This window comes from Aulonocara sp. 'chitande type north' Nkhata Bay, linkage group LG3 (assembly GCF_057382095.1).
Source record: "Aulonocara sp. 'chitande type north' Nkhata Bay isolate Kocher_YH1m ecotype deep benthic linkage group LG3, A_spYH_male_GT1.1, whole genome shotgun sequence".
In the NCBI taxonomy this organism is placed as follows: Eukaryota; Metazoa; Chordata; class Actinopteri; order Cichliformes; family Cichlidae; genus Aulonocara; species Aulonocara sp. 'chitande type north' Nkhata Bay.
In genome coordinates this window covers 67,822,813-67,966,991 of record NC_141346.1, presented here as the reverse complement: position 1 = coordinate 67,966,991, position 144,179 = coordinate 67,822,813, and the positions used below count along the sequence as shown (strand labels likewise).

General features: G+C 42.2%; 3 protein-coding genes and 3 pseudogenes across 4 annotated transcripts in view; 5 read left to right on the top strand and 1 right to left on the bottom strand.

Annotated features, from left to right (window-relative positions):
* The window catches only part of LOC147336743 (focadhesin-like), a 1,971-nt gene extending 1,452 nt beyond the window's left edge, over window positions 1-519 (top strand). Inside the window, exon 3 of the mRNA XM_086285619.1 lies at window positions 254-519. Within this exon, the coding sequence (XP_086141745.1) occupies window positions 254-296 (43 nt within the window). The 3' untranslated portion in view covers window positions 297-519. The remainder of the gene's footprint in view (window positions 1-253) is intronic.
* The window catches only part of LOC147336741 (protein NLRC3-like), a 97,777-nt gene extending 82,463 nt beyond the window's left edge, over window positions 1-15,314 (top strand). The window contains exons 1-3 of the mRNA XM_086285536.1: window positions 11,303-11,679; window positions 11,796-13,623; window positions 15,134-15,314. Coding sequence (XP_086141662.1) covers window positions 11,424-11,679; window positions 11,796-13,623; window positions 15,134-15,314 — 2,265 coding nt within the window. The 5' untranslated portion in view covers window positions 11,303-11,423. Of the gene's footprint in view, window positions 11,680-11,795; window positions 13,624-15,133 lie in introns of the transcript that reaches the window.
* LOC147336742 (uncharacterized) lies at window positions 3,825-5,941 on the top strand. The gene is made up of 3 exons (XM_086285616.1): window positions 3,825-3,921; window positions 4,006-4,098; window positions 4,860-5,941. The coding sequence occupies exons 1-3, from the start codon at window positions 3,833-3,835 to the stop codon at window positions 5,008-5,010; spliced, it is 333 nt and encodes a 110-aa protein (XP_086141742.1). The 5' UTR covers window positions 3,825-3,832; the 3' UTR covers window positions 5,011-5,941.
* Window positions 15,315-30,201: 14,887 nt separating the features above from the next.
* Window positions 30,202-30,810, bottom strand: LOC147336740 (uncharacterized; annotated as a pseudogene).
* Window positions 30,811-37,027: 6,217 nt separating this feature from the next.
* LOC147336739 (stonustoxin subunit alpha-like) lies at window positions 37,028-39,829 on the top strand (annotated as a pseudogene).
* A 20,932-nt stretch (window positions 39,830-60,761) lies between these two features.
* On the top strand, window positions 60,762-143,528 carry LOC147336738 (uncharacterized; annotated as a pseudogene). Its single transcript, XR_015128370.1, has 12 exons — window positions 60,762-60,885; window positions 63,279-63,384; window positions 66,362-68,134; window positions 68,460-68,986; window positions 77,635-77,711; window positions 77,828-79,655; window positions 81,166-81,339; window positions 83,083-83,259; window positions 87,692-87,868; window positions 134,873-135,049; window positions 137,184-137,478; window positions 143,376-143,528. The product of XR_015128370.1 is annotated as an uncharacterized LOC147336738 (transcript).
* The last annotated feature ends 651 nt before the right edge of the window (window positions 143,529-144,179 follow it).

The following is a 144,179-nucleotide window of genomic DNA, read 5'->3' as shown; positions in this document are numbered from 1 at the left end:
CTCTGGATGGATGCTACAGTACAAATTTAGCAAATCATTGAGCTGTTTCGTTGTTTTCACAAATGCTTACGTTTGCTTTTATTGTAAAACATTTGCAGCCATAAGAGTTTGCAATGATAAGAAGCTGTGTTTGGCATTTACTTACTTACACGTGTCCTGGCACTTTTAATGCTTTTTTCTTAAATAAAAATGGTAACAAAATTAGAAGAAACACATTTCCCACTTTGTTCACGCTGATGTGTGTGTTAACCAGGCCTTACCAGCATGCAGGGGACATGGTGGCTAAACCTCCTTAGGAAACTCAACTCCTTTGGAGTCAGCACACCCATCATGATGACTTTTTACTACGCCTTCCTGGAAAGCATCATGACCTTCTCCATCACCTGCTGGTCCCACTCCCTCAGCCTTCATACAGGAACAGACTGCAGCATCAGTGTGCTCTAAAATCATTGGCCTGCCTGTCAGAACTCTGGCAGGTTTTCATCAACAGGCCCTTAGACACGCAGCCAAAATCATCAACGACCCCTCTCACATTCTTCACCCTGCATTTCAATGGCTCCCCTCTGGGCGACGCCTCCGCTGCATTTCCTGCAGGACTGAGAGGAGGAGGAGCGCCACCTTTGTCCCCAAAGCAGCTCTGCTTTTTAACTCCAGCTGATAAGAACATTTCCCACACCAGAAACATAAACTACACTCTTATACCAACACTTTACTCACTTTTAGTCACTTACAGTTATTTATTCACCTTCAGTCACTTTAATTTTAAAACTGTGTAATTTTAAAACTGTATATTCTGTGTATTTATTATCTCACTTTTATTGTGCTTATCTTCAACGTCATGCTGCTCTGTTGTATGTTAATTGGCCCTTGGGGATAAATAAAGTCTCTCTGATTCTGGTCTTGTTTTTTTTATATTGGTAGTTTGATAGGTTTCGTATTTGTTTTCTTTTACATCATATTAAAATGTATAAATATATAGATTTAAATATATTTGTGTATTCATGTTGGATTGTGTTTGGTTTTCTTTTATTTATTTCTGCAGTGGTTGTTGTGTATTACTATTTAGATTGTCTTTTTTCCATTATTGTAATTGTGTATAAAGTTTGATTTGAATGAAAGTTACACTCAAATGCTTTCAGTGTTGCTGTGTTGAGTGTTTTCATGTTTAATGTTTGTATGGAAGACACAGAAAGACATTCGGCTAAAGAAATCTGTGCTAGAGGGACTTTAAAAAATAAATAAACAGAATGTAAATAATGATGTTTAGTATTTGAGATGGAAGCTGTTTCTACAGGATCCTGATGGACACTCAAAGGTTTATAAAATGTTCTCATTAGTTGTTTGCAGCAGAATATCAACCCATGTGAACCAAAACAACAAAAGTGTGTGAGACTACAAATTCTAGAATCAGAACTGCTGATTTCATTACTCTGAACTTTTAAAGGCAGGTTTTGTATCTGAGAGCAGGGACACTTGCTGTGTTCAGTGTGACTCGTCTCTGCAGAAGGTCAGGGCTCTGATAGTTGCAGTTAGCGGGTGACTTACTGGGCAGGTGGATCCTGAGTGTCTGTGGGAGTCAGGGTTCATTATGGTCCTGGTTGCTACTGGAAATAAAGAAACAAAAGGAGGGTGTGTTGTTAAATGGTAAATGGTAAATGGCCTGTATTTATATAGCGCCTTACTAGTCCCCTAAGGACCCCAAAGCGCTTTACATATCCAGTCATCCACCCATTCACACACACATTCACACACTGGTGATGGCAAGCTACATTGTAGCCACAGCCACCCTGGGGCGCACTGACAGAGGCGAGGCTGCCGGACACTGGCGCCACCGGGCCCTCTGACCACCACCAGTAGGCAACGGGTGAAGTGTCTTGCCCAAGGACACAACGACCGAGACTGTCCAAGCCAGGGCTCGAACCGGCAACCTTCCGATTACAAGACGAACTCCCAACTCTTGAGCCACGATTGTTCAGGAAGTACAGACTGTAGCTCAGCAGGTAGAATTACTAACTGGAAGGTTGGAGGTTTGATCCCTGGCTGCTCCAGTCTGCACGCCACGGTATCCTTGGGCAAGATGTGGAACCCCGACTTGCTCTCCGATGCATCCATCATAGTGTCATTGTTAGAAAAAGAAGTGCTTGTGTGAATGAAGCACGCTGTATAAAATGCTTTGACTGCTCATACAGAAAAGCAGCTCATAAGAACTGGTTCATTTTCCAGATAATTCCACTATTAAGACAACAGACATTTGGGAGGCTTTCTCTGAGAGTAACACTGAAAGTCTTGCTGCTCCTCCACAAAATGAACTTCAGATTAAAGACACAGCTCAGCTAAACACAACTCAAACTAATCTACACTATTTTTCTTTATTACGCAGCGTTTTTATAACTATTTCCAGATGTTTCTAAAGATGAAAACAGAATTAAACTCCAGCCTGATGCGTTTCTGAGGTTCCTGACTCTGACCGTCCTTCCGTGGCTTTCGTGAATGTTGTGGCGCAGTTGATCGTCTCGAAGTTAAGGTAACGTTAGCAGTCTGTACTGTTTTCCTGGCTGACATCAGCTGTGTGCAGCTTAGTTTCAGCATAAATCTGCTTCGTTTTATGTGAGATCAGAGTCTGGGAACGAGACAGAAACAGTTGATGATCAGCAGCTGAACTCGATGTTACTGTGGATCCACTGACTGATGTCTGTAGGCAGCTTCTCCTGCCTCCATCAGTCTGTGGCTGTATGGGCTCAGATTGTGGTCATAAATATTTTGTACTTGTAAATCAGGATTTGTAGGTGGAAAAAGAATTTGTGTGTGAACTTAGCCAAGCAATACGTGTGAAACTCTGCACTCAAGTTTCAAGTTTCAAATTACAAGTGCGTCCCTATTTTTCTTCCTTTCATCTGATTGGCCAATGTCATGTCAATCAAAAATTTAACAATCCAATCAGAGAACAGGTGGGTTTGGCTATTGGAGGGGTGCTTTATGAAGCTTCAGGTCCTTGAAGGGAATAAATGCCCCTTTGCATGCCAGCCCAGCGTTTTCCTTCATCACTAGGAAGGAAAACAGTCTGTGGTGGTCCGAGTTTTGTGATTTTTGTGTCACAGGTTTACGTGCTTAATACAGGGAACTCCAGAGGACACATAGGACACAGTGACCCGCTGCACACACACTGCACACAATGACAGCTGCAGAGTTTGTGTCTGATGTATTAAGTATGAAACACTGTTGGGTTAAAATCTGGTCAGAATGAATCCAGGTGCAGGTGTGTCAGTTTAGGACCACTGGACTAACATCCAAGTGCTCACAATATAAAGTGTATTCTGTAGTAACATCCCACATGGAAACGTCAACACTCAAACTCAAAATCTATTTTTGTCAACAATAAAATGACAGCAGACCAATTTGAACAAAGTTGGTAAAAAGCTTCAGAAATTAGAAAAATATTAAAAAGTGTCTTGATGCTCAATCATCCAGGTAAGGGTTAGGTTAGTAATGCTGTGATTGCAGACATTCCCCAACTCTCTGTGAATGGGACTCATGGCCATTAATCAGTGGTTGTTGATCAATGATCATGACCTCCCAGCCATTGTGCAAATGTCCTGTTTATAAGGTTGGAAACCTGCAGTCAGCTGAGACTGAAGGAGTCACCTGGATGAGTCATGAAACTTTTCTCCCACTGAAAACATCCAGATGAACAGAATCAACTTTTGGGGATTAAAACGTGTCTGAATTAATCAGTGGGTGCTGAGTGGGCCAGTCAGTGTGTCGCTGGGCTGATTTGTGTTTCCTCTGCAGGTGAAGGTAGAAAGTGTGTGTGAGCTGATGTGAATTGAGCAGCATGGATCAGTGTGAGGACAGAGAAGAGGGAGTCCCTCCCTCTAAAAGCACTCTGTGTGGGGAACATGAGAGCCAGACCAAAGCTCAGAGGTGAGATGACCATCTCTAACTGTCCATGACTCTTCTCCATGTCACAGCTCAGCACTCACATCACTGCTCCATCATTAATCACAGGAACCAGCCTGGACCTCCACCCAGCTCTGTGTCCTGTAAGAGTGACGTGTCTAAAGATGCCATCATTGAGTTTAAAGACTCTGCTGCAGAGAGGTGAGCTGTTAGTAACAAGAACTCTCTGATTTAAATGATTTTGATGTTTCCTGGTTTCTAAAATGCATCTCTGTAGCAGAGCAGTGTCTCCAAGGACACACAGGCTCAGCTGTAACTGTCAGTTTATCTGGTTTAAGACACATTTGGACTCAATTGGCTGTTTTTAACTATGTATTTTAATCAGAGGTGTAAATCTAGACCTCACACATCTGGATCCTAAACTATGATAGAAACAGCTGCTAGCAGTGGGTAGTTTGACTTTGATACGTTGCTCTAGAAAGCAAACAAAGGTTTGTGCAGCTCCTCTTCAGAAAAGTGTTCAGAGAGCAGCTGCTGTATTAGACAAAGGCTCGTCGTGTGAGCCCAGATGTGTGTAACAGCTGGATGAAGGAGAACCATCAGTCGCGTCTCCATCCCGCCTTTATTAATGAACTTCCTGTTGCTTGCAGATGACAGGAACACAAAGTGTTTGTGCCATGTGATGCTGCAGGATTTGTTAACATGTCCATGATGGTAACATCTCCTGGTCTAACTGCAAACACATGAGCGCTCCTAACGGCAGCTATCACAGCCACACAGGCAGACTGTGTCTCACTGTTGCATTCAGGGACATTTGTTTTCCTGTAAAAAGCTTAACTCTAATCTAAGAGGACTGTTACTGACAGGAAACAGCTGCATTATCTGCAGTCTGTGTGATCACAGCTGCTTCAATCACTTTATCAGAGAATTGATCATTGAATAAAACATGTTTGTGTCTGCAGAGGTCAGAGGTCACAGTCTGCAGGATCCAGCTGTCCGTCTGTGAGGAGTGATGAGTCCAAAGATTACCCTCCACTCTTCAGTGCTGAACCTGGACAAACGAGGTCAGAGAACTGTGATGACTCCTTTACATGTTTGTGTTTTCCTGGATAAATATGACCAAAGATTCATTAAAAAGATAAAAATCTTAGACTTTGTCCTGTAGCGCTGTGTGGCAGGCAGGATTGGACCCAAACACAACAGGATGAAGTCAAAGAGGCAGCTTTATTTCAGCTGTGAACATGCAAACAGCAGAAATAAGGAAACATAACTGTAGGTTTGCAGTGAATGAAGCCTCAGCTCGACGCTCCACTTTGTCCCTCTTTTCCTTCTCCAAACAGCCACATCAGGAGTCTCTGATGGAGTTTTAAAATATTTAATTACAAATGTCCAAAGATGGGTTCAGGATACCTGAATCCACAGTTATTAAAGCTAAAATAGTTCACAGGGTTTGGACTTTATTAGGTGACGAGAGAACATCAAAGTGTTTTTTATCTTTAAACAGTATTTTTATCACTTCAGTTGCTCTCACAGCCCTGTTTGTTATTTTAGTAAGTAAGTAAAGTTTATTTATTAAGCGCTTTTCATAGACAGGTAGTCACAAAGTGCTGCACACAGAGACTAAAATAAACAGTACGATAAATAGCAAAATGCACAATATACACAATATAGAGTTTAAATGTAAATTAAAAATATAAAAATGTAAACAGCATTGGTCAACAGAAAGCTTGTTTAAACAGTAAAGTTTTTAACTGTTTTTTAAAGGATCCCACAGAGTCAACCAAACGTAGTTGTAGAGGTCGACTGTTCCACAGCCTTGGTGCCACAGACTGAAAGGCTCCGCCCCCTTTCGTCTTCAGACGTGTTCTGGGAGCAACCAACAAACTCTGAGTCTGTGAGCGGAGACAGCGAGCAGCAGTGTATTTAGTGAGAAGCTTGGATAAATAATCTGGGGCCATTTAGTGCTCTGTACGTTAAAACAATCATTTAAAAAGAATTCTAAAATCTATTGGGAGCCAATGTAAAGAACATAAAATAGGAGTGATGTGAGCTCGCTGGGTAGAGTGAGTTAGTAGTCTTGCTGCTGCGTTTTGTACAGCTTGGAGGCGAGAAAGAGATGATTTATCCAAGCTGGTAAACAGGGAATTACAATAATCTAAACGCGATGACACAAATGCATGGACAGTTTTTTCCAGTTCAGCTAAGGAGACCATATGTCGCAGTTTAGAAATATTCCTTAAATGAAAGAAACAGGAACGAGACAGAGACTTTACATGTGAGTCAAGGCCCAAAGAAGAGTCAAATATTACTCCAAGATTTCGAATATTTGGCTCAGCAGAAGAACAGAAAGGGGCAACAACTTGACTGATTTTAGAATATAGATCAGGAGGAGCTATGATCATGGTCTCTGTCTTGTTCTAACAAGGTAATTGTTAGAAAGCCAATCAGAGATTTGAGTTAAAGCCTGGACTAGGGTGGACAGCCTATCCAGCTGATGAGGCTTAACCAGAGCTCTTATGTTTCACTCAGTGCTCCCACCAAACACCTTGGAGGACACATTAGTGTGATTTAGATTTCATTGCTGTAAGCACCAGTCACACAAGCTAACCCATGGAGGCAGCAGCAGGCTTTGTGTTTGGTAAAGTCTGCTGGCTTAAACTAAGAGAGTTTAGTTTGTTAGCACAAAGAGCTGTCAGCTAAAGCCCCGAATGCACTTTGAATACAGACGAACTGAGAAAAACACTTTAAATACAGCAAACAGTCAAACTGACCACATGTTTTTCTGCTGATCATCCACAGCAGTACGTTTAGCATTCATGCTAGCAGCAGGGTATGACTGTTAGGGTTGCCAACCGTCCCTTAAAAAACGGAATCGTCCCGTATTTAGAAACAAAAGCACACGTCCCATATTGAGCTAATAAGGGACGCACTTTGTCCCGTAATACAGTGAGAATCAAAAGTAGTCTATAAATGTTAATGGAATTAACGCTTTGTTTGAAAGCATAATTCCCAGCACCTCTCCTGCTTTGTGACCAATGAGCTGACAGCACACTTATGACAATTCAGATTACCGCTCATCTCATTGGTCGAGGAAAGGTCGCTTGCGGAGAAAATACCGGAAGACAACAGATGACCACAACAAGAAGCATGGCCAACAGGGAAACAAACGTCGACACTGCGGTGCAAGTCTCGGACGACAGTACACCTAAAGCTGGGCAGACACTGTGCGATTTTTTTCAGTCACGTTATTCAGCTCCTGCTCAAACTGCACGATTGACTCGCAGGGGTTAGAAGTTGGTAGGTCACGATGCAGGTCTCACACTATACCGCCCGATGCTCTGATGCGACCCGAGTGCTCACACTGTGCCTCCATAACATGAAGGTTATAACAGAAAATCTGTCGCTCTCCCTGTCTTTCACTCACACAGACACACAAACCACCACCATCAACTTTGCTAAATTGCTAATGAAAAACATGATCAGGCAGCTGTGAATGAGCAGCAGTGTAAATCCAACTATTTTCACGTTTGTTGTGGTCGTGATAATTTTGTGATGCCACATCGAAAAGGCTCGGATGAGCTTTCCAAAGTTCTACAAGTTGTGCCTCCATCGCTTGTGTCCAGATCACACGCTGCACAGCCGTGCTGCTCCGTCTTTTTCACCGACGTTTACGTGTTTGCGCGTGAGCAGTGTGAGCGGCTCACGAGCGATTGATGATCGGGAGCTGCTCGAGGTGTTAATCGCTTCTCGTTACCCCACGTATACTACACGATGCACGATGAAGGCCAAAATCGGGCTGATCACCAAATCGGTCGCACGACTCAAAAATCGTCTCAAAATGGGCCAAAAATCACACAGTGTGAGCCCAGCATTAGAGCAGCAATGTTTGTTTCCCTCAGAGAAAGAAAAAAAGGCTGCAAAAGTACAGGGAGGAATGGGAAAAGGGAAACACCTGGCTGGGAAAGGTCACCATAAAACCTATAAAGCGCACTGCCGGCGCACTTTTTCCATAGGCATGCTTCTAATGGTGGGGGCACATGAAGAACATGAGGGGCGTGAAAGCTCGGGGAACCCTTAACCAATTTCTTGTCCACCAGGCCACGGCAGAAGCAGATATGGTATGTAAACACTGGTTTGTTTTTTAAACCCTCTGGTTAAGGTTAAAATGGGCATGTGCAGTGAATATCAGCGCTATGTGGCCAGAAGTGTGATAATATAATTTATTTTGTGTAATAAACAACTGCAAGGATAGATGATTACAACAAATAGATGACTAATACATAAAAGTAATACATAGATGAATAATGATGATGAGTTAAGATGCGTAATCATGGGAACAAGCGGGTTTACAAACAGGAGCAGCTGATTAGCATTAGAAAAGCTGAAATAATACCTCAACTGAAGCCAATTGCACTAAATGCACTAAATGTGCACAGTTACAAGAATATTTTTCGTTCTATTGCTTTCTATTAATTTATATAATTTTAAGTTAAGCAGGACAGAGTTCTTTTAAAGAAAGATTTACTTATATTCTCAAAAGTTAAGCATGACAGTTTAAGAAAGAGACCTGTTTTACTGTGTTAATGTTGTCATTTTGAGCTAATAATAAATGGCTAAATGATCATTTGTTTCCCATATGGTCATATCACAAAGAATATGCATCTGCTTAAATCAAATTCAAGTCAAATGGTTAAAAAATAATTTCACACACACAAAAAAGAGCTACCACACTGGGAAGGGTGAAGACAACTAGGTTGCCCGGCCCTGGCCACGAGGTGTCCCTTATTTATTTTTCAGGGAGTTGGCAACCCTAATGACTGTCCACTGAGCACCAACACAGGTAGGAGTGAGCAGTGATGAAGCAGGACTGTGGGCAAGTTTGAGCTACAATCCTATTGGCTTCTCAGTTTCTCCAAAGAAAAGGGGAAAAATTCTTGGTGTTGTGAAGATGTGAGTTGGTCTTGTTGTCGTGGAGCTGGAAGGATGCTGGCAGTGAGAGGCTTTTCATACAGTGTTCAGTAACAGAATGAGAAGAAAGCCACTGCACATGAAACAAGGTGCTCGTAGTGTTTGTTTACTGTGTTTGTGCCACAATGTCAGATCAGTTGTAGATTCACTTGCAGACTTGTCCAGTGAAACCAGTGCAAGTAGGGGAGACCGGGGATAGTTGTAACGTGGGTCAGTTGTAACACTTCCAATTTCTCCAATCAGGGCTAAGTTTCAAATGATGTGACTCATCCTGTACATGCCCAATTCAGTTCTGCTATCACATGTGAAAAATCAGCACATTTTATCAAACACAGACAATTTAACATGAAAAAAAGTAATTTGTATGCCAAAAAGTAAGTTTTTCTACTTTATTTCAATTTCTAATAGCATTATCTGCTTTGCAGTTAAACTCATCAAACTTAAATTGTGTTATTTGTATGTCTATGGGGATATATTCTGTGTAGGTCTTTAGTGCTAATGTTTTAGCCGTTGGCTGTAATGTTAGCTAGTTCATGGCTATAGGAGTCTGGGTCAGTTGTAACAGCAACAGTCTGGGTTAGTTGTAACAATAATGCAGATGTTACAACTTACCGCACTATTACTTTAACTTATATTAAACAAGTTGGGGCAACGACATCAGCAGAGAGACGTTCACTGGTCGCATTTGTATATGCGGTTAATGCCATTGGCAACACAATTCCTCCACTGTTTGTGTTCCCACACATACATTATGCAGACCACTGTGTCAGAGATGGACCAGTAGGAAGTACTGGTAGTGGAAATAAATCGGGATGGGTGCAAGAAACAGATTTCCTCATCTTTCTGAAGCACTTTGCAAACCACACCAAGGTAAGCCAGGATAAAAAGTAATGGAATTGCGATGCTGGTGAACAACTACATTTTTCCAGCTTCATTGTTATGTTCAAAATTGGTGCAAGAGTTGTAGGTTATAATGCCCACTGAGCCAATGAGGCCAAACTCAAGGAAGACCAACCAAAATTAATGAAATATTCAGTTGCACAAAATTCCATAATTTGTCTTTTTTGGGGGGTTGGAATATGTTCAAAAGTTAGATTTCTGCATTCTGTCACACACACACACAGCTACATAAATGGCTCTAAGTGCATTCATGTGTTGAATAAACAAAGATTACATGTTAATGTTTTGTCAGTACCCTTATTTCATTGTGTTACATTTCACCCCAGGATATGTTACAACTAACCCAGACTATGGGGTTAATTGTAACATTTCACTCTTTGTGTTTGAGGCCATACCATGCAATGGGTAATTGTGCTGCAGAGAAAATAGCTGCACTATTTAATAGCCGAGACATGTAAATACTTTGGATTACATTTTGAATCCACTACCTTAAACGAGCTCCAAATTACAGACAGAAATGTCAAAAATGTTACAACTATCCCCGGTCTCCCCTACTGCAGTACAGAGCAAAGACTAAGCAAGCCAGGAGAGCTCTCCAACTTTCTGAAAGTATCAGGATATTTGAGTGATAAGAAAAAGTGGATCGTGCAACAATGTCCCTCAGCACACAAAACAATCAAAGCAGAATAAATATAATGTTTTAGATCAAACACTTACAGGGACCTGAAGAGAGAGAACCAACAAAATGTCATGGCTAACAGAGGAACTCAAGCACAGACTGAGTTCTGACAAACAAAAAGGTGACCGTTTATTTACCAAAGGGGTGAACCACAGTGCTCTATATATGTACAGTGAGTTGGGGAGGGGGTCCAGGGCTCCAGGGAAAAGAGGGAATGGAGTCCACACTCACTCCTCTTCAGTCACTCTTGTCCTGCTCTGCACTCACACAGCCTCACACGGGAATCACAGGTAAGCGTCTGTAACCAGGTCCAGGGAAATATTTACTCAAAGTTAACCCAACTGGTGAATTTAGAGAGAGATTTCTTAGCAAGGAGCTGAGATCATGAACACAGGAGGGTCAATGTCCCAGCGACAAACTGCTCCATGCCGCAGCGTTAAATGGTTACCGGTAAGCCCAGGTGAATCAGCAACAGGTGGTGTAATCATCATAACTGTGTGGACCAAGAGCGAGAGGCCATTACAAGCTCCACCCAGGCAGGCAAAACCATAGCAGGAGAGAGCAAAACATAAAACCTGAAAAGCCATCATGAGCCAGCCAGAGAGACACAGAGTTTATACTAGAAGAGAAACCTGCTCATCTTCATCATGTTTGTTTCAATAGAGAAAATCAGAAGTCTCTGTGTGTCAGACCACGGCTCTACACGGACACTTCTAAGCTGCTTCAGAGTGAACTGACCCAGATAATCTGCACACAGCGGCTGTAAAACAGTGAAAGTCATAACTGTCTCTCTGATGGAAAGCTTTTATTGTGAAGTCAGGAAGTCTGCAGGAAGTGTTGAGTTTGTATTCACTCAGTGTTTAATGAGACAGGCAGACAGGAAGAGCAGCTCATTAGTGTTGATGAAATCAAAGGAACTGTGAGGAACTGCAGTTTGGTCACATCTGGATGTTTTTCACTGACAGTAAATGTTTTAGTGATGAAGAAATGTGTTCACAGAGAGAGGAAGAGGAGTGGTGTTTGTGAGGAGGAGCAGCCGTCCTGCTGTGCTTTGTGTCAGGACGTCCTGAAGGATCCAGTCTCTACCAGCTGTGGACACTGGTTCTGCAGACAGTGCATCTCCTCATACTGGGACCAGTCTGCTCCATCAGGAGACTCCTCCTGTACCCAGTGTGGAGAAAGATCCAGAAGCAGAGCTGGACTGCAGACAGCCAGTCAGAGCAGCTGTGTACAAAGTAAGACTGAACATCTGTCTGCTGATGGACTCATTTCTGAAAACTGGACTTCTTGTGTTGTTCAGACATTGAAGAGTTTTCTTTCTCTTTAGTCTCATTGTTTTTCTTTCTTTCAGCAGATGTTGGTCTGCAGGAGGTTTTAGATGAACATAAGATCAGTCTGAGGAGGAGATGTGAACGTGTGACTGAAGGAAGTGATGAAACAGGAAGTAGAACCCTCCTCAACACCATCTACACTGAGCTCTACATCACAGAGGGACAGAGTGAAGAGGTTCATACCCAACATGAGGTGAGGCAGCTGGAGACAGCTTCCAAGGTGGACGCCCTCCATGACGCTCCAATCAGGTGCCAGGACATCTTTAAAGCCTTACCTGACCAACAGAGACCCATCAGAGTGGTTCTGACCAACGGCGTGGCTGGTGTTGGAAAAACCTTCTCAGTGCAGAAGTTCACTCTGGACTGGGCAGAGGGCTTGGAGAACCAACATGTCAGTGTGGTGGTTCTGCTTTCATTCAGGGAGCTGAACCTGATCAGAGATGAGCAGTACAGTCTTCTGGAGCTGCTCCATGTTTTCCATCCAACATTACAGAAGGTCACAGCAGAGAAGCTGGCTGTCTCTCAGCTTTTGTTCATCTTTGACGGCCTGGATGAAAGCAGACTTTCTTTGGATTTCACCAACAGGAAGCTGCTGTCTGATGTCACACAGAAGTCATCAGTCAGCCAGCTGCTGACAAACCTCATCCAGGGGAATCTGCTTCCCTCGGCTCTCGTCTGGATAACTTCCCGACCCGCAGCAGCCAATCAGATCCCTCCTACATGTGTTGACAGGCTAACAGAAGTACGAGGTTTCACTGACGCCCAGAAGGAGGAGTACTTCAGGAGGAGATTCAGTGATGAAGAGCTGTCCAGCAGAATCATCTCCCACATGAAGACATCCAGGAGCCTCCACATCATGTGTAGTATCCCGGTCTTCTGCTGGATCACTGCTACAGTTCTGGAGCACATGTTGACTACAGAGCAGAGAGGAGAGCTGCCCAAGACCCTGACTGAAATGTACTCACACTTCCTGCTAGTTCAGACAAAGAGGAAGAAGAACAAGTACCATGAGGGACGTGAGACGAGTCCACAGGAGCTGACGGAGGCTGACAGGGAAGTTCTTCTGAAGCTGGGGAGGCTGGCGTTTGAACATCTGGAGAAAGGAAACATCATGTTCTACCAAGAAGACCTGGAGCAGTGTGGTCTGGATGTGACAGAGGCCTCGGTGTACTCAGGAGTTTGTACAGAGATCTTCAAAAGAGAGTGTGTGATCTTCCAGAAACCAGTCTACTGCTTTGTTCATCTGAGCATTCAGGAGTTTCTGGCTGCAGTCTACATGTTCCACTGTCACACCAACAGGAAGACAAAGGTGCTGAAGATGTTTCTAAAATCAGAATCTTTCACCAAGATGATTTTAAGTCTTTTTGATAACAAAGATCTCCAATCACTTGATGTATTTTTGAGGAGAGTCATGGAGAAATCCCTCCAGAGTAAAAATGGCCTTCTGGACCTGTTTGTTCGCTTCCTTCATGGCCTCTGTCTGGAGTCCAACCAGAGACTCTTAGTAGGTCTGCTGGGTCAGACAGAGATCAGTCCAGGAACCATCCAGAGAGTCATCAACAACCTGAAGAAGATGAACAGTGATGAAATCTCCCCTGACAGAAGCATCAACATCTTCCACTGTCTGATGGAGATGAACGACCTCTCAGTACATCAGGAGATCCAAGAGTTCCTGAAGTCAGAGAACAGATCAGAGAAGGAACTCTCTGAGATCCAGTGCTCAGCTCTGGCCTTCATGCTGCAGATGTCAGAGGAGGTTCTGGATGAGTTGGACCTGCAGAAGTACAAAACATCAGAGCGGGGACGACAGAGACTGATTCCAGCTGTGAGGACCTGCAGAAAGGCTGGGTGAGTCCAGATGTGATCATTAACATCACTGATCAGTGTAGGTTAGTAGTTTAATGTTGAAAATAAAATCAGATTGTAACCACAAAGTGTTTGTGTCCGTACGCTGCAACCTTCCACACCATTCCTTTATTGTACAGACTCAGCAGCAGCTCCATGGATCCCAAATCCAAGAGTGGAGAACAGATTTGAAGTGTGTCACATCCATGCAGTCACAGCTGTTTCCACCATGTTTCCACTGATATTAATCCTGTTCAATGACACGTTTCATATTAGTGAATATGTTCTTTAGGACGTCCACTGACATGTTTAAGTGTCCTGCTGGAAATCACTCAAATCATCCATGAAATCCATGAAAAATCCTTTTAGTGTTTCTAACTTCACCCTCTGTCCTCTCTCTCTCTCCATCCTCCTCACTGCTTCTTTCACTGATAATCACACAAACATCGTATTCAGCTACAAAATAACACAATAATATCATCTGATCATCATTATTATAAGAGCAGGATCCATATTTGATATCAGAGTAACACACTGCTTGGTTATGTGCAGTCATCATCAGTGACTGTGGGTCAAACAGAAGCTCTCTGATTGGTTGCTGACCTTGGTCACCTGTCCACTCTCACCTGTTTGTGTTTGCTCTCTCTTTGCTGTCTCCATCCTCTCTCTCCTTTCTCTCCCTCTCTGTCTTTGTGCGTCACTCAGGTCCAATGGAAACAGTGACATTTACAAACCAATCAAAGACAAACTGATCCATGTCAGGTTATAACAATATTCAAAGTGAATACAGGCTGCTGCTGGACACAGACAGGTAACATCATTTTGACTTGCTGTCACCTGGATCTGGACTCATAAACACTGAAGCCCTGAACAGGAATACAAATCATTTTCTGCCAACTAGCGACACACCAGCAGATAATGGCTTAGAAAGCTCAAACGAGCCAATCATTTCTGTGTTTAATTCCGCTGAAATCAGATCTGATATCAGCAGCTCTGAGTTCATTCATCATTATTGTCCAGTGATGAGATTTCTGCTCCGTTTGGTAACAGTCAGCAGGTTTTTCCTGCGTGTGGACGTGAACAGTCGTACCTGACAGCAGGTAGCAAACAGAGATCATCTTTCCAGCTGGAACTCTTCACTGAGCTGAACTCATTCAAAATGTTCTGGAGTCAAAACAGGAAACAGTCCAAATGTGTGTCTTCACTCTGACTCTGGATCAGATCTCAGTGACAGGCTGTGGACATTATGGAAGCCTAAATGTGACACCATCTTCCTCCTTCATCTGCAGATTAAAGCCAAACAAAGATTCTCATTAAAAGTCTGCAGGTCTGAGAGAGACTCAATCGTTGTGTCATGTCAAACACAGTAAGAGGAGCTGAAGCACAGATGTGAAGAGCAGATTCATCAGATTATGACCTCACTCTGTTTTGTCTTCATATACATTCAGTCTGTGTTTATAATGCAGATTTTCTGCTTTTATAATAACACATTTTATATTTTCTATCATCACAGACTGACTGAGTGTCGACTCTCAGAGTCTCACTGTGAAGTTGTGGCCTCAGCTCTGAAGTCCAACCCCTCCCATCTGACAGAGCTGGACATGAGTAGAAACTACAAGCTGCAGGATTCAGGTGTGAAGCTTCTGTGTGCTGGACTGGAGAGTCCAAACTGTCGACTGGAGACTCTGAGGTGAGTTCACTGACTGCGGCTGTTGTTGTTTTTCTATATTTCAGGTCTTTGATTGATGTTTGAAACTTTCTTTAGTTCCTAAATGTTCAGGATGTGTCTGAAGACAAATGTGAAGAAGTTTGAGTGCTTTCAGAAATGTTGTCTTTCCAAACGACTGAACAACAGTTTTTCCTTTTGGCTCCAAACAGAAGTGACAGACTTGAGCAGGGTTCATTTAAAGGCTGACAGAAGTGGAGTGGTGACGGGGAGATGTTTGACAGGACAGTGTTTCAGCCTCCACAGGTTCATGTTGTGCTCCATCAGTCAGTGAAGATGAAGTCAGTGCTGATGAGGCTGTAGAGTGTGTGAGGGATGTGAATGAGGATGATGAAGATCTGATGATAGCAGATAAAAACAGGCTGCAGAGACTTTGAGCCATACAGGGCACACAGTGTGTGTACAGAACAGCTGAAATCATTATGGAGGCCTCACTGGGATATGGAAGCATCACAGTACAGCTTCAGTGAAGCATCAAAGTCTCTGATATGAGATGAGAAATGAAGCAGCCAGAGCTTTTTCATGAGTGGAAATCCACTGTGACTGTGAGCTGCTGCTACAGCCTCCAGATTAGCCAGCAGCTCATCCTGCTCAACATTTTCTCACCAACTTTAATGGAAGTGTGATGTTTTCAGCTGGAGTGATGGTCAGGGTGGCCTCCCTCTCCTCTTCTTCTCCTCTTCCTCTTTCATTTGTAAAGCCACTTCTGCTGCTTTCATTCATTTGGAAGTCCTGTAGCTGAGTTTGGGAGAGACTAACAGCCTCGGCAGCAGAGGGGAGAAAGGCTGTAACACCACCACTTTACTCTGTTCTACCTGTCACATCATTTTATCAGGAAACAAATATGCTCATGTTTTTACTATGTTTGTCTTGAAGATGTAAGAAGATCACATGGTGCTTTTTATTATTGTGTTGGTTTGTTTCCTGTCTCTTGGATGGAGCCCAGCTGTGCGTGGCCCCTGGGCCTGTGGTCAGAGTGTGTGCTGGATAATCCGGCCCAGGATGAGGCCAAACTGACATGGGATGAAATGTCTGTCACATAATTGAGCTTAGTGTAGTTTCATTTCTGCACAATTTAAAAACAACCAAAACTTTGTTCTGTCTTTTCTATGTTATACTGTAGACTTTCTTTGATACTGTGTCCAAAAGGAGCAGCTTTTACTTTGAAGGGGAGCCATCTCTGTTTCCTCTTCAGGTTGGATGATGGAAGCAAATGAGTGTGTGATGTTCTTTCAGTGTTGCACTTTGTAGACGCTCCCTGAGCACTGGTCTCACAGCCAGCTGCACATAGAGACCAGTGTTGTTAGTCCAGGTCAGAAGATGACTTGTTGGAATGAAAATGAGCTTGTAGTTTGTCTGCTTTAATAATGTGACTGGAAAAAGGTGTTGGACTTCAAATATGTCCATTTCTTTCACACTTCACCTTTAAAAGTGAAGCCTTGTGGTTCCTGGAAGGAAAAACACGACTTTTTCAAGTCTTTGTCCTGTTTTTATGATAAATGTACGACTTTAATGTGAAACATTCAGAGTTTTTTCTCTTGTTGTGTTTGTTTGAAGCTGCTTCCTGTTGGCTTCAGCTATTTGGAGTTTCCATTTTCTAAACTTCTACATTCTGAACCTTCTTCAGCTCTGAACAGATGATGAAACACTGAATGATTTCAAGCTCACACTTTGTCTAATAAACTTACATCTTTCACTCTTTATACAGATTGAGGGGCTGTGGTTTGTCAAAGATCAGCTGTGATTATCTGGCAGCAGCACTGAAGTCCAACCCCTCCCATCTGAGACAGCTGGACCTGAGTAATGACTCCTGGTCTTCGACCAACAACAAGCTGCAGGATTCAGGAGTGAAGCATCTGTGTGGTTTCCTGGAGAGTCCAGGATGTGGACTTGAAACTCTGAGGTCAGTCAGCATGTTTTAGTTGTGCTGAGATGAATATGATGTGAAAGTTGTGCTGACACTAAACTGCAGACATCAGGCTGATATTATACTGATCCACACTGAGGATCTTCATGGTAAAGTCTGTTTTCTTCTTCTCTGGTTTAGTCCATTGACTGCAGCAGAACAATGTTCACATTTCAAACAGTGAGACTCAACGTATGGCCCGCGGCCCACACGCGGCCTGCCCACCTTTCCTGATTCAGAGAGAGGGGACCCTGATTAACTGTGTAGTGTTCTTCCTCACAGTTCTAAGTATCAGACACAACAATGAATAATCCACAGCTGACTGTCTTTAGCAGGTCAAAGGTCACGGCACACAGCAGACAGTGGGAAATATTATAATTCTGATCATTTATCAGCACATATCCATATGTCTAAAAACAAAGCTGACACTGTGAGACTTGATCAGAGGTGTGATCATCACAGCAGAGGCCTTTGTGTCAAAGTCACTGAGGATCAAACAGAAACACATGAAGCAGATTTTCCTGTTCTGGCTTTTTATAGCAGATAACCTTCAAAATATTCTGCAGTCCATCAAAAACTGAAGCAAACCATGAATCAACATGTGAACATGAGCTGATGCTGCTGAAGGGAAGCAAAGTTACAGAGGTTTGATTACAGACACAGCTGAGAGTTTGTAATCTGTCATCATTTTAAAAGGTTTACATTTCTTCAGTATTGAACAGCAGAAATGAGGCTTTGTTTTGGGAGGCCGACAGCAGTGAACACAACAGCAGACTGGTGCGTAATAAGCAGTGAATAATGCAGGAAACAGATTTTTGAAGGTAAACTGTTCTTGAAGTACACTGAGAGAGAGGGAGCTGTGCAGGAAGTAAACGTCAAAGTCAGAGAGAATTCATGACGATGTTCATCAAACGTAAAGCGTAGTTTGGATCTTCTTCTGCTGCTGGTTCAGTCAGTTTTGGTTGGAGACAGATGAAACCTGCAGCTTCAGGATCTGTGAGCTGTCCACTTTCAGCCCCGACGGCGTGTCCGTGTACGTGCCGTCGAGTGAACGATCCACGCTCTGTGTTTCCATCTTTGTGTGTTTAGCTGCTCTCATTTACTGTTTTATCTGTTTGCTTGTTGTTGAAATACTTTTGGGAGCTTTAACCTGAGATTCTGGCAAAATACATTTATATTAAAAATCGATTCAGGATTGAATGAATCAACATCGCTTTATTCAAATTAAAACCATTTAAATAGGAAAATCCATTTTTTTACAGCCGCCTCTAATGCTGGGTAATGTCAGCTGGTCCATGTGCAGCTGGCTGTGAGGCTCAGGGAGCGTCTACAAAGTGCAACACTGAAAGAACATCATCCATAAATATTGAGTAATAACTGGACTCTCATACAGCGGGACTCAAATGCCTTTAAACATCAGCTTATCCTGCTGATCCAAGTCCAACACTGAGTTTGTAAAAACATGTTTGTCAATCATTTTGTTTGGTTTCTGAGGAAAATGATTCCATAACTTGCTGCTAATACACAACATTTCATCATATTTCCTCATAACCCTCTTTTGTCTGACCATTTGATCCCATTTGAATTTGCAATAAAGGATCCACAGAGTTTGGTGACAATAATGACAGTAGATGTTTGTGTGAAAGTGCTGGAAGCAAATGAGTGTGTGATGTTCTTTCAGTGTTGCACTTTGTAGATGCTCCCTGAGCACTGGTCTCACAGCCAGCTGCACATAGAGACCAGTGTTGTTAGTCCAGGTCAGAAGATGACTTGTTGGAATGAAAATGAGCTTGTAGTTTGTCTGCTTTAATAATGTGACTGGAAAAAGGTGTTGGACTTCAAATATGTCCATTTCTTTCACACTTCACCTTTAAAAGTGAAGCCTTGTGGTTCCTGGAAGGAAAAACACAACTTTTTCAAGTCGTTGTCCTGTTTTTATGATAAATGTACGACTTTAATGTGAAACATTCAGAGTTTTCTCTCTTGTTGTGTTTGTTTGAAGCTGCTTCCTGTTGGCTTCAGCTGTTTGGAGTTTCCATTTTCTAAACTTCTACATTCTGAACCTTCTTCAGCTCTGAACAGATGATGAAACACTGAATGATTTCAAGCTCACACTTTGTCTAATAAACTTACATCTTTCATTCTTTATACAGATTGAGGCGCTGTTATTTGTCAGAGATCAGCTGTGATTATCTGGCAGCAGCACTGAAGTCCAACCCCTCCCATCTGAGACAGCTGGACCTGAGCAGGAACAACAAGCTGCAGGATTCAGGAGTGAAGCATCTGTGTGGTTTCCTGGAGAGTCCAGGATGTGGACTTGAAACTCTGAGGTCAGTCAGCATTTTTTAGTTGTGCTGAGATGAATATGATGTGAAAGTTGTGCTGACACTAAACTGCAGACATCAGGCTGATATTATACTGATCCACACTGAGGATCTTCATGGTAAAGTCTGTTTTCTTCTTCTCTGGTTTAGTCCATTGACTGCAGCAGAACAATGTTCACATTTCAAACCTTCAAAGAAGAAGAAAAATCCTCCACTGGATAATTCACTGTGAAACTCTCCAACTCTTCATTCCACCTTAAAGTCTGTCTGACACTGAAATCCAAAGCAAAATGTGCGTTTGCTTTACAGACAGCAGTCCAACACAAACATACACACATCATCCAAAACACAGTCCAACATCCAAATCTCCTCCACTGCCAGCATGAATGATGGGAAAGAGAAGGAGGAACACTCTGACATTCAGGGTTAGAATGAGTTTCATGAAGCAGACTGTGAAGATCAAAGCTGCATTAGAAAGCTTACATGAATGAATGAGTGGACAGAAGTGGACAGAGATCATCTGAAGCACTTCAAAGGCTTTAAATCAGCACATTTCTCTTTATTCTTTATCAACTCTGTTAGTTTCTCTCAGTTTTCTGTGGAATGAAGCTAACAGCAGGCTAATAAGATGCTGACCAATAGGTTTCTATTAAAGGTTGTAATTTGTATATGAAAAAGTGCTTTGGCTCAGCAGGGATCAGCTTACAGGTAGAATACAGCTGCTGGATGGGATTAGCATGTCATAGCTATCTACCAAACTGCTAACTGGGGGATTTCAGACAATCTATGGATCATTTTTGCTAACTGTTTATTCATCTTAGGCTCACAGGGCTGCAGCCTGTGCCCTAGCTGTCATAGGGCAAGAGGCGTGGTCCACCTGCACAGGTGAGCAGTCCATCACAGGGCCAACAGAGAGAGACAGAGAAGTACTCTCTCACATCCACACCTACAGCCAATTTAGAAGCACCAATGAACCTAAGCAGCATTTCATTGGACTGTGGGAGAACATCCAACCTCCACAGAAAGGCCAACAAGCTTCAACCTACAACCTTCTTGCTTTAAGGCACTAGTGCGAACCACTTTTCCCCATTTCAGCCCAAATCCTGCATCTTCCTGTTTCTGACTCCAGGCCAGCTCCACTAACACTTTCTCATCAGACACTGCCACCTAGTGGAGGAAGTCTTAGTTCCATTTGAAGCTTCAGATGACAGTTAGTTCCTTTACAAAGAGGTGGAGGTGGTGGGGCCACAGCACCATCATCACTGAGTGCTAGGGATAGGTATCATTTAGGTTTTATCCGATACCAGTGCAAACCCGGTACATTTCAGACGTTGCCGGTGCTTAAATGGTGCTCGAACCGGTGCTGAATGAATGGAGAACACAAACTTTGTCCAAAAACCTCTCGTGTTTAGCTGTTTTCCACTTTTTCTTTGGTCATTTTAGCCTTTTTTGCCAGGGTGAAGGGAGTATCTGCCATCAAACATGAAGACAGTGTTACGAAATCAGTTTTACCCCGGTTCTTTTATTCGTCGAAACTTCCAGAGACTGCACCGGAACCCAGTAGTTATATCACAAAACCTTTATTCATCTTTATTCATCTTCATTTAAGCATGCACTTCTAGAAGGGAAGACGAGGCCGGTGTGTCCCTTTGCAAATCTTCACCTCTTTGTCTGTGAAACACAGTTTTGTAGGGGCGACCCCATCATAAAACCCCCCACGGTGTGCTCCAAACTCTGTCTGTGTCTATGTGCACGAGCACGTGAATGCCTACACGTGCGCGTTCTTGCGTGTCTATGTGAGTGCTTGTGTGTGACTGTGTACGCATACCTGTGTGTATGTGTGTGCACATGAGTGAGTGTGCGTGTGGGTGTGTATGTGTGTGCACATGAGTGAGTGTGCGTGTGGATGTGTGTGCGTGACAGTTAAAACACTATGGGTGTAGGTGACTCCCTAGGTCATAAAACCCATCTCCTTTCCAGACCACAGTTACAAATGTTGAGACCCCCAACCTAAACATCCTCTGGGGAATTTCCACTCAGCATTAACTCCTCTCTGTTTTACTTTCACAGTTCAAGTGGGGGAGGGGTCTCCTACAATCTACTCCTAAGTTCACCACACAGTGAGGCCTTTATTATATGGAGGGCAGTGTCAGTATCTCTACAATAGTTCTACATTCTATGTTAACACATTTCTAAACTCTAAAATAAGCTAAACATTCCTACAACAGCCGCATGTAACTACGACGGTGTTTGCTAGTTCACATTACATGCATTAATGTTATAACGTGGTTAGCCTACTCAACGTAAATTGCACACGTACAACATTAAGCTACTCACCCAGAGAAGAACGGCTGCTGCTGCCATCATCATCCGTCATCATTTCTGCTACACTGGAAGGGGTTAGGGGCCAGGACTATCCTCTTCAGGTTCTTGGGGGATGTTGCTAACTCCGGGTCTGATAACAGGCACCACACCCACAGTATCACCTTAAAGCACAGGCTGCTGAGTTTGCATCTTTTGCTGTGAAGTACAGCCAGACCTTTGACCGCTTCGCCTTGGGCGTTTTTAATTTGTAGCTCTGCTCTAAAAGAAAGTACGTACCTGCCCTGCCTACTATGCTTGCAAAGGTAAAATGATTGGCTAGAATCCAAAGTGTATGACATCTCAGGAAAAAAAAGCACCAAAATGTGTGTTGCTTTTCGGTCTGGTTACTACCATTTATGTCTGAACTGGTGCCATAATGGCACCGGATAACGGTGCCCATCCCTACTGAGTGCCATGGGACACTTAACCTTTGCTTCCATATGCTGGGAACTTCGTGTTGTTCCAAGGAGGACTGGAAAATGTGTGAAAATCTCCCAGTCAGTTCCTCACAGCACACTTCAATCATTTCCCTCCCACAGCATCAGGACCAGGGCTTTTTCTCTCTTTGGTCCCACTAAGAGATTTCCACACAAACACCTCATCAGTGGGACTCTCAGAGCTACCAGCCCTTTGCTACAATCACAAAGCTCTTCATTGAAATCAATGATATCAAAGCTGGAATCAAATGAGTCCAAGTCTTCTGCTGATTCAGCATCACATTCATCTTTGCTCTTTGTTCTGCATCCCCACCATGGACTTCATTCCTTTCCAAGCCAGCCTTGAGTGTCCTTTATTCAGCTCATCCTCTGCTTTACTTTTACACCTGATTTTAGCTGCTTTATCTCTCTTTCAACAAGTTTCTGTGCCTCAATCTTTTTCTTCTCTCCCTCATAACAAGACAGCTTCTTCTGCCTGAGAACATGTTGGAGTGATTTACTAATCCAGGGCTGCTTATTGGGGAAAATACTTCCTGTTTCCAAAGTAATCCCCATTTTTCCCAGAAAGAAATGTAAGTAGAAATCGATGATCTAAGTGAGAACATGAGCCTTTAAAAAGTCCCAGTGGGTGCAGTCAAAGCAGTCCCTCAGTCCCAGTATAGAGTCTTTGGTCCAGACTGGAACAACTGTGTGCCCAGTTTGAGCTCTCTTCAGTCCTGTGACCTGACAGACCCAGAGGGGCCATCACATCACATTTAGAAGCTCCCCTAATGGAGCCACAACACATGTCCAACACTTAGTCTGTCTTGTTGGACCAACTGGAAGAAATGATTCAAGGACTTAGTTTATATATATATATATATATATATATATATATATATATATATATATATATATATATATTCAAATCTCCAAAATCCAACTGGCTGCATCAGGACATATAGTCTGAAACTCTGCACAGTTTCCTGTTTGAAGCTGCTTCCTGTTGGCTTCAGCTGTTTGGAGTTTCCATTTTCTAAACTTCTACATTCTGAACCTTCTTCAGCTCTGAACAGATGATGAAACACTGAATGATTTCAAGCTCACACTTTGTCTAATAAACTTACATCTTTCATTCTTTATACAGATTGTGTTTCTGTGATTTGTCAAAGATCAGCTGTGATTATCTGGCAGCAGCACTGAAGTCCAACCCCTCCCATCTGAGAGAGCTGATCCTGTACGGAAACAACCTGAAGGATCCAGATGTGAAGCAGCTGTCTGATCTTCAGCAGAGTCCAGACTACAGACTGGAGACTCTGAGGTCAGTAGAGTGATGGAGTGAGTGGGTGGTGCTGTCAGCAGTATTGTACTAAACACAGTCAGTATGAAACAAAGATCCAGTGTTTCCTGTAAAGCTGCAGCTTCTCAGTGAAGCTGTGAGAGGAGAATGGTGACAGGCTTCAGGATTGGACACAAACACTTCCTTTTTCTGACCTTTATGGTCACCATGGTAACGTCTGATACGCTCTGATCAAACACTGTCAACAGCCAATCAGCTCTCTGAACAAAACAGCACGCAGACCAATGACTGCATTCATTTCCAAGTTTAAAGCAGTGAAGAACACAGTCTGTAGGTGAGGAAGAATTTAGTGAGAGCAGATGTTTGGATGGAATTCCTCCAGTTAACAGCTGGAACCGTCCATCTGGATTGTTGGGCTTGTTGTTGGGGTTCCTACAGAGCTCAGAGTGGACACACCAAGGTTCTTCTAATGAATGAAAGTCCAAACTCAAACTAGGAGGGAAAAACATTTTCATCAACTTCAATAAAAATCCAAAGATTAGAAAAAGTGAAGCAACAATGAGTCCTAGTACAGTCCCAGCACTGAAGTCCCTGCTGCTCTTTATACTGGATGTGCTGCATCACTGACTGACAGCTGATGAAGAGCCTCTGGAAACACTCGTTTATCTCCTCTGCTCTTCCTTCTCTCTGCACGTGGAGCTGATGATGGTAAACAGGACGGTGTGTGTGCTGAGAGAGGAGGAGCTGTGTCCTGATGATCCAGAGAGGTTGAAGCAGCAGCAGCTTGTGTGTAGAGACGCTCTGACTGGGCCATGTTACTGGGAGGTGGAGAGGAGAGCTTCATCCAGCAGTGACTGACAGAGGAATGAGAAGAAGTGCAGATGACTGTCAGTGCTGCAGAGTGAACTGCTCTGAGAACAGCTCCACTGTCAGACACAATGTAGAGTCCAGCATCATCCCTGTGTGTCCCTCTGGATCTGACAGAGGATCATCAGTGTATCTGGACTGCTCTGCTGCTGCTCTGTCCTTCTACAGTCTCTGCACAGTCTCTGTCTGACTCTGGCTTCAGACCCTCCTGGATCAAACTCACCTGGAAAGACTTTCAAACATCACTCAATAGATTTGAATACAGAATATATTTGATATATACTGTAGATGTACTGTAGAGTTGCAGTTTGTCACTTGTAAATACAGTCTGTGAGCAGCTGTGAGCTGAAAGATCTTTCTAGAAACACGAAATGTTTTCACTCTTCTGTTGCTTTTTCATATATTTCCACAACATTAATATTGATCCCACCTGTCTCACCTGTTTCATGCTTTTATACATAATAACAGGACACGTGTGATCTGAGCGCTGCTGTGGTTGCTGTGCTGCACGTCTTCATTTAGATAACAGAGACATCTAGTGGTTCAGAGGGAGAACTGCAGGAGGTGGAGCTGTGTTTTAGCATGGAAAACTTTTTATCTTTTAGGCGCAGATACAAATATGACAAGTATCAGTGTGAGATACAAAAGGTCACATCAGTCAGCAGAGGGAACAGTGATCACACAGCAATGTAAGAATAGAAACATAACAGTGAATCTGGACATGTATACAGATGGAAGCAAACAAACAGGATGTAACACTACATTAAAGCCACAAATGGGAAGAAAACAAAGCCAAAGGAAAATAAATTTGATCTCAGGAATCCAAATCAGATGCTTTAGAGCAGGGGTCGGCAACCCTGGGCACGCGTGTCACAGCTGCCACGTGAAGGGTTAACTCATGGCACGACCATAGCTGGACTGGCCATCGGGCATACTGATGGTGATGTTTCGTTTTTATGGGCCGATGATGTTTTTTTATGATTATTATTGTTTTTGTAACGGTATAAACGATGGAAGGTGGTGGATTGGCCGGATGCTGGTCGATGTGTAAAAAAAACTCAGTTGTTTGATGGTGGCTATCAGGGGCGATTCTAGGATCAGAGCTTTGGGGGTGCTGAGCACCCAGAGAGCTGCCCATGCAGGCAAGGTAAACTTTAGTTGTCACGATGAGATGTCTTACCTGTCTCTTTCAGTCCCTGCATCCTTAAATGTGTCCAGTTGTCCCAAGTTCCCTCTGTTCCTCCCTGTCCTCATGGTCTGTTGTCTTCATCCCCGTTATCAGTCATCATAATTTTACCCTCTCTGTGCAAGTCTGCAAATTTCTTTATTAAATCATAAGATTCTTAAATCCATCAAGTCTCTCTGTGCCTGGGTCCTCGTCACAAAACATGACATCACTGTTTTGTACATTTTAACACAATTTAATCCCCACATTTGTGAAAGAAAAGCAAAACACTTTTTTGAAAAGTCTGTAACAAAACCATCAAATCTGATGAAGGTTATTTAAATGCTGCTAAAGTCGCCTACTGCCAAAGAAGAATGGATTGGAATGTAAAACAAAAAATACATATCCAAACCTTAATTATTGCAGAAGAATAATGAATGTTGCTCATAGTGAGTAAAAAGTAAACTGAGTGCATTTTCTGGACAGAAATTCACTTTTAAAGTGTTTGTATAACATAATACAGATACATAAAAATACACTCCAAAAGTGGAAGAGTCCTTGAAAAGTACAAAATATTATTAAAAAAATAAAAAAATTGAGACACCTTGGCCTATGGTACAATGTATACAATGTATTAGAGATGGACCGACCCAATATTACGTATCGGTCCGATACTGACCTAAATTAATGGATCGGATATCGGAGAGAAATAAAAAATGTAATCTGATCCATTAAATATCAAAAAAGCACCTCAGCAAACTTGCGACATGGTCTAACTTGGCTCATAACCATAGCACGTCGGAGCAGTGTGCATCACGTGGTAGAGCGGCTGTGGCGTGCAAGACCTGTCAGCGGTCTGGTTGAGTATTTGTAGCCTCGCTACCAAATCGGCATTTCATCTCCAAGAAAGTTATACCAGAGAGAAGTAAAGCAAGTGTGTAAGTTCATCTCTGAATGTTTATATAGCATTCCAGCGTTAAGCTTAACAACCGATATATGGAGCGACTGCCTCTTCTCCCTCCCTCTCCTGCTGCTACTTCAATCGTGAAACTGATCACTGATCAGCTGATCGGCTTTTCTGTCGCGAGTCCGTCTCTCTTGTTTGTTTATCGCCCACTTTGTGCCAGAAAGAGGAAACCAGTGGCTGAACAACATCAGCACGTTTAACCTTGATAATCTGTTAGAATTTATTTAATATTACTTTCTACACCAGGATCCTTTTCTACGTAGCTGACAGCTGGTAACTGTCTAGCAAAGTTTAGCCAGGGGGGCCGATAGGGCATGAACAGGGAAAAGGGGGCACAAAGACATACTTTTCTTTCTTATTCTCATTTAAAATATCTAGCTTTTAAAGTTTTAATCTGATGTAAAATGTATAGAAGTCCATTACTGTATATAGTAACTAAGTCTAATATACCCTAGTAAGCTATAGTACTTTTTCCTTTGGGAAGGTACCATCTGTGCAGTCTGCAATTTTGTTGAAGAAAGATGTTGAATATATTTAATATTTCTTGAAAAATAATTGATTTCTGTGCATTCATTCAGACACTTCAAAAGCTTCAGGAGCAACAGCACCACGTAAATACTCGGATACATCCGGATACTCGAGACAGAATTCACAATGTGTTTTTGGGACTTTCAGGTGTTTGGACCAATGTTTTCTTTTCTGATCAAACCAGAAAGCTTTAATGAGCAGCTGGGTTTGTGTCGCATTAACTGGCTGGACACAGAGGACATCGAAATGCAGCTGATTGAACTGAAAAGCTCGACTCTGTGGGGGTCAAAGTTTGTAGGACAACGAACGCAGCTGGAATCCACAGCTGTGCGTGTTCATGGAGCTGCATTTCCACCTGCTGGACATCACTACCTGACAGGTTTAACTGTCTTCAGAACATTGCAGAGGCCTTATTGACAGTATTCGGCTCTACATATCTGTGTGAGCAGATTTTCTCTCACATGAAGAGAGTCCTCAGGTCTGAATGCTGGACACTCGGAGACCTGTGTCTCTGAGTGGGAGACCAGAGATCACATTAACATGTGTGTCTCTGTATTAACAAACATGACATATTGGCCCAGTTTATTTTTCTTATCATTGTTGTGAGGAGACCATAAATAGCATTTGTATTTTCTGCTGTACAGTTCATTTGCTGTTATGGATAAAAAGTCTTTTTTTGTTTCAAAATAGCTGATAACTATTCGCTGATAGCTGCAAACATCTGCGCACAAATATAATCCTATAAAGTGGTTCTATATAGTGTGTCATTTATTGCTAATGCAATCATATGGCACATTGACTTCTGAGGAAATGTTAGATGCACTCATCATCAGAAAGGTTGCCGACCTAAACCAGGGGGTTTAGAGCATCATAGAGTTTTTGTGGTTTGTTTTCTTTAAGTCATTTCACAGATTTTCTCTATAATTTCAATTCCTTGAATAAAACAACAAACTTAGGGGATGATTTTGTAATCCGACTTTATGTATGAAAGATTTGACTAAACATAAAACAATCTTCCAACTCAGTCGTCATTCTTATCTTGTGAAATCAAACCAAATGTTCTGTTGTCTCTAAATCAGGGATTGATGAAATCTTTGGTTGCATCCATTTATGAACATGTTCTCATTCATATTAAATCGTAGTCTAAGTCCTTCTTTAGAGGGATAAATGTCATTCATTATCTTCAAATGTGTTTCTGTTGTTTTGGGGGGAAGTTTGAAGTCCATTGTTCAAAGTCTGTTAATGAAAGTTTATGAAGTTTATGTAGGATGTTTTTCCTATTTTGTATTTGTTTGAATTATGATGTATTTCTGACTCTTTCTGCCATGATGCCAGGTCTCTCTTGAAAACAACATTTTTAATCTCAATTAAATTTTCACCTGGAGAAATAAAGATGATAATAATAATTTTGTCTTCAGGGAATCATTTCTCTGTAAAACAGCTTCTTCTGAAACTCTTGTTACATTTCTTGTTTATTGTTTGCTGGTTTTAGAAAAATGTCATCGTCTCTGTGTGAACTTAAACTCTACATGTGGTGTCAGCTATAAACGAGCTCTAGAGTCTAATAACGATGCTTTTATTATTGTCTGGTATCCAACCTAACCCTGGGCCTCTGGCTGAATGTGAAACACCAGCAGATGTTAAAAACTGTCTGGGTTACACGTGCATCACGTCGTGTGCTTCCTAACATGAGTGATCACTGCATAGTTGGTGCTGTGAGAAACACTAAAATCTCACGCTCCGAGCCCGCATCAGTTTGAACTGGGGTCGTATTAAACAGGCTGACAATGTCAGTTTGGGAACATTTACAGGAGAGTTGTGTCTACTTTGTGGACAGACACGCCCCTTTTTGCCAGGTCAGGGTGAAAGGTCGGGACAGGCCTGGTTTGGTTCAGTACCGGCCGATCTCCTACATGAGAGAAACCAGGCCTGGGCAGGAAGTCTGGCTCTGATGCTGATTGGCTACGTTTTCATTAGCTGTGTAATGGGATTACTGCCTCCATCATCAAGATCCAATGTAACTATTTTTTACTTTAACGACTGACAGTCCAAACGACCGTAGGAGGTTTTGGCAAACTATAAAGTGTCTCTGCCAGCTGTGACTCCTCAGAGCTTCCTCCTCACTTAAATATCGACTCCACTCCTGTGTCACACAAAACTGAAATGTTGCTTTAACAAACACTTTGTTGCTTCTTGTTCTTTGTTCAGCACAGTATCTGATGGTAAACCTCTTGCACACAACTCTGCTCGTAGTTCCTGGTTACTGATACCTTTTCCTTCACACCTGTCACAGTAGAATCAGAATCAGAATACTTTATTAATCCCGAGGGAAATTAGGGGTTACAGCAGGCAGCACGCTAATGGCGCATGCGCACTCACAAAGGAACCTTCTGACCAACTTTACACAAACATCACATTGGGCAGACATGTCAGAAGGTAGGCTGATAGGAAAAAACAACGAAAATACACTACATGAGGTAAGAGGAGGAGAAAAAAAACTCCACTCAGACTGAGCTCCTAGTGGAAGAAAAGTGTGATAACAGAAAAAACACCTCAGCACAAAAGCACATGACTATCAATATACCATAGAAACACAAGACAAGCAACAGGGGCGGGTAAAGGGTAAGAGAGAGCCGGTGTAGACAGCGCATCCGGTCCTGCAGCATCTGTGCTGGTCCAGTTGACTGCTATCTTCCCCGGTAGGGCACAAGCATCGAAGGCGTTGGAAAGGGAGGGGGGATGAGTGAGTGCTTATCAGTGTAAGTGTGTGTGTGTGCGTGTCCATAGTTTAGCTGAGACAGTGTCCTTCGGCCTATCAGGCTAAGTAAACAGTCCTCCAGCCAATCCAGGTGTCCTTGCATGGGACGGGAAGAATAGCCGTAACACAGTCGTTATCAGGGAGTGATTGTTCGGCTCCAGCCTTGGGCCTGCAGCTGGCACCGTTATGGGGGTCCGCAATCTCAATGTTGATTTGTAAATTTCCATGCGAGCAGCCCAGGAGAATTTTCAGGCTGCTCTTTAACACTCCGATGCTGGTCTCTCGATCTCCTGTTGGAGAGCCGCGAGCCTCCCCATGATGGTATCAAACTTCTGTTCCATGGTGTTGTCATTCTTTTGATTCTGAGACCTCACAGCTGCAGTGATCCGTTCCGTGATGTCGTCCAACTGTCACTCAAGGGTCTTATTTTGAGCAGGCCTCTCTCTGATGTATCCCCTCATACGCTCAATGTTGTTGCTTTGAGCCTTCACAGCAGCTGTAAGCATCTCCAAGGTGTTGACCATATTACGTTCGTTGTGAGAGGTCGCGCCTCGTCCCATCGCTTCAATTCCAGCGGGCAGCCTTGGGGGGGTTTGAACAGCCGGTTCCGCTCTCTTATTTCTCCGATAAACCAGGGCCAAGCCAACTCCGATCAGCACAAACCCTGTTATCATGGTTCCGAATAGATAGATATCTTCAGCGTCCTCGATCGACAGTCCCGCCAGACACATGACCCTCCAGTTCTGCCACCCGTCCATCGTGTATCCGGCAGGGAAAGTCCCTCCAGGGCACTCAGGCTCTCCCGAGCCCAGACTTCTCGTTGAGAAAAGGGTGTCAATAGCATTTAGAGACCAGTTGATCAAATCCATAATTCTCTTTTAGGTTTTAGAGAACAACCGTGTGAGTCTATTCCAGGGAAAGTAATCCACACAAGACAAGACAAGGACATAGAGGCTAAGCAGGGAAGATAAGAGTGAGGAGGAGAGGAGAAAAGTGCGACCGCCTTCGCTGAGAGCTGTTAAAATTCGTTCGATTTGGGTAAGAGAAGAAAGCAGGCTGAGTCCAGGCAGGTGTCAAAATAGTGATCTTTATTACACACTTTGCGCAGAAAACTTGCAACAGATTCTCCGCCGGGCGGAGGCTCTCCATCCTTATATTACCCATGATGACGTCACACAGTTAGACCTTACTGGAAATGATATCAGTTCCCCACACTCCAAAAGTTCTCCTTATATAGACATCAGATGCTACTTTAGAGAAAAACAAGTGTGTGATATGGTTGTGCATTTTGTGAGACTGTGAGTCCAACAGAGGCTGTCCTGAGACGACCTCCCTTTCCTTAATAAGTGTGTATGTGAACGTGCGTGTTTTACTCTGTATGTGCATGTTTGTGTAGCCCTGACTATGTGCAAGTGAATTTAGGAGGCCCAACTGGACCCACAGTATCGAGAGGTGTGCATACAATGATGTGAATACCCTTTAAGACTGATTAAAATGATGATAATATGCATACATTAATATCCTGCTCAGATTACCATAGATATAATTCAGAGATTATGCTGTCATCAGATTCAACAATGATAAATGATTAATCAATGATAGTTCTGATTATAAAATGTCATCATAAAAATACAAAATAAAATATCTCTTGTCCACAGAGCCAAAAGAGAGGTTTGTAAGGCTTTGAATAGCCCCAACACCAGAAACTCGTCCTGACAGTCGTTCTCCTTCCTTCTTGCACTTGGCTGCAAATATCATAGCTGAGCCAGTGTCTTATATTTTTAATCTTTCTCTACAACAGAAGGCTTTACCACAGATGTGGAAGTGTGCCTCTGTACTCCCCCACTGAAAGCTGGTGATTCTTCAACAGTTAGTAATTACAGGCCAATTTCCAAACTCTGTGTCTTATCTAAGGTTCTTCAAAGGCTGGTAAATAATCAACTTCAAAGTTATCTGGATGAAAATATGATTTTATCTCCCTTCCAGTCTGGTTTTAGGAAACTGCACAGTACTGGAACTGCTTGGATAAAAGTTCTCAAAGACGTCTATGAAGCGCTGGATGCAAAGAACTACTGTGCAGCTCTTTTTATTGATCTATCAAAGTCTTTGACACTGTCGACCACAACAAAAACTCTTCTGGCACAACTTCACCTACTTCCAAGCTGCGTGGAGAGGATGAGGATCTAACAGCACAGGAACTCCAGCAACACTCAGTAGCAGCTGCTCCCAGTCCCTTGGTTTATGAGCTGAGCTGCTGACCACAGCATTTTATGTCATAGATTACTGGAAATAGGCCTTTCAGACCGAGCAGCTGGCTGCTTCTCTAATGTTCTTTTGGACATCAGCAGTGCGTTCAGCTCAATGGTCTCTCTTCCAGCTTTTTAAATGTCACTAAACGAGTGCACAGGGTTCTGTCCTGGGCTACTTATGTCAACGGTGTGGCACAAAATCTAGATGCATCTGTTCATTTTATACCATCAACATAGTTTTCAAACCATTACAGCAGCTGTTGATAGTATTCAGTCTCAGCTGGCTCAGACTGGCTTTAAATGTAGAAGAAACCAAAGTCATGTTGTTCACAAACAGAAAGAGGGTCCGGCTTTATTTCCTTCTCCTGTATCTGCTCAAAGTATTTCTATTGAAACTGTGGCCTCGTACACATACCTCGGTATTGTGGTTGATGACAGTCGTTCCTATAAGCCACACATTGAACATCTAATAAAGACACTGAGGCTGAAGTTGGGCTTCTCTTCCAGGAACAGATCATGTTTCACAGGAAAAAGCTTGTTGCTGCCACCTTTTTTTTACCTGCCCTGGATTACAGTGACATGATTTATATAAATGACTCTGCTCGCTCTCTTCATCTGTTGGATTTTGTCCATCATGGGGCATTAAGATTTATAACTGTCTGTAAACCTTTAACACACCACTGTACTCTGTGTTCTCTGGTTAACTGGTCCTCATTGGTCTTACACAGGATGGTCCATTAGTATCATTTTATCTATAAATCTGTTTCTGGGTTACTGCCTCCTATTCATCAGAGTACATGTTAGGCAAACAGTTTAGTCACAGCCTGCAGTCTCAGGACATCATTACATCCACTGTTCCATCAGTTCATGCAGAGCTTGGGAAGAAGGCGTTCTCCTTTTCTGCTCCGTCTTCATGGAAAACATAACCGAAGGATTTAAGGCTCTCCGTTGATTTCACTTGCAGACTTCAAAAGACGTACACATGTTTTTGTGAAACCATCTCTGGGAACTTGTTCTCGTTTTTAATGTGACTGAGTACATTACACAAACTTTTCTTTTATTGTTGTAATTTTAATATGTTTGTCTGGAACAGGTCTCTCTTGTAAATGAGACATTGAGTCTCAATGAGCCGACCTGTATAAATAAAGCTTCAATTACAAAGTCCTTTGTTTAAAAGTTCCTTCAGCTGCCAGTGGGACGTGCTGTGGCACTATCGGTTGCTGAGCCTTTATATTGTTTGTTAGAAACTACAAATATAATGGCTCACTGTATTTCAGAATCAGAGAAACTTTATTAATCCAGGAGGGAAACTGAGTTGTCATAGCAGCAAATATACAAGAAACAACAAGCACTCATATAAAGTGAGTGTAGAAACAGTTATGATAGATAAATATTCAGATAAATAGAGAAATAGGAAAATATAGGTATAAATATACATACCAGTATAAAAGGATAGGTATGTGTGCAAATATATTGTGGTGTACAAAGTGACAAGCTGCATTGACGTAACGTTCCCTCAGACAGCGGGATTGAAGGAACCTGTTGCTGAAACTGCTGTGCAGATTGTCCAGTGTATCATGGAGGGGTGAGAGTCATTGTCCACGATTGACAGCAGTGTGTCACAGATCACCTCCTCCAGGTGGTCCATTTACCATCTGAGCCTTCGTAGAAAGTAAAGCTGGCTCAGACCCTTTTTGTAGGCAGCGTCCATGTTGGCAGACCACTCCAACTTGTGATCCAGATGAACTCCCAGATACTTAAAGGATGTGACTATTTCAACATCATTCCCACCAGTGCAGACAGAGGAGGGATCTGTTTCTGCCAAAGTCCACCACCAGCACCTTTGATTTGGCCACATTCAGTTTCAGGTGATTCTCCTCACACCACCTCACAAATCGACCAATCAGTCCTCTGTATTCCTCTTCCCTTCCCATTCCCTCTTTAATCCAGGATCTCAACCAGTTTGTTATGTTCTCTCTTATAACTTAACTGGTAAAGTAACAACACCTGTTTGGTTGTTAGTAACTTACTTTATTAACCATGTAGTGGAAAGGCACAGGCATATCAATGCGCACATGCACCACACTTGGTGTTCTCTACTTTACCACAAAATATAAACTGATTTTACTAAATACATAACAGCTCCTCCCATCCAGCTTTGATGAACACATTAAGTATCAAACAATCGAGATATTTTCAGGTAAATGCCGTAACCCAATAATTGTACTTAAACTGAAATATGACACCTACTCAGTGATTTACAACACAGATTTAGGTTGTTTCCTCTTAAACATTTTAACTGCTTTCCTTACAAAATGAACTGGAAACCTATAAGTTCAGTCTCTGAGGTGCTCTGCGATTTCTCTCAGGGTAATGTCTGCCTGTTTGGTCAGAGTCCATAGTGCTCTGTGTGGAAAGTTCAGGTGTTTGAACATTGGTGGTTTCACGTAAACCCTGAACCTCAGGTGGTGAAGCGAGGGCAAACTCTTCTGAATCTTGAGGTGTAGCTGTGTCCTCTCAGGTTGCTCTGGAACCACGTGACATTCTGCATCTAGAATCTGATCAACATGTCTACGCCAGACTAATTTGGCTCCAACATTTATGGTGTATATCAGCGGTCCGGTCCGTGAATGAATCGTGCCAGACTGACATTTCCCATTTCTCTCTCTCTCTCTAGGTCTCTCTCTCGCCAGGGCTGAACTCATTATGGGTTCACGCCCTTGGCCCACGCCCTCGGAGGAAGAAACACCTGTGCTGCCTCATCAGTGTGGACGATATTTAAGCCAGGAAGCAACAGCTGTTCTTCGCTGGATCGTTGTGAGGATCGCGTCAGTGAAAGTCGAGCATCTAAGTTCCCCTGGATTCTCCCCGGAGCCCTGCCCCCCTCACCTTTTGTACATAGCACTGCCCCGCATCTTTGTATATACACTCATTGGACATTGTTCTTTAATACATTTTCTTGTGTGCATCATCCCTGGAGTCCAGCGCGTGAGTCCCCTTTGTACATCGTGACACTTTGAGGGTAAACACAAGCTCCAGCAGCTGTGCTCTGAGGAAACAAGCTGTCATATTTTTCGCACTCTTAGACAAACTTAAAATCCTCTAATTTTCTCAAAAATCGACAGTGTGTTTTATTGGCCTAAAACTATGGTACTTTTGCAAATTGTGTGCACAATATTAGAACTAAATAATTTTATATTGACAAACAGCGGCCCGCATTAAACTGTGACTGTCACCAGGTAATGGGGGCGTGTTTCCTGAATAAGCAGCATGTGTTAAACAGCTGACAGGTGAACAGGATGCATGCAGGTAAACTCGAGGGCCCTTGGAGCTGATCGGTGGTGTCGTGAGGAGATTTCAGCTCATTATTCATGTTACAGAAACACAGAGGTACGAGACCAGGCAGAAGACTTTCTGATTATTTGTTTTTAGTTAAAATAATTCCATTGTTGTCTAGTGATGGTGTGGTAAAGCTCTGTGAATGTGTCCAATTTTCCGGCCAGTTGCTTCACCCAAAGGCAGATCACACAAAGCCTCGTTTAACTGCTTATTATGAAGAACTGACATCTGCTGGTCATTTAATGTTCAGAGCACTGCTGTGAGAATACCTGTAGGATACATACCAGCGGATATGTGAGCACGTGCACAGCTGCAGGGCTAGAAGGGCCCAAATGAATTAAATAAATAGATTCTTAAATAATTAATTAACTGTGTCAATAAGTGATTAATTAAATATATTTAAAATCAATAAATTTGAAATGAATTTATTGGAAATTACTTGGCATTAAATCAATGATGTATGTATTTAATTTATTAAGTATTTTGAACTTAATTCATTAATGACATTTAATTATTTAACCCTTTACAGCCGATCGGAGCGGACACGCTCTGTTTTGCGTAACTATTTTTAAATCCCGGTAGCTCTGCAACCACGTAAGCTAGCACAATAATATTTTTTGCATATGAAACTGGAGGAGTTGTACTTACATCTTATGCCATCAGCTTGTCCTAGGTCACAGTTTCCTTCCACATAAAGCTTTGCAAAAACTGCATAAAAATCACTTGCAGCAACAAAAACATGATATTCCTGAAACACGCTTCGCCGATCCGATCAGCTGTTTGTAACACTTCCTACGTCCATCAGCGCGAACTATCACATGACCGCATGACCTGCCCGAAACCGGAAGTGACGTCATTTTGCGGAAATGTAGTTTTTTTTTACCATCGTGGACTCTCGAGCTTATACTTGTGTTTTTAAAAGTTATGTTTGACTTCATGACTTTCTGTGTCGTTTCTGGGATGCTTAGGACTCATATTGCACTGCTGGAAATAGTTTATTGTGATGCATATGCTGTCATTTTGCAAATTTGCACTATAATATTTATTTTCGTTTTTCCTGCAGTATATGAAAATTGGTGTATTTCAAAAATAAAACTATGAAGACACTTAAAATAAATTTCCTGTGGTGGGAAACTAGTTTGTGCAACTTTTTTGTATTTACAGTTTTGAGGGATAAGCCTCTTAAATTTCTCTAACTAGAAATATATGTTAAAAAAACAAAAACCATTTTCAATTTTTTTGTAGTTTATTGCACTTTTTTGCAATTTATGTAATTACTATGCACCGAATGCAGACATATTATTAAAGTTTGGGCTATAATGGTTGTATTGATGTATAGCAACTTGAAATGCTCCCAAAAATGGCTCCACAGCATGTAAAAATATAATATAAGCTCTGGCGGACTTGGTTCTATGGTAGGTCTTAAAGGGTTAATGATGACTAATTGATTGATTATTGATGATTAATTAACCCTCCACATGATTTAACCTCTATAGAGATGATATTTTATCTAGATCACACTCTCACAGTGAGACACGGTGGATACACAGACGGACCAGCAACTACAATGAAGAAGACGCGACTTAAATACACAGAGAAACACAGGGAGATTACACACAGGCGGTGGACACAGCTGGCAGTAATTAACGAGACGAGACAAGGGAGGTAAAACTGAACACGCTCACATGAGATGCAGACCTTCACAATAAAACAGGAAACAAGAAAACACTACACAAAGCTGCAGACTCGACACTGAGACAGAAAATGACACATGGAACTAGAACTATACTATACAGACACAACCGAAGGACAATTCCTAAAACATGAATAAACAGACACATAGATTTCCAATAATAATAATAATAATAATCAACAAAGCACAAGAGTAACAAAACGATCATTCAAAAATAAACCAAAACATAAACTTCGAATGCTGGGTCGAACCAACCCAGAACTGTGACAGAAACACTCAGGTCAGCGTTCTTGAAATGTTCAGTAGATGAGGTTTAGAGGTTTACAATCTAAGGTTTAGATTGACTAATGGCTATTTTTAACTCCTGTTTCATCTTTGGCTGCAATTTCCTGTTTGCATTTAGCTATTTCTCTCTTCTCTAAGAGTATTTGTCATGTCTGCAGGCTGTCAGGCTGCCTGATCACAGAGGAAGGTTGCAAGTCTCTGGTCTCAGCTTTTAGCTCCAGTTCTTCCCATCTGAAAGAGCTGGACCTGAGCTACAATAACCCAGGAGAGGCAGGAGTGAAGATGCTTGAGCAGCTAAGACTGGACACTCTGAGGTATGTAGATGGCCGTTACAGCCACAAACAGTGTCTGATAGATGAGGAAACTGGCTCTGTCTGATTACTTAATGCTGGAAACCAGTGTTATTTGAACAATCACACATATAGGAACATTTTTCCCATTCTGGTCTAACATAAACAGTAGATGTCTGTATGGGGTCTCAAAGGATAAAATCAGACTAGTGGGTGTTTTTGACTGTAAAGTGGATGTAGCATTAACAACCACTGGTCCTGGTACCCTGCAGCCTGCACTGCAGGATATGTGTTGCAGCACTGAGAGCTCCAGAAAGAGCCTTCATGGTGGCCCTGCAGCCAACCAGCACTTCAGTCAAATGCTGTCAAAAGTGGTCCCAGAGACACTGTTAGCTGTAACCATCAATGACCAAGAATTTTGTCATTTAATTCAAGGTTTCCCTGTATTATTGTTTGATATCATTTCTGAATAAATAAATCAAGATGACGAGCCTTTAAATGCACTTATGTTAGTATAAATATACAAAAATAAAAGATAATTTTCCTGTTACGAGAACAAGAAAAAAATATATTCATCACATGCATCAAATCACAACCTCCTCCTGCAAGAGTGCAGCATTGTGATTGGTTGATGCTGTTTCCATCATTTATGTTTGTTTACCTTCAACAATTTTGCTCTACAGAGCATTTATTAATTAGAAGGATTATTAATAAACATCTTTCTCTCCTGCTTTTGGTGGAGTGAAACAATAACTCCTATCTCCAGAGGTACACAGGTCAACTGGCACCTGGTTCTAACTTCACCCATGTCTGCACCCTCAGACATCCCACTGTGGAGGCATCCTCGCCTGGACCAGTGGCTGCCCTTGTGAGACAGACTTTATGGTCACAAACACCCTAATCTGAGAATGAAGGCTCCTTTACATAGAAAGCAGTATGTGGTGTGATGACCGCTGCATTAGCTCCAAATATGTGATGCACTGGCTGCTGCCCTCTACCTGTACTGAATCAGTTTTTGTACCCAGTCCCAGTCTTTACATTTAACATGCATCCACTCCCTGACAGCATGAATGTCACAGTGTGTTGAACCTTGACTGTGGCACATGTCAATGCTCCCTGGACATCGTGCTTAATAAAGGAGATTAAATGTGATGTGATTATGAGTTTTGCTCTTTTGAAGTTTAAACATTTATGTGTCAAAATGTTGGACTGTTCCTTTATCAGTGTGTAACAGTGTGTGTGTGAGAGTCATGTAATGTCCATGTGTGCATGCTGACTGTGCTGCTCTGACCCCCCTCCTCCTTTCAGGGTGGAGCCTGCTGGAGTCCGATGGTTGAGACCAGGAGGTCTGAGGAAGTGTAAGTGTGTTTTTAATGGGATTCATGAAAACAAAGCAGCACACATTCAACCATCTTCATCATTCTGATATCAGGAGTCATCATCAAACGGTCAATCAATGAACAGATGATGGATCAATAACTGCAGCTGGATTGTGTTTGTTCTCTCCATCAGATTCCTGTCAACTCACAATCGACACAAACACAGTGAACACAAAGCTCCAACTGTCTGACAACAACAGGAGGTTCAGTCATATCCTGATCATCCAGACAGATTTGATGTTTGTGAACAGCTGCTGTGTAGAGATGGTCTGACTGGTCACTGTTACTGGGAGGTCGAGTGGACGAGGAGGGCTTGGATATCAGTGAGTTACAGAGGAATCAAAAGGAAAGGAAGGAGTGATCAGTGTGTGTTTGGTGGAAATGATCAGTCCTGGAGTCTTTGCTGCTCTGATCATTATTCCTCTGTGTGGCACAATAACAGAGAAACACCCATCTCCTCCACCTCCTCCTCCTCCTCCGTCTCTAACAGAGCAGCAGTGTATGTGGACTGTCCTGCTGGCACTGTGTCCTTCTACAGAGTCTCCTCTGACTCTCTGATCCACCTCCACACCTTCCACACCACATTCACTGAACCTCTTTATCCTGGATTTACAGTCTCATGTGGTTCCTCAGTGTGTCTGTGTGTAGTTTAGTTTAAAGAGTGTCATGTTAGTGTCCTTTAACACTCTGATTCTTGAACAGATAGTTCAGTCTGTACACGTCTGTCTCTTTCACTCAGAAACACATTTTTAGATTCATGGATTCAATCACTTGATGTTTTAAACTGTTTTTCTGTCAAAGCTTCACAGACATCAGTATGCAGTGTTTCTCTGAAGCTCAGTTCAGCTGAGATGATAAAGTTCATTTCAATGTTGGAATACTGAACTTAATTGAAACATATTTGAACACAGATATTATTAAACTGACAGAAACACTGACATCAGTAAAGAGGAACAGACTAATGAGTGCTTACTGCTCTCCGATGGTCACAGATGTAAATGCAAGCATGGAGCTATATTTAAAAAAAGCAGATGTCTTCACATATAATTATCATCATGTAGCTCTGTAACTGTTAGCTAGGCAATTTCACATTTGTGTCTTTTTGTGGAATCAGTGTGTTTGAACAACACAAATTCTGCCTTTTCTAATTTTGAAAGACTGAACATGATATAAACAAAATAAATCTGATCTGTTCCTCTACAAATCTGGACAAATCTCAGATTCTGAAGTTCTCAGCGCTTACATTTTGTTCTCTCTACACTTCTGCTGACAACTGACATGTGATGTGTTTGTACACAAACCATCTGTCCTCTCTGTCCAAAATGTGAACATTGGCATCCTAGAAAGAGTGTCCTTTATCCTTAAGATGCAGATGGACTGCTGAGTCTTGTCCTGTGGAGGTGGCTCTCCTATGTTGTGCCATGCGCTTGTGAAGTGGCTGTTTGGTCTCTCCAATGTAGAGGTCTGGGCATTCCTCGCTGCACTGTACAGCATACACCACATTGTTAAGTCTGTGTTTTGGCGTTTTGTCTTTCGGGTGAACCAGTTTTTGTCTGAGCGTGTTGCTGGGTCTGAAATACACCGGGATGTCATGCTTGGAGAAAACTCTCCTGAGTTTTTCTGATACACCGGCTACATAGGGGATGACAATGTTGTTGCATCTGTCCTTCTTATCCTCCCTCACTGGTGTCTGATCTTCTTTTCTGTGCCTCTTTGCTGACAGAGGCTCCTTTGACTACGATGACCTGGATGACTGAGAACCTTCACAGACACTTGTGGTCAAATAATGTGTTGTGCAGCACGCAGGACAGACAGCGCACAATGTGCTTTGAAGTAGCAGCCAAGAAAGGTGTAATTTAAGTCTACGAACAATGAACACCCGTGTGCACACCTGTGTGGATCAGCGCGCTTGTATTCAAATGGTTTCCACATGTAATGTCTGCAAGAGGATGTAGCGAGCCATAGCCCCGTCCCCCAGGGCATGAAACAGGCATGGAGGAGATCCAGGCCCCAGAGTGCGAGAGCCCAAGGAGGACCACCGGAGGGGCATCTGTGCCACCCTCATGGGAAGGGCTGAGGATCCCCAGACGAGGCGTCACCCAGTAGCCACCGAGCAGAAGCTAGAGGGGGCTGCACCGGCGTGCCCAACGGCTCCGCCGGCAGCCAGCTGTGCCAGAGTGAACCGAGCCGCAGGCCCAGAGGCCGGAGGCCCGAGGTCCCCCCGCACCCCGGAGGAGGCCTGACCGAGCAACAGGCGCCAGGCCCCGCCAGGTAGCCACCGGGAGTGAGCCGGTAAATACCTGAGCGCCCAGCCCCGGACACCAAGAACCACCAATGCACCGACCCCTGAGGGCATCAGTCACCAGCAGGGAGTGTGGTGAGGGGAGATAGGCCTTGGAGGGCCTGGGAGTTCCCAGAGAGGTGGAGTCTAAGACCCGACCTGACATATAGACACAGACAAACAGGCGCACACAGACACAAACATGAGTTCCCACCCTCATGCACACATATACAAACACTCAGCACTCACCGAACGTAAGGACTGACATAAATGGACATGTACACACAATCACACTCCCCAAACATACTCTATACCCCGGGTCCAGGTACCCTCGCCCCCAGAGGGGGAAACAGAACCCAGACCCAAGAGATGTTACCCTTCCCCCCGGGGTGGAGGCAAGCAGACCGTCCCAGGCTCCGCAGCAGCAGGGAGGCCAATCGGACAGCCAACATCTCCTCCCAGCCCCCCCGCCCCAATGGCTAGCAGAGAACGGGGGTGTGTGAAGACCCCATACCTCCCTCCTCCTGCTCATGTGTAGTGTTGCTGCGTGTTTGTCTAAAGTGCATTTAAAACAAAGGAGAGCATGGTGCTGCTGCCAGAGAGCAGCAGGTGTTAGCATGGCCCCTCCCGGGCAGTGTTGGTCAAGTTACTTGAAAAAAGTAATCAGTAACTAATTACTGATTACTCCCCCAAAAAAGTAATCCCGTTACTTTACTGATTACTTATTTTCAAAAGTAATTAATTACTTAGTTACTTGGTTACTTTTTAAAAACACGATTTACAACCTGAAGAGGTGATAAAGCGATAGATCTTTCAGCCCAATTCTACTTTTTCTACATAATCCATCATACAAAATGTAATCAAATGGAAAAGTCTCTCTTTTTTTAATTTGTTTTATCAGTTTTAATCTTTTAACTTTATGCATCAAGCAAAATATTTAATTATATGCAACATTCTCTGACTTGAATAAATTAGTTTAACATTTAAACCTATTTTCTGCACATTCCAGCACATAAAATAAAATACTTTTTGTGTTTACACTCACTCTTTCAAACAGATGCAAGTAAAACACAGCAGAAAATAAATAAAGTCAAAGACTCAGCGGTCCTTTTGCTCTATTTTCACCTGTAAAGCAGGAGCAGGGTAGGCGGAGGTTTACCCTGGTGCAGGTGTGCTGCGGTCAGTTGAAGAATCCGCGTTTGGAGTCTTCTCCCACCCCCATTCTCTGCGGCCTGCTGGAGCGGGAGGGCTAGTAGGAGGAGTTGGCCGTCCGACTGCGGTCTGGGGTGTGGGGCCTCCCTGCTGCTGCGGAGTCGGGGTGGTCTGCCTCTCCCCACCGCAGGGAAAAGGGTAACACCACCTGGGTCTGGGTGCAATTCCCCCCTCCAGGGGCAAGGGTACCTAGACCCGGTTTGTAGCGTACGCTTGGGGAGTGTGATTGTGTGTACAGCGTCTCTTTATGTCTGTCTCCACGTTGGTTGAGTGTGGAGTGAGTGCATATGAGAGCATGAGGGTGGGAATGGATGTTTGTGTCTGTGTGTGCCTGTATGTCTGTGTCTATATGTCAGGTTGGGTATCAGACGCCACCTCTCTGGGGACACCTCAGGCCCTCCAAGGTTTGGAGGCCTATCTCCACCCACCACCACTTCCCCTGCCGGTGGCGGACTCCCTCAGGTGTCGGTGTGTTGGTGGTTCTTTGTGTCTGGGGGTGGGCGTCCGGGTACACACCGGCTCACTCCTTGGCGGCCGCTTGTCGGGGCCTGGGGCCTGGGGCTCGCTCGGGCCCCTTTGGAGGTGGGGTGCCCCCGGCCTCTCGGCCTAGGGCTCGGTCACTCAGGCGCAGCTGGGGGCCGGCGGAGCTCACGGGCGCGTCACTGCAACTCCCCCTGACTTCTGCTCCGCGGCTGCTGGGCGAGCCCTCATCTGGGACTCTCCTCAGCTCTTACTGGGACAGTGGCGCGGCTGCCCCTCTGTTGGTCTTCCATGGTCTCTTGTGTTCTGGGGGCCTCTGGATGTCTGGAGTTTTGATCTCCTCCATACCCGCTTCACACCCTGGAGGACGGGGCTGTGGCCCCCCCCACACTCCCTAGCAGATCATTACATGGAGAAACCTTTGGAATGCAAGCATGCTGATCCACACAGGTATGCACACATGGGTATTCACAGACGCGGACTAAAGCTTTCTTGGCTGCTGCCTCAAAGCACACTGTGCGCTGTCTATCTTGCGTGCTGCACAATATCGTTTATTACTTAGTAAATACTGATATCTATGACTAGCTAGTTTATTGTGATGGTGCTTTGTTTTCTCTATTATTATGTTGCTCTTTGTTGTTTGCTGTCTCCTCTGTTTGTTTGTTTGTTTTTTCTCCATACAGGTGACCCAGGAGTTTTTTTTTTTTTTCTCTCTCTTCCCCCCCCTTCTCACCGTCTCTTCTCCCCTTTGGTTTTCTTTCTTTCTCTCCCCCTCTCTCTCTCTCTCATTCATTCCCCCTGTCCTATTTATTTAAAAAAAAAAAAAAAAATGACAAAGGATGAACTGAAGCTCTGCCATCACGTAATGTCGCATACTGCTGTTTCTGATGTCATTTAGAATAAAAAAAAAAAAAAAAAAAAAGAAGAATCCGCGTGAGTTTCTCTGTGAATTTCCCATTACGTCGTTGCGCACTCAGTGCTTGCTCGGAAGTTTAGGGGGTTTTTTTTCGCTGTAAAAAGAAGTTTTCTTCCCACGCACAACGGACACTAATGTTTTTGTCACTTTTTATGGAATCAAACTCAAAGTAAGGTCAGTACTTCCACGCTTTAAATGCTGCACGCTCATACTCTCTCCCGCACTCGATATATGATCCACTGTAGATCTGCACACAGCTGTTGTCACTAACGGCGCACTCGCTTACGTCACTGTCGTGAGACAGTCTCGCAAAAAAAAAAAAAAAAAAAAAAAAATCACGGTTTTAGTAACGCAGCGTTCCTACGGGAAAGTAACGGTAATCTAATTACAGATTTTGCAATAGTAATCCCTTACTTTACTCGTTACTTGAAAAAAGTAATCAGATTACAGTAACGCGTTACAAGTAACAAGTCCAGGTCCCAGCTAAACACTGAGCAGGAGCTGAGAGCTGCAGGATCCTGCTTCAAAGCTGCTTTGAAAAGCTGTGCACTGCAAAACGTGCTCGTCGGAGCCATTAATGCTGACTTTGTTATTTTGATCAAAGAAAGAAATCAGCACAAACTGTTTGATTCGTTTTTGTTTTGTAGGTTAAAGTGTTTCATATATTGTGCTCCTGAGTTAATGTTGCTGATCAGTTTGAATTCATTTTGATTGTTTATGGAGTTTATTTCATTTTATTTTTCAGTATCAAACGGTTCAAATGTTTATAGTTTTAGTAAGGATGTAATATATTTTTTATTGAAGGTAAATTGTTGCACTTTACTTTGTTTCCATCTAAAAGTGTTACATTGTTTCTCTTCCAAACTAAAAAGTGTTTCTGCTGCAGCTTCCTTTCACTCTTTATCATTTTCCAGTCAGTGAAAGTCTTGTGTCCTCCTAAAATCCACCGTGCTCACAGTGAACACTCATATGCTGTTGTGCTGTCACAGACTGTTATCAGCCGTGTAGCCGCTCATACCTCATTTATTCTTCTTGTTCTACCGTCAGACCCAGGTGTACAGTTTTGGTTGAAGTTCTTATGTTTGATTTCATAACAGCTCTTCAGACTTCCTCTCTTTATAACTTTATAAGTATTTTTGACAAAGCCATCTTCTTTTACTCATCCACTCAGCAAGCGCAAGCGCCCAAGATAGTAACCTATCAACTCACATACCCACATAGCTTGTTCTTCTTTGTCGTTTTATTGGCAGTTGGTGGTGCATTACCGCCAACAGCTTGCTGGGAGAGTGGACCAGCATGATGCTAACCTGCATAGCTGCGTGTCGCGCCAGTTCAAAAGTCAGCCACGGCAGCCGGCAGGAAGAAACTATCCAACTACGCGGTAAATGAGAAACTGCTTTGTGATCCGGACAAAATCCTCTTGGGGTCTGGATTTGGACCGGAGTCCAGGGGCCCGTTCTTCATACGTCGCTTACTACATCCAAGATCAAATGACACATCCAAGACCAAACCATCGCGCTAACCGTGAGCTCGCTAATCCGGTTCCCCGGACACACCTGTTGTTGACGATTAGTACAGCTGGACGCAGTAATGTGACATCACTGGGTGTCGTAAAAGGGGCTATACATCGATAGTAGAAACATTGATCGGCAACCCGCTGATTGGTCGGCGAAAATGTCGAAGGGGCGCGCTCGGTATTTTCTTGAGTGAGGGATTTCAGGAGTTTCAGAGTTTAATTAAAACGCAAGGGAACACTGCAAAGGCTGCAAAAGCAAGGAGAGAGGGCTGGCAGAAAGTTGCTGACAAATTAAACTCGTAAGTAATTTAATAATAACAATAATAATGGAGTGGATTTATATAGCGCTTTTCAAGGCACCCAAAGCGCATGACAATACCACTATTCAGTCACTTTATTATTTATCCATAGATTTATTATATTACACTATATTATCCAATATTATAATATGTTATATTATATCCCCTTACACATTAGAGCCACAACAGGACCCACTAGAACATGGGAACAAGTAAAAGTGAAATATAAGAATATTCCACAGAATGGTAATATTTATCTCTTATATTGCTTTTCGTCTCTTGGAAAGAGACCCTTAAATAATCTGTTTGTTTGTTCATAACAGCAACCAAGAAAAGGGCAGAGCAAAAAAAGACAGGTGGTGGTCCTGCACCCCCTCGTCAACAAGTTGGTTAAGTAAATAATATCCTCACGGGAATATCGATATCTCTCAATGAGCACACTGTCGCGCTGAGCTAAAGGATCCTGTCTGTCCCGCAATATACGCTGGATTCTGTAAACTCTCCTTATCAATCTTGCACCTTCCCGCAATAGGTGGCTCGCATATACGGACAGGACATGGCTGCGACAGGCTTCCCAAATCCACCTTCGCTTTTATTGCCGTGGTCTCTCATCTTGATTACACGAAGTAATTTACAATTACTACTCTGAAATATGAATTACATCTGTAATAATCACATACATGTAACTTACTTAGCGAGGTACGAAGAACAGGCCCCAGGAGTTGGGGACCCCTGTTATAGTACCATATCACCCTATTAGAGCACTTTGCTCTCACACTGCAGGCCTACTTGTTGTTCCTAGAGTATTTAACCCTTGGATGCACAACCTACCAATACCTACACTCTTCCACGAGTGGGGTCAAAAATGACCCCAAATAGAAACAATGCATTTTGCTATAAACTCTGTTGTTATTCTTCAAAATCTTTAAAACAAAGAGTTGTAATATTTTCATATTTGAGGTATTTCTCATAAAACATGATTGTGACATGAGGCCCTTTGCATTTTTATTTATTTTTTCATTAATTTTCAGTTCTGAGTCAATGCCGCCAATGGGCTCTTCATCCCATCCGTCCGGGATCATTTGTAGGGCCACAGGGATCCTAGCTGGCCTCATAGCAGCCGTGTTACTTTAGATAACAGAAGCGGAGCACAGCAAACACCGGAGCCCAAGAAAACAGCCCAAACACAGGGCAGTTCAGGGGGCCGACTATGTGGACGGCAACGGCGGCGGCGAAGGAGACGACGGAGCAGTTCAGGGGGCCGGCCGCGCGGAAGGCAGCGGCGGTTCTTAAGTGTCAGGCGTACTGGCCGAGGCTCGGTGGGCACAGGACCAGGCGAGGCAGGACCAGACGGGGATGAAGGCTCGGAGGAGGCTGGACCAGACAAGGCTGACGAAGCCGAAGCAGAAGCTGGACCAGGCGACGCTGAAGCTGATGACGCTGGTGGAGCAACGGGCCCCTCGGACCCTCCAGCGGAGACAGGAGGCTGAACGGGCCCCTCGGACCCTCCAGCGGAGACGAGGAGGCTGAACGGGCCCCTCGGACCCTCCAGCGGAGACGAGGAGGCTGAACGGGCCCCTCGGACCCTCCAGCGGACGAGGTAGATGGCGGCACGGGAGCCGCGGAGTGCTGGATGAGCTCATCCGAGCTTCCAGCAGGAGCTGATGTAGAGCCAGAGAGAATTGGGACCCCGGGCTCAATGTTAAGCTGGCTAGAAAACTGCACTGCTACGGGGAACTGGGCCAAAGGTTCAGGTGCGACCTGAGCTGCTGGACACACGGGGACCTGAGCTGCTGGACACACGGGGACCTGAGCTGCTAATGGTGGAGAAGTAAATGACTGCACAGGGGACTGAACTGATGTCTGTAGTAACGGTGGTGGTGAGAGTGGAGTAGGTGGTGGAGTTAATGACTTCACAGGGGAATGAACTAGAGGTAGTGACGGTTGTGGTGCTGGTGGTTGAGTGGATGACTGTGCTAAGGGAGGCTGCACTGGGGACACTGGAGACTGCACTGGGGAAAGCTGAGCTGCAGGGGACTGAACTGGAGACTGCAGTGACTGTTGTGGTGGAGGTGTAACGGGTGGAGGAGCAGCTGAATTGGCTGCGGGTTGGATGGCTAATGGCTCAGCTACAGAGTGTCTTAATGGCAGGGCTATAGGTTGAATGACTGACTGAGTAGCAGCCTGAATGGCTGAGTGTAGTGATGGTTGTGGCGGAAGAGAAACAGATGGTAGTGTGGAAGATGGAGCTAAGGGTGACTGAGCGGCAGACCGAACTGATGACTGAAGCGATGGTAGAGGTGAAAATGGAGCTTGTGGTGGAGTTAATGGCTGTGCTAGCAGGGACACAGGAGACGCAGCTTGTAGCTGGGCAGCTAAGAGAGCTTCAGGAGGCTGGGCAGCTGATAAACTGTTCACATTACCATCTGTAGCACAAAACACAACCCCTGAATGATTAGTCCCACGGTTCGACACAGAAAAAGAGTGCTTACTCACCACAGCCGGCGATGTACAAGTCCGAACGTCCGGCTGTGGGGTGGCGCGCTGGCGGCGTGATCGTCATTTCTTCCTCGCAGACGGCTCCGGCTGGTGTGGCTGACGTGGCTGCTGCAGGGTGGCTGTTGTCTGTTGCTGCTGGGCCAAATCTGATTTTTTCCGAGCTCGCGCCGCCTCAAATTGGCCAATAAGTCCACACATGCTCTGACCTGGTGGAGATGGGAATTTCCTCCGAGGATTGCTTCGATAGCATTTATTCCCACAATCTTTGCCCGTGTATTTGAAGTGTGGGTTATCCACTCGACTAGGCGTTGGACACGTATCAGATCGCTCTCCCCGGGTAAGTCTGCTGGGTCCATGTTGTGGTCACGTCGTACTGTCATGAAACGCTGTGTGGCAGGCAGGGATTGGACCCAAACGCAAACTCACGGGGACAGAAGTTGAACTCAAAAGCACAGCTTTATTGCTGGAAAACAGAACACAAGCAATACAAAACTAAACTGGGAAATGCTAATTATAACACATACCAGAAGACACGGGGAGAATCACACACAGCATGAGGGACAACACGACACTGACTCAGAGAAACACAGGGTTTAAATACACTGGGGAGTAACGAGGGGAATGAGACACAGAAGGAGGGCACAGCTGGGAGAAATCAGGACTGACGAGACAAGCAAAGCAGGACACATTCACATAAGACACGGACCTTCAAAGTAAAACAGGAAGGATCACACCGAGACGCAAACTTGACACAGTGGAGACAGCAACTAAGAAACACAGAGACATAAACCATAAGGCAGAGGACTCTAAGAACCGAGAGACACAGAGGGGAACTCAAACATGCAAACACAGACTACACAGAACAGAGGGGACACAGAGCAACATGAAGGGCAAGGGATCGAAACTAGAAACCATAGAATAACTGCTTGGAGTCATTTTTAACCCCACTTGTGGAAGAGTGGGGTAGTGATACAAAAACTGCAATTTTTTAATTAATGAAAAAATAAATAAAAATGCAAATGGCCTCATGTTACAAACATATTTTATGAGGAATACCTGGAATATGAATATATTACAACTTTGCATTTTAAAGATTTTGGAGAAAAACAACCCCTGGGGTCATTTTTGACCCCACGTGCAGAGCCTTCAGTTTTCAGGCCCCTCTTCTGTGGAACCAGCTTCCAGTTTGGATTCGGGAGACAGACACTATCTCTACTTTCAAGATTAGGCTTCAAACTTTCCTTTTTGCTAAAGCATATAGTTAGGGCTGGACCAGGTGACCCTGGATCCTCCCTTAGTTACACTCAAAAAAATCTGTTGTTGTGGGCGTAGTTGTCTGCTGCTGAAAACTCCAGTGATTTTCCTGCAGTTTGACATCTAATGTGATCTTGTGAACTTCGTGAGTCCAGGTAACTAACCACTCTTACTAGATTGTATCCTGCCATCTCAACAAGAACAAGAATTAAGTGTCTGAATTTCATGCAGATGCTCCAGGATTTAATTATGTTCACCACAGAAACATGAAATTATTTAGTTCAAATCACAAGTTTGAATCTTGTACATGTAACAACCACCCAATAGGTGTAGGCTGCTGGGGGACTCCCATGAGGCACTGGGAGTTTCTTCTTCACTCACTGTGTGTTAATACACCTCTACGTGTTTAATCATGAGTTACTATTCATATCTGGCTCTTCCACAGCACGTCTTTGATGTCTTCTTTCTCTCAGACGAACTGGTCACATGGCTGCCCCTCCCTGAGCCTTGGCACATCCTGTGGCTGCAGAATAAGCAGCAGCTCTAATCAAACATGATCAATCCTCAAGTGTCAGTGAGAATAAAAGAAAAGGAAAAGGAAGTCATTTGTCATGAGAAGTGGGGCTCAGGATGTGGAGCAGGTCACCTGACAATAGAAAGGTCGGTGGTTTGATCCCTGCTGCTCCAGTCTGCATGCCAAAGCATCTTTACTGGTCGTGTTACTATGGTAACCCAGAGGAGTTTACTATGATAAGTATTAATTAATTCATTAAATGAGACAATCAGTCAAAAGTCAATCATTCATTTTTAATCAGCAGTGTTTTTGGAATCATCACATAAATTTAAAACAAAACCAAAAACGCTGAACAAGTTTGTAAAGTTTTTTCTAAGCCAGTCGTCACAAACGTCTGTAAGTTTGAAGGTTTTGAGCTGACAGACGTTCAGGTAGTTTCATCGCTCTGGTTTGGAGGATTCAATGTTTATTAATCCTCCCTTCAGACGACTGAAGGCTGCCACGTGTACGGTAACAGCACAGACACGTGACAGACTAGACTTTCATGTGACAGCGTTTAATCCGTAAAAGGTGACGTTGACATATTTTGGAGGCGTGTTGGTCACCAAACTGAACGTGTTCACTCACTGGAGTCTGTGTGGTTGTTGTTGTTGTTATTCACCGTCTTCTCTCTGACTGTGATGATGGTCCCATTTCCTTTAGACACAGTTAAAGGTGGAATCTCCACAGTCACTTTACAGATGTATGTTCCTGAATCCTCTGATGTTTGAAATGTTCAAAGATGAGTCTTTGCCTCCTTTTTCAGAGACTTGGAGATTGATTTGCGTTGGTCTCTCTCTTAATTATTGTTTGATTTTTCAGCCAGGCCACTCTGAATCTTTCAGACGTTCTTGTCCAGCAGCAGGTGATGCTTACGGTCTCTCCCTCCATGACAGAAACATCTGGACTCTGGGTCACAACAAACATGCCCGATGAAACAGCTGCAAGAGACACAAAACTGTGAGTCAGTACAAGAGACGAGTCTCCAAAAGTTGGTTCTGTTCATCTGGACGTAGCGTTTTGTGGGAGAAACGTTTTGTCATCATCAGGTGACGTCTTCAGTCTCAGCTGACTGCAGGTTTCAATCTTATAAACAGGACATTTGCATAATGACTGAAACCAGCCCACTGGGGCTGAGGTCAGTTCCTTAATCTTAATTATGCAAATTCTCATGACCATTGATCAACAACCACTGATCCATGTCCATGAGTCCCATTCACAGAGAGCTGGGGAATGGCTGCAATCACAGCATGTAAGATGGTGACAGATGTACCCTTAGGCCCCTCCTCCATTCAGAGATGGTCTTTCCCTTTTCACGTGAATGGCCTCCTTGACTCCGCCCTCAAACCAGCGTTCATCCCTGTCCTGGATGTTACATCCTCATCCTTGAAAGAGTGTCCGCTGGCCTGTAGGTGTAAACAGACTGCAGAGTCCTGGCCTGACGAGGTGGCTCTTCTGTGTTGTGCCATCCTCTTAGCCAGAGGTTGTTTGGTTTCCCAGATGTATAAATCCTGGCAATCCTCCTGCACTTAACAGCGTACACTATGTTACTCTGTTTGTGTCGGGGGACCCGATCCTTGGGGTGGACCAGTTTTTGGTGCAGCGTGTTTAGGTGTTTAAAAGCCACAGAGACCCGGTGTTTAGAGAAAATGCGTCTCAACCAGGGGCGATTCACCCAGAGAGCTGCCCAGCCAGGCAAGATAAACTTTACTCGTCACGATGAGACGTCTTCCCTGTCTCTGTCAGTCCCTGCATCCCTACATGCCTCCAGTTGTCCCAAGTTCTCTCTGACTGTCTCCTTGGTGCATTTAAACCCCTGTTCCTTCCTGTCCTCGTTGTCTTTGTCTCCGTTATCCGTCATCCTAATTTTACCCTCTCTGTGCAAGTCTGCAAATTTCTGTATTAAATCATAAGATTCTTAAATTCATCAAGTCTCAAAACATGACATCACTGTTTTGTACATTTTAACACAATTTAATAAACATGCTTCAGCCAGTACCTTTTGATTAGCCTTGTCTTGGCTCTGCAGATTGTTTCTTTTATTTTAACGTCACCTCACCTTCAGGTTGGCAAATCTATCAGTGTTTGGTGATCAACTCTCTCAAGCAGTTTAACAGTTTCTGTTGTAACTGTCACTGCTCCCTGTCTGTTTCCTTACCTGATTCTTCCTGACCTTGTTCTTTCCCATCTTTCCTCTCTCCCTCTTTGAACTGATAATCACACGCAGATGTCACACAGTGGAAATTTGTGTTTTTATGTTTTATCAATCTGTGTATTGGTACATAGTGTTGATTTTATTTGCATGATTTTATTGTGATATTTATATTGCATGTTTGTTTATTGATATGGTGGCATGGTTTTATCCTTATATTTATATTATGTGTGTTAATGTTGTACCATGTCCCTTTAATCCACTGTGGACTAAACAGACAATTGTAGGCACCTGTGAGGTGGGGGCGTTCCCCAAGGTGGCCTATCAGCCGCCAGGTTGACCTGTTAAAGGGGATAGTGAGCGCAGAGACAAAAAGAGGAGTGACGCACGAAAGGTGAGCAGGAGAAAAAGGAACGCGTGTAAGCCCACACGTGTGTGGAAGGAACTGCTGCCTGACTGTGCCGCGAGTCGTTCGGCGATCCAGTCCCAACGCAGGAACAGCAACAGTGGGTGGCAATGGCTGCAATGCACAACAGGGCAGGGATGCCCTTCTGCCTGCATCTGACGGTGAGACGAGGGAGTCCGTGTTCAGGTGTGGAGTGGGGCGGGACTGTGCGGCGACGCGCTGTCAGGAGGAGACAGGTCTGCGATAGGAGCCTCCTCCCTGGTCTGCTGCTGACGAGTCTTACCATACTGGAAGAGAAGTTCCTCTCCTGTCTCTTTCATATAAGGACTATTGAAATCACTAATAAAAAAGTCCTCCCTCAGTGTACTTTCAACCAAAAGGCAAATAACCAAACACATGAACATCAAATAAAAGACATAAATACTGAAACACTGATCCAACATTATCCTTTATTGACGGATCATTTGTTCTTTCATTTTTACCTGAATGTTGCTGCTTTTTTTGAAAAAATGTCCCTATATCCTTTATGAACCTGACTGACACACACACACGCACAACAGGAGTCATAAGGTTAATGGGAATCCAGTCAGTTAGCTGGTAAGTACCTTGGGTTTAATATCGGCACATATGACAAAGTGAGCAGCTTCTCTCATTCCTTCCTTTTCTAACAGGACAGTGGTAACAACAGCAGCTACGGACAAACATCGTCAGAAAACACGTTTTTAACCCAGCAGGTTACCTGGTGTAATGTTTTTCAGGTAAACAGAAACATGGTCTGACTCCTACCAACTATATAAAGAGTAACTGAAGGTTAAATGCAGCTAACATGTCCTGTTTTAAGCCAGGCACTTCCACCTCCGCTCTGCTGCGTCTCAGCCACCATCTCTCTGGCAAAAAGGGCACCAGAGCCAGAGCAGGGAAGAGGCGAGCTGGAACAAACCATTCTGGGAGGGGGGTTATCTATACTTCTGTTGTTAAAAGATTACATCTCAACCAAGTACTGTATACTTTCTATATTTTTTGTAGTGTATCACACAAACACCAAATATTGTCAAAAAAGTAAGAAATCTTTGGGGGTGCTTTGATCCATTTTGGGAAGCACCCCCCAAAACGGGCTAAAAACGCCCCTGAATATAGTTCTTTACACATTTGCCTACCAAGTGGAAGCTCAGCAGCTGAATCTCAGGAGGAGACAAAACATCTCTTTTGGGTTGTGTCAGAAATGGCATCAGGCCTAAAAATGTGTCCAATCACACATGAACAGTCACCCACTGTGGTGCCCTGTGAGTAACAGCTGAACGCAGCCAGTAAGCAGTTAAAGCAGTTCTTTTGTTAAATCCCTCGAATTAAAACTCTGATTCTGCACTTCAACACATCCTGATTGTTTTACTTTGGACAGAGACACAGCTACAGCAGAGTTCATTGTCCAAATACTTATGGGACAAACACTTATAGTATATCACACAACACAGTACGTGAACATGTACTGAAGCTCCCCTTCCTGCAACCCTAAGTTGGACATGTGGTTACGAAACTAGATGGGCGGTAAAATAAAATGTGACGTCCATACATGAGGACAACAGGGCGCTAAAGTCCGTACAAACTTTTGTTTCTTCATTTGCTTGCAAACGAATGGAAATCCTCACTTAAAGCCAAGAAGCTTATTACCTGTGAAGGCTTTAGTGCCTCAGAGCAAACAAGAGAGCTTTGATCACAATGATTTTTGTTTTCACATTTCATTCACTAGCGATTTTTTTAATGTCACCTGATCTCAGTCAGCAGACTGAATATAACAGTAAAGCACTAGTGAGCTAATGAATTAGATATTGGTCACTCACATCAACTGAAAGAGTGTAAGACAAGTAAATGTGCTATAAAGGCCGGAGAAGATTTAATAAAAAGGTCTTGAAATGAAAATATTTCATTATTTGCTGTTTCATAGATTTTTGGTTTTATTGCACTTTTGTCAGCCCTGCTGCTGTTTTTAAAAGTACTTTATTAATAAACTGGCATAAATGGTAACATTGAACACTTGCCAGTGTGAACAAAAGGTTCTTAACTTTAGCATCAAAGCTTCAGTTCACCTTTCTCATGGCAGTTCCTTCAGTATGTGTATTAATGCAAGAACAACTCGATTCCACACAGCTGACGCACCGAGAGTGTCTGCTGTGTGGTTAACTTTATAACCTTTGGTACGCAGTGGTGTCGCTCCACCTGTTAGCTAGTTTCCTTGGTGGAAACCTCTCTTTGTGCCAGAGAGGACCGAGCTTCAGGCCTCTGGGCCTGAAGCTCGGTCCTCTCTGGCACAGCTGGCTGCCGGCAGAGCCCGCGGGCACGCCACTGCAACCCCCTCTGGCCTCTGCTCCGTAGCTGCGGGGTGACCTCTCCTTTGGGGCTTTACTCAGCTCTTCCCAGGAGGGTGGCACGGTTCCCCCCCCCCCCCCCCTTTGGTGGTCCTCCTTGGGTCCTTGTACTCTGGGGTCTCTGGATATCTGGGGCCTGGATCTCCTCCATACCTGCTTCATGCCCTGGTGGACGGGGCTGTGGCTCCCCACACTCCCTAGCAGATCATTACATGGAGAAACCTTTGGAATACAAGCATGCTGATCCACACAGGTGTGCACACAGGTGTACACATGGGTATTCACAGACGCGGACTACACCTTTCTTGGCTGCTGCCTCAAAGCACATTGTGCGCTGTCTATCTTACGTGCTGCACAATATCGTTTATTATTTAGTATCTACTGTTATCTACTGCTAGCTAGTTTATTGTGATGGTGCTGTTTTTTTTATTATGTTGCTCTTTGTTGTTTGCTTTCTCTTCTGTTTTTTTTCTCCATACAGGTGACCCAGGTGTTTTGTTTGTGTTTTTTTTTCTCTCTTCCCCCCCTTCTCACCGTCTCTTCTCCCCTTTGGTTTTCTTTCTCTCCCTCTCTTTCTTTCATTCTTTCTCCCTGTCCTATCCCCCAGTCATGTCTGTCCCGTTTGTAGCAACCGAAAATAAAATAAATTCATAATTATAATAAAGGTCAATCACATGGACCAATATGGCAAGGCCATGATGATCCACTTGGTAAAATAAATCCGCTTGGCATCTTTCATGGCCTTAAGACAACAATTCTGATGGCTAAAGATCCAAACGGGACAAAAAAAAAGAAGAAAAAAAAAATATAGAAACTTATTGTCAGTCCTCGTGCATGCTGTGGAAATAAGTGTCTGTGTCATGAGGTGACATGTGAGCTTATCTTTGGTCAATAAAGCTGAACGACCAGTTTTCACTTTGCTTGTTACGCTTGTTTAGTGACGTCTGGGTTTCTGTGGAGCCCGAATTTTGATGAGTTCTGGTGAAATCATCTGAGATCATCTGAGCATCGGTGAAGAGTCAGCAGAGAAAGTGTGGGACAGAAGTTTGCTTTGGACACATGGACTGAAATCAAAAAGTAACAAACAGGATTTCCAATGGACAGTATGGAGAAGTGAAAGTACACAAAGGCTGTGCTGGAACACGTGTGTTACACTTTTTGACAGCTGAGAACAAAACACAATATTTTGCATCATCTCTGCAGTGTCTCTTCTTTCCTCTGCTGTTGTGGTTTTAGCTCCAAACTGTTTCAAATGGTTTGTCAGCAAGCTGACCTCTGACCTCTGCAGTACTAACTCCTGACCCGTACAAAGAGCGGGCGTTTCTGACCTTTGACCTGCAGCTGTATGTCTCTCAGTCTCAGTTCTTCTCTCCGTCACTGATGGAGCAGGTGTAGTTGCTGCTGACAGTCAGTCGTTTGTTTTCTCAGAGTGAGGCTGAAGTCTGAACTGTTCAGAGCATCAGGTCTCATCAACGTGCGCTGCTGTAACACCGCTTTGTCCTCTGAGATCACCAGGTATGAAACCTGAGTGCTGACAGAGCAGCAGGACAGATATTCCCCCTCATTCACCTCCACCACCACAGCCAAGGGATGCTGGGAAACTGAGGACACACAGACGGAGAACTGAAGTGTCTGCTGTGTGTTCATCTCAGAGTCCTCACAGGTGACACATTAGCTCCAGAACACCAAGCCAGGTGTTTGAAGCCTGACAGGGATTCTTCCCATCCAGAGGGAGGATTTAGCTGCACAACAATGAACATTAGTGTGTAGTTTAGAAACACAGACTGTGCCTGCAATGCATCTAGTGAAGAAAAGTGTTACTGCGAGAGAACGAGGCTCCTTTAAAGCAGCTGATATTAAGGTTGAAAAATCAACAATAAGCTGATGTAATCAACGTTTCACAAAATGGTCAGCAGCTAAAATCTGGAGCCGTTCTTTGGTGGTAATTAACAGTTTGTTCTTGTTAGCTAATTATGTAATTAAAGGTAGCAGCAGAAGCCTTGTGTTGAAAGCCCATTCACTCACACATTCACACAGTATGTGTGTGTCTGTGTTACACTGTGGACATCCCTTCTGTTGGAGCGCCATCTTGTGGCAGGTTTAAGAAACGTTATTCTTGTAAATCCAAACTGATGCACCTCCATAGCAGACTGTGGAGGCTTTCAGTGACATGAAGACTTGATTTATACTGTCATATTCTCCTGTTACACAAAGCACAGCACGCTGAACATGGATGAACTGAAACTCCCAGCATCTGACTGAGGAAAAGCACAAATCATTCTCACACTGACTCCTGCTTGATTTTAGATTTGCTTTCAAATCCTCACACTTTCATATGAAGCACTAAATGGGCTCCAGACTGTTTATCTCAGCTTCCTGTCAAACACACTGCTGCTCACACTGAGGCTCAGTTTACTCCTCCAGCCTGGCTTAACCTGCTGTCTGTTAAAAACAGTCCCACACTCCTCTGTTTAATCCTTCTGATCAGACTCTTTGATTTTGTATTGTTTTTACCTGAAGTTGTGTTTTTGACATGGTTCTGTCTGTGAAATAAAGCTCACACACACTGCTACAGTCCTTCATACACTTAGAAACGAAGCTGCTCCTTTCCTCAGTGCTGACACATAAAGAAGAGTTGGTTTTATATCCAACACGTCTCTGTTCCAGAAAACAGCTTCAGCAGCCTCTGAGTCTGAACTTGGAGTTGGTTATAAGCCACAGGCCTGTGTGCACAGCAATGAGGAAATATAATGCAGTAAGTGAAACATGGATGTGTGGAACAGATTATCCCAAAGGTTGATTCTGTTCATCTGGACGTTCTCAGTGAAACATTTGGTCTCTCGGTCAGGTGACTCCTTTAGTCTCAGCTGACTGCAGCTTTCCAAACCTTTGTCACTGGATCACTCACTTCATCTCCAACGTGTCCCTGACACAGACAGCTGGAGCCGTTACAGCAAAATCATTGATCATCGTTTTTTGAACATTAGCTGGTGTTGGTGGGCAGGCTAGCAGTGCTAATTGTTAGCACTAGTTCTGCTGCTCTCCCTTTGTCTCTGTTATTGTTGGTCTTTAGTGAACAATAGAAAGTGTCTTCATGAGACTGTTGCCTAATGTTCAAATGTAGATAACACCACCTGCACCAACCTGTTACACAGCACAACCCTCTGGTGTAGCTTTGGCTGGAGCACATATTGGCAGCTCCAGTGACATCACCACTCCATGGTGACATCATCTCTACAGACTGTGGCTGTTACATATCCTCACCTGGTAATAATAAGACTGTCCTCAGCTGCACACAGCTCCAAGATGAACAAACTGAAGTAAATACAAATTAGAGTTACGATAGATTGAAATCTTGTAATCAGAGCTAATTCTTAGTGAAACTCTCACAACATCATATCATGATCCTGGGTTAGTGTCTCGGTCTCAGATCACAACATCAGCACAGGCTTGGCTTGGGTGAGGTATTGAGTGGTTCTTGTCCATGACAGCTGCAGGTACAGTGCCATCAGCCATGCTGCACCACATGTCTGCCCAGGAACATTAGTGTGGCTGAGTCTCATGTAAACATTGTGCTAAAGTGGTGGGAAAGTGGCTGCAATACTCTCAGTATGATATCCACAAACCTCTGAGTGTCACAGAGTGGGCCTGTGCTCAGCTCACTGTGCCCCATTCAATTCTACTTGCATAGTTTTACAAGTAAAATTAAATATACAAGTTGCTCAATGATAAGTTATTGTAGTAACAACTAAGTCCATGGTTATTATTTGTTAATAGTAGCTTAAAGCTTCTGCACCAATCATGGAGCAGCAGGTTTAGAGCATGTGGATCTACAAAAGTAAGTCCCAGTAAGATCGGCTGAGCCTTACATACTAGAAGAAACATGTCATTCCCAGCAGATGAAGCGCCCTTTAAAGCAGGATCTCACTTTAAACCTAAAGAACTTGCTATGAGCATGCAGTGCATTCATGGTTATTATTCATACGATTGTGGGTAGCTAATAAAGTGCAACTATCACATTACATTTTATTATTAAATTGTTGTTAACAATCCCTTCACTTCTGCTTATCTAATTCATGGTTGCAGGATGGCTGACAGCTTCCATTAGGCAGGAGGTAATGTCCATTCTGGCCACAGTGCAACCCACAATGTGTAACTGACACTATTATATTGCATTATGTCACATTGTTACATCTTTTTAATAAATGATGACAGTCAGCTGAATTTGCTGCCCCCTTGGTGGAGGACATCAGGATCAGCAGCTGCTGCTCCATCACAAACACCCCAGAAGAACAACACTGGATCAGATTATCTGGATGTGTTTGACAGGGACAGTGTTCATGTTCATGGACATCAGGACAAAAACAGACGATGGAAACCTGCCAGATTTGAGCTAAACTGCTCGTTTCCATGTGTAGTCCCTGGGAGGTCACATGACCAACAAAGACACACAAGCTGTGTCCCAAAACGTCGGCTGCATCCTCCGGAGGCCGCATTTGAAGGCCGATGACGTCACAGCCAGGCGACGAAGGCTGTCCCGATTCCTCGACTCCTTCAAATGCGTCCTTCATTCCCCCGAATTTGAAGGATGGGTCGGGTGTGTCCTTCGTGTCCCACCATATCCCAGAATTCATAGCGCGGCCCAGCCAAATTTCAGCTGCCAACAATGGCGGCTGCTACTAAGTTTTAAAATTTATCGAGGGAGTACTACTTACTTACAATGAATTCCTTACACTATATAATTTTCCCGTCAGTGTTGGGGAATTCTCAATGGTGCTTGGTGCCATACCCTCAGGGACTTTAATGTTATATAAAAACACTGACAGCTCAATATCTGCCTCAGTCACTCTCCCTGATCCAGCTGAGTCAGCAGTGGGAAAAATCTGCTTTTCACAGGAACTTGGTAACAGCAATAAGAGAATACATAGTTTATTCCAAGAAGATATCATGTCTCTCCCATATATAGAATATCTTACTGGAACCGACATGTTCCAGATATCACCTGGAAGACAGTCTGGATGATCCCATAAATATCTAATTGTGAACAAGGTGAAGGAAATCTCATATAAAATTCTTCATAAATGTGACCCAGCCAGTCACTATATGGTAACATTTAAAAGAGACATAAATACTAATTGAACTTTCTGTGGGGATCATCCAGAAACTGTGGCACATCTCTTTTGGTTCCTCTACACAGAGATTCTGGAAGAATTTAGCAGTTTTGTTATTGTCTATAGTTTAAGGGAGTTTTCTTTACGATGAAAAATGTTTTATTCTGTTTCTTTAAGTTCCCCAGGAAGAATGATAAATGTTTTTTTATAAAAAATTTGTTAATACTTTTAGCTATTTTATATCCATGAATGTAAGTTTATTAATAAAACACCATATTTCTGCCTTTTTATAAGGATATGAATTGTACATACAATCAATTTCAGACTCAACCAACAAAAAGCCTCTCAGAACAATATTTATATGTTGATTTTTTTCGCCTACTCATATCATAATTTTTTTACTCCTGGTTCTGTATGTTCATGTTCTGTTCTTTTGTAAACTTCATCTGTTTGTATGTTGTATACTCAGTGTGTTTCAATAAAGTTCGATTTAAAAAAAGGTACGTTCTAAACGAAGCTTCAGACGTCACTGATCACGTGACTCTGGCCAAACGAATCAAGCCTCGACACGGTGCTTCTGAAGCAGCGCGTTGATCTTTCTGACACACGCACCGGAGCGTCAGCTTCAAGCGGACCATCACTACGTCTCACATCTAAAGGTGTCAAGGTAACTTTGAACTGAGTTCAGTCAATCTGGAGTTTTTCCAAGTTTTCTGTTGCTCTCTGTGAGAGAAGAGCGTTAAAGGCGGGGCTCTCCAGAGTCCAGCAAAACAGGAAACCACAGCTGGGTGTGTGTAAGTGTGCAAACCAATAGAATGCATCGTGGTGGGGGGGCATCACGGGCAAGAAAAAAATAAAATAATCGGTCGTACCCATGCTTCCCCGACGTCATGCCAGCGCATATTGGGAAATTCGTAGGCACCGATCGGTTTTCTATCAGCCATTTGCTGGGAGTAAGGGCGGCCTCCGTTTGCGAGGTGCGCCTGCTGCTGGCGGCACAGGGAGGAGAGGGCGGGGCGGCGGGGAGTCTCTGGCTGGCTGGAGCGGCATCTAATAACCAACTCGCAAAACAAAATAAAAACAACAAACAGATATTATGATACAGACTTATAATCTGCACCCATGTTTTTTCTAAATTCTATAAAGTGAGCGCGAGAGCCCTCGGTGCGCCTGCGCGCTGCTGAAGCCAAAATAAACTTTATTGTCATCTCCGCTACAGACAGTCCAGCATATAGAGAGACGAGACGACGAGGCTGCAGTTACAGCGGTGCAAGTAAACAAACAATAAATATAAGAAGAGTAAGAAAATAAATCTACACTTTAGGACTCGGGGTAAAGGATCAATAACAATTTAAATTTATAATTTACAGTTTGATGATTTAAAGTCTCACACAACCCGTCAAAAGGGGCGGGGCCGGCTGCTTCCAAGTAGAGCACATTTCATTTATAATGATGTAAATCCAAGCCCATCATGGATTCACCATCTGAATCCTGGGTTGTGTGACATCCCAGAAATCAACCTTAGACAAAGTGAATCTGTGAACTAAGGTCTGTTAGGTTAATTGTGCTGATCCTCGGGTTGGGGGATTTGTGTTTGTACTGGAGCGCAAAATTCAAACCAATGGAAGATGGACAACAAAAGTTCAAAGCCATCAGGTGCTCAGGTTAGGAAAAAAGAGAAAAGATGCAGGTAAGCAGACGTGTGATTGGATAATGGCAGGTCATCCTGAACCAATCAGACTAAACTCCAAACAATACATTATGTTACAGATTTTAATATTAATTAGTCATTGTTACTTGTTGATTTGTCCTTTTCTCATTGTGTGACGAATTATGACGACTGTCTGGTAGCTGTTATTGTCTCTCTCTCTCTCTCTTCATGTGTGTTTCTCTGGTGAAACAATAGTTTTGTGTTAATGTTAGGGCTGCACGATTTTGCATAAAATGAGAATCACGATTTTTTGGCTTAGAATTGAGATCATGATTCTCTCATAAGAATAAATAAACATAAAAACAACAAACGTCTCACGTTTTGTTGTTGCAGCAAAATGTTGTAGTGCTTGAAATTCCGTCTCCATCGTTGCTCGACGCTGCGTGTACAGAGCAGGTAGTGCAACAATAGAAAAATAGTTGCGGGACGGCACTGTGTAGCGTTTGTCTAGGGTGTTGATCGTTTTCCTAAATCCCTCGTTTTGCACAGTGTTGATGGAGCCATATCTTTGGTCAGGTGATAAGTGATAGCCTCCGTAATGTCTTTGTGCCTGCGGGAGTTCGACGTGTATAGGGAAGCGCTGTATAAGGTTCCCGTTATTGATGTTTGGGTGGTTGACCGGGACGGATTTTCTCCTGTCACTTTCTCGTCATCCCTGACGTGCTCTCCGTTGTTGTTTCCCTGCTAATTTTAGCATCACATGGCACAGCTTCTGTATCACGTGGTATAAGGCTCCGCCCTTGTCATTTGTTGAGCAGGAAGAGTGAGCGCTTGTTTTTATGCAGAGTACGTCCCGGATCAAAATGTGAAGTTTTACAAATCACCACTCCTGTTATTCATGATGATTTCAATAACATCACATAATAACATGTAACATCCTGTAAGCAGTGTCTGCCTGTGTCTTTTCTCTGCAAATGAACATTTTCAGCCAATATAGGTAATACATCAACATGGCTGCCATGGCTAAGTTAGGAATATTTATAATGTCATTTCCAAAACTTGCATATGATCTGCAATTTGTAGCAGATCTGCTGACTGTCACAGAGCAGCTGGAGCAGTCTCAAATGCAGGTCAGTCCACTGCTGCCACCTGTGGCCAAGTGCCATAGCTACTGCTGGATGAACTCGTGACACATCTGCATTGAGTCTTGACAATCCACATTGCTGGCGTTGCATCTTTCAATGGCAGCAATGGCAGGTATCAGTGCTCAAACCTTTTGTGTTTGTTTCCAACAAGTTGCCCACCTCGGGAAACAAAAATGTGTTCTTTTACTTGTCAGATGAACATATGAGACACTTTGACTCTTCAGTGCAGTGTGGAGCCTAACAAAGATCTGTTTTGTGTCCCAGCTGATCAGCAGGAGGAGGAGAGTCTGACGGAGCAGCAGAGGAACATTTTCAGCTACTTGGACTCAGCTCAGCCACTACAGAGGAAACAATGAGCTCAACACAGAAGGTGACAGACAGAGCAGGACCATATGAGCAAAGATATTTATCACCATATACATCTGAACATTTGCCATAACGATGTAGCTGACGATAGAATTGACACCAGACAAAATACTTTACAGCTGCACAACTTTATTAAAAACCCATCAATGTATTTTCACTGAAACAAGCAGCTGTTGCTTATGTGCATTAAAGTTATATAAAAATGTAACAGTGCAAATGCAAATTCCTCACTGACAGTTTAACCAAAAGGCGTTTCCAGTGGAAACTGGCCGACACATCCTGAGCATAACCATGTATAATATCCACTAAACTTCAGAAGAGGTTATACAGTCGTGGCCAAAAGGTTTGAGAATTGCATAAATATTGGAACCTGGAGAAGTTGCTGCTTAAGTTTTTATAATAGCATTTTGCCTGCACTCCAGAATGTTATGAGGAGTGATCAGATGAACTGCATCGTCCTTCTTTGCCATGAAAACGAACTTAATCCCCAAAAAGCCTTACCACTGCATTTCATTGCTGTCATCAAAGGACCTGCTGAGACCATTTCAGTGATCGTCTTCTTAACTCAGGTGAGAATGTTGGCGAGCACGAGGCAGGAGATCATCATGGCTGTATCCCGATTCAGGTTCTGCAGCTTTAAAGTCCTCAAGGGCCGCGTACTCAAAGACCGCTAAGGCCGAAGTGCTGACTTCTGCTAAATGGGTCAAACTGGGCAGAAAGTCTACAAACACATAACATCCTTATAGAATATGATGTAACACTATAGATCAACTTAGCTCAGAATATATAAAGCATATAAACAATTACAGCAATGTGATGCAACAAACACAGCAGCTACTGATCCAAAATACTCAAAGCTTCATAGAACTGAAACCAACATTTATTTTTAGCTCCATTCTGCTGCTGATACATACTTTAGGTTTCTGAACATTAAACTTGTTGCTGCCTTTCATAGTGTGTAACTTGAAGGCCCTGAGTACTTTCTCCCACATTGGAAACACTGGGATGATCACATTATTTGAACATTACCTAATAAGACTGATTCAGCACAGACAGTTATGTTAAACTTTCCTAGCAGTCCTTCACAAACAGGGAACAGTCTGTCTATTCTCTCCATCTGTCAGCTGCTGTTGGCTCTTCCTCCTCCTCTTCCTCACACACTGCTGAGTTTGTCCTGGTGGATCATCAGGGGTGCAAAGCCTCACAGATGATGTGCAGCAGTGGGTCCCTCAGTCTGTCCTCACTCTGGACACTTGCAGTCGTCACACATGGAAATCAAATGTGTGATAAGCTGCAGGATTCAAACACAAGTGTAACTTATAAACACATGTTCATACTTTTATTCCACAATCAGAGAGAAAGAAACAGAGAGAGAGTGCAGGACAGACAGACAGGTGACAGTCTCAGGTGTACACACTGCTACACAACAGCACCAGAGAAGCAGGATTTAGTGTTTGTGTTATTACGAGTGTAAACAAGAAGAGTTCCAGATGGTGCAGTGGACACATGTGTGACTGCTGTGATTAAAGCATCTTTCTTTCAGCTTAACGAGTGAACCGTCAGCTCGTTCAAACACACGTTAAAGTCTGTTTGGCTCGACACCACCGAACAGAGGCAGCAATATAACACAGCTAACATTAACAGTGCAGTGAATCCTGCTTGTGCCGTGATATTCAGGACTGCAAACCGAGCAGCATCACTGACTTTCAGCTTGTTGTGTTTGTGGATATATGACTGACTTTAATTATCCACAAAATCATCACATTCTCTGTCAGATTAAGGTCGACTATTGAACGGCTTATATTTTAAAGGCTTTAAAACCAAGTTAACGCTGAAAGTACAAACATCACTAATGTCACATAACTCTGCCGACAAGGCATAGCTATGGCTATGAAATGCTCTTTGTGTATCATTTCTTCATTATGAAAGATGTCATTAATGCACTAGTAATGTCTCATCTGGAGTATTGTTCAATCATTTGGTCAGCAGCTAATAAGACAGATCTTAACAGACTTCAGTTAGTCCAGAATAAGGCGTCCAGATTAGTGTGAAGATGTTCATACTATACTAATATTGATAAAATGCATAATAAACTTTCTTGGCTTCCTGTACAGGCTAAAATATTCTATGGCTTACTTGTAGTTCTAAAGAAAGCAATTCTGTTAAACACACCACATTTATTCTGCTCAGCTGCAGTATCCAGATGAAATACATCATCATATTACACAGTTTTCAACAAGCTGCAATTTAGTAAATGCTCGAGTTAAAAGTAACGTTTTGTAAAACTGTTACATTTAGAGCAACTTTTAAGTGGAATAAGTTGCCTTAAAAAATTAGAGAATTATTCAAAACTTCAATGAACACTTAAAAGCCGATTTACAGAGCTTTTAGTTGTTGTAAATATTGTAAGACATGATTTGTTTTTGAAATTTGTGTAATGTGCCTCAATGTTATTGATATTATTATTATTGATTGCTTATATTTTAACAATTGTGAAACCTCACTGTGGATGTAAGAGTGAAATTATGTGGATATCTTGAATCCACTTTATTGTGTAATATTTTATGTGAGTATTTGACGGACGACGAGCAACATCTGTTGTGGAAGCTAACGGGGTTCCTTTAGAATAAACAAACACAGGATTTATTATCACTGAATAATTATGTATAAATCTATACAAATTATAGAAATATGTAATAGGAAACAACAAAATAATCTAAATTATAAAATAGTGTGTGCGTGTGTGTGTGTGTGTGTGTGTGTGTGTGTGTTTAGTGTTTGAACAGTCATGAATTATCTTTAACAGCAGGTTGGATGTAATGTGTTAGAACTACCAGCAGGTGGGGATAAGAGACCTTTAAGGTGTTTGGTGCCACGCTCCACCTTCAGGTTTAAAACTAGTGTTAATGGAGTTTGAAGGTTGAGTTTGTTCCACGACTGCATTTCACTCACTGCCTCTGTTTGTATCTCTGTCACTGCAGGACCAACATGGAGCCAGAAGTCAGCGCTCTCAGGAGGCCGACAAACCTCACAGAAGAAAGGGAGAGAAAAAACACACCTGTGACGAGTGTGGGAAGGGTTTTACTGTGAGGGCTAAACTAAAACAGCATCAGGTCATCCACACTGGAGAGAGACCGTTCAGCTGTGACTTGTGTGGAAAGTCTTTTTCCTGGAAGGGTCACCTAAAAACACACCAACTCATCCACAGTGGAGTTAAAGCGTACAGCTGTGATCAGTGTGGCAGAGCTTTTACTCAAAGTAGCAACTTACAGAAGCATCTAGTTACCCACTCTGGAATTAAGCCATACAGCTGTGATCAGTGTGGCAGAGCTTTTACTCAAAGTAGCCACTTACAGAGTCATCTAGTTACCCACTCTGGAATTAAGCCATACAGCTGTGATCAGTGTGGCAGAGCTTTTACTCACAGTAGCAGCTTACAGAGTCATCTAGTTACCCACTCTGGAATTAAGCCATACAGCTGTGATCAGTGTGGGAAGGGTTTTACTGTGAGGGCTAAACTAAAACGGCATCAGGTCATCCACACTGGAGAGAGACCGTTCAGCTGTGATTTGTGTGGAAAGTCTTTTTCCTTGAAGGATTCCCTAAAACAACACCAACTCATCCACAGTGGAGTTAAAGCGTACAGCTGTGATCAGTGTGGCAGAGCTTTTAGTCACAGTAGCCACTTACAGAGGCATCTAGTTACCCACTCTGGAATTAAGCCATACAGCTGTGACGAGTGTGGGAAGGGTTTTACTGTGAGGGCTAAACTAAAACAGCATCAAGTCATCCACTCTGGAGAGAGACTGTTCAGCTGTGACTTGTGTGGAAAGTCTTTTTCCTTCAAGGGTTCCCTAAAAACACACCAACTCATCCACAGTGGAGTTAAAGCGTACAGCTGTGATCAGTGTGGCAGAGCTTTTACTCAAAGTAGCCACTTACAGAAGCATCTAGTTACCCACTCTGGAATTAAGCCATACAGCTGTGACGAGTGTGGGAAGGGTTTTACTGTGAGGGCTAAACTAAAACAGCATCAGGTCATCCACACTGGAGAGAGACCGTTCAGCTGTGACTTGTGTGGCAAGGGTTTTACTCTGAAAGCTTCACTAAAACAGCATCAGGTCATCCACACTGGAGAGAGACCGTTCAGCTGTGACTTGTGTGGGAAGGGTTTTACTCTGAAAGCTTCACTAAAACAGCATCAGGTCAGCCACACTGGAGAGAGACCGTTCAGCTGTGACTTGTGTGGAAAGTCTTTTTCCTTCAAGGTTTCCCTAAAACAACACCAACTCATCCACAGTGGAGTTAAAGCGTACAGCTGTGATCAGTGTGGCAGAGCTTTTACTCACAGTAGCAGCTTACAGAGGCATCTAGTTACCCACTCTGGAATTAAGCCATACAGCTGTGATCAGTGTGGCAGAGCTTTTACTCACAGTAACAGCTTACAGAGTCATCTAGTTACCCACTCTGGAATTAAGGCATACAGCTGTGACATCTGTGGAAAAACTTTCAGCCAGAGAGGGAGCCGAAATACACACCTACGCATTCACACCAGACATGATGTGTACTGCTGTGAACAGTGTGGCAAATACTTTACAACAGACGCACACTTACAACAACACATGTTTACCCACACTGAGGAGAGACCTTATCAATGTGACCTGTGTGAGAAGACTTTTAAATCTCCACGTTACCTGAGCCTACACCAAGAGATCCACACCAGAAAGAGACTCTACAAGTGCAGCTACTGTGAGGTATGTATTTATATTGTTATCTTGTCATTTTAGCCTGACTGTTTGGAACAACTCTGCTCATTAAACTGTGTTAGCATGTTAGCAATTCTACTGCATGGAAAAGCAGCTCTGAGTGATTGTTCAGATTTTCCTTTCAGTTATGATTTTAGTATTACTGTAGTATTATGGTGGTAGTATTGTAGTTATTGCAGCCCAGTAAACTGAGTGTGTTAACTGAAACAGTCAAATGTAGTTGGACGTCTGCAGAGATGCTGTTTATTTCAGGCGACGTTCAGGATACAAATGTTGAAGGACTGACTTACACTGTCTTTGTGTCTTTGTTTAGAAGCAGAGCGACACAGATGGATCCAGTTCTCAACCCTGTCATCACTGTGGTGGTGGGAAAGACTTTCATTGTGACCTCTGTGGAAAAACTTTCAGTTGGCAAAAGACCCTAAAAAGACATCAACGTAGACACACTGGAGACAAACGGAAATACTGCAAAGAATGTGGGAGAAGCTTCACCACACCAAGTGATTTAAAACAACATGAACTGATTCACAGTGGGGTTAAAAAGCACCTCTGTGATCAGTGTGGGTCATCCTTCACCACTGCAGGTCAGCTTAAATCACACAAACGAGTCCACACAGGAGAGAAACCACACAAGTGCAGACACTGTGAGAGAAGCTTCTCACAGTCAGGTCATCGTAACATTCATGAACGTGCACACATGGAAGGAAACTACAGCTGTGACCAGTGTGACAAGAGCTTCAGGAATCTCAGATCATACTCTGCACACAAACGATCCCACGTTACTAATAAACTGTTTCACTGTTACCAATGTGCCCAAACATTCACCTCATTGTCTGCTCTGTGCAAACATCAGCGCGATCACTCAGGGCTGAAATCACTCCCATCACTGGATCACAGTGAATCTGAAGACACAGAAAGATCCTCTGGTTTCTGTGTCAGACTCAAAAAGCTTGAGATCAGGCTCCACAGAGTTCAGATAGAATCATTTAAACTTGTGTTGAACTGAACTGGTTGCTGGGCTGAACTTCTACATAATACAGATCTACATGGGATCTTCTTTTCTGTTTTTTACTGAGTCAGTTTTGTCCTTTTTTCTCTGTCCTGGTTTTGCTCGTCTGTAAATGATTGAAACTCAGTCAAATAGTTCATTGTTCTCCAGCAAAACGTTTTGGAAACTCATGTTTAACCTTTAAAACTCTGACATGTTTTAGCACACAAGGCTTAATCGGGGAGTTCACTCATGATTGGACCATGAGAACAAAGGTTTTTAGTTCTTTCAAAGAGAGTCTTGGAGATGTTTGATGTTTCTGTTTTTCTGAAACCACCTGAAAGAAAAACTATTTTTCTTGCTTTATGTAGTGTGGAAGTTTTTAATGTTTCTTCATCTGTGATGTTCTTGAATGTGTTCACGTGAAGATGGTACAAATAAACTGTCCTTTCAGCTTTAGCTCCTAATTTATTCATTATTTATGGATGTAGCACAGCAGCCGTCTCTTGATTAACACATGGAGGGCTCGGGATCTGATGGTGTCGTCTCCCTAATTTGCCCACTCAGTAAATCTCACTCATGGCCAAGAAATTGAAATAAACCTTGTTTCCCTGCTGGATAGTGATCCACTGTAACTCTGCTCTTCCTTCCTGTTTAGGATTTCTGTGGCTGAAGTAAAATTCCCTCCATCCATCACTTATCCCAGCTAACCCAAAGTGAAATAAAGTTTTGCTCGTCTTAAAAAAGCATTACAATAATGGGCATTACCAATGCAAACTGAATGATACAGAAGATGAAAGAAGAGACTTTGATCAGTTAATAAAGCTCATGATCTTGATTCATTGTGGCTGCTACACAGATACTTCTGGGTCACTTTTCTCAGTTAGGAACCTTCCTCACCAAACTGACTGTTGGACCACACCCCTGGTTTTATGAGAAATTATTTCAGCCATGATTTCTCTTCCTGTATTTCAGAGTAAAGACTGAAGTGACAAATGGAAGCATGTTTAAAAAACACAATGTGAGAGAGACGTTGAGGTCCTTAGAAGTTACCCTGGGTTTTTCTGTCACCCTGCTAGATGTTACACACCTTGTTATTGGACTGATTTCTACTGCTGGGCCCTATTTCAAGAAGCCGGTTTAGAAAACCCAGAGTGAAAAACGATACTCAGGGTTGAGTAACCCCGAACTGTCCAACTCGGAATATTCGGTTTCAGAAAGGCTGATAACAATTAGTTCAATCAACGCGGAGTTGCTTTAACCCCAAGTTAAGCGCGCGCACGAGGATACATAAAGCCCTGATTAGTGGAGCACAGATTAAGCAAGTCACCATGGAGACGGAGGGAAAGAAGGCGCGGTCAATGTATTTTACAGCGCTTGAGGCCGAAATTCTGATGGCAGCATATGCCGATAACATGCAAATTCCGCGGAAAAAAGTAACACAGCCACAGCTGCAAAAGAAAGGGAGCATGCATGGCAAAACATAGCCGACAGAGTCAATGCGTGAGTGTTAATTTAAACATTGATCTAGGGATTTCCACCCATTTAACACATTATTTTATTATATTTTATTTTATTTTTTATTTTATACATTTTATTTTGTGATGTGATGTGAGAGCAGGTGCAACCCAACAGGCCCCAAACGTTCCTAGCAGCAAGTAAAAATGAAATATAAAAATATAGTCCAAACAGGTAAGGTGTAATTGTATTACGAGCCATAGTGCTTGGTCTGTTTGTCCTATGTAAATCAATTGCAGTTAGAGGCTACATTAATTTTCTTTCTGTGAGCACTTATTGCAATTATCTGAGCACATTACAAGTACATATTTGCTTAATCTGTATGCTCAAATGTACCCATTATAGCCACTAGAAAAAAAGCAGAGGCCCGAAAAACAGGTGGGGGTCCTCCACCACCACCACTCACAGAGGCTGAGTAGTTGGCTTCCACATTTGTGATAATGTTGGCATCACATATGATCTTCACAGTGCAGAGAACACAAATTAGCATCCATTACTATAATGAAATAATTTGTTAGTTTGAAATGCTACAGGGAACTATGTACCTGTACATTAATGCTGTGGAAAGACTTCCTGTTCACATAGTCTCCTTCATTTACTGAAGGAGCAATGATTGGAATGTGAGTGCCATCTATACAGCCAATCACGCCTGGGAACCCTGGAAATGAATGTAAAATTTAAGTAGTAGTTCAAGTATCACCACATCATGAATTGAGTTTTGTTCATCCTGATACCTGCAATTTTGTGGAATCTCTCTTTGATAAATCTTGTGGGTCTATGACCGGGGAACACCACAAACGAGTGCAGGAGACGTTTCAGTGCAACTGTAACATTCCTGACTGCCCGACAGACGGTAGCCTTGGAAACGTGCTCAGCGTCATCAATATTATACAGAAAGCTCCCGTTTGCAAAAAAATGCAATACAAATAATATGTACAGAACTGAGAGAATGTCCACAATGTGTCACATGAGCAATATTAGGCCTGAGGATGTTATTCAAATAAATTATAGATTGTGCTGAAAAACGGTAACGTTCACACAGAAAATCATCAGGAAATGGTAAAATGTCCAAACGCGCTCTAATCACTCTCTCCCGGCAGAGAGCTCTGCGGAGAATTTGGGCTTCAACATCTACTGGCTCTTCAAGGAAGGGGCACGCCATGTCTGACACTTCCTACAGTCAGGTTTCCGACAAAGAGGCGGAGAAAGTCAGGGTTAGTTGGAGTAAACCTGCTGGGGAGCAGGTTAGCTTCACGGAGTGTCATAGTAACTCACTCAGAATTAATCTAAACTCGCTTTGTGAAACCGAAAACCCAGAGTTTTCGTTAACTCAGGGTATACTTACTCAGAGTTTGCACTAAACCGGCTTCTTGAAATAGGGCCCTGCAGTCTATCTGGGTCAGATATAAACCAAGTTTAGGTGGAGTTTATTTTCCTTGTGCTGACTTTTTACAGTCAGTTACAATAACTCGTACTGCTACTAGCTAGCATGACGGAGTTTCTATACAGCTGGGTGGTGCTGTGATGTTACTGATAGTGAACTTTATTTTAGTAGAGTTTCCAACCGTCCCGTAAAAAACTGAATTGTTCTGTATTCAGAGAAAATATTACGCATTTCGTGTTGAGCTGAGAAGGAACACAGTTTGTCCCAGTGTTCTGTCAAAACATCCTACCGTAGCGTAAATTTATGGTCTTGTCTATCAATCCGTGCTACCTTATCAGAATATGCTACCTTACGTGGTTAATGGCTCCGTTGTATAGGTAGCGTGTTCAGATGGCCCAATGACACTATTAAAACATGCTTCCTGCTTGGATTTATATAGGTAGCATGTTCAGATGGCCCAATCACTTCAAAACTTTGAGTTATTTCGCTAGGACGTTAATAACATGCTTCCTGCTTGGATTTATTTAGGTAACATGTTCAGATGGCCAAATCACACTATTAAAACATGCTTCCTGCACACAATCATCTAATGTTGACAAAGAATACAAACACACATGGAGGGGAAAAGACAGCTGTTTTTATTTGAAGTTGTTCTGTGTTTTCCTTACATTTTTTGCATTTATATTCTTCGTTGCTCTCTTTATATTTTTCACATTCAAAATGTGCCCATCTTTGGCAAGATTCACACTGCACCTGGAAAGGAAAAATAAAACACTCATATTCTGTTTGGTGAATACTATTAGTCAACATTTTTATCATGATTGGCAAGTAATGATACTAAGACTTATGTGTTTCTTTTCTTTTGTTTTGCTTTACCATTTCAATCATGCTGCGGTCAGCATTAGCATCTAACATGGAGCAAACAATAAGATAAGATAAGATAACCTTTATTAGTCCCACACGTGGGAAATTTGTTTTGTCACAGCAGGAAGTGGACAGTGCAAAAGTTATGAAGCAAAAATTAGAATACGATAAGAATAAATACAGTACACAGCTGTACAGAATAGAATAAAAATAATATACTATATACAGTAGAATAAAATAGAATAAAAATATACAATAAGATAAAAATAGAATACAAATGCTATATACAACTGAGTAAAAATACAACGATGCCAGAAAAGATTATTGCACTTAGTATTATTGCACATGTGTGGATTGTGTGTTTGTTCAGTTAAAGTCTTTGTTGTGGAGGCTGACAGCAGTGGGGAGGAAAGACCTGCGAAATCTCTCCGTCCCACACCGTGGGTGCCGCAGTCTCCCACTGAAGGAGCTGCTCAGTGCTGTCACAGTCTGCTGCATGGGGTGGGAGATGTTGTCCAACAGGGATGACAGCTTAGCCACCATTCTCCTGTCACTCACCACCTCCACTGGGTCCAGAGGGCATCCTAGAACAGAGCTGGCCCTTCGGATCACCCTGTTCAGTCTCTTCCTGTCCCCAGCAGAGATGCTGCCGCCCCAGCAGACCACACCATAAAAGATAGCAGAAGCCACCACAGAGTCATAGAAGGTCTTCAGGAGTGGGCCCTCCACTCCAAACGACCTGAGTCTCCGCAGCAAGTACAGCCTGCTCTGCCCTTTCCTGTAGAGGGCGTCTGAGTTATGATTCCAGTTAAGTCTATTGTTCAGATGAACACCAAGGTACCTGTAGCTGTCCACAGCCTCAATGTCCATACCCTGGATGTTCAGTGGTTGCAGTGGAGAATGCTTGTGCCTGCGGAAGTCTACCACCAGTTCCTTGGTTTTACTGGCGTTGATCTGGAGGTAGTTCAGCTGGCACCAGTCCACAAAGTCTTGAGTCAGTCCTCTGTACTCTTTGTCGTCCCCATCAGTGATGAGGCCGACTATTGCAGAGTCATCAGAGAACTTCTGCAGGAAGCACTGGGTGGAGTTGTGGGAGAAGTCTGCAGTGTAGATGGTGAAGAGGAACGGAGCCAGAACCGTTCCCTGTGGGGCCCCCGTACTGCAGACGACCCTGTCCGACACACAGCCCTGAGTCCTCACATACTGTGGTCAGTCGGTGAGGTAGTCCAAAATCCAGGTAGTGAGGTGATGGTCCACTCCAGAGTTCTCCAGCTTGTCCTTCAGAACCGAGGGAAGAATGGTGTTGAAGGCACTGGAGAAATCAAAGAACATCATTCTCACAGTGCTTCCAGCGGTCTCCAGGTGAGCGAGGGAACGATGTAGGAGGTGAATAACGGCATCATCCGCTCCAATGCCAGGCTGGTAGGCAAACTGAAGTGGGTCCAGTGATGAGCTTGTTAGGCGCCGAAGCTGAGCCAGGACCAACCGCTCCAGGGTCTTCATCAGGTGGGATGTCAGAGCCACCGGCCTATAGCTGTTGAGGTCCTTGGGGCGTGAAGTCTTTGGCACTGGAACAACACAGGAGGTTTTCCAGAGCTGTGGGACTCTTCCCAACCTCAGGCTCAGGTTGAAGAGGTGCTCCATCACCCCACACAGTTGGTCCGCGCAGGACCTGACGACCCTCGAGCTGATGCCATCTGGACCCGCTGCCTTCTTGCCATTAATCCTCCTCAGTTCCCTCCTAACCTGGGTGGTTGAGAGAGACAGGCTGGAGCCTTGTGTTGAGTGTGTATTGGATGCTGTTGTTGGGGGTGGGGGGGAGTGAGCAGGGTGAATAGAAGAGGTGTGAAGTGTCTGAGGTGTCAGAGGTGGAACAGCAGCAGTGGGGGTGGGTGAGTCTGCAGCCGATGTTGCAGACTGCCTCATGGCTGAATCAAATCTGTTGAAGAAATGATTCAGTTCATTTGCCCATCTCACATCCCTCCCAGGCAGAGAGTTCTGCTGTTTGTGGCCCGAGATGGTTCTGCGGCCTCTCCAGACTTCACCAACGTTGTTTTGCTGAAGCTGTTTCTCCATCTTCTGCCTGTAGCTGTCCTTCCCATTCCTTATCAGTCCCCTCAACTCTCTCTGCACCCTTTTCAACTCCTCTTTGTCTTTGGATTTGAAGGCCCTCCTCTTCTGCTTGAGGACAGCTTTAATTTCTGGGGTAATCCAAGGTTTGTTGTTGGAGAAACACCGTACAGTCCTGGTAGGTACGGTGTTATCCACACAGAAATTAATATAGTCAGTAATGCATGTAGTAAGGCCGTCGATGTCCTCTCCGTGGTCGTCACAGATCACCTCCCACACAGTCGACTCAAAACAGTCCTTAAGAGCCTCCTCGCTCTCCTCTGACCATCTCTGCACTGTGCGGGTGGCTGGTGGCTCCCTGCGCACTAAGGGCTCATACACAGGGACAAGGTGCAATGCAGTTATCCTCAGCGTTCCCTGAAACACATTCATAGTTAGGTTTTAATCAAACATTATTTATTGAATAATTAAAAAGTAATTGTACATGTTTCCCAAATATACTTCATGGAAAATTAGTCTCCTGAATTTTTTATATAGGGAGATAGGCCTCCATACCTTGGAGGGCCTGAGATGTCCCCAGAGAGGTGGCGTCTGATACCCAACCTGACATATAGACACAGACATACAGGCACACACAGACACAAACATCCATTCCCACCCTCATGCTCTCATATGCACTTCACACTCAACCGACGTGGAGACAGACATAAAGCTGAAATACTGATTCAACGTTCTCCAAAAGTTGATTCTGTTCATCTGTTCGTAGCGTTTTGTGGGAGAAACGTTTCGTCTTTCATCCAGGTGACTCCTTCAGTCTCACCTGACTGCAGGTTTCAATCTTATAAACAGGACATTTACATAATGACTGAAACCAGCCCACTGAAGGAACAATGGGCTGGGAGGTCAGTTCCTTAATCTTAATTATGCAAATTCTCATGACCATTGATCAACAACCACTGATCAATGGTCATGAGTACCATTCACAGCGAGCTGGGGAATGGCTGCAATCACAGCATTGTAAGATGGTGACAGATGTACCCTTAGGCCCCCTCCTCGTTTCAGAGATGGTCTTTCCCTTTTCACTAAATGGCCTACTTGACTCCACCCTCAAACCAGCGTTCCTCCAGGATGTTACATCCTCATCATTGAAAAAGTGTCCACTGGCCTGTAGGTGTAAATAGACTGCAGAGTCCTGGCCTGACGAGGTGGCTCTTCTGTGTTGTAGCCAGAGGTTGTTTGGTTTCCCCGATGTATAAATCCTGGCAATCCTCCTGCACTTAACAGCGTACACTATGTTACTCTGTTTGTGTCGGGGGACCCGATCCTTGGGGTAGACCAGTTTTTGGTGCAGCGTGTTTTTGGGTTTAAAAGCCACAGAGACCCGGTGTTTAGAAAAAATGCATCTCAACTGCTCCGATACTCCTGACACGTACGGGATCACTACAGGTTTTCTCTTAGGCAGCGGTTGTCCTTCTCACCTGGATCGGCTGGAGCTTTCTTTAGGCGCCTTTCCAGCTTTGACAAAAGTCCAGCTGGGACACACTTATGCTACGTCCAGATGAACAGAATCCACTTTTGGAGATTTACTCTCCTGGATGATTGAGAATGCATCAAGACGTTCCTCCTAAAGTGTTATTCAGTGTTGTGACAGTCAGCTGCTTCAGCTGCTGCTGGGATGGGCTGTGGCAAAGAGAACAGAGAAAATCCAAATCAGAGTTTTTCTCTGAATTAAAAGCAAGGAAACAACAATATATTCTACATGGTGAAACTGATGGTTTATGGTGTTTGGCTCTGTTTTTCTGTATTCATGCAGATAAAGTGTAAACTCAGATGAATTATACCATCAAATGTTAAAGGAAAATATCAGGATGAGTGTCTGTGAGCTGAGAAGGACGTGAAGCGAGCAGTTTATCCCAGAGCTGAAGCTGCTCTGTGTGCAGAGATGAGCTCAGATTCCTGCTGTGATTGATCAACAGTCACAGAAATGTAGACTTGTAGTTATTACTGCAGTATGGTCACAGCAGATACTGATAAACATGTATTATGAGGATGGATGATCATGTTTCTCACTCTCTCCTTTAAATCTCAGTTTTTTTCTTCTTCACAGTTTATCTGTTAATTTATTAATGAATAACACTGAAAGAGTTTCTGTTATATTTCCCCTTGAACATCAGCTTATTAGGGCGGCATTAGGAAATAGCCCCCCTCCAAAGAATGAATAAATGAAATATGATAATAATGAAATGATTCAAAAGCAGAGCTCAGAGTGGTAGAATGGTCAAACATGGATCCACGGGTGGTTCAACTGCATTTGGTGACCTGACTAAAGCAAATCTTTCAAATAATCCCACCATCAACGGGATGTTGTCTCCTTTACTACGGTTACTTTACTTGGTCACCGTGTGAGTTTCTTTGAAATGAACCAAATTCTTTTATTTGTCGGTTGTTGCATATTTAACCTCTACAGTCAGGAAAGGAGGAGATGAGGCCTCAACAATGTTGGGTTGTAGCTGTGGTTCAGGTTAGAGTGAGTGTCCATGGAATAAATGTAAGTCAGTGAACTGGAAACATGACTGTGTTCAAACTTTGTTTTCCTTTTTATAATGAGTCTAATCAAAGGTGGACAGAAGTATCTCCACTTTGACTTTTCTGTGTCACCATCAGAGCTTCTGCACAGTGTGGAGAAAGATCCAGAAGCAGAGCTGGACTGCAGACAGTCAGTCAGAGCAGCTGTGTACAAAGTAAGACTGAACATCTGTCTGCTGATGGACTCATTTCTGAAAACTGGACTTCTTGTGTTGTTCAGACATTGAAGAGTTTTCTTTCTCTTTAGTCTCATTGTTTTTCTTTCTTTCAGCAGATGTTGGTCTGCAGGAGGTTTTAGATGAACATAAGATCAGCCTGAGGAGGAGATGTGAACGTGTGACTGAAGGAAGTGAGGAAACAGGAAGTAGAACCCTCCTCAACACCATCTACACTGAGCTCTACATCACAGAGGGACAGAGTGAAGAGGTTCATACCCAACATGAGGTGAGGCAGCTGGAGACAGCTTCCAAGATGGACGCCCTCCATGACGCTCCAATCAGGTGCCAGGACATCTTTAAAGCCTTACCTGACCAACAGAGACCCATCAGAGTGGTTCTGACCAATGGCGTGGCTGGTGTTGGAAAAACCTTCTCAGTGCAGAAGTTCACTCTGGACTGGGCAGAGGGCTTGGAGAACCAACATGTCAGTGTGGTGGTTCTGCTTTCATTCAGGGAGCTGAACCTGATCAGAGATGAGCAGTACAGTCTTCTGGAGCTGCTCCATGTTTTCCATCCAACATTACAGAAGGTTACAGCAGAGAAGCTGGCTGTCTCTCAGCTTTTGTTCATCTTTGACGGCCTGGATGAAAGCAGACTTTCATTGGATTTCACCAACAGGAAGCTGCTGTCTGATGTCACACAGAAGTCATCAGTCAGCCAGCTGCTGACAAACCTCATCCAGGGAAATCTGCTTCTCTCGGCTCTTGTCTGGATAACTTCCCGACCCGCAGCAGCCAATCAGATCCCTCCTACATGTGTTGACAGGCTAACAGAAGTACGAGGCTTCACTGACGCCCAGAAGGAGGATTACTTCAGGAGGAGATTCAGTGATGAAGAGCTGTCCAGCAGAATCATCTCCCACATGAAGACATCCAGGAGCCTCCACATCATGTGTAGTATCCCAGTCTTCTGCTGGATCACTGCTGCAGTTCTGGAGCACATGTTGACTACAGAGCAGAGAGGAGAGCTGCCCAAGACCCTGACTGACATGTACTCACACTTCCTGCTGCTTCAGACAAACAGGAAGAAGAACAAGTAACATGAGGGACGTGAGACGAGTCCACAGGAGCTGACGGAGGCTGACAGGGAAGTTCTTCTGAAGCTGGGGAGGCTGGCGTTTGAACATCTGGAGAAAGGAAACATCATGTTCTACCAAGAAGACCTGGAGCAGTGTGGTCTGGATGTGACAGAGGCCTCGGTGTACTCAGGAGTTTGTACAGAGATCTTCAAAAGAGAGTGTGTGATCTTCCAGAAACCAGTCTACTGCTTTGTTCATCTGAGCATTCAGGAGTTTCTGGCTGCTGTCTACATGTTCCACTGTCACACCAGCAGGAAGACAGAGGTGCTGAAGATGTTTCTAAAATCAGAATCTTTAATCAAGATGATTTTCAGTCTTTTTGATAACAAAGATCTCCAATCACTTGATGTATTTCTGAGGAGAGTCATGGAGAAATCCCTCCAGAGTAAAAATGGCCACCTGGACCTGTTTGTTCGCTTCCTTCATGGCCTCTGTCTGGAGTCCAACCAGAGACTCTTAGTAGGTCTGCTGGGTCAGACAGAGATCAGTCCAGGAACCATCCAGAGAGTCATCAACAACCTGAAGGAGATGAACAGTGATAAAATCTCTCCTGACAGAAGCATCAACATCTTCCACTGTCTGATGGAGATGAACCACCTCTCATTATTTCAGGAGATCCAAGAGTTCCTGAAGTCAGAGAACAGATCAGAGAAGGAACTCTCTGAGATCCAGTGCTCAGCTCTGGCCTTCATGCTGCAGATGTCAGAGGAGGTTCTGGATGAGTTGGACCTGCTGAAGTACAAAACATCAGAGCGGGGACGACAGAGACTGATTCCAGCTGTGAGGAACTGCAGAAAGGCTGGGTGAGTCCAGATGTGATCATTAACATCATTGATCAGTGTAGGTTAGTAGTTTAATGTTGAAAATAAAATCAGATTGTAACCACAAAGTGATTGTGTCCGTACGCTGCAACCTTCCACACCATTCCTTTATTGTACAGACTCAGCAGCAGCTCCATGGATCCCAAATCCAAGAGTGGAGAACAGATTTGAAGTGTGTCACATCCATGCAGTCACAGCTGTTTCCACCATGTTTCCACTGATATTGATCCTGTTCAATGACACGTTTCATATCAGTGAATATGTTCTTTAGGACGTCCACTGACATGTTTAAGTGTCCTGCTGGAAATCACTCAAATCATCCATGAAATCCATGAAAAATCCTTTTAGTGTTTCTAACTTCTCCCTCTGTCCTCTCTCTCTCTCCATCCTCCTCACTGCTTCTTTCACTGATAATCACACAAACATCGTATTCAGCTACAAAATAACACAATAATATCATCTGATCATCATTATTATAAGAGCAGGATCCATATTTGATATCAGAGTAACACACTGCTTGGTTATGTGCAGTCATCATCAGTGACTGTGGGTCAAACAGAAGCTCTCTGATTGGTTGCTGACCTTGGTCACCTGTCCACTCTCACCTGTTTGTGTTTGCTCTCTCTTTGCTGTCTCCATCCTCTCTCTCCTTTCTCTCCCTCTCTGTCTTTGTACGTCACTCAGGTCCAATGGAAACAGTGACATTTACAAACCAATCAAAGACAAACTGATCCATGTCAGGTTATAACAATATTCAAAGTGAATACAGGCTGCTGCTGGACACAGACAGGTAACATCATTTTGACCTGCTGTCACCTGGATCTGGACTCATAAACACTGAAGCCCTGAACAGGAATACAAATCATTTTCTGCCAACTAGCGACACAGCAGCAGATAATGGCTCAGAAAGCTCAAATGAGCCAATCATTTCTGTGTTTAGTTCCCCTGAAATCAGATCTGATATCAGCAGCTCTGAGTTCATTCATCATTATTGTCCAGTGATGAGATTTCTGCTCCGTTTGGTAACAGTCAGCAGGTTTTTCCTGCGTGTGGACGTGAACAGTCGTACCTGACAGCAGGTAGCAAACAGAGATCATCTTTCCAGCTGGAACTCTTCACTGAGCTGAACTCATTCAAAATGTTCTGGAGTCAAAACAGGAAACAGTCCAAATGTGTGTCTTCACTCTGACTCTGGATCAGATCTCAGTGACAGACTGTGGACATTATGGAAGCCTAAATGTGACACCATCTTCCTCCTTCATCTGCAGATTAAAGCCAAACAAAGATTCTCATTAAAAGTCTGCAGGTCTGAGAGAGACTCAATCGTTGTGTCATGTCAAACACAGTAAGAGGAGCTGAAGCACAGATGTGAAGAGCAGATTCATCACATTATGACCTCACTCTGTTTTGTCTTCATATATATTCAGTCTGTGTTTATAATGCAGATTTTCTGCTTTTATAATAACACATTTTATTTTTTCTATCATCACAGACTGACTCAGTGTGGACTCTCAGAGTCTCACTGTGAAGTTGTGGCCTCAGCTCTGAAGTCCAACCCCTCCCATCTGACAGAGCTGGACATTAGTAACAACAAGCTGCAGGATTCAGGTGTGAAGCTTCTGTGTGCTGGACTGGAGAGTCCAAACTGTCGACTGGAGACTCTGAGGTGAGTTCACTGACTGCGGCTGTTGTTGTTTTTCTATATTTCAGGTCTTTGATTGATGTTTGAAACTTTCTTTAGTTCCTACATGTTCAGGATGTGTCTGAAGACAAATGTGAAGAAGTTTGAGTGCTTTCAGAAATGTTGTCTTTCCAAACGACTGAACAACAGTTTTTCCTTTAGGCTCCAAACAGAAGTGACAGACTTGAGCAGGGTTCATTTAAAGGCTGACAGAAGTGGAGTGGTGACGGGGAGATGTTTGACAGGACAGTGTTTCAGCCTCCACAGGTTCATGTTGTGCTCCATCAGTCAGTGAAGATGAAGTCAGTGCTGATGAGGCTGTAGAGTGTGTGAGGGATGTGAATGAGGATGATGAAGATCTGATGATAGCAGATAAAAACAGGCTGCAGAGACTTTGAGCCATACAGGGCACACAGTGTGTGTACAGAACAGCTGAAATCATTATGGAGGCCTCACTGGAATATGGAAGCATCACAGTACAGCTTCAGTGAAGCATCAAAGTCTCTGATATGAGATGAGAAATGAAGCAGCCAGAGCTTTTTCATGAGTGGAAATCCACTGTGACTGTGAGCTGCTGCTACAGCCTCCAGATTAGCCAGCAGCTCATCCTGCTCAACATTTCCTCACCAACTTTAATGGAAGTGTGATGTTTTCAGCTGGAGTGATGGTCAGGATGGCCTCCCTCTCCTCTTCTTCTCCTCTTCCTCTTTCATTTGTAAAGCCACTTCTGCTGCTTTCATTCATTTGGAAGTCCTGTAGCTGAGTTTGGGAGAGACTAACAGCCTCGGCAGCAGAGGGGAGAAAGGCTGTAACACCACCACTTTACTCTGTTCTACCTGTCACATCATTTTATCAGGAAACAAATATGCTCATGTTTTTACTATGTTTGTCTTGAAGATGTAAGAAGATCACATGGTGCTTTTTATTATTGTGTTGGTTTGTTTCATGTCTCTTGGATGGAGCCCAGCTGTGCGTGGCCCCTGGGCCTGTGGTCAGAGTGTGTGCTGGATAATCCGGCCCAGGATGAGGCCAAACTGACATGGGATGAAATGTCTGTCACATAATTGAGCTTAGTGTAGTTTCATTTCTGCACAATTTAAAAACAACCAAAACTTTGTTCTGTCTTTTCTATGTTATACTGTAGACTTTCTTTGATACTGTGTCCAAAAGGAGCAGCTTTTACTTTGAAGGGGAGCCGTCTGTTTCCTCTTCAGGTTGGATGATGGAAGCAAATGAGTGTGTGATGTTCTTTCAGTGTTGCACTTTGTAGACGCTCCCTGAGCACTGGTCTCACAGCCAGCTGCACATAGAGACCAGTGTTGTTAGTCCAGGTCAGAAGATGACTTGTTGGAATGAAAATGAGCTTGTAGTTTGTCTGCTTTAATAATGTGACTGGAAAAAGGTGTTGGACTTCAAATATGTCCATTTCTTTCACACTTCACCTTTAAAAGTGAAGCCTTGTGGTTCCTGGAAGGAAAAAACATGACTTTTTCAAGTCTTTGTCCTGTTTTTATGATAAATGTACGACTTTAATGTGAAACATTCAGAGTTTTTTCTCTTGTTGTGTTTGTTTGAAGCTGCTTCCTGTTGGCTTCAGCTGTTTGGAGTTTCCATTTTCTAAACTTCTACATTCTGAACCTTCTTCAGCTCTGAACAGATGATGAAACACTGAATGATTTCAAGCTCACACTTTGTCTAATAAACTTACATCTTTCATTCTTTATACAGATTGTGGGGCTGTGGTTTGTCAGAGATCAGCTGTGATTATCTGGCAGCAGCACTGAAGTCCAACCCCTCCCATCTGAGAGAGCTGGACCTGAGCTACAACAAAAAGCTGCAGGATTCAGGAGTGAAGCATCTGTGTGGTTTCCTGGAGAGTCCAGGATGTGGACTTGAAACTCTGAGGTCAGTCAGCATGTTTTAGTTGTGCTGAGATGAATATGATGTGAAAGTTGTGCTGACACTAAACTGCAGACATCAGGCTGATATTATACTGATCCACACTGAGGATCTTCATGGTAAAGTCTGTTTTCTTCTTCTCTGGTTTAGTCCATTGACTGCAGCAGAACAATGTTCACATTTCAAACAGTGAGACTCAACGTATGGCCGGCGGCCCACACACGGCCTGCCCACCTTTCCTGATTCAGAGAGAGGGGACCCTGATTAACTGTGTAGTGTTCTTCCTCACAGTCCTAAGTATCAGACACAACAATGAATAATCCATAGCTGACTGTCTTTAGCAGGTCAAAGGTCACGGCACACAGCAGACAGTGGGAAATATTATAATTCTGATCATTTATCAGCACATATCCATATGTATAAAAACAAAGCTGACACTGTGAGACTTGATCAGAGGTGTGATCATCACAGCAGAGGCCTTTGTGTCAAAGCCACTGAGGATCAAACAGAAACACATGAAGCAGATTTTCCTGTTCTGGCTTTTTATAGCAGATAACCTTCAAAATATTCTGCAGTCCATCAAAAACTGAAGCAAACCATGAATCAACATGTGAACATGAGCTGATGCTGCTGAAGTGAAGCAAAGTTACAGAGGTTTGATTACAGACACAGCTGAGAGTTTGTAATCTGTCATCATTTTAAAAGGTTTAAATTTCTTCAGTATTGAACAGCAGAAATGAGGCTTTGTTTTCGGAGGCCGACAGCAGTGAACACAACAGCAGACTGGTGCGTAATAAGCAGTGAATAATGCAGGAAACAGATTTTTGAAGGTAAACTGTTCTTGAAGTACACTGAGAGAGAGAGAGAGCTGTGCAGGAAGTAAACGTCAAAGTCAGAGAGAATTCATGACGATGTTCATCAAACGTAAAGCGTAGTTTGGATCTTCTTCTGCTGCTGGTTCACTCAGTTTTGGTTGGAGACAGATGAAACCTGCAGCTTCAGGATCTGTGAGCTGTCCACTTTCAGCCCCGACGGCGTGTCCGTGTACGTGCCGTCGAGTGAACGATCCACGCTCTGTGTTTCCATCTTTGTGTGTTTAGCTGCTCTCATTTACTGTTTTATCTGTTTGCTTGTTGTTGAAATACTTTTGGGAGCTTTAACCTGAGATTCTGGCAAAATACATTTATATTAAAAATCGATTCAGGATTGAATGAATCAACATCGCTTTATTCAAATTAAAACCATTTAAATAGGAAAATCCATTTTTTTTACACCCGCCTCTAATGCTGGGTAATGTCAGCTGGTCCATGTGCAGCTGGCTGTGAGGCTCAGGGAGCGTCTACAAAGTGCAACACTGAAAGAACATCATCCATAAATATTGAGTAATAACTGGACTCTCATACAGCGAGACTCAAATGCCTTTAAACATCAGCTTATCCTGCTGATCCAAGTCCAACACTGAGTTTGTAAAAACATGTTTGTCAATCATTTTTTTTTTGGTTTCTGAGGAAAATGATTCAATAACTTGCTGCTAACACACAACATTTGAACTCACAGACTCTGTCATTGGATATATTGGAAAGTGCATGGATGATACCATCACAAAAACCACTGTTCGCATATATCCAAATCAGAAACCCTGGGTAAATAAAGACGTCCGCTCCAAGCTAAAAGTGCGGACCTCTGCCTTTAACTCCGGGGATGCTGATGCATATAAAGCAGCCGGGTATGACCTCCGAAAGTCCATAAAAAAGGCCAGAAAGGACTACAAGGACAAAATGGAGTCCAGCTACCACAGCTTTGACACCAGGCGACTGTGGAATGGACTGTGCTGCATCACTGACTACAAGAAGGTCAACACAGTCAGTGTTCAGCCCACTGCATCTCTTGCAGACGAGCTTAACAACTTCTATGCTCGTTTAGACAACAGAGAGCAGATCCTCTACCCTCAGGAGGACAGTGAGGCTGCAACTCTAACTCTGAAAACAAAAGCTGTGAGATGGACCTTTAAAAAGGTAAATCCTCACAAAGCTCCAGGACCAGACGGCATCCCAGTCCGGCTACTCGGAGTGTGTGCAGACGAGCTGGCAGAGGTGTTCACCAACATCTTCAACCTCTCCCTGAGGCAGTCAGTGGTCCCCACGTCCCTCAAAGCATCCACCATCATTCCCGTTCCCAAAAAATCAGTGATCTCCTGTCTGAATGACTACCGTCCTGTTGCACTGACATCCGTCATCATGAAGTGCCTGGAGCGGCTGGTCAAAGGTCACATCTGCTCATCCCTCCCTGACACACTGGACCCTCTTCAGTTTGCCTATCGGACAAACAGAGCCACAGAGGATGCCATCGCCCTGGCAACGCACACCACCCTCACTCACCTGGAGAAAGGGAATACATATGCAAGGATGCTCTTCATCGACTACAGCTCAGCATTTAACACCATCATCCCCTCAAAACTTGCCACGAAGCTCGTCGACCTTGGGCTGGGAACACCGATGTGCAGATGGATTCTAAACTTCCTCACAAACAGGCCCCAGGTGGTGAGAGTTGGTAAGCACACCTCCTCACCACTCATCCTAAACACAGGTACGCCACAGGGTTGTGTGCTTAGCCCCCTCCTATATCCCCTGTTCACACACGACTGTGTTGCTAAACAAGAGTCCAACATCATCATCAAGTTTGCGGATGACACAACCATCATAGGCCTCATCACAGACAACGATGAGACGGCCTATAGAGATGAGGTGATGGCACTGTACGAGTGGTGCCTGGAAAATAACCTGACTCTCAACATCAGCAAAACTACAGAGATGATAGTGGACTACCGGAAACGACCAGTCAGAGAGCACCAGCCCATCCACATCAACGGTGTCAAGGTCGAAAGGGTCAGCAGTTTCAAATTCCTTGGAGTCAACATCACTGAGGACTTCTCCTGGACCCTTCACACAGACACTGCTATCAGGAAAGCTCGCCAGCGGCTTTACTTCCTGAGGAGGCTGAGGAAGTTTAGCATGAATGCCAACATCACCTCAAATTTTTACAGGTGTGTAATTGAGAGCTTGCTGACGAGCTGCATCACAGTTTGGTACGGAAGCTGCTCTGCCAGCAGCCGTAAATCGCTACAGAGGGTGGTGAAGGCAGCAGAGCACATCACTGGCACGAGGCTTCCTGCCATTCAGGACATTTATCTCCAGCGATGCCTCCGTAAAGCACACAGCATCATCAAGGACCACAGCCACCCAGCATATCAGCTGTTCTCCTTGTTACCATCTGGCAGATGTTACAGGAGCCTGTCTGCTCGGACTACAAGACTCAAAAACAGTTTTTACCACCAAGCCATTCGACACCTCAACCACAACACTTAAACACACACAACACAGCACTCAGAAGCTACCCTGCAGCTTCACAAGTACTCTGTTTAATCTGCACTGGTCACTCCACTTTATTGTTATTGATATTTATATTTAAAAGTGCAATACTGTGATTTTCTGCTGCTCATTCCTGTGCAATATCCCATCTGCCCTCCTGTCATATTTCTTTTCAAGATTTTCTTATTTAATCACTAGTGTACATATATTTATATTTATAGATACATATATATATTTAGTCATCTTTTTTCTTTTATCATGTCTCTCTAATATTTGCTCCTCACTATTTTTCTATTTTCTGTATTATTTTATTTTATTTTATTATATTTTCTCCTACTGTATCATGCTGCTGAGTGACTGCAGCTCGTCAAACACATTCAATTGCAATGTTGACCCTGTGCTAACTTGCATATGACAAATAAAACTGATAGAAACTGATAAAAAACATTTCATCATATTTCCTCATAACCCTCTTTTTTCTGACCATTTGATCCCATTTTAATTTGCAATAAAGGATCCACAGAGTTTGGTGACAATAATGACAGTAGATGTTTGTGTGAAAGTGCTGGAAGCAAATGAGTGTGTGATGTTCTTTCAGTGTTGCACTTTGTAGACGCTCCCTGAGCACTGGTCTCACAGCCAGCTGCACATAGAGACCAGTGTTGTTAGTCCAGGTCAGAAGATGACTTGATGGAATGAAAATGAGCTTGTAGTTTGTCTGCTTTAATAATGTGACTGGAAAAAGGTGTTGGACTTCAAATATGTCCATTTCTTTCACACTTCACCTTTAAAAGTGAAGCCTTGTGGTTCCTGGAAGGAAAAACATGACTTTTTCAAGTCTTTGTCCTGTTTTTATGATAAATGTACGACTTTAATGTGAAACATTCAGAGTTTTTTCTCTTGTTGTGTTTGTTTGAAGATGCTTCCTGTTGGCTTCAGCTGTTTGGAGTTTCCATTTTCTAAACTTCTACATTCTGAACCTTCTTCAGCTCTGAACAGATGATGAAACACTGAATGATTTCAAGCTCACACTTTGTCTAATAAACTTACATCTTTCATTCTTTATACAGATTGGTGAGCTGTGGTTTGTCAGAGATCAGCTGTGATTATCTGGCAGCAGCGCTGAAGTCCAACCCCTCCCATCTGAGAGAGCTGGAGCTGAGCTGCAACAACAAGCTGCAGGATTCAGGAGTGAAGCATCTGTGTGGTTTCCTGGAGAGTCCAGGGTGTGGACTTGAAACTCTGAGGTCAGTCAGCATGTTTTAGTTGTGCTGAGATGAATATGATGTGAAAGTTGTGCTGACACTAAACTGCAGACATCAGGCTGATATTATACTGATCCACACTGAGGATCTTCATGGTAAAGTCTGTTTTCTTCTTCTCTGGTTTAGTCCATTGACTGCAGCAGAACAATGTTCACATTTCAAACCTTCAAAGAAGAAGAAAAATCCTCCACTGGATAATTCACTGTGAAACTCTCCAACCCTTCATTCCACCTTAAAGTCTTTCTGACACTGAAATCCAAAGCAAAATGTGCGTTTGCTTTACAGACAGCAGTCCAACACAAACATACACACATCATCCAAAACACAGTCCAACATCCAAATCTCCTCCACTGCCAGCATGAATGATGGGAAAGAGAAGGAGGAACACTCTGACATTCAGGGTTAGAATGAGTTTCATGAAGCAGACTGTGAAGATCAAAGCTGCATTAGAAAGCTTACATGAATGAATGAGTGGACAGAAGTGGACAGAGATCATCTGAAGCACTTCAAAGGCTTTAAATCAGCACATTTCTCTTTATTCTTTATCAACTCTGTTAGTTTCTCTCAGTTTTCTGTGGAATGAAGCTAACAGCAGGCTAATAAGATGCTGACCAATAGGTTTCTATTAAAGGTTGTAATTTGTATGTGAAAAAGTGCAAACATAAGCCTTTAAAAAGTCCCAGTGGGTGCAGTCAAAGCAGTCCCTCAGTCCCAGTATAGAGTCTTTGGTCCAGACTGGAACAACTGTGTGCCCAGTTTGAGCTCTCTTCAGTCCTGTGACCTGACAGACCCAGAGGGGCCATCACATCACATTTAGAAGCTCCCCTAATGGAGCCACAACACATGTCCAATACTTAGTCTGTCTTGTTGGACCAGCTGGAAGAAATGATTCAAGGACTTAGTCACAGAACAGAGATTCAAATCTCCAAAATCCAACTGGCTGCATCAGGAAATATAGTCTGAAACTCTGCACAGTTTCCTGTTTGAAGCTGCTTCCTGTTGGCTTCAGCTGTTTGGAGTTTCCATTTTCTAAACTTCTACATTCTGAACCTTCTTCAGCTCTGAACAGATGATGAAACACTGAATGATTTCAAGCTCACACTTTGTTTAATAAACTTACATCTTTCATTCTTTATACAGATTGAGTGTCTGTGGCTTGTCAGAGATCAGCTGTGATTATCTAGCAGCAGCACTGAAGTCCATCCCCTCCCATCTGAGACAGCTGGACCTGAGAGGAAACAACCTGAAGGATCCAGATGTGAAGCAGCTGTCTGATCTTCAGCAGAGTCCAGACTACAGACTGGAGACTCTGGTGTAAGTAGAGTGATGGAGTGAGTGGGTGGTGCTGTCAGCAGTATTGTACTAAACACAGTCAGTATGAAACAAAGATCCAGTGTTTCCTGTAAAGCTGCAGCTTCTCAGTGAAGCTGTGAGAGGAGAATGGTGACAGGCTTCAGGATTGGACACAAACACTTCCTGTTTCTGACCTTTATGGTCACCATAGTAACAGCTGTCACGCTCTGATCAAACACTGTCAACAGCCAATCATCTCTCTGAACAAAGCAGCACGCAGACCAATGACTGCATTCATTTCCAAGTTTAAAGCAGTGAAGAACACAGTCTGTAGGTGAGGAAGAATTTAGTGAGAGCAGATGTTTGGATGGAATTCCTCCAGTTAACAGCTGGAACCGTCCATCTGGATTGTTGGGCTTGTTGTTGGGGTTCCTACAGAGCTCAGAGTGGACACACCAAGGTTCTTCTAATGAATGAAAGTCCAAACTCAAACTAGGAGGGAAAAACATTGTCAGCAACTTCAATGAAAATCCAAAGATTAGAAAAAGTGAAGCAACAATGAGTCCTAGTACAGTCCCAGCACTGAAGTCCCTGCTGCTCTTTATACTGGATGTGCTGCATCACTGACTGACAGCTGATGAAGAGTCTCTGGAAACACTCGTTTATCTCCTCTGCTCTTCCTTCTTCTCTCTGCAGGTGGAGCTGGTGATGGTAAACAGGACGGTGTGTGTGCTGAGAGAGGAGGAGCTGTGTCCTGATGATCCAGAGAGGTTGAAGCAGCAGCAGCTTGTGTGTAGAGACGCTCTGACTGGGCCATGTTACTGGGAGGTGGAGAGGAGAGCTTCATCCAGCAGTGACTGACAGAGGAATGAGAAGAAGTGCAGATGACTGTCAGTGCTGCAGAGTGAACTGCTCTGAGAACAGCTCCACTGTCAGACACAATGTAGAGTCCAGCATCATCCCTGTGTGTCCCTCTGGATCTGACAGAGGATCATCAGTGTATCTGGACTGCTCTGCTGCTGCTCTGTCCTTCTACAGTCTCTGCACAGTCTCTGTCTGACTCTGGCTTCAGACCCTCATGGATCAAACTCACCTGGAAAGACTTTCAAACATCACTCAATAGATTTGAATACAGAATATATTTGATATATACTGTAGATGTACTGTAGAGTTGCAGTTTGTCACTTGTAAATACAGTCTGTGAGCAGCTATGAGCTGAAAGATCTTTCTAGAAACACGAAATGTTTTCACTCTTTTGTTTCTTTTTCATATATTTCCACAACATTAATATTGATCCCACCTGTCTCACCTGTTTCATGCTTTTATACATAATAACAGGACACGTGTGATCTGAGCGCTGCTGTGGTTGCTGTGCTGCACGTCTTCATTTAGATAACAGAGACATCTAGTGGTTCAGAGGGAGAACTGTGGCCTTTTGTTGTGGGCAGTCTGAGGTACACCTGTGCACTACTCATGATGTCAGATCAGCATCCTGATGTGGCACACCTGTGAGGTGGGATGGATTATCTCAATATAGCAGATGTGCCCACTACCACACATTTGGACTGATTTGTGACCACTGTTTGGGAGGGATGGTTATATTGTGTATCTGGAATGAATTTTAGGTCTCTACGTCCATCCCATTGGGAATGGGAGCAGTAACAAAGGTGTTGCGTTTATATTTTTGTTGAGTGTATTATAGATTAAGTGCTGGAGTTGTTAGGTGTGGATGATTAGATTATAGTTTATTGCAATAACAAGTTGTGCCTTGTTCTCAGATAGACAGCAAGTAGAGAGTGATATATGAAATGATGGGATGGAAGGAAGAAGAGAAGCAAAGAGTGATTCACAGGCAGAGTCTAGTTTATTTCTCATAGTTTTTGTTGCCTTATGGTTCCAAGCGCTGTCACCAATCTTTGCATTTTGTTATTATCTCATGACACTTGTTTAATCAGCTACCATCTCTCCTATGGACTTTTTAATGTCTACAGTCTCAGATCAACACAGCCCTGCCCTTCCCATATTAGATTCTTGATGAATGTGTGTTGTTGTTATTCAACCTGGTTCAATGTGCCCCTTTTTAACTTTGAGCACCCGCCCCTTTAAAGCTCTCTGCACGGCCCTGGATGGGACACTGCCTGGGAATACCAGGTGCTGTAAGCTTTTGCACTTCCACACACAAACTGCAGAGGGCACTTCTGCTCCTGCTTGTGCTTAGAGGCATGAGAAGTTAACATTTATGGGTGATAAAATCCTTTTTCTATATTTTTAACATGAGAATATCAGTTTTCCATCTTGTGTTCCAGAGTAATCGGACAAAAGACAAACGTAGAACAAGGAAAAAAGAGGCCAAGTGTCTCGCCTATAAAACAAAATTACTGTTTTCTGAATAGTCTCACACAGATAAACATTTGCAGGGAATACCTTTTCCTTCAAAACAAACGTCACAGACTGTGTTTTTCTTTACTGATTGTATTTGAGTAGAAACTCAGATTAAAATGGCATCAGTGCTCATAAAATGATTTAACTGTAAAAGTAGGTGTGGTGGATCACTTTGCATAGATCTAGATAAAAGTGCTGTAAGCAAAGACTACAGTGGTCTTTGAGCAGCTGTTCCTATAATGTGAATCTGGGATAAAGGCACAGATTATTTGTTTGCCTTTGTTTCCTGGTTCTTTCTTTCTTATCCAAATGGAAAAAGAGAGCATAAAAGTACTGTTTACAAGCAGCTTATCTATCTCATTGTGCCCACTATCATAAAATCTTGGTTGACTGAGCACTGAGCCATCTACCACTCGAAATTGAACCTGTGTGGGACAACAACAAAGTCCAGTATACTAAGTTTCAGTAATGTGCAGTTTTTTCTGTGGAAGATGTAAATCTAAATAGATGTCCTATTGTATGCATAATATACCACTGAACTTTATAAAACAACTTCTAAAAGCAAATTTCGATTTATTTTAGATTTTCTCAAATCCAAACAGTGCTAAAAGCATGCACACAGTCAAATATTTTTCATACGAGGTGCTGAAGGTTCTGCAATGTTCTGTCAGTGCGCCCCAGGGCAGCTGTGGCTACAATGTAGCTGCCATTACCAGTGTGTGAATGTGTGTGTGAATGTGCGAATGACTGAATGTAGTGTAAAGCTCTTTGGGGTCCTTGGGGACTAAGTAAAGCGCTGTACAAATACAGGCCATTTACTGTGCGTGTGTTTATGCTCAAGTGTATGAATAAATTAGTCAGTTTTAAACAGTTGCAATTTAAACAGTAGAAGAGTGGCACTATATTTATATATTTATAAAGAATTTCAAACAACAATTAATTGATGCTCAAAGCAGGTTTATTTAATTAATATCCAGATTTCCAATTAGTTCCCAATTCATTCAGCAGCAAATCACATCACCAGTCACTTCAAGGCTGTATGTATTATTGTAAGGTAGACCCTACAATAATACATACAGAGAACCCAACAATCATATGACCCCCTATGAGCAAGCACTTTGGCGACAGTGGGAAGGAAAAACTCCCTTTTTACAGGAAGAAACCTCCGGCAGAACCAGGCTCAGGTCGGGGCGGCCATCTGCTGTGACCGGTTGGGGTGAGAGAAGGAAGACCCCCCCCCCTCTGTCCCCTTCTGGCTGCCTCTGCCTCAATTTTATCCCACAACTTAGACATTCACATTATTCACACTCTCATTACACATACATATAGGATCTTGGGGGTGGGCACAATCACGGAGTCCAAATTACCATCAGGGTGTATACCTCACCCCTGACGTCGTTGCCCACCTCTCAATTTTAAATACACTTAGTCATTGAGGGCTAGCAGGAGGGACTATGCGCTTACCTGCTGCTCCTTGGCAGGTAGCTCCATGCCCTCCTGGGTTTTTTGCACCTTAGAACACATATGCATCAACACTACAATGAGCGGGTGGAGGGAGGTTTGGAGTCTTCTCCCACCCCCATTCTCTGCGGCCTGCTGGAGCAGGGGGGCTAGGAGGAGTTGGCCGTCCGACTGCGGTCTGGGGTGTGGGGCCTCCCTGCTGCTGCGGAGTCGGGGTGGTCTGCCTCTCCCCACCGCAGGGAAAAGGGTAACACCACCTGGGTCTGGGTGCAATTCCCCCCTCCAGGGGCAAGGGTACCTAGACCCGGTTTGTAGAGTACGCTTGGGGAGTGTGATTGTGTGTACAGCGTCTCTTTATGTCTGTCTCCACGTTGGTTGAGTGTGGAGTGAGTGCATATGAGAGCATGAGGGTGGGAATGGATGTTTGTGTCTGTGTGTGCCTGTATGTCTGTGTCTATATGTCAGGTTGGGTATCAGACGCCACCTCTCTGGGGACACCTCAGGCCCTCCAAGGTTTGGAGGCCTATCTCCACCCACCACCACTTCCCCTGCCGGTGGCGGACTCCCTCAGGTGTCGGTGTGTTGGTGGTTCTTTGTGTCTGGGGGTGGGCGTCCGGGTACACACCGGCTCACTCCTTGGCGGCCGCTTGTCGGGGCCTGGGGCCTGGGGCTCGCTCGGGCCCCTTTGGAGGTGGGGTGCCCCCGGCCTCTCGGCCTGGGGCTCGGTCACTCAGGCACAGCTGGGGGCCGGCGGAGCTCACGGGCGCGTCACTGCAACTCCCCCTGACTTCTGCTCCGCGGCTGCTGGGCGAGCCCTCATCTGGGACTCTCCTCAGCTCTTACTGGAACAGTGGCGCGGCTGCCCCTCTGTTGGTCTTCCATGGTCTCTTGTGTTCTGGGGGCCTCTGGATGTCTGGAGTTTTGATCTCCTCCATACCCGCTTCACACCCTGGAGGACGGGGCTGTGGCCCCCCCACACTCCCTAGCAGATCATTACATGGAGAAACCTTTGGAATGCAAGCATGCTGATCCACACAGGTATGCACACATGGGTATTCACAGACGCGGACTAAAGCTTTCTTGGCTGCTGCCTCAAAGCACACTGTGCGCTGTCTATCTTGCGTGCTGCACAATATCGTTTATTATTTAGTAACTATTGATATCTATGACTAGCTAGTTTATTGTGATGGTGCTTTGTTTTCTCTATTATTATGTTGCTCTTTGTTGTTTGCTGTCTCCTCTGTTTGTTTTTTTTGTTTGTTTGTTTTTTTCTCCATACAGGTGACCCAGGAGTTTTTTTTGTTTTTTTTTCTCTCTCTTCCCCCCCCTTCTCACCGTCTCTTCTCCCCTTTGGTTTTCTTTCTTTCTCTCCCCCTCTTTCTCTCATTCATTCCCCCTGTCCTATTTATTAAAAAAAAAAAAAAAACTCCTGGGAAGGAAAGGATGAACTGAAGCTCTGCCATCACGTAATGTCGCATACTGCTGTTTCTGATGTCATTTAAAAAGAAAAAAAAAAAAAAAAAGAGAGAAGGAAGACGTTTGTTGTAGGTCTGATTGAAGGACTGATGTGATGGTAAGTTGTCTGCTGCTCCGCTTTGAATATTGAGAGATTAGTTGATGGATTTCAAGCCAAATTGTGCCCAAGTTTAAGACCACATTCATTGGTTGTTTTTGTTGATGTTATTGTTTTGGGCTTTTTTTCCACAAGAATTTCTAGCTCCCCTAAAATTCTGGCCACCCAAACGATGATTGCTGCTGAGAGAGCACAAGGTTTTGTCCCCCTGTACTATTCATGTCCGTGCAGGGGGTTCTCCTTGAGAGGCCAGGGTCGAAAAAGGGATGCTTCAGAACCTCCGAGGGTGTTATGCGCTGATTTGCATCCAAGGCCAACATTTCTTTGATTAGCCTTACAAATAATGTTTGGCCATTTTCCAGTCCTCGCCTAACTTTCAGCAGTTGTTCGAGGTCATCGAGACGCTTAAGTTTTATATATCGAGTTTCCTTGGATCGATAATCTGTCTCGTATTGAAATTGTTCTTGGGTCTTAAATGTCCAGCGCTGTTCGTTGTGGTTATCCTCGATGAAATAGCTGTCAGTGTACAAGCCAGACTCTAGGAGATGATCTGGTAGCTGACCCTGAGTTTCAATTATGAATTTCAAAACGTCATAATCGTCTTCCCCAGGATAGAGAGGCACCCCTGTAGCAAGCTCCACAGCTACCAGCCCCAGAGACCACATGTCAATTGCTTCATCATATGGAGTGCCAAGCATAATCTCAGGTGCACAATAACCAATTGTCCCCACACAGTCACCAGGAATCACTGCAGAGGTGTTACATGCGATGCCAAAGTCTATAAGTTTGACTCTGACTTGAGACTCACTGCGGTTCACAACCATGATGTTGACAGGTTTGAGGTCAGCATGCACTATTCCCACAGAACCCAGGTGGAACAGAGCATTTGCGAGCTGATGCAAAATTGGCCTGATTTCTCTCATTGGGAGACCTTGGTTATTCCGGTCCCCTATGTAGTCTGACAGGCTTTGGTCGAGGAGTTCGAAATTCAAGCAAATGCGCTCTCCATCGAGGAAATAGCCGTTCCATTCGACAGTGTTGCACCTGTCTGGATCCAAGCATCTCTGTCTGGATCCAGTTTTGCCTGGAGCAGAATTTCAGGGTCGCTCTTGTTGACTTTAATAGCAACAGTTTGGTTCTTTTTTGTATCGCGACATTTCGTTACAACACCAAAGCTTCCTTCTCCAAGGAAAGCCTCCACCATGTGGTGATCTCCCAAAATGGTCCCTTTAGATATTCCAAGCTCATCTGAGCCGAAGGATGGGTTGGCTGACATGGTGTAATGTGTCTGTTTGCGCTGTGGATTGGTGAGAAACAAAACTGAACTTGTTTTGGTTTCTCTCGTAAATTGCTCTCAAAACTTCTCGAAAGGGTTTTAGTTGCTGCAGGTCAACGTCCGTTAAGCATAAAGTAACAGGTGAGCGCTCCTATTTATGGGTTTTGGGATCAAAGCAAAGTTATGATGTCAGAAAGGTTCAAAGCAAAGTTACCGCGTCACAAGCGATCGAAGCGATTCTAATATGTGCGCATGCGCACATATGAGAAGCGATCGAAGGGATTCTCATATGTGCGCATGCGCACACGTGCTTGTTTGTGTAATATTGTTCACACTAAACTTGACCCTAATCAATTTAATATCAGTCAATCAAAGAAAATGTTAGTTTTGGAAAATTTTAAAATGACATAACTGACAGTTAAAACATTTTTTGTTCATGTATTTGTATTTGTATTGTCTTCGGGGTTTTTTTTGCATACCATGTCAAGCTTTTCTGTATATAGTCATGTCGTAGATTTCGGAGCAAACAAGAAATTGAATTGGATTTTAATATTGCAGTGCTTGGATTTCGGATTTGGTGCTTAAAACGTCTTGAAACTGTAACCGTATTTCATTCACCACAAATAACTATCTGATTGAATAGTTTTCTTATCAGATAGAGAAATAAAACGAGTCGCAAAGTCTAAAAGCAACATTTCTCTGCCTGGGCTGTACCTCTGCACGTTAGTCTGTTTCAATGTGTGACCCCTCACCCCCTCCCTGATCAGTCGGGGGTGAATGCGCTAATGTGCCTGGAGGCCGTTTTAATGAGTGTTTGCTGGAAAACAAAAAATACAAGAAGGATTTGTACGTTTTCACAACGGGGGAGTTTGCGTAAGTACTAGTAGATAATTTTCTCGAGTGTGTACGTTACACATGTTATTTGTTTAAAATTGGTATTATTATTTTGCTAGCTAGCAAACTCGCGGGATAAAGGATTGAAGTGCACTCAGTGCGATACAATATGGTGCCGCTATTCTAACAGTTAGTTATTGCAGGGTAACTTGTAGAATATGCTGTGAATTAAACCAAGATTACACAGCAGTAGCAGTAATACGAGTTACTTCCCTCAAGTGAAGAGAAGGGTCTGGCTGCAGCCACTGTGGAGCTCCACAGTAACCGGATACACGTGACCTCCACACTAACCGGAAACACGTGACCTCCACAGTAGCCGGAAGCACGCATGGATACCGTGGAAGTCTTGCAAGTTGATCACAAAGGTTGGTTAAGTCTTTCTTAAATAAATTTGCCGTTAGTGATTTTATAATTCTAGGAATTGTCTAGTTTTCTTACAATGATCATGTTGCCACTTATTTAGCGTTACAATTTATTTTAATGTTTTTTCATCGTGCTCCATGGCAGAGAAACACACAAATATGCTTTTTCCTGGGCCTGGTTTAAGTAAGAGAGCTGGATTAACGGCTTCTGTGGGCGAGAAGAAGCAAAAACCACATTTTGCATTAGAGTATGATTTATTGTTGGCGTCAGAGATGCAAAATAACGAATACTTCAATACTGTACTTAAGTAGAATTTTCTGGTATCTTTACTTTACTGCTGTACTTTTTTGTGCCTACTGTATACTTCTTTATACTTCTACTTCTCACATTTTAGCACGCGTATCTGTACTTTGTAATCTGTACATTTGTAAATCAGCCCCCCACACGCGTGCTTTGGACGCAAGATTACTTCAAAATTTTGTACATAAATTATATTTTAGACCCTGTACTTCTTACTTCGACTTGACTAAAAAGTCGAGTCAGTGCTGTCTAAACAGAGGTATCTAAACTGTAGTAAGGAACGTGTGTACTTGTGACACCTTTGGTTAGCGTCAACACTGTAAATTTCGTCACAAACAGATTTAGATATTTATCAATACTTCTATTCGTTATTCTTTTCTGTACAGCTTTTTTATTGCCCAGATTTTAGTTAGCCCCTGTTCAATTGACTGTTATATGTCAATAGAAACATGTCTCACAGATTAAAGTGTCTTTTAAAATATTTGTGGGGGTTTTTTCAAGGATTTTCTTCCCAAATCTATTACATGCCAACTGTAAATTGTTATTTCTGCTAAATCCTTAACTTAAATGTATATATGGTGTTTATCTGTTTCTCTCTCTGTTTTAGATGCACACATCAATCTGGAATTCGGGCTTAAAGCCAGAATTGCAGGACACTTTCACCGCCCTGTCTGTAAGATTACAATCATATGGCGTGGGGATATGGCAAGGCATTTATTGTCTTGTCAGCATTCTTCAATACCAAGTCAGCCACCATTATCAGGACTGCTCCCCGCTGAACTCTCCGAGGAGACCCGTATTCCTCCGGCAGTACTCTTCGAGGAGCCCCGTTTCCCCCCCAAGGTTTTGTCTTCGGTATCTGAACCATTTTCTGAGTCTTTGTTAGAACATTCATTGGCTCTACCCTCTGTGTTCAATAAAACTGCAGCTGATGGAAAGTCCATGAAAATGACATGCCTCACTGTGGCCTTACTCTTCGTAGCTCTGGCAAGCTATTTGCACACTGGAGAGAGGAAGCCAAAGCTGTGCTTGAAGGACAACACGTGCTCATTTTCAGACTGAAAAAGCGCAAGTTCCAGGAAGTCAGTCAGGTCAGTATTCACTTTAAACAGTAGTGTAATTACATGGTTAGTGAAATTTGAATAACTGTTAAAAAACTGTTCTGCAACAGAGAAATAACTATGTTTTCATCCCCATTTGCCTGACACAGGAGCCAGCAGTTGTTGAAGATCTGCGTCCTGCTGTGCACTGGGTTGTCCAAAATAAGGCACTTTTCCGTGGACATGTAACAATGCCCAAATATCTGTCCTTAAATCAAGGGGACCAGCAGAGGGTCTTAAGAGACATGTCAGAGGAAGAAGACACTGGAGCAAGGGACTTGTTCCTCTTTGTTTTTCAGTTTGCAGAGGACATGGAGCTCTTTTTGAAAGCATGTGCTGATGAGCAGGGGCTAAGGGTCAGTGCTATGTTTGACATGTAATAGACAAATGAAGGCACTGGCTGTGTTTGTTTGTTTAATATGTTGTTGTTGTTTTTTTGTTTTGTTTTTTGCGTAGTACAAAATTCCAATTAAACTTATTTCAAAATGTTGTTCACTTTATTCTGTGTCCATACTTATAATAAAGGATTACAGTGTAACAGCATTAAATGTAAATGTAACAGCATTTTTTTTAAACTTGTAATTTCAAAATAAAAAGCTTATTGTTGATATTAACAGTAAAGAATTGCAATCAATAATATTTTTATACATTTTAAACATTAACACTCTGGGCTCTATCCTGGCCATCTGTGGACACGTCACTTATTCTTTTTTTTGACTACTGCACTGCAGTGGACCAAAAGAATGACACGGGTTTGATCTTAAGGATCTAATAGTTGTGTGTGTTGTGCATGACATTGCCACACAAATATGTATTTGCAAGATAGAGTAGAATAAATTATGACGCATGAAATATTACATAGGCTGCAGTGAATTTCTGTTGATACAGCCTATTGAGCTTTGAGTTTCCCAGTCAAACTTAGCTTTGAAGCACCTGCTAAAAACACTTTTACTCTTGTACATTTCAAAACAAGACACCATAGCCAAAATATTAACAAAATATATATTATTAAAAAATTCAAAGCTGCAGCACATACAGCAACAAACACCGTTAGTAAATGTGTCCTGGAGTTTATGCAGGTGCAGAAAGTGCTGCTGCTGTAAGTAAGCCTAACAGCTTCCAGATCACTTATTTTTCTGGAAAGATGGTAGGAAGGGCATCACTGCTCATTTCTACAGTCTCCCAGATCTTGGAATACAATCCCTTTGTACCATGAAACCACTTCGCAGTACTAGGATTCCACTAAAACCTATAAAGAGAGTGATCCTGGAAGAAATGGGGCACACACTAGTGACCTCAACAATTGCAAGACAGCCTTTTCCCCGATGCTCAGATACAATTTTGATTTTGATGAAAAGGACTGGTGCTATTTTAAAGAGTCACGTCGGCAAAAGTAGATAAATGTTTTAAGAAATATACATTTTATAGCATTTTGTGAACATACACAAAAAGTGGCCATTTTTGGCAACAAACAAGCTGAGAGAGAGTTTTATATTTTTGGCTCTCCTTGAACAAAAATAATAGTGCATAATAATCAATGTTGATGTTAATCAATTAGATGTCCCAGACACTACTATTACTAATACAGCAGCCCCTCGTTTATCGCTGGTGTTACGTTCAAAAAATAACCCGCGGTAGGTGAAATCCACGAAGTAGCCAACTTTATTTTTTACAATTATTATAGATGTTAAGACTGTAAAACCCCTCACTACATGCTTTATACACTTTTCTCAGACAGGCATGAACATTTTCACACTTTTCTCTTTTGTTTAAACACTCTTAGAGTTCAAACCTTCGTAGAAACATGACTCCAGTATCATGGAATGAAACCTGAAGGTGCATTTGAGGGTGCAAAACGTTTCGTCGGCATTGTTGTGTTTGTTTGGGAGAAAACGTACAAACATACAGTGCAGCACTTCAGAGTTACACTGCTAGCGATCGAAGATTTATGTAAATTCGACAAGCTAAACGCATTCTGTACTGTACAGCAGGAGTCCCCAACCTTTTTGCACCACAGACCACTTTAATGTCAGACAATATTTTCAGGGAACGACCTTTAAGGTGTCGTGGATAAATACAACAAAAGAATAAAAAAAAGAAACTGTGGTATTTTGTAAATATAATAATAAACGTGACTTGAGCTGTGCGCCAACAACAATGACAGTGACATCCTCCTCTCTGCTTCTTAACGCTCTCTGGTCGCTATGGTAACGCGTAAATAGTTCTTTCAAAATAAGACACACAACTACAACCATACATTTCACACCGGAGGATCAACTCTCGCGGAACGGTACCAAAAGACTCACGAACCGGGACCGGTCCGTGGGCCTATTAGGGACCGCTCCTGTACAGGAGACACTGGACTAGATTGATTGACAATGGTCTACAGCAATCAGAACGCACAACGCGATGTGCTGTAAAAAAAAAAAAAAAATCAGCGAAACAGCAAGTGTCACTTTTGTGCCACGAACAATTTAGGGGAATTTTTATGAACAAACCCAGAGTGTTAAAAAAAAACCACACTTAAAACCATTTTTATTTCTCAGCAGCATCAATAGTAACAAAAACGCAATTTAGTTTTCGCTGTCAAAGTCGATTTAACTGAAGTTACGTGTTTCCGGTTACTGTGGAGGTCCACAGTGGCTGCAGCCAGGTGCTCTTGCAAGTGAAAGCGTTAAACGTTAGCCCGATGCTTAACTAGCCAACGTCAGGCTTTCTGATTGAAGGCTAAAAGCGACGTTGTCACCAAGTAAACAGAATATTGATGATATTTTTGTGTATCGCTGCAGCCTTTTCAAGTATTAACCTGGTGTCTTTGGGAACAGCTTAGGGGGAAATGACGGTAATATGACTGAACCATATGGGAACAAAGAATAGGCACTTTTTTGTGCTACCGAAGTTTCCTCGCTTTCATTCAAAATCTGTTTATCATTAAACAATTGAAACATGATGGCTTCAAGCTGACATTGAGGCCTGTGGGGCACTATCAGCCACTGAGACAGTAGACAAGTGACTATTTCACACTTTAAGGCTGCCTGTTTATTTAAGGGAGATGAACAGTACATTATAACTGTACATAATAATATCAATGATGATAGATTAAATAAATGGGTTTTTGAAAGACGCTTGTGCATTTTTAAAGTCTAAAGTGTTGAATTGATCTGAGTATGTCATCTGTTCAAAGCCTCTCCCAGTCAGTGCTGTTCTCTATGCCTGTCTTACTCTACATGATGTTATTAGCACAAACACTTTAAAGGTGATAATTAGGTCTACAGCAATAACACAGACTGCAATGTAGTTAAGCGTCTTACAGTTAGTTTTGAATGAATGAACTTAAAAAACAACACAAGCAAAGATCTGTCTCCTCCTGTTTTTTGTGTCACATAAGAAAGAAGCATCAATATCTGATGAGAAGACTTATTATTAATTTGGCCTTTCACGTGGTCTTATTCAGGTGATGCGAAGTGAAATATGCATCCTTTTTATGGTAATGTGCTGGAAAATGTTGAAAATGGACATTAAACGTGCTCACAAAGTGCTTGAATTTGACCCTGAAAGGCGTATGAAGCCAGAAAAAGTCACACTTGGAGTAAAAACCTCTCATAGCAAGTTAATCATATTCAATTGATTTGATGCTTTCAGCACAAAATTTAGCCACACAGTCAGGACAGCGTCTGATTTACCTTCATCGGTAAACGTGTTTATGCAGTACATAGTAACAGTGTGGCTGAGTCCTCTGGTTCAAATCAGTTCCAGTACATTTGGAGATGTAAGTCTTAACCTTTCACATGCATCGGGAAGGAAAAAACATTTAATCTTCACAGTACTGCCGAAGTGCAGCAATACATTGTGAAGTGCACATTTCCATTTCTCATACAGTACCGAGCAAAAGTCTTGAACCACCCCCTTATTTTTTCGTGTTTTGCCAGGTCAGTTTGTGTTAACGGTGTTATTAACTGCATTCTTCAACTAAAGAAGTGAGAACAAATGATGTGGGCTTTTGTTTTTTTGCAATAGGCTGCAAGTAAATGTGTACAGATACAATTTAAAATTGGTTCTTTGTTAAGTTTTCTGGTCCTTTCCATGACTTAGGTGTCTGTTTATGTTTGAATGTTTCAGAGATTAGTGTGAAGGGTCTTAACAGACAAAAAGTGGTCAAATACAAGCCCTGGATTAAAAATCAGAAACACTTTAAAAAGCCTGGAGAGCTATTCCTTAATACCACTTTAAAGATTACAGGGAAGTCCGGATCCCTGGAAGCAAATGAGGGATGGCTCAAGACTTTTGCACAGTGCTGTACATGTCATGTTCCCTGTTTTATAGCTCAGCTCAAACTGACACGTTCTCACTAACTGCTTCTCATTTTCTCCACAGTGAACTTTGACCACTTCCAGATACTGCGGGCCATCGGGAAAGGAAGCTTTGGAAAGGTAATGCAGCCTCCATTTTTCACGCCACTTGTATATTGTTTGCCCTTAATTACCCACCACGGTCGTCATCTCTAAAGAATCAGTGCAAGCGAAGCGAAATGTGCTGGGATTACACTTTAGTTCTCGTGTGCTGCTGTTATTTAATAACAGTTATAAATGCAGCTTATGTAATTATTTCTATAAAGTCAGTTAGAGGAGAGCCGATTTCTATTTCATCTCACGCAATCTAGGTGGGAATTTTGACCCCACGTCTCAATTTAATTACACAGCACATTGAACGTCTGGATGAGACTTCAGTAATGAATTCAGGACTGTGTGTGTGTGTGAGATACACAATTGGGGCTGCAGAGATTGGAATAGTTTACCTTCATTTTAAATATCACTGCCCTGTGCACATTGTCGGCTTTAAAATTCAAACTTAAAGAGTTTGTAAGTAAACTGGCTGAGATGAGACAGACGATGCACCGGGTCCTCGTCTGAGTGCTTTCAGTTGTGCTGTCTCTCTTACCCAGCCATGCACACACAGACACTGTGCTACACTTACACAGTGAGACAGATGCTCACAGAGACGTCCAGATACATTTTGTCCTCGCTGGAGGTCATCTTGTGTTTTTTGGCCCACTGTGGCCTCACACCGAGCTCCTGCTGTTTTTTGAACACTTTAACAGCACCAGTCTTTAGCTTCCTGTTGAACACACTTAAGTGGTCACTCACTTCCTGAGCCCTGGGCAATAAGAGACGTTTTGTGTTTTATAATTTATTGATATGTTTGATCCTTTCTGAGCTGCGTTAATGAAGCAGTCATTAGAGCACCATGTCCGCTATAATAGTTCTGTAGTTTGATGCTTGAGTCGTTGCAGACTTGTTGAAACTCCCTCACCCGTCAAAGCAGCGTCTTTGTTATTCGAGTCCAGCAGATGGCAGTGTTTCACTGTCTGACGGCTGTCTGAAGCTTCAGCTGGATTATCCGTTTAAATGAGATCGTTTTATAAAACTTACAACAACAGGCCTGAACCTGCTCAGCTCCAAAGAGCTGGCTAAACGATGAAGTTTAACAATTTCCCAAAAAGCTACACAAAGTGAATTTTCATATAAGACAAGAAGGAAAGAACAGGGTGTGACGTGGAAGGGGCACTCTGGCAAACAAATTACTGCTTTTATTAAGTTACAAAACTCGCAGTCTTGTTCACGAGTGATCAGAGAAGGGAACAGGAGATCGACAGATGGATCGGTGCTGCGGCTGCAGACTCTTCACCAGTCCCTCTTTACCAGTCGATTTACGTCCTTACCCTCTGTCACAACGGGACTGAACGGACTCACGCGTAGGCTCTGAGTAGGGAACAATAAAGGTTTTTTATTTACAGAAGCACCAGGTGATCTATTTACACAGTGGGGAAAAGACGGGTTCCGGGAATCCACACACGAACAGGAGGGGGGAAAGACACTTGCAGTCCACACACGCTCCAAAGTCCTCACTCCATCCACGCTCCACGCTCCTCTTCACACTCCACAAGAAACACAAAAGCTCGCTCCAATCCTCACACACTTGATCGCTCAGGTAACACAGGGGCAGGTCCAGGGAAATCTATTCACAGAGATGCAAAAGGTTACTGTAAGAAGATCGCTAGGGAAACACGAGAACGAACTGAGCTGGGGTTAACACTGACGAGAGTCGGCAACGGTCCAGCGACGAGAAATACAGGGCTGCCATCTTATAAGGGGACTGGAACACTGTTGGGTGATGAGCCACAGGTGTCACCAGGTGCGTGGGCCAAGGGCAGGAGCCCACAGATGAGCTCCGCCCAGGCAGTGAGAGAAGGAGGGAGGGAGAGAGCGGGGACAAAATCAAAACAAAAAAACACATGTAGCCACACTGAGGCGACCGGGTAGACACAGGGACCCTGACACCCTCGCCTTTTTCACAAATGTCATGTATGAAAATCTATAATAACTCCAGTTATACGGATATCAATATCCTCATAAGTGAGGATATTGATAAAAGTGATTTTAACTTTTACTGATTTCTGTTTAGATATAAATTGATTCAAAGTGGTCAGATATGCAGATTCTGACCTTTCCTCTGGCAAATATATAAACTCACTGAAAACAGTTTGACTTTTCAGAGAGTTTCCTATCTATCTGTATTTTTACTTTAATAGTTAAGCACGATTAACATTTAGGAAACAAAAATAAACAAGTTAATAAATGAAATGAAATAATACTGATTTATATATTCACTCTGTTTACTTTTTCGATATAGAAATACAATGAAGACTTCCATGTTCCTGCTGGTGGCGCTCTCTGGCACTGTGCTCTGCATGACTAACGGACGTGTTCAGAAATTCGAAAACCAGCATATCATCAACATGATCCCACAAGGGGGATGTGATGATCTGATAGCAAACAGAGATAATAATGGTAACTGTAAGCGCAAGAATACCTTTATCATTGGTGACTTTAATCAAGTTAGAACAATTTGTGATCCAAGCAATTGTATCAATGCAAATACAAATCTTTATAAAAGCCCCAAGGAATTTCTAAAAGATCAGAACAGTAAAATTTACACTTTTTAGAATTAAATAGACGATAACTCTTTTGTAGTCAAAATAAAATACTCTGTAAGAGTTAATATATAAACTCTTAACACCTAGTTAGTGTTAATGAGTGTTAAATTTTCAACTCCAGGCAGATTTGATATTTAACACTAAATCAGAGTTAATGTACCAACTCTCCAAAAAGAGTTAAATTAACACTCTCTGGTGTGGACCCATATAGACACTTTAATAGTGTTGAAATCAAATCTGATGGTGTTAATTTGGACATGCTGGATTTGCTGTGTAGAAATCTTTATAAAAGCCCCACAGACGTGCACACTCTGTATTGTAAAGTGCTGGGACAAACAACGATACCCATTGTACACACAGATACAGATGAAAAGGCGTATTGTAATTGCATGTGATAAAATCAATCATTTCCTTCAGCCTGTGCACTTTGAATGTTGCTCTTGAGTTGAGAGATGCTGTGAGCTTGCTGCCATCTTTAAACATCACTTCATGATGCTGGTTTAGATGCTTTATAAGACTTTGTTACGTTTCTTAAACAGTGATGAAAATAATAAAGAGGAAATATGAGAGAAGTGATTTTCAGTGAACGTTGAAAAAAATACCACAATAACAAAAATGATGGCAACATTGCTGCACTTTGCTTTCTTAGCTTGCATATTGTACATTTTCACAGTTGTTTCTAATTGGCTCCATCTTCTCTCGCTGTCACAGCTGTTGCTCAACTTTCAGCACTCATTAAATTAAAAAAACAACAAACAAAACAACCAAGCTGCTGCTGGTAAGGTTGGCATTCTTGCAAGACTCAGTAACACAAAACAAATAAAAAAAATGCACATCCCATGTTTATCCCATGTTATTCCAGGCTGAGTTTATGCATTTATGCTTATTTGTTTATAAAATATTATAAGCTGGTCTGAGGTCATTTGTTACTAAAGAAAAACAAACAAACACTGTGTCATTATTTAATCCACTAAAACTAAGACACAATGCAGAAGCAGTGTGTGAAAACTAAGTGCACCTTCACTGGTGTAGCATCTGCCTTAGAAACAATGAAGTCAAATGAAACTGTTGAATCATCTCTATGTGCTAAAGGCTCATTTTAATGCAGCATTAATCACGTTGCTTTAACAGTGCTGCATTTTAATAATGTTTATCACGTTCTTTGTAGATTTTAATTATCACCATCGTCACTGTGATAACATGTCTGGTTGGAGCAGGCGGCACTCAGGGATCATGTTGTGTGGAAGAAGAGTCATGTGATTGTTTTTTTTAAAGATTTTTTCTATGAGTGCACAGAGTGTGAAACAGAAAGATAGGATCGACAGAGAAAGCTGATCATGTCTGTTGTGACACCTGCAATCTCTGACTAGAGTTTTAGGTTTTGTCAGGCAGCTAACACAAAGAAAGCCTGGCTTCATTGTACAAATACAACTTACATATACAACACATGACATATTACACAGAGTCATTATTTATTCAACAAAAACTAAGCCAGATGCAGTTTTTGGATTTTATTTCAAAATGTTCTTATTCTGATTGTTTACTTAATATATTTAGACACATTTGGTTTATTTCTATAAAAATGATATTTTACACAAAACTTCAAACAGCTGCCTGCAAACATGGCTCTTTATTGTAAAGCCAGGTATGAACAACAACCTGCAGCTGCATGCTGTTGTGCTCATTGGTGTCACATTAGGTTCTGAACCACAAACAGAGAAGTTTCTTAGAACTGCTGGGCTAGTGATGTAGGTGTTGATGCAAATGATGGCTTAGGGTGGTGCTACGACAGTGTATAAAAACTGAAGCTCCCAGAGCCAAGTGTTATTTGTTCTTCCGTAACTGAGGTGAACTATAACCTGCTCAGGTAGAATTTAATAACAGCGTGTCTGAACTGCTCGTCTCCAGGCTTCACGTCTCATTCTGTAAGAACTTGTTGTTTGTTTATGAACTTTTTAGAAACAACAGACTTTTGTATACTTCCAAGAAAGAGGGAGAACTTACTCTTCTGCCACACTCACGTTCATCTTTATCTGTCATCAGTTCAGATAAAAGCATCACTGATTATTCTGAACACTGTTTTAAAGCTTCTGCGTCACTCTGATTTCTTCTTAAAGTTGGCAGACAGGATTGTGAAGAAGGACATAGTGGATCCCCCCTTTTAATGAGCATATTATCTGTGAACACTGAATACAAACAACCTAAATGCTCATTAAAGAAGCAGGTTGGCTCATAAAGTGCTCTGTACTTATTTTATGCAAGTGCTGTTTCTGGAAACAACCACCATCTGTAATCAACACAGGACTTATTGAGCTGTCAGGTGTGCAGACAACATGGCACATTTTGGGAACACCTATAGTTGATGTCTTAATTATGAAAATAGCTACTATGTAGTTGATGCTTCCTGTTCTGCCGGAGCAGGTGCAGCCTTTGTGGAAGTGGGTTCCACTGGACCAGCGTCTGTGAACGATCCATTGTGGGTGATTTTTTTTTTTTTTGACCTTACATCTGTGTGTAAGGACCAACCACAACCATCTAAAATCTTTGCATGTTATTTTATCTTCTGTGTAAGAATATACACAGCATACCCTGATGATCAGCTTCAAGGGTTCTCAGTGTAGGATGCATACAGTATGTCATGCTGAAATATAGAGCACTTACAATAGAACCCACTAGAAACCAATTATTTTAGCCTGGTTCCTTAAATCTATGGCATTTTTCCCATGCTGACTGATATGCTGCTCAGTGTCTTTTGCTGTCTTTCATGATCCTGGGCCATGTTGGCCCAGCATTCTTAGTTTTCATATGTTTTGTGTGTTGTTCTTTATTTATGCCATGGCTTCTGTTAAGATGTTCCTTATTTGATTACCTCCTGTGTGCCCCTCTGTTTATCTGTGAGCCCTCGTTTCCCCTCCTTGAGTTTTATTCCATGTTTTCCCAGCCCGTTATGTCCGTGCTCTCCCCGTGCTGTCTCTCCTCCTCTCTGAACCTCCGTGTACTTCCTGTTTTACTTTGACAGTCTCCCGTCAGTGTTGCGTTCACTCCTGCCGTGTCTTGTTATGATTATCAGTGTCACCTGTGTTCCCCGTGTGCTCCCACTTCCCTCGTTAACCCTCTGTGTATTTATGTCTGCGTCTCCCTCAGTTCTGTGTCGCGTTCTCCCTCATTCATGGCCGTGTGGTTCTCTGTGTATTACGTTATAGTTTCCTCGTTTAGGTTGTATGGTTTTTCTCTCCAGCAATAAAGCTGTGTTTTGAGTTCATTCCTGCCTCCGTGAGCTTGCGTTTGGGTCCTCATCCTGCCTGCACACAGCCGCAACCATGACAGTCTGCTTTTAAATCAGATGTCTGAACATAAACACAAGCCACAGCAGCCCAGCTGTCTTAGCTGAGTACAAGGATACATTTACTCTCTTTGTGTAAAATATTGTGATGATTTTACATTATATTAGGCAGGCAGCTGCCCAAATTAAACCGTGACTATTAGCAGTTTGGTTATTTTGAACGCCTCGGCTGGAAAAAATTCAAAATGGTTTGTAAGGTTGGCCACAGCTTTGTATGTAAAGGGGAGTTAGAAGATTGCTTCATATTTTAAGATTGATTAAGATTAATTAATATTTTTAATTGTTTTATTTTACATCTCACCTTTTACACTGCATTGAGTTGCTGCCATGTGATTGGCTGAGTGTACATCGTTCTTTGTTTCAAAATGGACTTAATGCTTGGTTGAACAGTTGTGATGTTTATCTCCTTTAGATTTATTTTTTATTTTCATGATGAAAAATGGTTTGTTGGTTCATACCTATGAAGTTACAGTGTTTCTGAAAAGCCTAAAAAGATGAATTGTTACCATAGTAAACTTCAAAGCAGACTTTATTATTTGATATAGTTATAAAATTGGATAAAAACTGACTTCAGCATAATATAAAATAATGTGTTGTCACTATGTATGCATTGGTCAACTTTCAGATCTATAAAGTTCAGCTCCCCCAGCTGTGTCTCCCTTCTGTGGCCCATTCCCTCATTACTACCCTGTGTATTTAAGCCCTGTGTTTTCCCATGCTTGGTGTCGCGTCGTACCCTCAGACCCTGCCTGTGTGTTCCTGCTTGGTTTCATGGTTTGGTTTCTGTTTTTGTTTCATGCCAGCAATAAAAGCTGTGGTTTTAGTTACATTTCGTCTCGGAGTCCTGCATTTGGATCCACATTTCCACCTGCCCGCACTCAGAGCCCTGACATCAGCATAATATAAAATAATGTGTTTTCCCGATACCTGATTTTTAGCACTATGTATGCATTGGTCAACTTTCAGATCTATGAAGTTCAGCTCAGTTATCTATGTTTTCATTTTTAGTTTCCATTTGCATTTAGATGCACGGCCGATTCTCTGATGTGTGATCTGTTTCTACCTGTGCTGATGCTAGCAGGACTAAAGCTGATCAAGCAGCAGTAAATATGTGAAGCAAGGCTGAAGGATACACTCATAAAATGAACAGAGTCATAAGAATATAACAGCACGAGCACTGCAAATGCAACTAAAACATGTTGACATCAAATGGTATGTTATTTGAAATCTATATGAAATAATGAAACATCTATGTTTTCCAATTTTTTTTATTTATTAATTTAATTTTTTCCACAGTTGTGTAAATCAGTCTGTCTGTGGACTGCCAGCCATCCACAACACCAACAACTCAGACAGCACAAAGCCTTTTAAGTTGGCGAGGCGTGATAGCATATGCAGCGCAGGTACATCCATCTCACCTGCAGCAGCATCGCAGACCACGCCCCCCCTCCACACCACTCTTTCCTCATAGTTGCTCGCCATCGTTGCACTCAGAGGGCAGAAGGTCCCGATCGAAGTGCACAGGTAACTTCCCTTCACATTTCACGACAATGATCCTGTTAGTGAGAAGCCTGCCTTCATACTGGCAGCTGGGTTTCCTGGCTCCCTGATGCTTTAGCTTACATTTAATTATGCGAAACGTTGCGGTAATATACGTCATGCCGCTATTTTCATCGTACCTCCCATCACCTCTACAAATGGATTTGACCTTTGCTGGAATGCTGAGGATGAATATGTTGGTTTCCTTACAACTGTTGTCAATTTTGTAGATATTCCTATTTGATATTTCTGTGTTACACAGCTTTTCAGTCATCTTAGCATCTACATGCTGTCTTCTAAACTTTTCATAAGGTGTTTCTTCAGGTCGGTGCTCGCTTGGTTGAAAATTGTTCACTTTGGAAAATCCGGAAGCAAAGAGCAGCACGAGCATCGTGCAGACAAACAGCGTCTTCATCGTCTCCTGGAGAAGAAAACACATGGACATTTTTCCACATTAAGAATTTGGCAGATACATCCTTTTGGATCCTGAAGCTCAGTAAGTCGTCTTTGTGAGCTGCAAACACACACGACAAGAGGACTGATAGACCTTTTTCTTTAAATGAAAGAAGTAGTTTTATTTATAGTTTTCTTTTTTATTTATTTCTAATCATATATATTACTTTGTTCTCTGTTTATTTTTTATTTTTCAACTGTTAGGACGATTTCTAAATATCCTGAACAAGCCTGATCTGGACAGCTCCTGGAAGCAGATTCAGGCGTGATGATGTCATTTTCAACTGGAAAAAGAAGCTTTGAAAAGCTGAAGTAGTTTAAATGTTTAGATATTTAACCTTGTTGTATTACTTTATATTTTATATTCATCGTATTAAGACATCAAGATATTTGTTTTTGCCTTAAAATTTTGTGTTTTAATTTATACTTTTTATTATTTTTTTTAATTTTGTCATTTTGCCTTTTTTACTTGATGTGATTTGGATAATTATATATTTATATCTACAGATATATTGAGAGAGTTTTTCTCTGGGTTTCACAAGCCCATTTTATAGATAAAAGTCCAGGTCATAATAGATCCGGTTCATTAAGAACAAAGTTTAAATCCGATTTAATATAAATGCCTTTCTACACTCAGTTATTCTTTCCTGTCATGTGTTTCAGTGTGCTCTGTAGTAACAATGACACACTGCAAAATAAAAATCAAACAGAACTCAAGACACTATGGATTTTCCTCCAATTCGTATCTGTTTGTGTAATTTATAGGATTTTTTATTTCAAGCTTTTCCAAATTAAGACACTCACCTTTTTTTTCCTTTACTAATGATGATGATTAACCTGCAGTGGTTCAGGTATAAGTTGGTTGTCTGGAACAGCAGGTGATGAAGATGTCGTGAAGGGTCTGTGGTTAATGTATATAGTGGGTTCATTACATAACTGGATAGGCAACATCTGACAGTCAGTTTAAATAAGATCTTGTTGTATTTGAACACAAATCAGCAAAAACAGGTCTCTCACCGTGCAAATATACAGCTTACGTAAGTTTAGTATGCTCACCGAATGCAGTGTTTAGTGTAGCAGCAGAATTATGACAGTTTATGGAGATGTTCAACGTGAGCCTGCTGCCCAGCTTTAAAAGGAAAATCATTTTAAATGATACATAATAAGTTCTTACCAAAAGAGGAATGCAGACGGAGATGAGCAGAGATCTCTTCTGCAGTTCAGATGCTGCTGTGAGTTCTAGTTCACTTCTGTCACAGAGGAACAAAGTGTGTTTGGATCTGGACACTTTGATTTTTATACTTCTGATCAGCACCACCTCAAATAATCCTTTGCATCCACACCTACATCACTGGCCCACCACTTCTAGGAAACTTTAACACTTCCCTGCTTGTGACTCAGAAAGATAATGCAAATATGATGACCACTGACCACAAGAACCTGCATGTAGATGCAGCCTGTTTTTCCACATCTGGCTTTAGAAAAAAAATTAATGCACAAACAAATAGATTTAAAATAAAAAGATGTGTTGGTATATTTTGACCTTTCAAATAAACTATTAACACTTCTTTTTCCCCTTTTTAAGTATAATTTTTGGCAAATAAAGTGAGTGTATTGACCATTTGCAGTTAAAATGTTGAACAATCTTTTTATTTTTGATTTACTACCAGTTGGTTGTAATAATTTCATATGAGGATTTAAATGGATGTATAACAAAACAAAGGATAAAAGTATATATAAAAGTATATTTAATGAAGCTGATCGAACAACAGTGCAATATGGCATGATGACAGTGTTTGCAATTTTGGCAGGAGAACAAAAGATAAATATTATAAAATACAAGACATGAAAATCTCAGAGGTCAGGGGTCGGGGGCCCAGGAAGTCTGACCCGCAGATTCCAGGTCTGACTTCGAGTACATAAAATATCATCTTTCTTGTGGGGAAGGAGCCTGAGTTAGAGCAGGAAGTTACACCATATTGATATTGTTGGGGTAGCCTCAATGCCAGTGTTGGACTCTCCAGTTTCCTTGAAGGAGGTTTGACTTTGTGCCATCGTTGGCTGGACTCTGTGCTCATTGATATCCCAGTATCAGTGAGTTAAGACACCATGCATTTATTTTCTGTGTGGCACACAACAAGAAAACAAGCCAAGAGAGAACACATCAGCCTCCAATGACAGTTTATTAAAAGGTTTATTGGAGGTTATTTGTTGTGTTATTGAACCTGTGTGCTAATGAAAGAGTGTCCTTAATAAACGTACTCCATAAGGAAGTGTGTTCACAAGTGCACAGAACACATTAGGGCACAGGTCAATGATCGGTTTTACAATTGTATTGTCAGATCGATGGACACTTTCGGATACTTGGATATTCAGGTGATTAGAGGAGCAGAGATGATCAGCTGATCAGGATTTGGTGGTGTGTTGGATCAGGTGGTGGAGAGATACAGGACAGGCCTGACATACACAAACGTATAGTGAAGGTGCAGAGGCTCAGATCTGTGACATCGTCCCAGCTCAGTGTCCATATTTAGATGTAACAGTGCTATAGACTTTACCTGACAACTTGTATGAGTAATGTTTTCATCTCAGGCATGTCAATTTCATTTGTGAATATATTTTTAATACTTGTACAACAGATTTTTTTGAGTGTTAAATAGAAATTATATGCTGAAACTGAAGTGATGGGTCGCACTCTTTAGTTCACCCCTGCTCTCGAAACAATGTAGGTGGTCCAGTTAACATATTTACATTTTTTCATTTGCTGTTTCACTTGCAAAATATTTCCAGTGTGACATTTGATCAGGTCTTGTAAACCTTGTCGTTAACCAAGCAGTCACTCCCAGGCTGCTGTGCTGATCACCGGATCTTAACTTCATTGTCAAAGTGCACTCAGAACAAAACAGCCATGCAGAGATATGAGTCACAGTGACATTAAAACTGATGAAGACCGTCGTCGTTAGAACCAGCAAACTGAACGAACTAAAAAAGATCATCTAAATTCAACTGGTCTAAAATATCAGGATCTCAGTGTTAAGTCCATATTTTTGAAGTAGAAGCTTTTACTGGTTTTACTTAAGAAAAAGAAATAATAAAGAATTGTTTTGGAATTTGTCCAGGTTAACAGATGAAATCATGTTCAGTGCTTTGTCCTGTCAGTAAACACAGATTCTTTATTTGCACTGAATGGGACAGCATATAATTTCACTGCTTTTGGCGTAATGACAATAAAAGATAGTTTCAAAGTCTGACCTGCAAAGCCCGTCCACCCAGTGTCCTCCTCAGTCATGCTGGTTGCATGATTGCTGTAGAAGTGCTAAACTACTGTGACCTGATTAATTGAACTGAGCTCACACTGCAATAACTAATCAGTGAGGTGGTAGTTTAAGTACTTCATTACCAAAATGTATAAATGAAGTACATCAGAAGATGTTGGGGAAGAAGCACTTCACCGGGTGGGCCTGGAACCCCGAGGCCTGTCCCTTGAACACAAAAATAAATATGGACAAACAGCAAATGGAGCACGAACTAAACTAGACTGGAAACAACTAAACTACAGAGCACAAACACACGGGTGAGACATGGTGGATACACAGACGGACCAGCAACTACAATGACAGAGGACACGACTTAAATACACAGAGAAACACAGGGGAATTACACACAGGTGGTGGACACAGCTGGGAATAATCACCAAGACGAGACAGAGGTAAAACTGAACACACTCACATGAGACGCAGACCTTCACAATAAAACAGGAACAAGAAACCATCACACTAAGACGCAGACTCGACATAGAGAGAGAGACAGAAAATGACACATGGAACTAAACTAAACCTGCAAAAACATGACAACTCAAAATACTGGGTCAAACTGACCCAGAACCGTGACAGACTTTCTATAATGTTTTGCTTGAGCATGTCCTGCTTTTCTGTAATGTTATTTCTACAGTTTTAGCAGTTCTTCTCGAGGGAAAGAGAAAGATGTAAAAATCTTATACGTTATATATGTTAAATAACATGTGTAGTGCTCACATGTAATGCAGATGTTAGCTTTGATCGAACCAATAAATCCTGATTGGATGTTGTTAGCGTTAGCACTTGTGTTTGCTTCCCTGCTGTACAACAGCATTACCAAAATACAACTGAAGAAACAAACTCAGTTATGAAAAGTTTGTGTTCAGTTTGCAGTCGCTGAAAATAATTACACCTTTGGGAATGACATGGAAATGCTCCCACACTAAAGATTGGGTTTTGTTTTGGGGATTTTCCATCTTAATTTATCTGTCTTATTTGGCTACATCTACGACACTGCTATGCTCTCTCTTGCCTATGTTTTCGTGGCTGCTGCTATCTGTATTTTAATATATATATATATGCAATGAAAATTCCCGTCTCGCCCCTCCCGGTAGTCTGTATACTTTAAGCTCGGGTAGTTTTTACACAGGATACGGGAGGATTATTGAGAAGAACCTAAGCAAACACGTGACAAGTTTTCAACAGGAATGAATGACAGTAAAAATGTTACCTCACAGATCGTTTTCATGCCATCAGTAATGAGCTGGTTTCAGCTGGACTGGACACACTCAAATGGCAAAGAAGGTTGTGTAGCCTTTGCAGAGAAGATGAAATGCATTCATGTAAATCAAAATGCATCTTTTAATTGAGGGAGAGGTTTGTCAGAGATATTATTCTCATAATGTACCTTTGTCCCAGCTGATTACCTTCATTAAACAGCAGGTTGCAAAAACCTCTTGTGTACCTCTTTTCAACCACTGGGAGGCGCTACAGCTTCATTCCTTTCACACTAAGGCAGCGGTAGGGAACTCCAGGCCTCGAGGGCCGGTGTCCCTGCAGGTTTTAGACGTTCCCTACCCCTGCACTAAGGCCTTTGAAATCTTCATTAACACTGAGCTTGAAATTTCTATCAGTCGAATGCAAAGGAGTCCTGTGGTTGTAGGACAGAGGTAGGGAACGTTAATCTGCCATCATTTAGATTATATGACAACAACCTTCAAATCTGAAGTCTCAGAAATCTGCTTCATGTACAAGTTCCTCCAATAATCAGGGCTAATATCACCAAATTGTACATAAACAGACTTTTACATGTTAAATATTTCTCAAATATGGGGAAAAAACAATATAAAATACTATATTATTAACAAAATATCTTAAGATACAGCTACAAATTACTTGAAACATTTGCAATGAAATATATAAAACAGCTTTATTGTCAGTGAGGACAAAGTTATAGTGATGCTGTGCTGGAGTGTTCAAAAGAAGACAGAGACATGAAGTATAAATATTGTATAATATTAAATATAAGAAAGAACAAAGTTATAAAAACATTAATAATTGAAATCTGCAACAATATTCACATAAAGTGTAAAATACAGAGTTAACTGTTTAATAGGTAAAGTTTAGGTCTTGCAGTCGAACAATGATCCCAAACACAGCAGCAAATCTACAGCAGAATAGCTGAAAAGCAAAGTCCAGACCTCAACCTGGGACATTCAGAGAGCTGTGCTTAAATAAATGCCCACAAACCTCAAAGAACTGAAGCAACGTTGTAATGAAGAGTGGGCCAACATTCCTCCACAACAATATGAGAGACTGATAAAGTCAAGCAGAAAACAATTAGCTCACATTTGTGCTGCTAGAAGTGTTTCTAGTTATTCACAGGACTGTAGTTTGAATTTAAAGAAATGTGAAAGTGCACTGAAATTAACATAAAGTTATTGCAATTTAAAAAAAAAATCAAGAACTCTAAGAGGAAGAAACAATGTAAACCACACAATTTTTTTCCTTATATTCTCCACCCGGCAATGCACATAACAGACATAAAATATTTGCATTTATCAATAGAAAATATACAATTTTTCCATAGTCATAGCCAGGCCCGATTACTGCCAAACCTGTGCTGAATCAATCACTTAAACAGGACCTGTCTGACAAAGTAGAGTAGACCAAAAGATCCTCAAAAACTACACATCATGGCACAATCCAAGGAAATTCAGAAGCAAATAAGAAACAAAGTAATTGAGATCTCTCAGTCTGGAGATGCAACGTCAAGATGAACAGAATCCAGTTTCTGGGATCCTGAAGGAGAATGTCTGGCCATCTGTTCACGACCACAAGCTGAAGTGCACTTGATCCAAAGCACACCAACAAGTCCACCTCTAAGCAGCTTAAGTAAAACAAAGAAAGACTTTGGAATGGCTTAGCCAAAGTTCATACGTGAATCTGATTGAGGTGCTGTGACCTTGGAAAGGTGGTTCATCCTCAAAAACCCTCCAGTGTGGCTGAATTACAACAGTTTTGCAAAGATGAGTGGGCAGAAATTCTTCCAGCACCTCGTAAAGGACTCATTGCCAGTTATCCCAAACGCTTTATTGCAGATGTTTCTACTCAGGGTGGCCCAACCAGTTATTAGGTTTAGGGGGCAATCACTTTTTCCACACAGGGCCATAATAATGGCCGCCTTAATAATAAATGCCTTGATTTAGGAACTACTTTTAATGTTTACTTGTGCTATTTTGCAAAAAATAAAATCTCTGCAAAAACATCAAAACTGCTGACCATCTGACCTCAATATGAAATTATTAATCTTTTGACCAAAAACATTTAGATTTGTAAAAATAAAGAAACCATAGAGGAACAAACAATGTTGTTTGCTACGTTCTAACATGGCAATCTAAATAACAGTAATGCAAACATATATATTTATCAATAAAAACAGATCGCCTTTTCACTGTTACAAAAGTCAAGTACATCAATGTTTGTTCAGCTTTCATAAATGTAAGTTTATAAGTACATAGTACATTTTTTGGTCCAACTTCTTTTAATACATGCAACACATTTCAGAACATTTGGGACAGAGACAACAAAAGACTGGAAATACTTCGTAAAAATCTGGTGAAACACTTTAAAGCCAGTGGGATTAAATGGGAAACATAAAATGTAATACTAGACAAAGACCGATTGAATCATGAAGCAAAGAATTAATAACTAAATCACAAGTAGAAAATGTTATGCAGATATTATTGGATAGATTTTGGTGTAGAAAAAAATGACAAGAAATGAAAAATGAAAGTTATCTCGTCTTTTTCTTTAAAGAGTAGCCTACTGCAGAGCAGCAACACTGACAAACACCATCATCACCAATACTGCAGCTAATACAATGATCCAGGAGGAAACTTGAAAAAGCAGGAAAAATGTGACACTGATCAAAATGAATACATCAATTATTGATCAAAGAGAAAATGCATACTACCACAATGCATTGTTATTGCATCTCAGTTTCTCACCATCACTGATAACCTGACGTCTGCTGGACCTCAGGAATCGTCTCCATCACCTCTCTGTGAGGAGCAGAGAGCACTCGTGCTGCACATCCCACCTGTGTGCTGTGTTTACGTGAACCTGAGAGCACAGCTGTAGTGGTGACAGTGAATGTAGCGTTGGTGTTGGACACACTGACAGTGTTGTACTGTGAGAAGCTGAGGTCTTGTTGTGAGACACTGAGTGTTACAGTGGGAGCAGGTCGACCAGTGGCTGAACAGGAAACAACCCACTCTTCAGCAGAGTTTGACTCTCTGACATCAACAGCAGGTTCATGCAGCTCTGTGAAGGATCAGGAGATATAAAATAAGGAGTATATTGTTAAAGATACATTGACTTCTAACACATGTAAGGTAAAAATTCTTACCATAAGGATGTGTTACACGATTTATAAACCCCAGTTTGTTAATTATTTGTTCATTATTCATAACTATATACTTAATTTTTTTAAAATTAAGTGTTTTTGGTCAAATGGAATTTCTTTTTGGGTCATTTTAGCCCCTTTTAGCCCTCTGCCAAAATGTTTTAACCTTTCTGTCTCTAACAGTAAAACATCGTTCCTTTATCTTCTGTGTCTGGTGTGTTGGTCAGGATTAGCTAGCTTGGCAAAAAGTTCACATTAAACAATTAAAGTGTGTTACTGTGAGGTGTGTGTTCGTACTATGAGTCACAGCTCGAGTTTTCTTGCGGGTGAAGGTTTTTCACCTCGCTGTCATTCTTGCATAAAAGTGTTTGACCCCTTCAGAAAAAAAAACGAAATTTGGGATTATTTTTTGTTTTGTTCATTGTGTGTATTTGTTTCTACTTTTTACTTTTTCTTTTACTGTGTACAGCACTTTGGTCAACCTGTGTTGTTTTTAGACATGGTTATTGATTGATTGATTGATTGATATGTCTTTGATTAAAATACAGCCTACTCCACATCCTCCAAGTTACAGAGAAGAGGAACCATCTGGGGTGAACTTGTGCACTTGGTATTGGCTGTCATGGTCCCTGTGCCTCTCCGGCTCACTCATGTTGGCCACAGCTTTGTTTTGTTTTCTCTCCTGCTTCCCTGGGTGGAGCTCATTGTGGGCTCTCACCCTTGGTCCACGTATCTGCGGTGATTTCTACACCTGTTGCTGATCAGGCGGCGTCCCCCTTGCCTATTTAACGCTGCGGCACGGAGTATTCGGCACTGGAGTGTTGAACCTCCCATGTTCGTGCTCTCAGCTCTCCTAAGACAAACTCTCTCAGTGTTGTGTGGCGTATTGATCTAATTGGACTCTTCGTGTTTAGATCTCCCCGGAACTGGTGGCGGACCCTGACCTGTGATCCCTGTGTGTGTCAACATAAGTGGAAATTGGAGCGAGAGTGGCTGTGGAGAAGCGAGTGTGCGTAAGAAGAGGAGTGGCGGAGTTTGGGCCGAGTGGGGAGCGAGTGTGGATTCCTTCCCCTGGAGCCCTGAAGCCCTGCCCCATTCACTGTATATACACATCACTGTGGTTTCCCTTCTGTGTTAATAAATTGTCAACCCTTTGCTTGCCAGAACGCTGCCTGCATCTGAATCCATCTGTTAGCCCTGACATTGGATACCTGGAAATCAGTGAAGGGACCATTAATGCTTAAACTTGTACACAGGTTTGAGAGCAACCACCCAAAAGCTTCTGCTAATAAACACTAGTCTGTGTTTGTGATGCAAATGTTTCTGGCTGTGTTCACAAACATTTAGTAAGGTGAGTGAGGAATATTAATACTTATTATTAGATCATTAGCAGACTGTAGAACTTGACTGCACGCCAAGGTGGCAGTTCAGCCATTTGATTCATGTTGCAGCAGCTCATGAGTGAATGAACATCGTGCAATAAAAGTACTTCTAGAAGTACATTTTTGCAAAACCGGACATTGTGGAGGAATGTAGGGAAGACACAAGGGAGCCCAATATTTTACTCAAACGTTAATCGCTGCATCACACAACTGAACATTCAAAGCGCCAAAACCTAACCCTCTCACTTCCCGTTACACTGGGTACGAGTGGAGCTACCTGGTGGTATGTACTTACATTTATTTAAATTTACTTGAGTAGGGTAGAGTCACGCTAATGACCTAATAATTTTATTCAGGTGTGTTGCAGCAGAGATACATTTAAAAGCTTCAGGACGCTGGCTCTCAAGGCCTGGAGTTTGACACCCCTGCTTTACACAAAGATGGGTTAAATCACAGTGCAAAGAATGAATGAATAAATGGAATATAAACAATAAATAATTATTAAATAGTCTTACACATCAATGTCATTGGTTGACTTTTGAAGTATTTGAATCCTTATTGGGTTCCCTGAGTGACAGAAGGATTAAAACACTTTAAAATCAGTACTGAAAATATGTGCAGACATTACTGGATAGATTTAGGGTTAGAATCAATAAATCACTATCATGTTAATAAGATAAGACACATTACAAAACGACATACTAGAAAAGGTAACTTTTCTTCAAGCAGCATAGTGGAGCAACAGAAAAAGACAAACCCCAACACCAGCACTGCTGCAGCTATTACAGTGATTGAGGGAAAATCTGTGAAAAAAACAGAAAAACGTGACGCTGACCAACAATAATACATCACTCATGAAGTACTGAAGTCATTGTTATTAGATCCCAGTCAAATTTACCCAAGTATCATCCGTCTCTAGTCTAGTCTGTGGTATACAGAAAGAGTTTCTCACCACCAACAGATGTTTTTTGGACCTCAGGAATCGTCTCCATCACCTCTCTGTGAGGAGCAGAGAGCACTCGTGCTGCACATCCCACCTGTGTGCTGTGTTTGGACATAGATGGAAACCTAAGCTAGAATAACACCCAACTAAATCCTAACTAATAATGGCAACACAAGAACTAAGCATTTATTCAATATAATATAAGACCTCCAAAAACACACACAGTGAACTCAAAATACTGGGTCACAGATCCAGCCCCCGACACATAACGCATAATAAACAGACAACCTGACAATGAACAAACGGAAAGTCACACAATATATACACAAAGGGATGATAAGGGAAGTGGAAACACATGAGGACACTGCAGGAACAAATTAGATGTGATGAGACAGGAGAAAGCAAAACTGAACACATTGAACACAGGACACGAGACTGTCCAAATAAAACAGGATACAAACTAAGAGACACGGCTCGACACACAGGGACCGGGGGCGAAACAGACATGGGAACACTGAATGAATCAGAAGGAGGGGAAACATCAACAAAACACAATGATGTGACTATGGCGACTATGGAGGAAGACCAAATACAGACGGGAAATTATTTTTGATAAAAGTAATATTAATTTGACTAATGGACAGGCAGTGATAAACAGCAAACAAACTGCTTAGCTTTACAGTCTTTGTTTTATCATCTTCAACTCCTGCAGTGTGAAACAGTCTTGGTATGTCAAACATAAAAACATTTTAGATACCGCTTCATCGGGTTACATATATATACCGTATTTCTTCATCAGAGAATCTATAATGTATTAAACTAAAAGTGTATACCTGGTTTAAAGAGTATTAACTAAATAAGAACGTGACAACTTTCAGTCATTAATGTAGCAGAGACAGAGTCTGACTAAAGGGACATCACAGTGAGACCTGTTTGATCTGCAGACACAGTCTCTCTCTACTAAGAGTGTGTTTGACTTTAACTTTCACTCAAAATGATTCAGCTCCTCTAAACCCTCCAACAAACATTTACAAATGCTTAGAAACATTTTGTGTTTCTAATTACTGATGTTCCCCAGCCCCAGCATTCCCACAAATCTGTCTGTTTCCTTTTTTTAAGTTTCACTGTCTGTCTTCTAAACTTCGCTGATGCAGCTGGTCGTCTTTGTGTGAATCTGCGTGTGAAGGTAATCGAATCAGTATGTATTTTTTCTGATAATATCAGCTGTGTGCAGCTTCGCTCCAGCACAAACCATAGCATTGTTCATGATGACAGATATGAACGAGGTTGACTTGTAACACCGCAGTTATGTGAGCCGTCATTTGTAAGGCTCTTAAACTTTCTTGCACTTTTACACAAAGTTTTATGGTAGTGCTTCTTCTTCTTTGGGGATTTTTGTTCAACAGACGGAAAAAAGCTGTAATATATTTTTGAAATATATTTAAATTGGTATTTAAAGGACTATAGCATATTCTAATTAGATTTATGATACTGTGTTAAGACAGTAAAATTGTGCATGTGTGTGTTTGTGTGTCTGTCTGAATTTTGCTGGTACTGCACTGATTGATGATTGTTGATGATCCACCTGACTTGTATAAATTACAGTTTTATATAACAGAACAAATTTGATATCTGTAAAAATATTTTTTAAATTCTTGCTTACTAGCTGACACTAAATTTTTAACTGACTTCTCTTCTGGGACGCCCACACTGTGTGCAGTTTCATCTCAGCCCACTGTGTGATTGCACATTAAAGGACATTTCTCCCCAAATTCAATAAGCTCAGTGGATTATTATAACAGCGTATCAACAATTCATTTAAGAAATCCTTCTTAGTTATTGTCATGAAAATCTCAGTGGATTCTTGATTTTGCTCGTCTACTCTACAGCCTGGATAGTTTCATTTCAAACTGCTGCCATGTTTCTGCCAAATTAAAAAAACAGTTCTACTCAAATTCAACAAGGTTCAGTTAATAAACAATGATTAACAAAAGATTTTGTTCATATTTCATTATATAATTCTGATCCATCAAAAATATTCCTTCTTAGAATAATCCTTTCTCTTATTGAAGATCGATTTATTTTTCTCATTTTGGTCATCCCTCACTCTAAAAAGTAATTCATCAGGCCTTTTACCACCACTTGATTAAATCCATGGCTGCAACATAAAAATTCTAATTTATTGATTAAGATAGACCTTCTAAGTTGCAAACTTTATTTTTTTGGGTTGTGTTGAATTAAAAATGTTGGTAATTACATTAAATTAATTTTATATGTAATTTGAAATTAAATCCCAATGTTAGTGGGTTCAAAATAAAATTCAAGTTGTAATTACTTAAAGAAATTTAATACATAACTTATTTTTTTCCACTGTAACTTCTGATTTCAAATTCCCTCCCCTACTGACTTAACTAGCCCGGGCAAATTCACACATGTTGCGTTGCATGGTGCAAGCTTTTGTAAAAAACATTTCAAGGTAAGTAACATTTCATTTACAAATAACAGTTCTACCAAAGCAAAGCATTTGTGCTAGTCACCTGTAGTGGATTTGTGTATGATGTGATGCTCATACAGATAAGGAAATACTTTGCACTACCACATGTAGCTAATGCTAGCCATTCTAAACTTTAGCACAGCAGAGGATAAGACTTATAAAGTTTCATTTGACAAAAGTCTTCAGCTAGAGAGTGCAACTGTGGCTAGGAAAAGCATGATTAAAGTTTTGCTACACAGTGCAATCTAATTTCGATCATAGGCTGATTTTGTTTTTCTTTTTACCAAAATTAGAAGCCTTTAAACTGTGAATAGTTCTTTCAGAGGGATAACCTAGAGGCTTCTTTTTTCCATCTGGCTCACCTATTTTATATCTTTATAAAACTTGCATGACCCATACGTAATATTACATTGATTTTGGTTAGTATTGTGATACAGCTTAAAGTAAGTATTGTTCTTGATCTTAAGAGCTGTAGCTATCTTTGTTTTGTTTTTTTTGTTTTTTGTTTTTTTTAAATCAGACTGTGTGAAATATTGTTAATGTCATTCCAATAGCATTATTCTGGCATGGGCTATGTGAATCTACTTAACATTAAGACTTTATGTAAGCAGTTAGTATAGTGTGATAATCTAGGGTCATTAGTGCTTTGTTAAGTTGGGACACATTTTTTACAAAATGGGCTGGGAGTGAACAATGTGCAAATTCGAAACCTCTGCAAAAACAGGGTTGCTAAAGCATTAGAGATTACACCACGGTTATGGTGGGGAAGTCTCCCTTGTCTTCACCAAGATTGTTTTTGTTCCCTCAAAACCTGGGGTAGCCTTAGATCACATCTATCCTCTTTAAATAATGTATTAGAGCATTCATTAATGCAGTATAGCTAATAGTCTGCAAGGTTTAATTCTTCTCTTTCTGTGGTCTACAGATAAAGGAGGAGTTCAAGAGAATAACCACTGTAAGCCTTGAATAGCTACACTTGACCATTGCACCCCAAAACTGATGGATGTCATTTTATCAAGGGGAGGAGCTAAGGGAGTGAGAATCAGGCAGATCAAGGACATGCTTCTTGAGGTAGGACAACTATTTAGACTTTGGGTAGCTTTGAAATGCACTTTGTTGGCAGTCACCCATGTATTTTATACTCATACTTTATTTTTTCTTAAATAGCACAATACAATTGAAACACGCAGAGAAGTAGCCATCTGCTGCCTTATCACTTTCCTTGGAGAGAAGGAAGAGGACCTTTTCATGGAGTTCGGTTTAAGTAATTCAGCATTGTGTGTGTGTGTGTGTGTGTGTGTGTGTGTGTGTGTGTGTGTGTGTTCCATTGATCATCTGAATTCATTAAGTATAAAAGTCTAATCTATAATTCACTAACCTATTAATTCTTTAACTTAAGGTTGGCCTTAAGTTAACACCGAAGAACTTAAGGCCAACCTTGAAAGGCAGGTGATGAAAACTGCCATCATCAGTGACCGGTACACCCCTGGATCTAACCATAAGACTGCAACCATTGTGGTGGAGGAAACAAAAATCATGGAGGGCCAGAATTTCCCAAGGCGCTGTGTTTTGCTCATGGGCATAATATATGCTCTCAATCTGAGCTAATGCAAGGATCTGAAATATACTTTTGAAGTTGTTCAGAAGCTGTTCCTTGACCTTGATGGAACCATCATTATGTTAAAGATGTTGACTCTGTTTCAAAAATTGTTAACTGTTTTGAATCCTGTATGTGTAACATTGATCTTAAAGGTGTTTGCTGCATTGTGTCATAGAAAGATGCAAGATCTTGTAAAGTTTGGTAGGCATTGAAAGTTAACATTTACTGAACACTTGCATGGAAGTATTACTGTAACAAAATGTTTTCTAAGTTTTTTTAACCAATTGAACACATTTGTTTCTGTGGTGTTAAATACATAAAGGCATATACTATAACTTGGCTGAGATGGTATAAATCTAAATTTCTGGTTTATTTTCACTTTTTAAATACAAAGTGTTGAAATGCCTACAGTTAAAAAATAAAGTTTTTTGATAAAAAAAAATGTTGAATGAATTCCTTTCTTAAAAGCTATTACAATAAAAAATAAGAGAAAGCTAAAATGATGTTAATAATGATGAAAATCAGCAACTTAATATTTTAAATAATGAACTTTAAAAAATTGTTTTTGTAATTGCTGTAATTAATTACATAACACTTAAAAATCATTTTAAATAATGTGGAAAAAGTAATTGGAGGAAGATAATTTTTATGAGTAAACAACTTAAAAATATGTTTTTAAGCTACCAAATATTACATAAATGGTAATTAAAATCACCTTTGATTATGGAGGAAAAGTTAATTCCCCTAACTCAATATAGTTTGTTGGTTCAATCTAATTTCAACATAAGTTATCGTAACTCAAAAAGAGTAATGGAAACTGTTGCGTTAATTTTTTTTGTTGAGCTTAAACAATAGTTTTTAGAGTGTATTAACTCAGCCATTTCCTTAATCAATCCCACACCACCGCCCCCAAAACCATGGGAACACAGAGCAAGGAAAGCACAAAGTACACAAGAAGACGGGGACAATAAATACACACTGGATAATGAGACGAGAGGCAACGGGTGAGAGACATGATGCAGGAGAAAACTACAATAGTCACAGGAAGCAACAGTTAAAACAATAAAACAGGAAAACATGGAGAACAAGGCTTAAATTACATAGAGGAGAACAGACTGGACAGGGGAACATGAGATAGATAAATGCAGACGAGACTGAGACACTGATGGGAACAAATCATTAACCAAATGGGGGAAGTAAAACTCAAAGCTAAGTTCACAAGACATGAGACGATAAAAAAGAGGAAATGATACACAGAGACATACGCAGACATGTAGAAAACAGAAAGGAAAATATAAGTGAATGGGAAACATGACAGATGGGGAAATCAGACAATGACAGACAAACAGAGAGACAAGACAGACAAAGGGACATAACTGAAGTACAGAAAGGGATCACAAAAGCAGATATTTAGTGTTACAAAACCAAGAAGACAAACTACAATATGAAAACAGGGTACATGGGATATAGTAAATCCTAAAGCAAACTATTAACCATCCTTATATACAAAGAGCCAAACTAAAACACAAAAGACTCTCAAAAACAAAAAGGCATCACAAAACCCTGAGGAAAAAAACAGCGATCCTCCATCAGCTTCAGCTTATCCTTTTCAGGGTCGCGGGGGCGCTGGAGCCTATCCCAGCTGTCATAGGGCGAGAGGCGGGATACACCCTGGACAGGTCGCCAATCTGTCGCAGGGCCAACACACAGGCATAGACAACGATTCGCACTCACATTCACTCGCACATTCACACCTAGTGGCAATTTGGATTATCCAACTAAATATCCCCACAAGCTGCATGTCTTTGGACGGTGGGAGGAAGCCGGAGTACCCGGAGAGAACAGCGATCCTAACAAATAATATTGCAGTGGTTGGAGATGAAACTTTGCGGACATGTAGTAAATGGACTGATTCTTATATAGTGCTTTTCTACTCTCCTGGAGTTTTCAAAGTGCTCTATACAACAGGCCTCATTCACACAAGCACTTCTAAACACAAGTGCAAACTAATCATCAGAGGGCAACTTGGGGTTAGTATCTTGCCCAAGGATATTTGGCATGCAGGCTGGGGAAGCCAAGGTTCGAGCCACCAACCTTCCAATCAGCAGCTGATCTGCTCTACCACCTGAGCCACAGCCACCCACTCATCACAAGTGGGTGAGGCTGGTTCTGATATGGTGCTTTTCTACTCTGAGCATTCAAAGTGCTTCATACAAATGACTCATTCAAGGACTTTTCCTGTGCAGAAGAGTTTTCTATCTTGGGGTTAGTATCTCGTATCAAACAACCAACCTTCCAGTTACTTCGTGACCTACTCTAACTCCTGAGCTACAGACAGAAGAGGAGTTTGTTAAGAATTTTATGACAACTGTCAAAGTTTTTTTTCTATTGTTTATTAAATTAATCTCATTAAATTTGAGTAGAACGTTCCTGAAACCTTGCAGCTTTTGGTGGTTAAACTGCAAATATATAGAGAAGGTAACCCAGAGGAAGAATGCACAGAGACTTTAAGGTCAGCTATCAAGAATCATTTTTATGCATTTTGATGCAATGTTATGATATTTGATGTTGAAATTGATTAGAAATGACTAATTTCATTTCTACAGAATTATGCAGTGTGGGTGTCCAAGAAGATGAATTCAGAATTTCATGTCAACTATCATATGTGATTTAATACAGAACCTTCATACACCTACCTGAAACAATTTAAATGACATTATTGAGCTCCTTCAAAGTTTCTCCGTTTGAACAGAGTTGTTCTTTAATTTCTCGTGTCTCAAGCAGCAGTTTGAGGTGAAACTATGGATGCATGAAAGAGCAGCTGAGCCAAATGAAAACTGAATTTCAACTATAAAAGATGATTTTCAGAAATATTTTACATTTTTTGAAGTTATTTTAGATTTGAATGAATCATGAATGAAGAAGCATTACCAGAAAAATTAAGAAGAAAAGACAACTTGAGTGAAAAACAAATGACACTGTGGCTTTATTTCTGTTAACTTCCTGAAAATCATGTGTGTTGTTATGTGTGTGATCAGCAAAAAGGGATAAGAAGCAGCACTACCGTAAAACTTAGCGTTGAAGCTCAAGTTTGGCAGATAACGGGTGGCAGGCGTGGCTCACACTTGACCACGGTGTTGGAGAAACTCTGAGCTCCGGGTCTTTATAATCACTCTGCGGAGCTCACAGAGACTGCAGGGAGGACAGGAGGACAGAGCAGACTTTGTGAATTTTTTTTATCTTAGATGTAATATAAATCCAACACAGGCCTCTGAGGAAAAGGATCGTGCTACAAACTTTCGTTTCTCTTCCAACAGAAAGCAGAGGAGTGGAGTTACTCAGAGACTGACTGGATTAAACACACCAAAGGTTTATATTCCAGTTGGACCGTATCTCTTACCAAGGTCTGCACTACGTATCAGAATTTGATGTTATTCAGGTAATATCAGGGTTCTTATAGGGGTTTGTTCACAATAGTAACTCATGCAGCCATTTTTCAGTCTCACTGACCAAACTTTTTACAACATGCTGCATTTTTAATAGTAAACTTCTGTTCAGTGCTTTTCCTGTCACACACTCTTACATGTGTTTTGTCTGCAGCAGCAGCAGCTGTGTTGTTGTTGTTAGATTGTATTATCTGTTTAATCTCTTCAACATGGTTTTAGTTTTCTTTGTAAAGTCAGCAGCTCTGTCACTTTTCTCTGACTCCTCTTCTGCTCGACACTCAGCTGACACTCAGTTTCATTTCCACATTCATGAAGTTGTTGTCCAAGCGAATCATAGGCTCCATGATTGGTCAGCAAACTGTGTCCAGGCAGACAGGTTGGATAAGAATAACAGATTTATGTTTGATTACGCCCGTTTCCAATTCAGCTCCAGTCATTCCTGGCCCCAGGAGGTTGATGGGGGTGGAAGATGGGGGGCAGTGGGTTGTAAGCACAATGTAGATGAGTGGAGGCTTAATGTACTTAAACTTCCAGTCACAGTGAATCAGTGTGTGTCAGTGAATGCATCATGTGTGCTTCATGGCTCCATGTAGTGGACTGATAGTAGAAGTAGAGCAGCTGATGGCAGCTTCCTGTGCCTCACACTGCTGTCTGACTGCATTCAGCTGATATTTGGACAGCACACATGATGGAAAGGAGGATTTTGGTTTATGTGCACATGAATGATTTGTGTTTCCTCTGCAGGTGAAGGTAGAAAGTGTGTGTGAGCTGATGTGAATTGAGCAGCATGGATCAGTGTGAGGACAGAGAGGAGGGAGTCCCTCCCTCTAAAAGCACTCTGTGTGGGGAACATGAGAGCCAGACCAAAGCTCAGAGGTGAGATGACCATCTCTAACTGTCCATGACTCTTCTCCATGTCACAGCTCAGCACTCACATCACTGCTCCATCATTATTCACACTCATACCTCTGTGTGTGTTGTTTTAAAGCCCAGAGCTGTGGGGCGTACCAGGCTCAGCTGGACATAACCCTGAAACTAATCCAGAGCCTGGACCTGAACCCAGCTGTTTTTCCTTAAAGAGCAACAGGTCGAAGGGTGTTGTTGTAAACTTTAACAAAAGACTGTTATGTGACAAAGAGTAAGTACATTATTTTTATGAGATTGTTCATCATGTCTTTAATTTAATATTTCCAGTTTTTCCTTCCTGTCTCATGAAGCTGTTACATTTATTGATTTTCTTTTAGGATCAATAAGAGGCCAGAATCTCCTGGACCTGAACCCAGCTGTGTTTCCTTAAAGAGCAACTTTTCGAAGGGTGCTGTTGTAAACTTTAAAGGATGTTCTTCTGCTGCTGAGAGGTAATGTGTGTCTAGATGTTGTTCCTGACTCTGTATTTTTGAATAAATCCTCATGTTTAATATCAGCTCAGCTCTTTTTCACACACATTTCTATGTTGGTGTGTGAAGCGGTGTGTGTTGGAGTGTTTCCACAAACACAGCAGTCAGAGTGGAAAGAGTGGATGTTGTAGGAGGTGTTTGTGTAGTGAAGAGGCTGAGTGTCTGTAGGACTCCAGCTGCTCCAGCAGGTGTCTCCTTTGTGCTTTGCTTCAAACACAGTGTAGGGAGGAGCTTCCACTCAGGTGTTTCAGGTGTTGCTGGATGGAGGAGGACAAATAGTTTTTCCCTTCAGTGACACTTCAGCAGCTCAATGTTCTGGGAGATGTTTGTCTTTATGAAGGTTTATGGATTCTTGTTCTTACTTTGGTTAAACTGAGCAATACATTTTCCATCTAACATTTAAAGTAAATTTCCAGGTGAATAAAAGATCTGCAGCTGCAGCCTCTGTGATGTTTCACAGTCTGAAAGTAACAAATTCAACCAGAGTTCAGACAAAGGCTTAATATACGTGTGTGTTTGATATAATGCCAACAAGTACAAACAGGTGTTCTTACAGGTCTTAATCACAGAGGTCTGATAGGTCTGGTGACTTTCACACTCAGCAATTTTGCTGCCTTTTATTTTATATTGGCCTTTTTAAAGCCCTTCAAAGTCTCCCACATTCATACAGAGCTTTTAACACCAAACTCCTTTACAGTCCTTCTCCTCTCACACACGATCACACGACTGATTTGTCTGCAGCAGCTGTGTTACTGCTAGTATTTTATTATGTGTGTGATCTCCTCATATTGTTCCTGTGGTTTAGTTTGACTTCCTTCTGCAAACTCAGCTGCTCTGTTGCTGATACACGTCTCCATGAATATGATTGATCAGATGCTGCCAACACCATGTGTTTCATGTGAGCGCTCAGCTGAAACCCTGGGTTGACTTATCGAGTTAATAACAAGCTTCACGTGACTGTGAATGCTAAAGTGAATCAGATAAAGGAAAGAGACCCTGCTAATGTTGGACTCACTTCTTAGTGTGGATCCCAGGAGGAAGTTCAACATAGCCATTCTTTGTGCTAGCTCGACCAAACCTGAGAGCACAGTGCAGGATAATGATCATCATCTGTCTCTGTCAAGGACATTTAAAATAAACAAATAACAAACATAATTATATTTGATCATTAAAATATGTTTTCACTTAAAAAAGCATGAGCACACTGGTGGATTACAGAAACATGAAAACTCGTTAACAGTAAAGTTAATTTAGGCGTAAACAAAGTGTCAAACATACTGAAGTAGAAGGACTGATGTTTGTGTTAAAATACCCTCTTAAAGCTGAAATACTGATTCAGCTTCTTTACTCAAGTAAAGGTAAAAGAGTACAGGCTCTGAAATGTACTCACAGTATTAAAGTAAAAACTCCATCTTTGAAGGAAATTTCTGCCAGTTTTTGTGCAAAGTTACCTGAATTTCTACCTCCAACATTAATATGAGAAAATTTTCTGAACTTTTATTCTAATAAATTTAATCAGCTTGAACATTTTGTAGCACAAAAGTAGAAAAAACCCAAAGGGAATCAAAAATAGCTCCGTTTGCTGTTGCCTGCATTGTAGATGGGCGGCTTTGCCTCAACACCTAAACAGGAAAATGAGTTTAGTCAAGTATTAAAGTGGGATTGAAGAGGTCATGAAACCAGAGATCAGGTGTTGTGGTGCAGCATGGTCACAAGAATCATTTAGAAATGGGTCGAAATATTTTCTCTTCTAGATTTTTTGCACAGTCTGATGTGCTGCTGCTCTGAGGTTTACTGCTCTCTGTGTGCTTAGAAAACTGTGAGGTACAAGTAGATTTGACACAAGTTATAATGGCTGATTTCCATATAACGGTGGAATACAGGGACTTAATTGTTAAGTAAGAAGAAAGTTTGAAGCCTAATCTTGAAAGTAGAGATAGTGTCTGTCTCCTGAATCCAAACTGGAAGCTGGTTCCACAGAAGAGGGGCCTGAAAACTGAAGGCTCTGCCTCCCATTCTACTTTTAAATACTCTAGGAACAACAAGTAGGCCTGCAGAGCGAGAGCGAAGTGCTCTAATAGGATGATATGGTACTACAAGGTCATTAAGATAAGATGGGGCCTGATTATTTAAGACCTTGTATGTGAGGAGCAGGATTTTGAATTCTGGATTTAACAGAAAGCCAATGAAGGGAAGCCAAAACAGGAGAAATCTGCTCTCTCTTTCTAGTCCCTGTCAGCACTCTTGCTGCAGCATTTTGGATCAGCTGAAGGCTTTTCAGGGAGTTTTTTTGGACATCCTGATAATAATGAATTACAGTCGTCCAGCCTGGAAGTAATAAATGCATGAACTAGTTTTTCAGCGTCACTCTGAGACAGGATATTTCTAACTTTAGAGATGTTGCACAAATGGAAGAAAGCAGTCTTACATATTTGTTTAATATGTGCATTGAAGGACATGTCCTGGTCAAAAATGACTCCAAGGTTCCTCACAGCGTTACTGGAGGCCAAGGTAATGCCATCCAGAGTAAGAATCCGCTTAGATACCATATTTCTAAGGTTTTCAGGGCTGAGTACAATAACCTCAGTTTGATCTGAATTAAGAAGCAGAAAGTTAGCGGCCATCCAGGTCTTTATGTCTTTAAGACATTCCTGCAGTTTAACTCATTGGTGTGTGTTATCTGGCTTCATGGACAGATAGAGCTGGGTGTGCTATGTCTTCTGATGATGCTGCCTTGGTGATTTTAACATCCATGTCTGCTGTGACTCTAAACTTCTGGTCAAGGACTTTTTAAATATTATTGACTCTTTTAACTTGACCCAGTGGGTTACGGGTCCCACTCATGAAAAAGGTCACACACTAGACTTGGAGCTTTCCCAAAAATGAAAAATGAAAAGTTCAGCTTGGTGGAACTTGTTCATCACTTCTTTAATCAAACTAACGAATCGGGAATCTGCCGGCTTGAAGACTTCCAGGTTGTGTTCATACTTGATGGTCTGGATGAGTGTCGACTTAATTTGGACTTCAACAAAACTAAAATCCTGACTGAAACAAGAAAGTCCACCTCATTGGATGAGCTGCTGACAAACCTCATCAGAGGGAACCTGCTCCCTTCTGCTCGCCTTTGGATAACAACACGACCTGCAGCAGCCAATCAGATCCCTCCTCAGTGTGTCGACATGGTGACAGAGGTGAGAGGGTTCACTGACCCACAGAAGGAGGAGTACTTCAGGAAGAGATTCAGAGATGAGGAGCAGGCCAGCAGGATCATCTCCCACATCAAGAAAGCTCGAAGCCTCCACATCATGTGTCACATCCCAGTCTTCTGCTGGATCACTGCTACAGTTCTGGAGGATGTGCTGGAAACCAGAGAGGGAGGACAGCTGCCCAAGACCCTGACTGAGATGTACATCCACTTCCTGGTGGTTCAGGCCAAAGTGAAGAGGATCAAATATGATGGAGGAGCTGAGACAGATCCACACTGGAGTCCAGAGAGCAGGAAGATGATGGAGTCTCTGGGAAAACTGGCTTTTGATCAGCTGCAGAAAGGAAACCTGATCTTCTATGAACCAGACCTGACAGAGTGTGGCATCGATATCAGAGCAGCCTCAGTGTACTCAGGAGTGTTCACACAGATCTTTAAAGAGGAGAAACAACTGTACCAGAACAAGGTGTTCTGCTTTGTTCATCTCAGTGTTCAGGAGTTTCTGGCTGCTCTTCATGTCCACCTGACCTTCATCAACTCTGGACTCAATCTGCTGGAAGAACAACAAACAACTTGGAAGGTGTTTCAAACAAGAAAATCTTCAAAGAAATACTTCTACCAGTGTGCTGTGGACAAGGCCTTACAGAGCCCCAATGGACACCTGGACTTGTTCCTTCGTTTTCTCTTGGGTCTGAAGACTAATCAAACTCATTTGCAAGGCCTGATGACACAAACAGGAAGTAGCTCACAGACCAATCAAGAAGCAGTTCAGTACATCAAGGAGAAGCTCAGTGAGAATCTGTCTGCAGAGAAAAGCATCAATCTGTTTCACTGTCTGAATGAACTGAATGATCGTTCTCTAGTAGAGGAGATCCAACAGTCCCTGAGATCAGGACGTCTCTCCACAGATAAACTGTCTCCTGCTCAGTGGTCAGCTCTGGTCTTCATCTTACTGTCATCAGAAAAAGATCTGGAAGTGTTTGACCTGCAGAAATACTTTGCTTCAGAGGAGGCTCTTCTGAGGCTGCTGCCAGTGGTCAAAGCCTCTAAAAAAGTTCTGTAAGTTATAAAGTTTTTATTATTTAATTTGGTTGGTATGTTATGGAAAAACACACTGCCATCAACTTCTGTTTTGTTTTTGTCAAAATCACTGTAATATAATCACTGTACCTTTATACACGTGACTTGTATTAATGCTGCTGCCCTCTTGTGGCTAAAGTGTAATTATGTTATTGTTATTAGGGAGGACTTGAGAGTAACATGCCAAGTGAGTCAGCACCTTCGCTGTAGCTTAAAAAATCCAAATTCTTATGTCATCAGTTATAGTTGCATGTATTCATTATCATAATTTAACCTTTAATATTGATGTCTTAAATTTATTTTGATTAAACTAGCAATAAATTTATGGTTGTATTAAATAAATACATCATTAATGAATAATTTATTTTAGTAATTAATTATAAAAATATATTGATAATTAATTATCAGTTAATTTCATTTAAAATAATTCATTATTTATTTATGTACAATTCAAATTAGTTAATTAGATATTTAATCAATTATTGTTTTGTTTTCTATTTTAATTATTTTACTGAAAAACACGACTTTTTCAAGTCTTTGTCCTGTTTTTATGAGAAATGTACGACTTTAATGTGAAACATTCAGTTTTTTCTCTTGTTGTGTTTGTTTGAAGCTGCTTCCTGTTGGCTTCAGCTGTTTGGAGTTTCCATTTTCTAAACTTCTACATTCTGAACCTTCTTTAGCTCTGAACAGATGATGAAACACTGAATGATTTCAAGCTCACACTTTGTCTAATAAACTTACATCTTTCATTCTTTATACAGATTGTGGGGCTGTGGTTTGTCAGAGATCAGCTGTGATTATCTGGCAGCAGCACTGAAGTCCAACCCCTCCCATCTGAGAGAGCTGGACCTGAGCTACAACAACAAGCTGCAGGATTCAGGAGTGAAGCATCTGTGTGGTTTCCTGGAGAGTCCAGGATGTAGACTTGAAACTCTGAGGTCAGTCAGCATGTTTTAGTTGTGCTGAGATGAATATGATGTGAAAGTTGTGCTGACACTAAACTGCAGACATCAGGCTGATATTATACTGATCCACACTGAGGATCTCGCCATGGTAAAGTCTGTTTTCTTCTTCTCTGGTTTAGTCCATTGACTGCAACAGAACAATGTTCACATTTCAAACAGTGAGACTCAACGTATGGCCCGCGGCCCACACGCGGCCTGCCCACCGTTCCTGATTCAGAGAGAGGGGACCCTGATTAACTGTGTAGTGTTCTTCCTCACAGTTCTAAGTATCAGACACAACAATGAATAATCCACAGCTGACTGTCTTTAGCAGGTCAAAGGTCACGGCACACAGCAGACAGTGGGAAATATTATAATTCTGATCATTTATCAGCACATATCCATATGTATAAAAACAAAGCTGACACTGTGAGACTTGATCAGAGGTGTGATCATCACAGCAGAGGCCTTTGTGTCAAAGTCACTGAGGATCAAACAGAAACACATGAAGCAGATTTTCCTGTTCTGGCTTTTTATAGCAGATAACCTTCAAAATATTCTGCAGTCCATCAAAAACTGAAGCAAACCATGAATCAACATGTGAACATGAGCTGATGCTGCTGAAGGGAAGCAAAGTTACAGAGGTTTGATTACAGACACAGCTGAGAGTTTGTAATCTGTCATCATTTTAAAAGGTTTAAATTTCTTCAGTATTGAACAGCAGAAATGAGGCTTTGTTTTCGGAGGCCGACAGCAGTGAACACAACAGCAGACTGGTGCGTAATAAGCAGTGAATAATGCAGGAAACAGGTTTTTGAAGGTAAACTGTTCTTGAAGTACACTGAGAGAGAGAGAGAGCTGTGCAGGAAGTAAACGTCAAAGTCAGAGAGAATTCATGACGATGTTCATCAAACGTAAAGCGTAGTTTGGATCTTCTTCTGCTGCTGGTTCACTCAGTTTTGGTGGGAGACAGATGAAACCTGCAGCTTCAGGATCTGTGAGCTGTCCACTTTCAGCCCCGACGGCGTGTTCGTGTACGTGCCGTCGAGTGAACGATCCACGCTCTGTGTTTCCACCTTTGTGTGTTTAGCTGCTCTCATTTACTGTTTTATCTGTTTGCTTGTTGTTGAAATACTTTTGGGAGCTTTAACCTGAGATTCTGGCAAAATACATTTATATTAAAAATCGATTCAGGATTGAATGAATCAACATCGCTTTATTCAAATTAAAACCATTTAAATAGGAAAATCCATTTTTTTACACCCGCCTCTAATGCTGGGTAATGTCAGCTGGTCCATGTGCAGCTGGCTGTGAGGCTCAGGGAGCGTCTACAAAGTGCAACACTGAAAGAACATCATCCATAAATATTGAGTAATAACTGGACTCTCATACAGCGACACTCAAATGCCTTTAAACATCCGCTTATCCTGCTGATCCAAGTCCAACACTGAGTTTGTAAAAACATGTTTGTCAATCATTTTGTTTGGTTTCTGAGGAAAATGATTCAATAACTTGCTGCTAATACACAACATTTCATCATATTTCCTCATAACCCTCTTTTGTCTGACCATTTGATCCCATTTGAATTTGCAATAAAGGATCCACAGAGTTTGGTGACAATAATGACAGTAGATGTTTGTGTGAAAGTGCTGGAAGCAAATGAGTGTGTGATGTTCTTTCAGTGTTGGTCTCACAGCCAGCTGCACATAGAGACCAGTGTTGTTAGTCCAGGTCAGAAGATGACTTGTTGGAATGAAAATGAGCTTGTAGTTTGTCTGCTTTAATAATGTGACTGGAAAAAAGGTGTTGGACTTCAAATATGTCCATTTCTTTCACACTTCACCTTTAAAAGTGAAGCCTTGTGGTTCCTGGAAGGAAAAACACGACTTTTTCAAGTCTTTGTCCTGTTTTTATGATAAATGTGCGACTTTAATGTGAAACATTCAGAGTTTTTTCTCTTGTTGTGTTTGTTTGAAGCTGCTTCCTGTTGGCTTCAGCTGTTTGGAGTTTCCATTTTCTAAACTTCTACATTCTGAACCTTCTTCAGCTCTGAACAGATGATGAAACACTGAATGATTTCAAGCTCACACTTTGTCTAATAAACTTACATCTTTCATTCTTTATACAGATTGTGGAGCTGTGGTTTGTCAGAGATCAGCTGTGATTATCTAGCAGCAGCACTGAAGTCCAACCCCTCCCATCTGAGAGAGCTGGACCTGAGCAGGAACAACAAGCTGCAGGTTTCAGGAGTGAAGCATCTGTGTGGTTTCCTGGAGAGTCCAGGATGTGGACTTGAAACTCTGAGGTCAGTCAGCATGTTTTAGTTGTGCTGAGATGAATATGATGTGAAAGTTGTGCTGACACTAAACTGCAGACATCAGGCTGATATTATACTGATCCACACTGAGGATCTTCATGGTAAAGTCTGTTTTCTTCTTCTCTGGTTTAGTCCATTGACTGCAGCAGAACAATGTTCACATTTCAAACAGTGACACTCAACGTATGGCCCGCGGCCCACACGCGGCCTGCCCACCTTTCCTGATTCAGAGAGAGGGGACCCTGATTAACTGTGTAGTGTTCTTCCTCACAGTTCTAAGTATCAGACACAACAATGAATAATCCACAGCTGACTGTCTTTAGCAGGTCAAAGGTCACGGCACACAGCAGACAGTGGGAAATATTATAATTCTGATCATTTATCAGCACATATCCATATGTATAAAAACAAAGCTGACACTGTGAGACTTGATCAGAGGTGTGATCATCACAGCAGAGGCCTTTGTGTCAAAGTCACTGAGGATCAAACAGAAACACATGAAGCAGATTTTCCTGTTCTGGCTTTTTATAGCAGATAACCTTCAAAAAATTCTGCAGTCCATCAAAAACTGAAGCAAACCATGAATCAACATGTGAACATGAGCTGATGCTGCTGAAGTGAAGCAAAGTTACAGAGGTTTGATTACAGACACAGCTGAGAGTTTGTAATCTGTCATCATTTTAAAAGGTTTAAATTTCTTCAGTATTGAACAGCAGAAATAAGGCTTTGTTTTCGGAGGCCGACAGCAGTGAACACAACAGCAGACTGGTGCGTAATAAGCAGTGAATAATGCAGGAAACAGATTTTTGAAGGTAAACTGTTCTTGAAGTACACTGAGAGAGAGAGAGCTGTGCAGGAAGTAAACGTCAAAGTCAGAGAGAATTCATGACGATGTTCATCAAACGTAAAGCGTAGTTTGGATCTTCTTCTGCTGCTGGTTCAGTCAGTTTTGGTTGGAGACAGATGAAACCTGCAGCTTCAGGATCTGTGAGCTGTCCACTTTCAGCCCCGACGGCGTGTCCGTGTATGTGCCGTCGAGTGACCGATCCACGCTCTGTGTTTCCATCTTTGTGTGTTTAGCTGCTCTCATTTACTGTTTTATCTGTTTGCTTGTTGTTGAAATACTTTTGGGAGCTTTAACCTGAGATTCTGGCAAAATACATTTATATTAAAAATCGATTCAGGATTGAATGAATCAACATCGCTTTATTCAAATTAAAACCATTTAAATAGGAAAATCCATTTTTTTACACCCGCCTCTAATGCTGGGTAATGTCAGCTGGTCCATGTGCAGCTGGCTGTGAGGCTCAGGGAGCGTCTACAAAGTGCAACACTGAAAGAACATCATCCATAAATCTTGAGTAATAACTGGACTCTCATACAGCGAGACTCAAATGCCTTTAAACATCATCTTATCCTGCTGATCCAAGTCCAACACTGAGTTTGTAAAAACATGTGTGTCAATCATTTTGTTTGGTTTCTGAGGAAAATGATTCAATAACTTGCTGCTAATACACAACATTTCATCATATTTCCTCATAACCCTCTTTTGTCTGACCATTTGATCCCATTTGAATTTGCAATAAAGGATCCACAGAGTTTGGTGACAATAATGACAGTAGATGTTTGTGTGAAAGTGCTGGAAGCAAATGAGTGTGTGATGTTCTTTCAGTGTTGCACTTTGTAGACGCTCCCTGAGCACTGGTCTCACAGCCAGCTGCACATAGAGACCAGTGTTGTTAGTCCAGGTCAGAAGATGACTTGTTGGAATGAAAATGAGCTTGTAGTTTGTCTGCTTTAATAATGTGACTGGAAAAAGGTGTTGGACTTCAAATATGTCCATTTCTTTCACACTTCACCTTTAAAAGTGAAGCCTTGTGGTTCCTGGAAGGAAAAACACGACTTTTTCAAGTCTTTGTCCTGTTTTTATGATAAATGTACGACTTTAATGTGAAACATTCAGAGTTTTCTCTCTTGTTGTGTTTGTTTGAAGCTGCTTCCTGCTGGCTTCAGCTGTTTGGAGTTTCCATTTTCTAAACTTCTACATTCTGAACCTTCTTCAGCTCTGAACAGATGATGAAACACTGAATGATTTCAAGCTCACACTTTGTCTAATAAACTTACATCTTTCATTCTTTATACAGATTGAGGAGCTGTGGTTTGTCAGAGATCAGCTGTGATTATCTGGCAGCAGCACTGAAGTCCAACCCCTCCCATCTGAGAGAGCTGGACCTGAGCTACAACAACAAGCTGCAGGATTCAGGAGTGAAGCATCTGTGTGGTTTCCTGGAGAGTCCAGGATGTGGACTTGAAACTCTGAGGTCAGTCAGCATGTTTTAGTTGTGCTGAGATGAATATGATGTGAAAGTTGTGCTGACACTAAACTGCAGACATCAGGCTGATATTATACTGATCCACACTGAGGATCTTCATGGTAAAGTCTGTTTTCTTCTTCTCTGGTTTAGTCCATTGACTGCAGCAGAACAATGTTCACATTTCAAACCTTCAAAGAAGAAGAAAAATCCTCCACTGGATAATCACTGTGAAACTCTCCAACTCTTCATTCCACCTTAAAGTCTGTCTGACACTGAAATCCAAAGCAAAATGTGCGTTTGCTTTACAGACAGCAGTCCAACACAAACATACACACATCATCCAAAACACAGTCCAACATCAAAATTTCCTCCACTGCCAGCATGAATGATCTGAAAGAGAAGGAGGCACACTCTGACATTCAGGGTTAGAATGAAGCAGGCTGTGAATATCAAAGCTGTATTAGAAAGCTTACATCAGGGGTGTCAAACTCAAATACACAGTGGGCCAAAATTCAAAACTGGATCCAAGTCGCGGGCTAACATTAATATTCATCCAAATATAACAAGGAATCTTTTCTTATGGACTCAAACAAGTTTTGCTGAAAAACTGAATATGGAACAAGCAAAGCTTAATACTAAACATTATATATAACTTATATAACCATATATATAACTTAATATTGCACACATTAAATAACACATCTGGTGGTGGTCAGAGGGCCTGGTGGCGCCTGTGTCCGGCAGCCTCGCCTCTGTCAGTGCGCCCCAGGGCTACAATGTGGCTACAATGTAGCTTGCTATCGCCAGTGTGTGAATGTGTGTGTGAATGGGTGAATGACTGAATGTAGTGTAAAGCGCTTTGGGGTCCTATGGACTAGAAAAGCGCTATACAAATGCAGGCAATTTACCATTTACCAATTCATTTCTTAAATAAAAAATGTATTTGCAGCGTTCTGAATTAAATTTTATCATTTTATCATTTATGAAATTTTTATCATATTCTCCCACCTGTCCAGAAAGGTCCTGTTTTCTGCATTTCTTTTTTTTCCATTTTGGGATAGGTAGCATGGCAGTATTTGCATGGTTGCTATGACTATGGTCAACAGAGGAGAGGGTGCTAATGGGTCCTGTCATGACTGGCGCGCCAAAACACCAACAGAGCATTCTGGGAATTGTAGTATTAGCATTACAGGCACTGTATAATACTGGCAGGTCAGCTCTAATAGTAATTTTTTATGGCTTCGCGGGCCAAATGTGATTAGGCTGCGGGCCAAATTTGTCCCGCTGGCCAGAGTTTGACACCTATGGCTTACACCTGACCCAGAGGGGCCATCACATCACATTTAGCTTCCCTAATGGAGCCACAACACATGTCCAATACTTAGTCTGTCTTATTGGACCAACTGGAAGAAATGATTCAAGGACTTAGTCACAGAACAGAGATTCAAATCTCCAAAATCCAACTGGCTGCATCAGGACATATAGTCTGAAACTCTGCACAGTTTCCTGTTTGAAGCTGCTTCCTGTTGGCTTCAGCTGTTTGGAGTTTCCATTTTCTAAACTTCTACATTCTGAACCTTCTTCAGCTCTGAACAGATGATGAAACACTGAATGATTTCAAGCTCACACTTTGTCTAATAAACTTACATCTTTCATTCTTTATACAGATTGATGAGCTGTGGTTTGTCAGAGATCAGCTGTGATTATCTGGCAGCAGCACTGAAGTCCAACCCCTCCCATCTGAGAGAGCTGGAGCTGAGAGGAAACTACCTGAAGTATCCAGATGTGAAGCATCTGTCTGATCTTCAGCAGAGTCCAGACTACAGACTGGAGACTCTGGTGTAAGTAGAGTGATGGAGTGAGTGGGTGGTGCTGTCAGCAGTATTGTACTAAACACAGTCAGTATGAAACAAAGATCCAGTGTTTCCTGTAAAGCTGCAGCTTCTCAGTGAAGCTGTGAGAGGAGAATGGTGACAGGCTTCAGGATTGGACACAAACACTTCCTGTTTCTGACCTTTATGGTCACCATAGTAACGGCTGACACGCTCTGATCAAACAGTGTCAACAGCCAATCAGCTCTCTGAACAAAGCAGCATGCAGACCAATGACTGCATTCATTTCCAAGTTTAAAGCAGTGAAGAACACAGTCTGTAGGTGAGGAAGAATTTAGTGAGAGCAGATGTTTGGATGGAATTCCTCCAGTTAACAGCTGGAACCGTCCATCTGGATTGTTGGGCTTGTTGTTGGGGTTCCTACAGAGCTCAGAGTGGACACACCAAGGTTCTTCTAATGAATGAAAGTCCAAACTCAAACTAGGAGGGAAAAACATTTTCATCAACTTCAATAAAAATCCAAAGATTAGAAAAAGTGAAGCAACAATGAGTCCTAGTACAGTCCCAGCACTGAAGTCCCTGCTGCTCTTTATACTGGATGTGCTGCATCACTGACTGACAGCTGATGAAGAGTCTCTGGAAACACTCATTTATCTCCTCTGCTCTTCCTTCTTCTCTCTGCAGGTGGAGGTGATGATGGTAAACAGGACAGTGTGTGTGCTGAGAGAGGAGGAGCTGTGTCCTGATGATCCAGAGAGGTTGAAGCAGCAGCAGCTTGTGTGTAGAGACGCTCTGACTGGGCCATGTTTCTGGGAGGTGGAGAGGAGAGCTTCATCCAGCAGTGACTGACAGAGGAATGAGAAGAAGTGCAGATGACTGTCAGTGCTGCAGAGTGAACTGCTCTGAGAACAGCTCCACTGTCAGACACAATGTAGAGTCCAGCATCATCCCTGTGTGTCCCTCTGGATCTGACAGAGGATCATCAGTGTATCTGGACTGCTCTGCTGCTGCTCTGTCCTTCTACAGTCTCTGCACAGTCTCTGTCTGACTCTGGCTTCAGACCCTCCTGGATCAAACTCACCTTTCAAACATCACTCAATAGATTTGAATACAGAATATATTTGATATATACTGTACATGTACTGTAGAGTTGCAGTTTGTCACTTGTAAATACAGTCTGTGAGCAGCTGTGAGCTGAAAGATCTTTCTAGAAACACGAAATGTTTTCACTCTTCTGTTGCTTTTTCATATATTTCCACAACATTAATATTGATCCCACCTGTCTCACCTGTTTCATGCTTTTATACATAATAACAGGACACGTGTGATCTGAGCGCTGCTGTGGTTGCTGTGCTGCACGTCTTCATTTAGATAACAGAGACATCTAGTGGTTCAGAGGGAGAACTGCAGGAGGTGGAGCTGTGTTTTAGCATGGAAAACTTTTTATTTTTATCTTTTAGGCGCAGATACAAATATGACAAGTATCAGTGTAAGATACAAAAGGTCACATCAGTCAGCAGAGAGAACAGTGATCACACAGCAATGTAAGAATAGAAACATAACAGTGAATCTGGACATGTATACAGATGGTGTCAGGGTTCCTGGGTCGTTGACCCAGTGATTTCAGTTTGTTCATGTTCAGTTTAGTTCGCCACATTAATGTTCTCACTTCCTGTTTTTTCCCTTGTCAGCTTGTCTCCCATGTCATTAGTCAGATTATGTTCAGCCCTGTACTCACCTGTTTCCAATCATTGTCATCATTCAACCTGTGTATTTAAGTTCCTCGGTTTCACCAGTTCTCTGTCGTGTCATTGATGTTGATGTTCATGTGATGTCCTTCCCGTGTGTTTCCTCAGTTCAGTCAGCCATTCAGTTGTCCAGCCAGTCAGTGTCCGTTCACCCTCTGTTCATCCACTCCTTATAATAAATCCTCACCAGTCTTCACCCACCTGCGAGTCCTGCGTTTTGGTTCCTTCTTCCTCACCTCCACACAACGCCTGACAGAATGACACGACCCGTGCCACGAAGACACGTTTGGAACCCAGCGGACTCGGACCTCTACGAGTGGCAGGAGGTAGCGCTCTCCTTGTGGGCGGAAAAGCTCAAGGAGAGACAGCGGCTCTTCGCGGAGCGAGAGTACGTCTTCGAGGGCACTCGCTTGGCTCTGGGCGGGCCTCAGAGACGCCGCGTTCCCCCACCTGCTGCCTCACCTGTACCGGAGCATTTGCCGCGGAGAGTGGACGTTTCATGCCGCGCTTCGGCCGCTCCCTCTCTTGCCACTCCGCTCCTCGCTCACACACCCGCCACCTCATTCGCCGGACCTCCACTGTCGCCACGGCACAATGGCTACACCTCCCACCTCGGCTCAACGGAGGCTACCGCGCCAGAGGCTCTGCTGTTTACCCCGGCCGCTTCCTCTTCCCGGAGAAAGCAGCGCACACGCTGCCATAAAATGGACTATTTTCAGCAATTCCCGGTGGTGAGTTCCAGCGACTGTTTTCCACCCTCATTTGACTCTCCACTTCAAACCAATAATAAACTCATTTCTTTTTTTTTGTGATCAACATTTTATTGATTTAAAACGGGATTGGGGGGGGGGGGGGTACAGACATACAGCACAACTGTAAACTGCAGTAGCAAAGCAAACTTTAGCAAACAAG

What these genes read in the sequence shown, in the direction of transcription:
- LOC147336742 (XM_086285616.1), top strand. Translation starts at nt 3,833, where the DNA reads ATGGATCAGTGTGAGGACAGAGAAGAGGGAGTCCCTCCCTCTAAAAGC. An exon ending in AGCCAGACCAAAGCTCAGAG is followed by an intron (nt 3,922 to 4,005) that starts GTGAGATGACCA and finishes CATTAATCACAG; the next exon opens with GAACCAGCCTGGACCTCCAC. An exon ending in AAAGACTCTGCTGCAGAGAG is followed by an intron (nt 4,099 to 4,859) that starts GTGAGCTGTTAG and finishes TTGTGTCTGCAG; the next exon opens with AGGTCAGAGGTCACAGTCTG.